This window comes from Vulpes vulpes, chromosome 7 (genome assembly GCF_048418805.1).
Source record: "Vulpes vulpes isolate BD-2025 chromosome 7, VulVul3, whole genome shotgun sequence".
Taxonomy (NCBI): domain Eukaryota; kingdom Metazoa; phylum Chordata; class Mammalia; order Carnivora; family Canidae; genus Vulpes; species Vulpes vulpes.
The window spans coordinates 9,651,653-9,770,952 of NC_132786.1; the positions used below are offsets into that span (position 1 = coordinate 9,651,653).

Sequence of the window (119,300 nt, forward strand, 5' to 3'; positions counted from 1 at the left end):
ATCTTCACTCTTGGCAGAAAGAGGGCTAGGAACAGATCATTTATAATCACTTCACTTCACCAAAGTAAATAAAGTGAAAAATTGAAAAACAACCCAAAAAGAAGAAAAACTAAGTACTGGTTGTAGAACATATTTTATTACATGGTTATGTTTTGGCATAGTCTCCTTCACAGCAGCTATTCTTGGCTGTCAACAATCAAATTTTCATTGCCAAGTCCATGTGAGTATTGCTGTATGATTCACTACTACTCCGCTCAAACCACAGGGTCTTCTAGGTCCTTCTCTCTTGGGTCCAGGAAGACAAAGGGACCAAAGGAGGCATTGGTAGGCATCTTTCTATTGAAGAAATGCTTCTCTGCTGGGGCAGAGGCTCCCCTCTGTCAAGTATTTCTCTGTGGCCCAGGGCTCATCTTGCTGACACAAGCCTCCTCTGTCCTGCCCCCCTTTTTTTGTACCAACAGGTTCCCAGTGATGTGTGGGGTTCATCCTCTTCTATCAGCCCCTTTGCAGGCCATATAGTCACTTAGAATCTTCTTTATCCTCAACCTCGCCCTTATATGTAGCCCATATTTGCGACCCCAAGTGGAGCACACAAATAGAATGTTGGAAGTGGAAATAGTGGGGCTCGTCAAAAGACTTTGGCCAAGAGATTTCTCAATCTCAGAGCCAAATGTGAGACACACTGCCAGTGATACGGAGGCCCAGGAAATGAGCATGGGCTTGGTTCATTCCTCGGCCTGCACATCAAACGATGATTGTGGTGAATAAATCTTTGAAGCAGCGAAGAATTTGGCCCAGCCTGGGGTTTCCCTAAGCTGCTCCAAAGATTGTCCTCAGGAGAGTCCATGAGAGTTACAGGATTTGACTGTGGCGATAAAGGTGGGTAAAGTGGCAGCTGGTAAATCCCCACATCACCTTTTCTGCACCCGGGTTGAGCACAGCCTGCTTCTCATCAGCACAGCGGGGCCTGGAGATGGCCCTGGGGATGAGCCAACACCAGCCTTTGTGACTTGCCAGTGTCCCTGATAACACAATTCCCTTGGGATTTCAGAGGCCTTCTAATGCAGTGAAGTGGCTGCAAAGCCAGGACATGGTCCAGTCTCTATCCCTGACTTCTCTTTCCTTAATGGTTCAAATAAAGCCATGGCCACGATTGGCATTGCCCCAGCCAGGGTCATGTGTCCATCACCGACTCAGTCATTGCAGTGGGGTCCAGGCTATTTGTCCAAGCCTGGTGATGGGGTCATGGTCATCAGCACTCAAATTGCGGGATTGCCGGGGAGGAAGATGTGATTCCCCAAAGGAAATGCAGGCTGCTATTCCTGGAAGGAAGTGGAAAGGCTGCTGGTGAGGAAAAAAACAACAAATTCTGTGCCATGTATTTGGAATAGTATGTAGCTGTTTAAAAGCAATAAGGTAGGGGCACTAGGTGGCTCAGTTGGTTAGCATTTGCTTTCAGCTCAGGTCATGATCTTGGGGTCCTGGGACTGAGTCCTGCATCGGGCTCTCTGCTGGGTGGGGAGCCTGCTTCTCCCTCTCCCTCTGCCTGCCATTCCCCCTGCTTGTGCTCTCTCTCTGTCAATAAATAAAATCTTAAAAAAAAAAAAAGAATAAGGTAAATTAGCATATGCTGGTTTGGAACAATCTCTCAAGATAAATTAAGTTAGAAGAAAGCAATATGCAGAGGAATGTATGTAGCGTGTACTCATTTGTGTCACCCAAGATGTGCGTGAACATTTTTGCAAGAATCCACAAGAAACTGTTGAAGGGTGTTTATCTCTGTACAGTGGATCTGGGAGTAGATGGTGGAAGGAAGATTATTTTTGTTTGTTTGTTTTCTGTCCTTCTGAATGTTTAACTGGGCACCTGCACATTTTCATTAAACATCCACTGACCAAGTCTCACCTTTAAGTTGCATTCAGAACATCTACGTTAGGATTTTTGCCTCATAGCCACCGGAGACGATCATGGGGTGCGTGTAATCTGTGACCTGGCCGAGATTTTGATTGAGAGGCAATTGGCCTGGGATAGCCAAGCCTGGGGGCCACAGACCAGGAGCTGGGCAAAGCAGAGCTAACTGTCATGTGCCTCGGTCAAGAGAGGGAAGCAGAGGGCTTGGCTCTGGGATCTCAAGGTGGGGATTTTACTCCTTTCAAGAAACAGGGGCCTGGATCTGGAATCCAAAAGGTCTCTGGAGGGATCTCAGGCAGCTGCAAGCCCACTGGGGCATTTTTTTTGGCACCCTGGTCCCAAGGATGCCCTAGAGGTGCTTGATTTTGCTTTGGCCATTAACACGACTTACCAAGAGGGTGATTAATGTTTATATCTAGTTCACACTTATCAGAAACATACCACAAATCACCAAGACATGTCACATCAACTCCATGGTATTGTTTCTGGGTCCAGGGAGGGTGTCTGTTGCTATGTTAAAACCTCACCAGTTGCCATGTGGGTGGTCAGGCTATCTGCTCACAACCTTACAAAATGGGGAGCCTGAGGCACAACCCTGACTCACCACCCAGGAACTGCCAGCCACATTCTCAGACACCTTGCTTGCCCGCCCTACATGAAAATCAAGTCGACAGGAATAAAAAAATTCCTCCTTAAACAAATTCATTCAACAATTACTGAGCATTGGGGCATCTGGGTGGCTCAGTAGGGGATGCATCTGCCTTCGGGTCAGGTCATGATCCAGGGGTCCTGGGATCGAGTCCTGCATTAGGCTACCCACTCAGTGGGGAACCTCCTTCTCCTTCTCCCTCATCCTCCCCAGCCCGGATCATGTCCTCCCTCTCTCTCTCTCTCTCTCTCAAATAAATAAAATCTGAAAAAAAAAAAAAAAGAAAGAAAGAAAAAAAAGAAACTATGGATCATCAGTGACCTGCTGGGGACCGTGTTGGGTGCTGGGAATACAGAGGTTGACAGTCTACCCAGTCCTGACCCTTAGAGCTTCCTGATGAGGGTCCCACCAGTGGGTGGAGGCTGAGCCTCAGTGGTCTCTCTTTGCCTTTAGAGGTTCCTGGGTGCTCTCATCCACCACAAGGGTGAGTGCCCTGGGTACCAGCTCTGAGAGTGACCAAGGCAACTATGTTTAGCATTTCCTGATGGAACCAAAATCTGCAGGCAAGAAAAGCTGGTCCTGGCCAAAAGATTGACTTTTGGATAAGAATGATGTCTTCAATAATAATCCTGCCAAAAACCACTGCCTCATGCATTAGCCCTCTCCCTAGAGGGTAATAGGAACCCGTAAGTGACAGAAAACTCAATTTGTACAGACTAGGGAAAAAACCCAATCTGATTTCGTGTCTTTTTTCCTACAAGGACAAAAATAAACACTTCTTTTATTGCAAAATGAATGCATAGGATGTTTTCATGCAAACAATGTATACATTTTAAAGATAAGTTTTCTTTAGTGTTTGTATGCACATACATGTATGCACATACAGTATGTGCTCCTAAGCACTTCTAAATATATATAAAATAAATGACTATATTTTTTTTGCAAAAGTAGATCTAATACATTCTGCAGCTTGCTTCTTATGTCATTTCATATAGCTCTATTGCATTCCTTGTCAACACTAACAAAGAATTACATAGTGTGGAGGTATCAATATTTTTATTCCTTCATTATTTGTCTACTGGTGGACATGGAAATTGTTTCTAATTTTTTAATAGTACAAACAACACTGCAAGGAACATTCTAGCACATCTAATTTTGTGCCCTTGTAGAAGTGTTTCTGTGCGAGAGATTTCTAGAAGTGGAATCAGTGGGGCAAAACTTCTCCGAGATGGCTCAACTTGATTTTGAGGTGAAGAATACTGTCTAAGCGAACGTCTGCAGATCAGAGAGTTATCAAATAATAGACAAGATTAATTATTCAGAGTAACCTGGAAAGTTTGCCCAAGGGTATGCTTTGGGCTGTTGGGCTGGCCGGGTCAGGAATGTTCCAATCGGTTTTCTCATGAGGACAGAAAACCAGCAGCACAGGATTCCTGAGTCAGCCTCCCTCATCCCCCTGACATGAAGTGGAGAAAAGTTTTACTGTCAGCATCAGGATTAGTCATGAACTGAACACATCCGGAGACCCCACGTGAGGACGACTCACACAGAGGGAGACAAACCCTCAGACTAGAGGGTTCTGGAGAGAGAGCAGCGCCGGGAGGCGCTTGGATGTCAGCACCTGCGCTTACACAACTGAGACTGATCCCCGGCCTGTTAGACAATAAGCTGGGGGTCAGTTTCTCGCTTATTCTTAAACTCACCTAGAAATATTTGCTATCTATCTATCGATCTATCATCTATCATCTATCTTTTATTTATTTATTTATTTATCTATTTATTTATTTATTTATGAATATTTGCTGTCTAAACCTCTTAGGGGCACCCTAAGACCGTGGCTCAGTTGGTTAAGCGCCTGCTTCCACACAGGTTATTATTCCAGGATCCTGGGATCGAGCCCTGGGTGGGGCTCCTTGCTCAGCCGGGAGTCGGCTTCTCCCTCTCACTGGGCCCGCTGCTCCCCCTGCTTGTGCTGTCTCTATCAAATAAAATCTTTTTAAAATTTTTAAATAAACTTCTTTTTAAATAAAATTAATACAATATAACACAATAAGACCCTGAGTAAGTCTTAGTGTTTTCCTCTTGTGAGTGACCCAGAGGTCTACGATAAGCAGTCACGTGTGACTTTTCAGGGAACCGTGTAGAACCTTCACCTGATCTAGGGGTCGGGCCCTGCAGTTTTGCTGTTGTCCCAACATCACTGAATATTCAGCAATGCTCCAGAAACCATAGGAAGTAATGCAACTGTTTGGAAGAGGGTCATGAGATAAGAATAGGTGGTTAACTTATAGAATGAGAATAAGCACAAGAACAGCTCTGGACTGAGATTTCTTTAAAAGATTTATTTATTTTTGTGTTAGAGAGAGCGAGCATGAGGAGGGGGAGGGGCAGAGGGAGAAGCAGACTCCCCCATGAGCAGGGAGCCGGACAGAGGACTCAAGGACTGGATCCCAGGAGCCCAGGATCATGAACTGAGCAGAAGGCAGACAGTTAACTGACTGAGCCACCCAGGCACCCTGAGAATTCTTTTTAAGGAGCAACATAGGAACCGAAGAAACATTCCCATGTTCCAGGGTTGCGCGACTTCCACACTGTCAACTTTTTGGGCCAGAAGAGTCTTTGTCATGGAGGGCTGTCCTGCACACGGTCTACCCACCGGATGGTCACAAGCACCTCCACTCGGTTGTGACCATCGTGATGTCTCTAGAACTACTGCCATGTTGGAACATTTGGAGACTCTAGAAGCTCGAGGGAAGTATCCCGTTCGGTGTGTTCCCTGGTCCAGACCAGAAGCCGAATCCAGCTACCACGCGGCGGAGCGGCCGGCGTGCAGGAGAGCGGCTCGGAGGACCAGAAGCCACGAACAAGAGCCCTACCTTGGTCCGGAGCCGCAGTGCGCGCTCGCAGGGAACCCTTCCAGAAAACTGGAAGCTCCAGGGCGGCCCTGCCCGGAGCGAGACCGAGGGCGGAACCCCAGGTGAGGGCCGCTGTGGGCGCCGCAGGCAGCTCCGTGCGCCGCCGAGTATTTACTGAGCGCCTGCGCGGGGGGTGTGAGCTGGGGGGGGGGGGACAGGCCTATCAAGGTGGGGAGTGCGGCCGGATCGTGCAGTTCACGCACAGCTCCCACCTTGGCGTGGCCTTGAGCCCCGGGTCTGTGCCTCGGGGGCTCCTGCTCGGCCCGCGTGCTTTGTCCCCCCCCCCCCCCCCCCCCACGGCTCACATCCTGCCCGACAGAGCCCTTCACCTAAAACCCGGCTCCCCACCCAGCGCTGCGGACGGGAAGGGGATAGAGCACGGGGGAGGCGGGGGGGGGGGGGAGGGGGGTGGAGAAGGCAGGGGGAGGCAGGTGGCAGAGCACAGGGAGGGCGGGGGGGAGGGGGAGGGGGCGGAGCACAGGGAGAGGGCGGAGCACAGGGAGGGGGCAGAGCACAGGGAGGGCCCTGGGCGGGTGATGGGGCGGAGCACAGCGAGGGCCGGGGGGCGGGGCCGTGGTGGCAGGGATCGGAGCACACAGGAGGGAGGGGAGAGGAGGAGCACAGGGAGGGCCCTGGGCTGGGGGAGGCAGGGGGCGGGGCACAGGGAGGGCGGGGGAGAGGAGGAGGGGGCGGAGCACCAGGCAGGGCGGAGGGAGGGGAGGGAGCACACCGGAGGGCGGGGGGAAGGGGGCGGAGCACACGGGAGGGCGGGGGGAAGGGGGCGGAGCACACGGGAGGGCGGGGGGAAGGGGGCGGAGCACACGGGAGGGCGGGGGGAAGGGGGCGGAGCACACAGGAGGGAGGGGAGAGGAGGAGCACAGGGAGGGCCCTGGGCTGGGGGAGGCAGGGGGCGGGGCACAGGGAGGGCGGGGGAGAGGAGGAGGGGGCGGAGCACCAGGCAGGGCGGAGGGAGGGGAGGGAGCACACCGGAGGGCGGGGGGAAGGGGGCGGAGCACACGGGAGGGCGGGGGGAAGGGGGCGGAGCACACGGGAGGGCGGGGGGAAGGGGGCGGAGCACACGGGAGGGCGGGGGAGAGGGTGGAGGGGGCGGAGCACACGGGAGGGAGGGGGCGGAGCACACCGGAGGGCGGGGGGAGGGGGCGGAGTACACAGGAGGGCGGGGGAGAGGGTGGAGGAGGCGGAGCACACGGGAGGGAGGGGAAGGGGCGGAGCACACCGGAGGGCGGGGGGAAGGGGGCGGAGCACACCGGAGGGCGGGGGAGAGGGCGGAGAGGGTGGAGGGGGCGGAGAGGGTGGAGGGGGCGGAGCACACGGGAGGGAGGGGGACGGAGCACAGGGAGGGCGAGTGGGAGGAGGAGGGAGCGGAGCACAGGGAGGGTCCGGGGCGGGGAGGGGGAAGGGGCGGAGCACACGGGAGGAGGGGGGAGGAGCACAGGGAGGGCCGCGGGGGCGGGGGGGGGACGAGGGGACGGAGCACAGGGAGGGCGGGGGAGGGGAGAGGGCGGAGCAAGGGAGGGCCCAGGGCGGGAGGGGGGCGAGGGGGAGGGGGCGGAGCACAGGGAGGGCCCGGTCGGGCGGGGGCGGGGCTGAGCACGGAGCCCCGCCCCCGAGCCCCCACCCCCACCCGGGCGCCGCCCCCTCCCCTTCCCCCGCCCCCTCGCCCCCCTCCGGGAAGGCCCCGGGCGTTCCCTTTTCCTCCTCAGGCCGCCTGCGGGGCTGCGCCGAGTGGCGACGGGTGCGCCACCTTGACACAGCGTCGCCACCTAGTGACAGCGGGATGCGCTGCGGCGTCCGGACGCGGAGCCGCCCGCCCTTAGGGGCTCGGCCGGTCGGGTCAGTGCGGGAAGGCGTCGCGGTGGGCAGGGGCCACGCCCAGGCCCTGCGGGGGGGGGCGGCGGAGGGTGGCCCTCGGCTCGCCCGCTCCCCGCTCCCCGCTCCCCGCTCCCCGCTCCCCGCGGCCCGAGGACGAGGACGAGGACGAGGACCGCGGCCTGGCCATGGCCCCGGGGGACTTCCGGGGGGCTCGCCCACGGCCGCGGGTCACTGCGAGAGCAGGCCTGGCCCGGGGGAGCTCGCTGTCGGCGGAGCCGGGAAGGGGCCGGGCCCGGAGGAGCTCCTCAGGGTCTCCGAGCCCGCGGCAGGCCTGCCCTCCCGAAGTGCCAGCGCCAGGGGACAGCCCCGGAGAGCCCGCCCCCCCCTCCCCCCGCCGCGCAGACGCAGCGGACGCCCCGGACACGTGCCCGGCCGCATGGTTCACGTGGGCAGACTCCGGGCCCTGCTTTTAGACGCCCCCTGGACCTCACGACGGGTTCCTCGCATGCCCCGGGCTGGCTTCGTGGAGGGAAGCTGCCACCGGCAGAGAACCGGGTGGGAGCTCAGCTTGGGCCGCTCGCTGCTGGATGAGGGGTGGAGGGAAAGGGAAGGTCGCTTTATTCTGGAAGCCGGCAGCTGGGCCGCCGCTGGACTAGTCTCAGCACCTTCGCCATCCCCTGAGGGGTGAAGCCGGGGGGGGGTTGCAGGGGAGGGAAGGCGGCTGCACGCTGGAGAGGAGGTGTCCTGGTCCTTAGTCCCATGTTGTCGGCATGACCCCGAGCAGACTTGCTGGTGGCTGCGGCCGCTGATCTTACCTTCCGAGGTGGTCTGGAGCTTCACCCCCCCGCCAAGGCCTGCAAATCTCAAAGTTCTGCGGCCGACCAAGGGACTTCGGTCCGCAAGCACCGAGGCCATAAGCTTGAAGCGAGGTAACCCTTAGGACTGGTTGGCATGCTGATACAAAATCTCCCACCCTTTAAGGGAGCAGCTGCATTCCAAACACTGTCCTCCCAAGGGCTGATGACCCCCTTCCCTGCGTGAACTTGAACTGAGAGAGAAAGAAAATTCTCAATAGGCACCACTCAATAAGCCCTGCAGAGAGAGAGCCTTGGCCTGACTGCTGGGGTTCCTCAGATTTAGAATATGGGGTATTCAGCACCTCTTACCCACAGCTTTGGACCTTCGCTGCCATTCTTGGGCAACAGGAGAAACACCCCACCCATATAGGAGAAGTGCAAGTAGATGCAAAGAATAGATGCAAAGATAGATGCAAACTGAGGACAGAAAGGGCAGTCAGAGCTGCCATGGCTGTTTGTGCAAGTTGCTCACTGCACAAGGGCACCTGATGGGGGGTGAGGGGTGAGAGGTGGGTACCCGGCGCTGGGATCTGGATCTCAGCCCTTACCTGACCACAAAGCCCCACAGCCTGGCAAGGGCTGTGGCTGCCCAGAGGAGGGTGAGGACTCTTCAGATGCCCCGAGGGCATGCCTTTTCCTTCCTGCCACCCTTGGGGAGTTTCATGACGACTTTGGTGAAAAGGCTCCTGCGTGGAGCCCCAGCCCAGGATTCTTTGGTTTCTATGGGCCACAACTCCCGTCACTTCTCCCACAAGTAGTAACTCCCTTGGAGGTACACAGTGTGTTAGCTGGGGGTGCAAACTTTTCCAGTGTTTGTGGTCTTCATCGGGGGCACTGCTGAGGAATAATGTCAGTGCTCTTGCAGAAGCCTGGTATTTGGTTATGAGGTTTTTCAGGCAGAAAATATGTATTTGCACTGTTCTCTTGACTCTGACCTGGTTCCTTAAACCAAGCTGTGAACAGCCTGCCCTCATTTCTCTTGTTCCCAGAATACTTTTTTTTAAAGATTTTATTTATTTATTTGACAGAAAGAGAGAGAGTGTGTGTGCGCGCGCGCGCGCGCGCGCATAAGCAGGGGGAGGGGCAGAGGGAGAGGGAGAAGCAGGCTCCCCGCTGAGCAGGGAGCCCCGATTCCATGGGAGGGGGTTTCCGTCCCAGGACTCTGGGATCATTACCAGAGCCCAAGGCAGACCCTTGGCCAAGTGAGCCACCCCGGCATCCTCCCAGCCCCCCACCCACCATAACACTTTAGGCAAAGACACACCATTAGACTGAAAGGTCATGATAGTCCCTGTGGACAGAGATTAAGGTGGGCCCAAAGGTGGATTTATATTTCTTCCATCTGGTCTATAAAATCTGAGTGCTTAAGCACTTTTTGATGTTTGAAATGGGTGAGGTATTTCCCCCTGACCTACCAGAGGACCAGGTAAACATACGCATTTCCTAAGGCTGATGCAGGAAAGTACTAGGTAGTCCCAGGTGGTGTGGACCACAGAAACGTCCCACCTCACACAGCTGGAGTCTTGAAATCCAGGATCAGGCAGTCACCAGGGTTGGCCCCTTCTGAGGGCTATCAGGGAAAACCTGCTCCTTGCCTCTCTCCCAGCCTCCAGTGGTTTCCTGGTAATCTTTGGTGTTTTCTGGCTGTAGATACGTCACACCAGTCTGCCTTTGTGTTCACATGGTGCTCTCCCAGTACGTGGGTCTGTGTCCAGATCTCCCCTTTGTTAATTTACAGTTCTACTGAGTTAGGGCCACCCTAATGGCCTCACCTTGACTAATGGCATCTGGGTGACCCGATCTCCCAATCAGGTCACATTCTGAGGTTCCGGGGGTTGGGATTTGCACGTAGGAATTTGTGAGGACATAATTCAGGTGACAACACCAAGAACTGCAAACAGGACAGCACTAAGATCCGCATATTCTACTCACTGCCATGGTGACAGGAAAAGGGATGTTGGAAGGAAGGGCAAGTTCAGCTCATAAAAGCTGTGAGCAGGATGCCTGGGTGGCTCAGTTGGTTAAGTGTCTGCCTTCAGCTCAGGTCATGATCTCAGGGTCCTGGGATCGAGCCCCATGTTGGGCTCCCTGCTCTACAGACAGCCTGCTTCTTCCTCTCCTGCTCCCCGAGCTTGTGCTCTCTCTCTGTGTCAAATAAATAAGTAAAATCTTTAAAAAATAAAAGCCACAAGTAAATTTTTCTTTCTGCATTAGGTTTGTATCAGGATTGTGTCTTATCTGCAGGTAACCAATAAAATCTCCAAGTCAGACAGACAAGACAAGCCAGTCTCTTACTCCTGTGTTCCCAGACTGTAAAGAAGAGGAGGGGTTTCAAAAGCCAGGATAGAGGATCCCTGGGTGGCTCAGCAGTTTAGCGCCTGCCTTTGGCCCAGGGCATGATCCTGGAGTCCCGGGATCGAGTCCCATGTCAGGCTCCCTGCATGGAGCCTGCTTCTCCCTCTGCCTGTGTATCTGCCTCTATTTCTCTCTGTGTTTCTCATGAATAAATAAATAAAATCTTTAAAAAAAAAAGCCAGGATAGAGCCTGAGCTGCCTCCATGGCCAGGGAAATGTATGTGTCTAGAAGGCCTGGCCAATCTGGACTGCCTGAACCATCATGGACCTTGCAGATCGTTATCCCTTTGGCTTTTCAAATCATAAGTTTTCTTAATCATCATTGTGAAGTGTCCTTAAAGTTAACAATAACTGCTTGTTGTAGTTTAAGAGTTTTGCTTGCAGAAATAACTCTGGCTGCAAATCAGTGTTTATTTTTACTTTTTTTTTTAAAAGATGTTATTTATTTGAAATAGAGCACAAGCCAGGGGCAGAAGGAGAGGAGAAGCAGACTCCCCACCAAGTAGGGAGCCCGACATGGGGCTCGATCCCAGGACCCTGGGATCATGACCCGAGGGCTGACTCTGACCCAGGCACCTTTGCAAATCAGTGTTTAATTCTTGAGCATGTGGCCAGAATGACTATCATGCTATCTGAGTCATGGTGTTTGAGTCATTTAAATCTGTCACATATAAAGTCATCCATAAACCCAGTTTGGGGCTCTGATGACACAGATGGAGAACAGTCCGCCACCAATGGCCTGTGAAAGCTTCATGGGCAAAGATGCGGTGGAATCAATAAGCCACTAGTTAGAGCTTTGTCCTGTAGACCAAAGGTCCTTGCGTTGCTGTTCGTGGGTGGCCTTCAGGGAATTTGTGACCCCCCTGAAAACTGCAAAAATACACGTATTTTACTACAGAGAGGAAAAGACTCCCAACTTTCATCAGACTCTCACAGGAATCTATATACAAATCAGTTAAAAACGTCCAACCTTCCTGACTGTCATGCCCTCACCCATCTTTATGCTAAAACAGTAAATCCAAGTTTCTTCTAATGTGTAGGTGTTCATCATGAAATTTAGAATTGTTAGCGAAGGGAGCAAGACCTTTAAACTTGACGGTGATCAGTCTCCCGGTTTGGACCTTGAATTTCCTGTCAGGGTTTTATATATATGGATTTATAATTTAGAATGTGCAGGGTAGGTTCTTGTGGACGTGAATTGGCATATGATGTGGTCCCCTGTGGCCTGGGATCTCTGATGGGTCCCCACTAATAGAAATGTCTATTCCTTTAGGGAGAAGCAAGGACCTTGATGGAGCCCGTGGACTTGGTTCCAAGACTGTCAGGGACATAAGACCCTTCCCCAAGAAGTTTGCGTCTGTAGAGGGTTTTGTTCATGTCAGCTAGAGTTGTGTGGCAGACGACTTCTGCTTGGCCAAAGGATGCGTATGTTTGTAATTAGGACAGAAACGAGTCCAATATAATCTGTCTCTCTGTGTCTCTCTCTATCATGCTCTTACTTGTTTGACCCTCCTCCACCAACTCTACCCTATTACATATGTATGATATTATATGTATGTATAATGGATAGTATTCATGGTACACAGTAGAGAAAGTTCTGTCTGCATTATAAAAAGGACAACCAAATACCAACTTTTAAAGAAACAAAATAGGAAATTTTAGCAAACTGTTTTAACTGTTTTCTTTAGTAGATTTCCTTCACAGCCAGAGATCTTCAATAGCCTCCCCATCAGACATTACTTCTTAACTAATGGGTTTGACTTTTACTTTGGGGAGAGAAGCTTCTTTTTCTCTACTTGCTTGCATTTTTACTTCAATGTCTTCTAGAAGGCTTGGGTCATTTTGATGCACGTGTACAGTTTCCCAAGATCTCCGCCTTACTGTGTGCTGTGACTGTCTCCCTCTCTCTGGCCTTCCCTCTCCTTGTGTTTGACAGGCTGGCAATCATATTAGGCTCATTACTATGCAGAACTGTACACCATCTGCCCAAATATTCTAGCTGTTTGGGAAGCGTTTGCACAATACCACCAACAGGCAGTATGGCCTAATGACATGCCCGTCCCTGGCAAAGCCTTATGCAGCAGGGTTAGCATCAATGTTCTTCCTGTTGTGTGCTCCTGGTCTCTGTTAAATGCCTGTGTTGTTAACCTGGGCCTTGGAAGGTCCTTACAACTCCCACTTCCAGGGCAGTGAGGGGACTTCAGGCTCTTTCTGGGCCGTGGTAGGTCAGATATGAAGAGTCTACACCTTGAGGGTGGTCACAACAGGTGCAGGAGAGGTTGGCCCAAGTGTCCATGGTCGTGCAATGTCCAGGCTGTGGGTTTCCCCTGAGGGGGAACGGCTCGGTCTGTGGGTCAGAGGTGGGGTCAGACTCTGTCAGACTCCTGAGGCCCTAGGGACACATGCTTTGGATTAAAGCCTGAGGGAAGATCTGGCTGTGAGGTGTTCTGGTATTGGGACTGGCAGGGAGGAGTGGCCATGACGTGGGGACAGCATGTGGAGAATCCCTGAATTCTGGGGCTGTTCCCTTGTGAGGGGAGAGGGTGTCCCTGGGGAGTCGCAGTGCTTATGCAGGACCCTCCTTTCTCTCGCATGGACAAGTTCTTGAGTGTTCGAGGCCCTTCAGATATCTGAGACAAGTGTCGGGAAGCAGGCCCACCTATCTTGAGGTGAGCAGAGGGGGTGGAGGGGACGTTTAGAGGCAGGTGAGAGGGAGCCATCACAGAAGCAGAACAGGACTGAGAAGGACCAGGGCCCAGCAGGGCACGGAACTCTAAGCTTTGGGCAGGCGACCCCACACCTCAGACAGGGACCCCATGCCTTGGACAGACAGAGGCAGCCAGGTCAGTTCAGTTCTGATAGAGCCAATTTCAGCCCAACCCAGGGGAGACCGACCCCCAGCTGGTTATGGGGTTGCCAAGGCCTTGTGTCTGGTCTTTCATCCTGAGCAGCCCAGAGCTGCCTGTCGGCTCCAGCGCTGCTATCTAGCCTGGCATCAAGCGGCCCTGCTTCCCTGGGGGCACCCCCCTTTTAGATCCAGGTGGACCCAGAATCAGGCTCTTGTCCTCCCTGAGCTCTGCACAGTCTAGCCTGGAGTGGGTAGTCAGGGCCGTGCAGAAAAACCCCCTCACATCTTCTCCGTAGCGAGTTACCCACCGGGCCCCGGGCACAGGGTCCAGTAGAGGGGCTCTTGACTAGGGTGTGCCCCAGCAGCGCCGGCTCTGAGTGCTTAGCCCAGGGGCACACTTACCTAGACTGTACTGTGAGGACTGAGTCCCCCTGGAGCCGAGCACCTCCTCACGCCTGCTCCAGCCAATGGATGGGAATAGTCTGATTCGCGGTTAGCCATCTTACTCTCCTGTTGACTCGACACCAAAAAAGAGGATTTTCTGCTTCTTTCTCTTCGCAGGACAGTTGGACTTTTTGTCCTGAAAATGACAGTGTTCCTAGCCCCAAGGGAGAACTGAGTGTCTTATTTTTAAAAGCCTTGATTTATAAAATAATCATAGCACAGGAGATTTGGGATAGAGGAGGGAGGACTTGGGATTGAGTCCAAATAACAGCCCAAGGCTGGAGGATACTGGGTGAGGACAGGTGTTCCCACAGTGCCAGAGACCTGCTCCCAAAGGGCAGGGTGGCGGCAGGGCCTTCCAGGGGCAGGAGGGGGCGTGGGGGGATGAACAGGCATGTGTGGAGGCTGCCTCTGCATCGTGCAGCTCGGGAAGGCCGGCCAGGAAGAGGAGTCCATGACACTCACACACAAAGGTTGTATTAGGGTTCTTTAGAGAAATAGACTCAATAGGACATACCTTGGAATTTCTCAGCCTCTATCATTGGGTGAGCCAATTCCTCATACATATTGTAAAGGATTATATTTATTACAGGATATTAAAAGAAGTAGCTCACCCAATGATAGAGGCTAAAAAAAATCCCAAGATCTGTATTCAGCAGGCTAGAGACCCCGTAGGCCAAATTTAGGGCCTCCTCACCAAGGTGCTCCTGGGCATTTGCTCTCAGACCTGGTGATGAGGGTCTCCCCCCAGCCCATGGGAGTCTTTTACACACTTGTGATATGAGGTGATGGTTGCTGCTTCTCTGAGTCTCATGTCCCCTGCCTCCCCCTAGTCTCCCGGTGCTTGCACCTGCCGGCATCCAGATTGTTTCAAGTGCTGAGCCCAGATGCATAGAGAGTAGCCACGGTGGGAACCATGGGGCTGTCATCCACAGGAGGGTTAGGTCCACCCCAGATGTTACCGAGGGCTGTGTATTCACACACACACACACACACACACACACACACACACACACACACTAGTTGCTCATGATCCAACATGCATGCACTGCTTTCCATGGGAACAGTTCTAGGGGTGGAGCTCCCAGCAAGAGAGGATCTTTGTTTTGACTTGCAAGCAGGTAGCTGATGACTCAGGGAGATGTTTTCCTGCTCTTCTAGAAGTCTCCTTGGATGAGTTTGCGTGCATCCAGGTGGAATGTTTTTTCAGTCCCCGTTGCAGCTGAACCCACACACCTGACTAAAAGGCACTTTTGTCCCTCCATCGGAGCCATGTTAGGCTCTCCTCTGCCCAGCCTAATGCAGGCAGATCCTCCCCTTAATGAGGCACAAACTGGACTGCCTGTCACTCCCAACTGATGGCTAAGGTCTCAGAGAGCAACAGAGACAAGGCCAGGGCTGCAGAGTGGGTGTGCGGCCAGAGGAGCTTGAAAGTGAGCCTGCTGAGTAACTGGGCCAGTACCTCAACCTCAGCCCATCTCCTGACTCACATGGACCAGATCAGTGAGAGTGGGGGGTGAAGCCTCTAGGGCACTGAGGTGTGGGGTTAGGCCGGCCAGATGCGGGGAAGGAGGGAGAAGAGAGAACTTTGGGAGTCAGAGTTGCGTGAAGGCATCCTGGGCAAGCTCCTCCAGCTCTCCAACTGTTTCCTCACCCCTACAGTAGGAATTCTAGTGCCTTCCTCACAGTTATGACACAGTAAACAGACACAACAGCTGAATGCGATGTACAAACTTGATTGCATCCTGGTTTGAAAAAAATTGGGGCAATTTAAATATGATCTTTTTAGTATCGTCTAGTATGGAGTATTTGTTCATTTGTTGGTTCGAGAATGGTATTATACTCATATACTCATTTAGGAGAACAAGAATTCTTTTCTTTTTTAAAAGATTTTATTATTTATTCATGAGAGACGCACAGAGAGAGGCAGAGACACAGGCAGAGGGAGAAGCAGGCTCCATGCAGGGAGCCCCAGGCGGGACTCGATCCTGGGACTCCAGGATCACACCCTGGGCCGAAGGCAGCCGCTCAACCACTGAGCCAGCCAGGCGCCCTGGAGAACATGAATTCTTAGGAAATGCATGCTGAAGTATTTAAGGGCGAAGTTTCCTGAGGTGTGCAGTGCACGGAGATGGTTCAACAAGCAAAAGCGTGTTTGCAAGGAGACAAAGACAAAGCAAATATGGTGAAATGCTACCTGCTGAAGCTAGGAAGAAGGTATTCAAGGGCTCACTGTTTATTCTTTCCATTTTTTTCTTAATGTTTAAAATGTGTCAAGAGTTGGAGAGAGGGACACCTGAGTGGCTCAGTGGTTGAGCGTCTGCCTTCGACTCAGAGCCTGATCCCGAGGTCCTGGGATCGAGTCCTGCATTGGGCTCCCAGCAGGCCGCCTGCTTCTCCCTCTGCCTGTGTCTCTGCCTCTCTCTGTGACTCTAATGAATAAAATTTGAAGAAAAAACAGGGGAGAAAAAGAATAAATGAACAAGGTATGCCAAGCAGCCTACACAGCGCCCATTCGGCAGTATTGTATAAATATTCACTAAGCCACTGGGGGTGACAGCAGCCAAGAACCAGAGACGAACATGCCAGAGTCTGTTCTGGGAATACAGCAATGATTTCTAGAAGGCCAGAGACAAACACTAAACAGCAAAACAAGTTTGTGAATTTGTTAACTAAGCTAGTGCTGAAGTGCTCTGAAGACAGTCCCCAGGTGAGGGACAGGGGACCAGGGGGGTGGGAGTGCCTCTGACAGGTGGAATGTGAGCTGAGGAGAGTCTGTGCCAGGGAGCTGGCCATGCAGAAACTACCCCCCCGCCATCTGTGTGTCCAGGAGCCCTAGAAGGGCTCAGAATGTCGGAGGGGACATCAGCCAAGAGCCTGTGGGAGGGGGGTGTTTGCTTCCTTCCTAGGAGAAACCAGCCATGCTTTAGTTTATGCTTTTATAACTCTTGGGTCTGTTCAGACAAGTCAGATACCATCACTGTCCCTGGCCCAGTGAACTCCATGGTGTGAGGGCAGGAAGGAGTGACAGGGTGCCTGCGGAGCCACTTCCTGGAAGCCGCCCATGATCTGGAACTGGCCCCAGAGGCAGTCTCAGTGGCCCTTTACACAGACCATGAGACTGGTAAAGACACTTCTCGGTAACGCGATTAACAAATGGAGGTGTGGTCAACTTCATAACTAAAGAAATGCAAGTTTTGTATTTTCACCCAGCAGATTGCTAAAGACTGAGAAAAATCATATCAGAGCGCCTGGGTGGCTCAGTGGTTGAGCGTCTGCCTTTGGCTCAGGGGGTGATCCTGGGGTCCTGGGAGTCTTGCATCGGGCTCCCTGCAGGGAGCCTGCTTCTCCCTCTGCCTGTGTCTCTGCCTCTCATTCTGTGTCTCTCATAAATAAATAAATAAATAAATAATCTTAAAAAAGAAAAGAAAATTGATAATATCCAGTGCTGGGGTGGGGGTGGGGCTTTGGGGAACAGCCCATCATCTGTGGTTCCTTTAGTTTCTTATATAGAATTTGGGGAATTTTGACCACACTTGGGCTCAGCAGTTCCATTTTGAAGAAGCTGTCCTGAAGATGTCATCAGTTGGATTTTTAAAAACAAGGCACAGGGATGGCACTGAATTATAACTGTAGCTTTTGCAGTGATTTTGCAGAAACAGGACTGCCTGTCCAAATGTCCGCCGGCAGGAGACTGCTTGAATACATGATGTCTGCGTATGGATTTAATATGAGTAAAGTTTTGGAAATATATGTATAGGGCAGCCCTGGTGGCTCAGTGGTTTAGTGCCGCCTTCAGTCCCGGGCCTGATCCTGGACACCCCGGATCGAGTCCCACGTCGGGCTCCCTGCATGGATCCTGCTTCTCCCTCTGCCTGTGTCTCTGCCTCTCTCTCTGTGTGTCTCTCATGAATAAATAAATAAAATCTTTAAAAAAAAAAGGAAATATATGTATATATAATAATGACATAGGTAAGATAGGCATAGAAAAAATCCGGAAGACTCTATATTGAAATATTAATAACAGAGATGTCTGGGGCATGAAATCACTTTCCATAGCATGTATTTCTGTAATATTTAAATTTTGTATCACAAGCATGTATTGCTGTTATAAGCAGAAAAAAAAAAAAGGCTTTTGACGTGGGAGAGAAGGATGGAAGGAAGGATGACGACAGCAGACAGTGGTTCTCCTCTGGGGGCAGCCAGGATCTGACCCCAACTTGAAACAGCTGGAGAATTCATCTGCCTTAGGGCCTCCCACCAAAGTTGTCAGTGGCCTTCTGACGACAGCACCTGCAAAGCTGGGCCTTCTCCCCAGGGAGCCCCGCCAAGCCCAAGGCAGCCAGTGGTTGAATTTGGGCTTTCTGCCACTTGCAGTCGGGAGTGGCCAATGATGTCCTAACTTGAGGTAAAGAAGGGAGGTAGGGGGAAGATAGTCCAGGGGCTCTTGGAATCCACACCTGTGGACAAGCAGGCTCTAGGAAGGGCTGAAACCAGGGAAACTCCAGGGACCTGAGGAGGGGTTTGCGGGTCCTCTCCCCAGGGAGTGGCCCTACTGGAGTTTTGACAGCTCCTCTCCCTGGGTCTCTCAGATCAAGTGCCAAAATTCCTTCGAGGGACAGTCTGATTGGCCTGGCTGTGTCGGCCACAGGGTGGGGGTGCAGTGGGGGCGCAGAGACCACCTGCATCCGTCCAGGGCAGGCAGCCATGTGGACGGGTGACTTGTTTGCTGTGGCTGCCTGCAGTAACACGGTGACACAGACTGAGCCGCTTAAACAACACAAGCGTGTTATCTCACAGCTCTGGAGGCAGGAAGTCCAAGGTCAGGGCGCAGGCAGGGTTGGTTCCTTCTGAGGTCTGTGGGAAGAGAATCTGTCCTGGGCCTGTCTCCTGTCTTTGGGGGCTTGCCAGTATCTTTGGCCTTCCCTGGCTGGTAGACACATTGCCCTGATCTCCACCTTCATGTTCTCACAGCGTGCTCCCTGTGTGTGTGTCCCAACATCCCCTTTATATAAGGACACCCCTCATAATGGATTACGGAACCAGCCTACTCTGGGAGGACCGCATCATCAGTCACTGCCCTAATTTCAAAGTCACATTCTGAAGCTTGGGGGATTAAGACTTTAACATATGAATTTGGGGCAGGGCAGGGTGGAGAGACAAAACTCAACCCATACGTAACTGTTGTGGTCCAGATCCAGAGAAAGATTTGGGCTGCAGGGAGAGCTGGAGGAGAGTCAGTGACCTCCTGGAGAGTGAGAAGCCTCTGGGAGCAGATGGGAAACCAGCAGAGTGCAGTGTTAGGAGAGCCACAGACCTGTGGCTTCTGAAGAAATCCGCTGGATTTGGTGATGCGTGGTGCCCTTCACAGGGAACATGTGGGTGGACTCGCCAGGGCAGAAACGCTGCAGTGGTGTAGGAGGGCTTGGGATATGATGGAGTGGAGAAAGTGAGTGTTAAAGTATGTTGGGTGTGCAAGGAAAAAATAAGTGTTACCTGGAGGAGATAGGGACCAAGGAGGCATTTACAACCTGCTCGTGTTTACTGACGATGGGAAAGAAGCTGTAGAAAGGGAGAGACTAAAGGGGAGATCATCATTGTGCCAGCTCACCAGAGTGTGCCCAAGCTGTGAACCCACAGGCCAGGGACCCTGCTCAGTAAATATTTGTGAAATGCAAGTGTGCCTGCACACAAGAGGAGACAGGATCCTGAAAACAGATTCGAAAGACTGGGCAGGGCCACATTTTGAGTCCACTGTAGCTTCTGCTCCCACTTCTTGCTGCCAGTGTTGACTTCACTTCCAGTGCTGTTTGATGCCAGTGCCAACCGTGGTCCAAATTCAAGATGGAATGTAGATGCCCTTGGGCGCCTCTGAGTCAGGAGCCCAGCCCAGTTCAGTGAGCTGTGGCCAGGGGAGCCAGGCTCTGGAGTATCCCCCCACAAGGTCACAGTAGCGTGTCTAAATTTTAAGCACATTGTGTTTTCCTCACTGACTCTTTCTGAGTCCAAACACCTGGAAGGTTAGAGATCCTTGATGTTATAAACTATTTGATAATTATTATCCCAGGAGGAGATACGTAAGGAGGAAGGCAAGTCAGGGTGCTCCTCTCCTAGCTCCAGGTCACAAGATAAATACACAAGCAGCCAATCTCAGCTTGGACAGTGACTACCTCTGAGAGGTAAAAAGGAGAGTAGGGACCTTTCCTTTATTTTTTATACTTTATATACTTGTGAATTATTTTAATTTTTACAATAATCTTTATCAGCTCTAAAAAAACCTTATAATATGCCATCTTTTTAAAACTGGATTTTTATTTAAGAATACACATAAATACATTCTCTTTCTAGAAAGTGGAAACATTACTGATAAGATTAAAATCTACACTATCTCCTCTGCCAACCCCCCAATCTGCAGCAGAATCCACGATTATTATCACTTTGATGCATATCATTTCACACCTTTAAAATGTATTTTCATGCATGGATATGTCCCCACATTAAATATATAGTCCAGATTTCTGAAGGGATGAAACATATTTTCATAGAGTACTTTTTTCCCACTGGACTTTTTCTCGCAATTACTTGTCTTCAGGGGCCATCCTTTCCTAGTATTCCAACTCCCGGTCCTCCCTTCCTTCCTTCTCCCCTAGGAGTAACAAGTCCATGGTCTTAACAAATGCTGCTCCTAAAACCAATCCAATAGAAGTCCCCGGGGTAAGGTGGTCAGATTTAGCAAATAAAAATATAGGATGCCAGGGGCACCTGGGTGGTTCAATCAGGTAAGTGTCTGACTTGATTTCAGCTCAGCTCATGATCTCTGGGTCATGAGGTCGAGCCTCATGTCCTTGGGCTCTGTGCTCAGCAGGGAGTCTGCTTCTCTCTCTCTCTCTCTCTCTCTGCCCCTCCTCCACTCTCTGTCTCTCTAAAATAAATATCTTAATAGGTGATAGATTAAATTTTAAGCTCAGATAATAATTTTTTTAAAGATTTTATTTATTCATGAGAGACAGAGACAGAGGGAGAAGCAGAGAGGACTCCATGTAGGGAGCCTGATGTGGGACTCAATCCGCGGTCTCCAGGATTACGCCCTGGGCCGAACGCAGGCGCTAAACCGCTGAGCCACGCAGGGATCCCAATGAATAGTTTTTAAATAGAAGTACACACAGTGCTTGGGATATACTAAAAAGTATTGTGTTTCTGAAATTCAGAGTTAACAGAGTGTCTTCTGTTGTTTTCAGTCCGACCTTAGGGTGCTTGTTAAAAATACCACTGGCCTCATCCCCTTGTGAGATGCAGTAAGTCCGGGTGAAGCCCAACCAGGAGTATGTGTACTTTTAAATGGTATTCAGGTCACTAGGCAGGCTTGGGAACCCTGTCCTGCACATCAGGCTGACTGGCCTCCAGGCTCCTCTCCCTGTGAAAATACATCTTCATGCTTATTTATCCCTACTACCCTAACTCATTAAAAATGAGTTTTTAGTGAGTTAGGGTAATAGGAGTCATGCCTCCAAGAGTGGCTGTCCCTAGAGCTTCTGTGGGTGGGGAAGGCCTCTCCGCTGTGGTGCCTCTTCTGCACTGCACGGTCAGGACAACCAGCTCTGCTGCTGTTCCTCAGGCCGCCCAATTTCTTTTGGACCCGCTGATTTTTTTTTTTTTTTAGGTCCCAGGATCTGTTATACAGACTTGGCCAACAGCTCTCAGGCTATAACCCTCAAAATCAACAAAATGGCAGAGGGCCGTGGGGCTGGGGACAAAAGAAGAGGAAGGAGTCAGGCGGGGCTCTGGGTTCGCCCGCAAGCCCCCGATTCCCGTTCTGTGACCCCCGACGGCCGGCCCGCCCTCCCCCCTCCCCGCTCCGGCCCTCCCCCCTCCCGCCGCCAGGTGCGGGCGGCCCCGGGAGCCCGAGGGGCGTGGCCAGCAGAGCCCGCCCAGCCCGTCGCAGCGGGGGCCCTTGGGTGGGCGGGGGAAGCGGGGGGCGTGGCCTGGGAGCTTGACCCGCCTGGACCAATTCCGACCCGGGAGGAGAAATTGACTGGCTCCGGGGCTCAGGTGCGCTCGCTCGGCATCTCTCGGCCGCTCCGCTCGCCGGATGGAGCGGGCCCAGGCGGCTGCCGGAGGAGACCGAGCCGGGGCCGCGCTCCCAATGGAGCCCTTGGGGCGCCAGGTGCCCGGGCCGGAGCCGCCGCAGGCCCCCGCGGAGGAGCGACGGCCCGACAGTCCCGAGAGCAGCCCGAGTCCGGCCCGGGCCGCAAGGCAGGCGGCGGGTGCGGCCCAGGACCTCTCCGGCGGGAAGCAGGTGCCGTCGCCGCGTCCCGCGCGCCTGCGGCTCCCGCCCCCCGGCCTGGGCTACGGCGCCTTCCGCCGCCAGGCGTCCGCGGGCTCCGAGCCGCCGTCGCCCGGCCCCGCCGCGGCCGAGCCGGTGCCGGGGGAGCCGCCGGGCGTCTGGGCCCCGGTGGAGCTGCAGGTGGACGTGCGCGTGAAGTCCGTGGGCGCGGCGGGGGGCAGCCGCGCGCCCTCGCCCGCGCCGTCCACGCGCTTCCTCACCGTGCCGGTGCCCGAGTCCCCCGCCTGCCCGCGCCGCGCCTTCCCCGCGCCCCCGCTCCTGCAGCGGCCGCCGGCCCGGCCCGAGCGCGGCCCCGACGCCGAGCCCCCGGGCGCCCCCCCGGGCCGCGGCCGCTGCCGGGAGCCGGGGCCACGCGGCAAAGAGGACGCCGCGCTGCTGCCGGGCGCCGACCAGAAGCTGCCCCGGGCGGTGGAGCTCGTAGGTAAGCGCGCCCCGCCCCCCGACGGCCCCCAATGGCGCCCCCCCCCCCCCCCCGGCGGCTCCCGGCGCCCCACCCCCCCGACGACCCCCTGCGCCCCGCCCCCGCGACGGCCCCCTGCGCCCCGCCCCCCGACTGCACCCCTGAGCCCCGCCCCCCCACAGCCCCCCGACGTCCCCCTGCGCCCCGCCCCCCGACGACCCCCTGCGCCCCGCTCCCCGACGGACCCCCGATGTCCCCCTGCGCCCCGCCCCCCGACGACCCCCCGGCGCCCCGTCCCCCGACGGCCCCCCTGCGTCCCGCCCCCCCGACGGCCCCCCGACGTCCCCCGGCGCCCCGCCCCCCGACGACCCCCGGCGCCCCGCCCCCCGACGTCCCCCTGCGCCCCGCCCCCCGACGACCCCCGGCGCCCCGTCCCCCGACGGCCCCCCTGCGCCCCGTCCCCCGACTGCACCCCTGAGCCCCGCCCCCCCCGACGGCCCCCGGCGCCCCGCCCCCGACGACCCCCGGCGCCCCGCCCCCGGCGCCCCCCCCCGACGGCCCCCGGCGCCCCGCCCCCGACGGCCCCCCAATGGCGCCCCGCCCCCGGCGGCCCCCGGCGCCCCGCCCCCCGACGGCCCCCCGGTGCCCCGCCCCCGACGGCCCCCCAATGGCGCCCTGCCCCCCGACGCCCCGCCCCCCGATGGCGCCCGGCGCCCCGCCCCGCTGCCCGGGGTCGGCCTGGCCCGCACCGCCGGAACTGCGCTGCGTCATGGCGATGAACAGCTAAAATCTCTTCCCCCCCAGCCTCCCCGCGAGGACTCTCACCTCCCCTCGGAGTGTGCGTGCTCGGTGGAGCAGGAGGGGGAGGTTTCCAGGGGCCGGGCGCGAACCCGGGCCCCTGACTCCCGGCTCTCTCGCAGACCCCGGCTCCGTCTTCCCCCTACGGCTGTTGAGGAGCCTTTGGCCCCAGACACTCCCCGAATCACTAGCTGCTGCGCGGGGGCTCGGGCCCAGGCTGCTGGGGGCGGTGTGGCGTGGAGGGGGCCAGAGGAGGGGGGCGCTGGGGGAACCAGGAGGCCGGAGGGGCGCCCGGGGGCTCACTTGGCTCTGCCTCGAGTCTTGACTTCAGTTCAGCTCAGGGTCGTGAGATCGAGCCCCTCCCCAGCTCTCTGCTGGGCGTGGAGCCTGCTTGGGATTCTTTCTCCCTCTGCCCCTCTCCCCTTAAAAAAACAAAGAGAAAAAGAGACTGGAAAAGAGGTAAGGAGTCCTGGACAAGGAGCCAGGAGGGAGCGGTGGGTGGACTTGGAGCCATGGGCAGCCTTCTCCGAGTAAGCGTGGAAAATGAGTGGGATTTGGGGGTGGCGGAGGCCACTTCTACCTGGAAACCTCGGGAACAGAGGCCAGGACACAGAGTGCCAGAAGCTGGGCCAGGTGAGGGGAGGACCAGGCCAGACAGGCCACAAAGCCCAGGGTCTCTGCTGTGTCTTAGTCTTGTGTGGCGTTCGCGGACACGAATCACTTGGGCTTTTGCAGGGTTTGATGTGAGCGCATTTTCTGAATGATGGTATAGTGCCCTTTTATTTTTATTTATTTATTTTTAAAGACGAGAGAGAGGCAGAGGGAAAAGGAGAGAGAATCTTAAGCAGGCTGCACGCCCAGTGTGGAGCCCCCCATGGGGCTCCATCTCACCTCCCTGAGATCGTGACCTGAGCCTAAACTAAGAGTCGCAGGCTCACCCCCACTGAGCCACCCAGGCGCCCTGGTGATGTGTTTTCTATCGCTGCCGTAAAAAATTGCCACAAACTTCGTGGTTTTAAACAACGCAGATTTATCATCTCACATTTCTGTAGGTCAGAAGGCTGATGTGGGCTCACGGGTGTAAAGCCAAGTTGGCAGCAGCACTGTGCTCCTTCCCGGGGGCTCTGGGGGGAGATTCTGTTTCCTTGCCTTTTGTAGCTGGAAGACTCTGCATTCCATAGTTCATGCCTCTCAGAATATTCAAAGTCCGCAATGTTTGGCTGATTCCTTCTCCTGCCCTCTCTGGCTCTCCTCTTCTGCCTCCCTCTTCTGTTTATAAGGACCCTTGTGGTCCTGTGAGGCCTACCCAGAAGATCCAGGAAAAATCTCTGATAAGCAACCTTAACTCCAACCAGAACCTTAAGTCCCCTTTGCCACGTAACCTAACTTACTCATAGGTTATGGGGTTTAAGACATGGGTGTCTTTGGGGGGAGAACATGATTCTTCACAATGAATCTACAGCTCCGTGTCCGATTAATTCAACCGCCTAGGGGACACCTGGGTGGCTCAGGACATGATTCCAGATTCCTGGGATCGAGTCCCACATCAGGATCCTTACATGGAGCCTGCTTCTTCCTCTGCCTGTGTCTCTGCCCCTCTCTCTGTGTCTCTCATGAATAAATAAATAAAATATTTTTAAAAAATTTTGGGGATCCCTGGGTGGCTCAGTGGTTTAGCGCAGCCTTCGGCCCAGGGCGTGATCCTGGGGTCCCGGGATCAAGTCTCACATCGGGCTCCGTGCATGGAGCCTGCCTGCTTCTCCCTCTGCCTGTGTCTCTTCTTCTCTCTCTGTGTCTCTCATGAATAAATAAATAAAATCTTTTAAAAATAAAAATAAAAAATAAAAAAATATAAAAAATAAAAAATAAATTCAACCGCTTAGGACTAAAACAGCCCAAGGACAGGTCAGCCTGCGATGGAGCCAGGAGGGCTATGGGCAGGGAGGACTCTGGAGCTGAGAGGGAGAACAGAGGCTCCGGGAGGAGGTGTCTTTCGGAGAAAGTGGGGCGGCCTAGGAACTCCAGAGGTAGTTAGAATCTTGGTGGGATTGGGCAGGAAGCATGTGCTCAGTGCTGGGTGCATGGGAGAAATGGGACCCAAATGGGAGGGTGATGCCCAGCATGGTCCGGTCCAGCTGGAGGAGCAGGGGGTTTGTGGTAGACTGCCCTGGAGGCGATGGCACGAGAGCAGACCCTCACTGGCACGAGCCCTCTGAGTCCATCCGTGCCAAGCTTTGTATTTGGAAGTTTCCATTATTTTTTTTTAAGATGCCTCCCCTCACATTGAATAGCCTTTAAGTCCTACAAAACCTGGTTCCACCCTGGGCCACCGGATTTGACTAAGAGGAAGCAGTGTTGCAGCCACGGGTAGAGAATGTGGCAAATTTTAAGATGGACTGGCAGCTGGAGAGTAAACAGGGTGTAACATCAGGGATGTCATTCCAAGATTTGGGAAGGAAATTGAGTGGAAGCCAGAGTGGGGCTGAAGGGAGGGTGCTGGAGAGAATAGGGAATGTGTGTTATTCTTCCCGTGTGGGACCGGGTGTGTTCGCAGCCACGGAGATTGGAAGCTGGGAGAAACAGGGTTGAGAGGGGACTCGAGCTTTCTCTGTATTGCCATGCTTATGTAAGGAGAATGTCTTGGCCTCCCTGTGAAATTCGGAATTGCTTTTGCAAGGGGGCAGGCGGGGCTTCCTCTGCCTGGAGGTTGGCAAGGTGTGTGGGGCTGCCTAACCCACTGTATTTCTTTTATCCATTCTTTTCTGAAAGGCCAGGGCTGAGTTCAGTGTCGGGTCACGGTAATTCTACTGACCGAGGTGATGGGTAGATTTGTTTTCCTTTTCTTCTCCAGGCCTTTTAGTTCTGCTTTTATTTTAAGACTCTCAACTTCTATGTATCTTTTATTTATTTATTTTTTAAATCTTTTTTTTTTTTAATTTTTTTTTTTTATTTATTTATGATAGGCACACAGTGAGAGAGAGAGAGAGGCAGAGACATAGTCAGAGGGAGAAGCAGGTTCCATGCACCGGGAGCCTGACGTGGGATTCGATCCCGGGTCTCCAGGATCGCGCCCCGGGCCAAAGGCAGGCGCTAAACCGCTGCGCCACCCAGGGATCCCTATTTATTTTAATGCTTTTTAAAAAAAAAAAAAATTCATTAGAGACACAGAGAGACAGAGACCCAGGCAGAGGGAGAAGGAGAATCAGGCTCCATGCAGGGAGCCCGATGTGGGACTCGATCCCCAGACTCCGGGATCACTCCCTGGGCTGAAGGCAGGTGCTTAACCACTGAGCCACCTGGGCGTCCCTGTATCTTTTACTCCAAGCAATTTCAAATCCCCTTTTTTTGGTAGCAGCTCCATCGAGTTGTAAATCATATAACGGTACAATGCACCCCCTCCTAGTGTAGCATCCAGGGGTCAGCAGTACAGACACAGAGGTGCACAATCATCCCCAGTCGGGTTCAGTGTGTTTTCAACAACCTGAAAAAAAATGCTGTACCTTTTAGCCATCGACCCCCCAACCTCTCATAGGCAACCCATCTGTGCACTTCCTGTCCCCATGGGTTGGCCTATTCTGAACACCTCCATAAATAGGCTCCTATAATGTGTGTCCTTTTGTGACAGGCTTCTTTAGGCCTTCTTTTAGGCCTAAAGTTCTCAGTGTTCAGCCACGTTTCAACATGTACCAGCACTTCCTACCTTTTATGGCTGAATATTCTGATGGATATACCACATTTTGTTTATCCATGTATCAGTTGATGAAGATTTGGGTCAAATCCCTTTAAGAAACCAATTATCGGGATCCCTGGGTGGCGCAGCGGTTTAGCGCCTGCCTTCAGCCCAGGGTCTGATCCTGGAGACAGGAGATCGAGTCCCACACCAGACTCCCTGCATGGAGCCTGCTTCTCCCTCTGCCTGTGTCTCTGCCTCTCTCTCTGTGTGTCTCATAAATAAATAAAATCTTAAAAAAAAAAAAAAAAGAAAAGAAAAGAAAAAGAAACCGATTATGTATTTAAAAAAAAACAAACAAACTCCAAAAAGGTCACAGATGGAATGTGACTCTTCATCTAGCAGCATAACACACTTCCCTGTTCAGTCTTTGAAGCAAGTGGTTTTTTTTAATGAAAATGGGAAATCAGGGACTTCAGAAGTGCCTATGCTTTGAAAGTTGAGTTATGATTGAAAACATGTTTTATGAAAAACCTTGGAAATGTGTCCCAGCTCTCTTGATGTGTGTGTTGTATGTATTCATGTGAAGGTATATATGAATATGCATGTGGTTTTAAGAATGGAATTAATCTTTTCAAAATAATAAAGTGTTTGCTGGAGAAGTAACTTCTGCTGTTTCAGGCTTTGGCAAAACTATGATGATTGAGTTCTAGGGACCCTTCCGCTGGATATGTGGCATACGCAGCCCTCATCCCTGAGATGTGGGTCCTACATGCCCTGGCAGCCAAGTGTCTGGGAAATTTAAATTGTACCTGAATCTAAAGAGAGGCCTTGGGGCGCCTGGGTGGCTGTCAGTTAAGCATCTGCCTTGGGCCAGGTCAAGATCCTGGGGCCCTGGGATTGAGCCCTGCATAGGGGGAAAAAAAAAAATCCCTGCTCAGCAGGGAGCCTGCTTCTCCCTTTCTCTGCCTGCCGCTCCCCCTGCTTGTGCTCTGCTCTCTCTCTCTCTCTCTCTCTCTCAAATAAGTTTAAATTCTTTTTTAAAAAAAGTAAATAAATAGACTTCCTCTTGCATTAATTGATTTCATGCTTCTGTGTCCTGGCAGAGATCAAATTCAGGAGCGCTCGGTTCCCTTAGATGTTTCCGGGTGGGTAGCTGCTTAGAACTGCCGATGGCCGGGATTAACCATTTACTGTGTTTTCTTCTCCTTGTTCTCGCCTCTGGGCTTCCTGGTTCCTCACTCCGTCACTAGAGCAGCATCTGGCATTCGAGTATGTTCTCTCTCGGAGCCTTCGCCAGCGCCTTTCCTCCTGCCTGTCTCTGGAGATCCTTTCCTCTCTGCAGCCTCATTCCAGCTCTCTGGTCCCTGGGCCCTTGAGCGGCTAGTGACTGCCATCTGTCTACTGCTCTGCCACCTGCAAAGCCCGCCTGGCCAGATGCCTATGTACAGTGGCCGCCCCCCCCCCCCCCCCCCCCCCCCCCCCCCCCGTGATCTGGAGAGATAGAAGAGGCAGGTGATTGCACTGTCAAAAGGGGCAAACACCAGGGCAGCCCAGGTGGCTCAGCGGTTTAGCGCCACCTTCAGCCAAGGGCCCAATCCTGGAGACCTGGGATCGAGTCCCACATCAGGCTCCCTGCATGGAGCCTGCTTCTCCCTCTGCCTGTCTCTCTCTCAATCTCTCTCTGCCTCTCATGAATAAATTAATAAAATCTTTTTTTTTAAAAAAAAGGGCAAACACCAAAACGTGTGTGGGGAGGCCCCCATCGAGTCAAGACTTGAACCCAAAAAAAAAAAAAAAAAAAAAAAGACTTGAACCCAGGTCTGTGGAAGTTTAAACTGGACCTGCAGGGATCCCTGGGTGGCGCAGCGGTTTGACGCCTGCCTTTGGCCCAGGGCGCGATCCTGGAGACCCAGGATCGAATCCCACGTCAGGCTCCCGGTGCATGGAGCCTGCTTCTCCCTCTGCCTATGTCTCTGCCTCTCTCTCTCTCTGTGACTATCATAAATAAAAAATAAAATAAAATAAAAATAAAAACGAAAACGTGAAAAAAAAAAAAAACTGGACCTGCAATCCTCTCTTGTTTGGAACTTCATCTCCTGGCACCGTTTTGAGTTCAGAGGCCTTGCCCTGTCCTGGGTGGTGTTTGTTCCTTGTGTCTGCTGCATGTCAAGTGCTCAGCAGATGGTTGTCAACCAATTGTTTTTTCTTTTTCTCGAAACAGACTCCCAGGTCTTCTGGTTATTTGAAAAGCTGAGTATCTCCTAGCATTTTTCTCCCAAATAGGAAGGTCTAGCCTGAATTGAGTAGATTTTCATGGTGTCTTGGGCTGGGGGTGGGGGGGTGCTGGTGTATGGGCCACCATGGTTCTGAGTTGGGTGTGGTTGGGACTGGCTCCCTCTAACCTGTCTCTCCTGGTTGTCCCCTCCCCCAGGGCTGCCTATGTACATGAAGTCCCTGCGCTGGGCCCTGGCGGTCATGGCTGTGTTTCTGGCCGTGTCCGCAGTCGCCATTGTGGCTCTGGCTTCTAGAGCAGGTATGGTGCCTCCTCTCCTGTCCTCCTCTGTCTACCACCAGGGCATCTAGTCCTTATAGCGGCTTGGTGACAATTAGAAAAAGACATCCCCACTGGACAGATGTAACATGAAGACATGGGGCTCGGTGAGCAAAGAGAAGGAGAGAGAGCTCCTGTCTCCCCCGGACATGGCCCAGTGCCCTGACAAGCAGAGGTTGACAGCGGCCTCCCCGGGGGCGGGGGCCTTGGTGCACTGCACAGGCTCTACAGCCTGCCCAGGGCTCTGCCCACCCTGCTTGCCATCCCGTGGCTTGCCAGCCCCATGCTCCAGATTTGCCCCCTCACTCAATACGGTAGTCAGATTTTGATTTTTTTTTTTTTAACATGCCTACGTTCGGCTCTTCAGAGTGGTCTGTGTGCTTGCAGGGGCCAGGTGCCAGCCGTGCCCCCAGGGCTGGATGTGGTCTGAGGAGCACTGCTACTACCTCTCCACCGAAGCTCAGGCCTGGGAGGCTAGCCAGGCCTTCTGCTCGACTCACCATGCTACCCTCCCACTGCTGAGCCACACCCAGGTGAGGAGGGGGCAGTGGGCAGGGGGAGGATGGAGGTATCGGTATAGAGCACAGATTCCTAGCGAAGATCTAGTCCAACTCGGCATTACAGAAAAAATCACCCAGGCCTGGGGAAACAAAGCAACATGCAGGAAGACGGGACATCAGGGCTCCAAGGTCTTCAACTTCCTCTTCATTCTAAGCAGTAGAGGTGGTGCTGGGCAGATGGGAGCAGGGATGCTCCCACCCAGCCTGTGGCCACACAGTAAACAGGGAGCAATCCCTCAGTCAGTGGTTCCATAAATAGTTATCGAGCACCTACGCGGTGCTTGGCACTGGGGATTCAGCGATGATCCAGATCCCCCAGCCTACATCTCACACGGCTCACAGAGCAGTGAGTGAGGCAGATGTTAAGCAAGAAACCAGAGAGGGGCACCTGGCTGAAGGGCTCAGTCGGTAAAGCGTCTGCCTTTGGTTCATGATCAGGTCATGATCTCAGGGTCGTGGGATCGAGCCCCCTTCTGCCTCTCCTCGTGCTTGTGCGCTTTCTCTTTCTCTGTCAGACAAAGAATCAAGTCAGAAAGAAAGAAAGAAAAACAAAGAAAGAAAGAAAGAAAGAGAAAGAGAAAGAGAAAAATAAAGAAATCATAGAAATAGGTGTTCAATCATGATATTGATCTGTCCTGTGGAGAGGTGTGTGGTGCTCAGGGCACATGACAGGAAGATGTGATCTGAAGGTCAAGGTGGGCCAGGCAGCCTGGACCTAAAATTACCAAGAAAACCACAGAAAACATGTCAGGTAGCTGGCTAGACAGCCTCCTGGAGTCCTCCTTTCTTGGCTCCAGTCAGGACTGGTTTCTAACTAGGCCTTCTACACAGCTGTCGGCTTGGAATCTCATCTCCATCCTTGGTATGTTTTTGCCTCTTTCCTGTGTGGGATGCCCATTTCCTACACCTTAAGACTTTTTCTTGGTTTATAGCCTTTTCTTGGTGGAGCACATACACTGTAAGTTTCCTAGAAAAAAAGCACATGCCTGGTAAATTTCTTGAGACCTGTCATATCTGAAGATACTCTTATTCTAGGCTCTTTTGACTGATAGTTTGGCTGGGTATAGAATTCTGGGGTGGAAATAGTTTTCCCCAAGAATTGTGCCAGATTCGTTCCATTACTTTCCAGCATTCAATCTTACCATTTAATAAGTCTGATCCCCCGATCCTTTGTATGTGACCTTTCCCTCCTTAGCCCCCCACCCCCACATTTAGGGCCTTCACTTCTGTTCCCCCTCTGTTCTGATATTGAATAGTCATATCCCTTTGTCAGTCCTTTTCCTTTTCTTCTGCGTTGTTTGTAATTTTGAGAAGTCTTCTGGGTTCTTCAGATGTTCCTTGTTTCTGGTGCCCTGTTCGATTCAAGGATGCGATATCCTCTCTCATCTCCTTATAGATAGTACTTTATCTAACTTTGTTTTTGAAATTTGTTCTGTATTTCTGTATTCGTTCTGTATTCGTTCTGTATTATGTCTGTTTTTTCTGCAGTTACCTTTCATTCTATGTATTGGGTTGTTGTGGGGTGGGTTTTTTTGTCTTTTCGTGTTAGAAAATTTCCTAAAATATCTGATGATCCTTAGCTGTCATAATCAAGAGGAAGACACTAAAGAACAGATTGGAAGCTCTATGTCGGGGGTGTCCAGGTGGAGGTGAGGGAATGCATTGGGCTTTCTTAGAGGCAGGCTTTGCAATGGAGGAATAGCTGGGGCTCAATTTTTTTTTCTTTTAAGTGATGCTAAGATGTCAGCATTCCAGGAGCTGTGAGGAAAGAGAGCCAAGATTTCAGTTGTAAGGAGGAAGCACTTAATTCCTCCCCCTTTTTAGTGTGAGTACCTCTAACCCTCAGCCAAACCTGGTGCTCTGGATTCCCCAGCCCCCTATGGTTTCTCTCAAAGTTTACTGTGCCCTGGCTGTATGGGAGGCATGAGTGGATTTTGTGGGCAGGGGGAGCAGAGGACTTAATTACTCCCTTTATAGACTTTTAACCAGAGCTGTCTTTCCAGGCCCTTTCCCTGTACCTTGACCTCCAAAAGGACCTCTTTCCTCTAATATGTGAGCATTTGGGGGCTTTGCAATTCCAACTGGCATCTTTCTTGGCTTCCTCTCTACCTTTTCCTTGAAAAACCACCGAGCTTTCTTGGATCTGCTCAGCAGATTACAGTTGTCTGGCTACCAAAGTTTTGTTGACATTACTCATATGCTGTCATCTTCTCCCATTCTTGTGTTTTATTTTCCCCTTTGTGATCATTTAAAGAAACTCCTGGACAGCCCAGGTGGCTCAGCGGTTTAGCGCCACCTTTGGCCCAGGGTGTGATCCTGGAGTCCCGGGATCGAGTCCTGTGTCGGGCTCCCTGCATGGAGCCTGCTTCTCCCTCTGCCTGTGTCTCTGCCTCTGTGTATGTGTGTGTGTCTCTCATGAGTAAATACATAAAATCTTAAAAAAAAAAAAAGAAATTCCTTTCTATTACTATTTTATTAAGAGTTTTAAATATGAATAAGTTTAATTTCACTGGATGCTTTTTTGTATGTCTACTGAGAATACCTTTTTGTTTACTCCTCTTTATGTGAATTACATTGATTTTATTTTTTTATTCTAGGTCTCCTGTAATAGTTAACCGAGCCATGATTTTTTTATTCCCCCAGTACTTCTGGATTTGACTTGTTAATATTTTTACTTAGGATTTCTTATGTCTGTTTTCTTGGACTGCTCTTGCTCAGTCCTGACCCCAAAGCTATTCTACACCGTACAGTAGGGAAGGAGGTTCCTGCCTTTTTCTTTCTGGGAGAGTTCCCTGGTGGTGGATATAAACCTGTGCTGGAGAAAATGTTTACAGTGGCTTATTTTATTAACAGGAATAGCACTTATGTTTCAGAAAACATGGGGAAATGAAAAAGTTATGATGTAGATTGAAAAACATCAAATCTGCAATTTCAGTATGGTAAAAATATACATGCAAAGAAAACACATGGAAAGGAAATATGTATATTAATTATTCTAATCCTGGTTACCACTGGGGCCAAGATTATGAGTGATTTTTTTCTTTGTTTTAATTTCTTTTAATGTGCTAAATGTTCTGTAAATGTGTGCTGTGTATAATTGGGAGGAAATGCCAGGGGGATGGTAGCCTGAGGAAGATCAGTATATAGGGTTTTGCTAGGGCCCCAAGTTTGTTTGTTTGCCAGTTAAGAATGGGCAGGGCTGGGGAACCTTACCAGGCCCCTGGTTGCATCTGCAAAGTGAAGGCCAGTGGGAATGGGAAGGGAGGTGGGTCCCTAGACAGCAGGGGAGCTGGGGGGTTGCCGAACTTGGCAGGGACCCACTGAGCACAGCAAGTGTCCTCAGAAAGCCTGTCCCTGCCCTCTAGCCTCTAAGTACACAGGTTCAGTCCAGAATGACCTCAGCCCTCGGAGCAAAAACCTCCCTGTGGGCTGGTGGGTCCTCCAAGGGGGTGATGGGCTTAAACTATCCAAACTGCAAGCTTGAGATGAAGAATTCCTTTAAAACTAAGCATTACAGGATCAATTATTTGGAACTTAAGTAAGTATATAGAAAACTGGGTAAGCTCCTTGCAAAAAGATCAAGGTGAAGATTTGAGTCCTGGGCAGTTAAAATCTGGAATAGGATGACTGTAGAGGGGATCCCTGGGTGGCGCAGCGGTTTGGCGCCTGCCTTTGGCCCAGGGCACGATCCTGGAGACCCGGGATCGAGTCCCACATCGGGCTCCCGGTGCATGGAGCCTGCTTCTCCCTCTGCCTGTGTCTCTGCCTCTCTCTCTCTCTCTCTCTCTGTGCGACTATCATAAATAAATAAAAATTAAAAAAAAAAAAAAAAGGATGACTGTAGAACTCTGGAATCCTTCCAAGCTCTGGAAGAGAGCCAGACACTCCAGGAGGCACTGGGGTGGGGGTGGGGAGGAGCAGCTGAGGACAGGCTGGCCGAGGGAGCTGGGACACACACTCCCAGGGACAAACCACAGTGCCAGTGGTATGCACAGCCCTCGGAGGAGCAGGTCTCATTCCCCCCAAGAGCTGGTTTTGCTCAGGGTTAGAGAAAGCGAGAACCTTTAAGTGCTGTCTGTGTCATCAGACTCCCTCCACTGGTTCCAGAACAGCTGTGTTTTCAAGGGTGCAGGGAGCAAGAAGCCACCGTAAGTGTCATACACTGGAAGCCACACATGTCGACTGCAGAAAGGTGGAAAAAGCACGAAGAAATGCTCATCATAGGATTAAGAAAATTAACTTGGCCATTTAAATATTAAGGTAGAAGCGTATGAAGGCAGAAAGCAGGGATGCTCGGGGGTCGCAGGAGTGGTGGGTGCACATGAGGTTTCTGTCTGAGCAGATGGAAGGGTTCTGGAGGCAGCAGCAGTGATGGGCGCACAACAGTGTGGCTGGCCCTGATGCCACCAACCCGTACCCCTAAGAATGGTTAAAGTGCTGAATTCCATGATAGGTATTTTACCACAATTTTTTTTTTACTACAATTTTTATTTTTATTTATTTATTTATTTTTTTTTTATTTATTTATGATAGTCACAGAGAGAGAGAGAGAGAGAGAGAGGCAGAGACACAGGCGGAGGGAGAAGCAGGCTCCATGCACCGGGAGCCCGACGTGGGATTCGATCCCGGGTCTCCAGGATCGCGCCCTGGGCCAAAGGCAGGCGCCAAACCGCTGCGCCACCCAGGGATCCCTACTACAATTTTTAAAAAAGAAATGTTTGAAGGCAGAGCAGATAATTTCCCTCCACTTGAGATTTTAAGTACATTCTTCTCATGGCCTGGGACATCAGTGGCATCACGACAGAGCAGTTCTTGGAACCCTAAATGACTCACAGATTTCTAGAATTTAGGTCTCTGGATGATGCTTTTCCCACGCCGTCATTTCTGCCAGCCGTGAGAGTAAGTCCATGGAGTCGGAGGAAAGAGGGTGGAAGGAGCGAGTGGGCAGGGACAGGCCATGCCTCCCATCAGTGGGCCTGGAGGTGGGGGGGACAGCCAGGCGGCCTGGGGCCAGGATGGACAGATGGCTGGAAGGCAGGACCCCTTGGCAAGGCTGGGCACGTCTGTGTGTGCACAGCCCCTGGCCCAGAGCAGCGGGTGCCCACTACTGAGCGTGGACCCCAGGCCCTTGGCTTTCTACACACCCTCTCAGGCCTCCTAGCCGACATGCCCTGTCTTGGAGGAAAGCCTGGGTGCTGGCCTAAGGCCGCCCAGACCCGGGGTTTGAATACGGGGTGGCCCGGCCAGGGAGAAGCCCCGGACCCTGCTCTGCCTTCCTTTATAGGCAACAGGGCTCCCAGGCGGAGGGTGCTGCTGGCAGGCGCCCAGCTCTGCTGCAGCCCCTGCCCAGGGCTGGCCCACCCTGCCGCCGCCGGCCCTCGGCCTCCCCCAGGCCCCCTGCACAGCCCTGCTCGCGGGGCCCCGCCTCCGCCTCCGCGCTCGGCCTGCCCTCCGGCCTTTGGGAAGGGGTGAGCTCAGCAGCCCCCCGGCCCGAGGTTCCTGGGTCTCCCTCTGCTGCTCCCTGGCTGGTGGCCCCTTGAGGACGGGACATGGGACCCGCACTTGGCCTGAGCGCTCACTGGGTCCTGGTGGGGAGCAGGGGGCCGCTGCGGGGCACTGGCTGGCTGTGCAAAGGGCTGTCACCGCCGTGGTGCACAGGACGCCCCAGCCTCACCTCGGTCACTGCCCCATTCGGGAGAGGGACAGGCCATGGGCTTCGTGCACAAGCTCCCAAGGGTGGCCACGGCCCCGGGGGTGCGGGGGGAGCTCACCCTAGACGGGTCAGCACTGTGTCCCCGCAGGAAGGGACCTTGACACGGAGACCCAAGGGACGGTGAGGAGTGGCACCAAGGGGACCATCATTACTTGTGCTTCCTTTCTGATAACCAGGGACAGATATTAGAGGTTTGGCTTTCTCAGCTTTCTAGGGAAAAGCTGGGCGTGCATTGAACTCCCTTAGGCCGGCGTACTTCTAACTTTCTCATGAATAGAGGCTTCTGGATGTTGTGAGCAACGTGTACTTGCTGGTGTGATCGTTTTTCTTCACTCAGTGTAATTATCTATTTACACTTTCTTATATTTTCTACGTTACTTGGAATCTTTTGTTTAAACCTTTTAAAAAATTTTTTAAATTTAAATTCAATTAACATATAATGTATTACTGGTTTCAGAAGTGGAGTTCAGTGATTCATCAGTTGCACATAACACCCAGTGCTCATCACATCACGTGCCCTCAATGCCCATCACTCAGTTACCCCAACCACCCCCCGCCCCCCCCCAAGCAACTGTTTCCTATGATTAAGAGTCTCTTACGGTTTGTCTCCCTCTCTGGTTTCATCTTGGTTTTATTTCTTCCTCTCTTCCCCTGTGATCCTGTTTTGTTTCTTAACTCCCACATGGAAGTGAAATCATATAATAATTGTCTTTCTTTAACTGACTGACTTTGCTTAGCATAATGCCCTCTGGTTCCATCCACGTCATTGTAAATGGCAAGATTTCTTTCTTTTTTTTTTTTTTTTTGAATGGCTGAGTAATATTCCATTGTATATACAGACCACATCTTTATCTTTTCATCTGTCAATGGACATCTGGGCTCTTTCCAGAGTTGGCTACAGTGGACATTGCTGACAAACACTGGGGTGCAGGTGTCCCAGCATTTCACTGCATCTGTATCTTTGGGGTAAACACCCAGGAGTGTCATTGCTGGCTCATAGGGTAGCTCTATTTCTAACTCCGTGAGGCCCCTCCACACTGTGTTCCAGGGCGGCCGCACCAGCCTGCATTCCCACCCACAGTGCACGAGGGTTCCCCTCTCTCCGCATCCTCACCGACATGCCGCTTGGCGTCTTTATCAGCAATGTGACTTCCCGTCGTGTTGCTATCTTGTAATTTGCCCAGTTAGTTCGAGGCCTGAGCATTTGGGTGGTTTCCATTTTTTCTTTCTAGATAACACTGTGTTATCTTGGGGTAAGTTCATTTTCTCCCCTTTATGTTCTTGGGTTTATTCTCCAAAGCAGCATCACTCGTCCAAGTGGTAGCCAGGATGTTAGGGCTCCTGTGCTGTGGCAGCAAGTCGCGGTCTGGAACTGCCCCAGCTTCGCTGCCCCACAACTCATCTTTTTACAAGTTAAACATTTTTAAATACCGTTTTCTGCTTTAACTTGTTGCTAAAAACAAGATGATGTCAAGGACAAATATTTAAGAGAAAGGTCATCTCTAGCAGCTCTCTCACATACTTTTTGGTTTTTGTTCCATGTGTGTCCACATTCTTGTGCGAGCACATTTTGTCGTCACTGTAATCATGCCACAACTCTGGTTCAGCGTTTTTATTGGCTGTAACCATTTATGTGCCATAATGTTCCTCTTACTGCTCCACGGTCTCCATACTTGTCTTTTTCTTTTCTTTTTTTTTTTTTTTAATGGTCTAATATTGGGCACCTGGGTGACTCAGTGGTTGAGCGTCTGCCTTTGGCCCAGGGCGTGATCCCAGGGTCCTGGAGTCGAGTTCTGCATCGGGCTTCCTGCATGGAGCCTGCTTCTCCCTCTGCCTGTGTCTCTGCCTCTTTGTCTCTTGTGAATAAATAAAATCTTAAAAAAATAAATAAAGAAAAGGCCTAATACTGTGCTGTAACTGGCAAGTGCACTGCTGACCCTCTGCTCAGGCCACGTCTGCAGCCCTGCCCCTCGCCTCCGGCCCAGGCAGGCTGTTGGCTATCGGCTTACCCAGTGCGCTTTCTCCCCTCGTCTCTGTCCACGCAGTACCCATCACACGCTGCTCGGTGGGGACCGGCGTTAACAAGCTGTCTCCCTCGAGGCTGAGATGGGATCACCCCGGTCCCCAGGCCCGAGCATCGTGTCTGGCACCCAGCAAGCAGCCGATAAGGCTTTCCAATTCCCGGTGTGCTGGTAGAGCTGGGTTGAGCGCAGGCAGTTCCCTGGCGTGTGAGCTGGGAACTTGCTGGACGCAGGGCAGAGAGGGGGACAACACAGCCCCAGGTGGGAGGAGGGGTGACCAGCTGCTTTTCTCCTTCAGGACTTCCTGAGCAGATACCCAGTCAGCAAGCACTCCTGGGTGGGAGCCCGGCGAGGCCGCCACGGCTGGCACTGGATCGACGGGGCCCCAGTATCGCCCCAGCTGTGAGTGACTGTGGGCTTGGGTGGGTGGCCCCTCGGGCTCTGGTATGACCAGACTGACATCACAGCAGATGCCAAAGAAGGGATGGAGGCCTTTCCCTCTGCGGACACCTGCCCCACTGTTGATGTGATCCTCCATGTGTTCCCCCACCAGCCTCGGGTATCTCTTGGGAGACAGCCTACCCTTCTCACCCCACCTGGCTTGGGGCCTTAGTTTCGTTTAGTCTCAGTCACCCCATCCCTGTTTGGGCACAGAGTGTCCACCCAAGCAGGATTGTCACCCTGCTCCGTAGATAAGGGGAGCTGCACAGAGGCGTTGGAGTGGTGCCCTTGAGCTATAGGCATCCTCGTGACCACTGCCCCGGCCCCAGAGCCCTCTCCAGACTCCCCCGGCCCCGTGCAGCGTCCACGCGGCCAGCAGGCTCTGTCATCCTGAGCCCCGTCCCCTCTTCTCACCCTCGCAGACTCCCGGAGGATGATGAGGACCGGCTGGATCCCCAGTGTGGAGGCCTGGAGGAGGGCAAGCTCGTGGCCCTGGACTGCGCCTCGCCAAGACCGTGGGTCTGTGCCAAGGGGGCCAAGTGACCTGGGGGCCGGCGCCCGGGGGCAGCCAGCTGGCCGGCTGGGGCGGCCTCTTGCTGGACCCAGGCTTCCAGGTCTCCCTGCCCGGCGCCTGGGGGAGCCGGTCCTGACGCGGGCAGGTCACGTCCAAGGGCAGGGCGGCTTTCCAGGCCCTGAGCTCAGTGTCCAGCTTCTGAGGCAGATTTGTTGAGTTACCCGGGGATGGTTTCTTAGCATTTTGAGCCGATGTTTCTCCCTCATTAAAGTGGCCGTTTCCTATCCTCTGCGTCACCTGCTTAGTCACCCATGCAAGCCCCTGGCCTCAGGGGCCCAGGAGACCCCAGCACCCACGGGTGCTGCCCCCTGGCTGTCATGATCACAGGGAGTGAGGCTTCGCCTGGGGCGGCAGCGACAACATCCCAGCAGTGTCTGGGGGACAGCAAATGCGAGGTGCCCCCCGGGGGGTGAGGGCGGTGCTGGGGGGCTTCTGAGCCGCTGAGGCTGGAAGCTGGGAAGATGCGGAGGGGGGCCCTGCCCAGGCAGGGGAAGCCCAGGGAGCTGCAGCAACAAAGGAAATCAGAAGCGTGGGAGGTGGGGATCCAGGGGGCCCCCCGGTTTAGGGCCTGAGCCTGGAGCCCCGGGGTCGAGGCCTGCTTCTCCCTCTGCCTGTGTCTCTCATGAATAAATAAAATCTTAAAAAAAAAAAAAAAAAGCGTGGGAGGCTGGAGGCAGCTCTTCTGCCCACAGGCAGGGCCCCCAGGCCAGACGGGGTGGCCGCGGGGTGACCCGGAGGGCTGCTTTCGCCCCGGCCCCTCCCGGTGACCGCCCGGGGCTGCACCCCGCACCTGGCCTGGGCGCCCGGCACCCCGCGCGGCGCTGCGCCGGCAGGACGGGCCGAGCCCGGGCACGGCAAGCGGGACAGCGGCCCCTCCCCCCGCGGGAGGCCTCCGGCCGTGTGCGGCTGGGCCAGGGACCCTGGGGAGCACCTGTGCAGGTAGAAAGACACGGGCGGCCGCGGTGAGGGGCTGGTGCACCCCGAAGCCCAGAGTGGGTCAGCATCACGTGGCGAGGAAGGGGAAGAGCCGGGAACTTCCGATGTGCGGCCCTGGGAAGCCCCAGCCCTGTCCTGGGGGGCCGGGCAAGAAACAGCAGTGCCAGCATGTTATTTAGAAATACGGAAGCGGGGCAGTCCGGTGGCCCTGCGGGTTAGCGCCGCCCTCAGCCCCGGGCCTGACCCTGGAGACCCGGATCGAGTCCCACATCGGGCTCCCTGCACGGAGCCTGCTTCTCCCTCTGCCTGTGTCTCTGCCTCTCTGTGTGTGTGTCTCTCATGAATGAATAAAAATCTTAATAAAGAAAAATAAAAAAATAAAAAACCTCAGTGTCTCCAAGGAGCAGGAGTTAGATCACTGAGGGACCAAACTTGTTTAATCCTGTGTACACTAGTATTACTAAAGCCACATGCGCGTGTGTTTAAGAACCCGTATTTATGTACTACTAGGATTAAAAGAGGAATTAAGGGGCGCCGGGGTGGTGCAGCGGTTGAGCATCTGCCTTCAGGTCAGGGCAGGATCCTGGGGTCCTGGGATCGAGCCCTGCTCAGCAGGGAGCCTGCTTCTCCCTCTCCCTCTGCTGTTCCCCCTGCTTGTTGGCGCTCTCTCTCTCTCTCTCTCTCTCTCTGTCAAATAAATAAAATCTTAAAAAAAAATAAAGGATTAGACTTTTTAAAAGGTCCACAAGATTCCGATGCGCAGCCCAGCTTGAGAATTGCAGGCTTCAAGGTGAGCCTGGGCCGCCCCTTCTCACAGCCTGTGCACACCCCCTTCGCTAAGGGGCATCTTGCCCTTTCTACGAAGCAGGAGCTGGGGAGGCTACAGTGCGGTCGGTCTGCACAGAATTCCTCTGAGTAATTGCTCTAGTCTCTCCTCCCCCCGGGACTGCCCGCTGCTCGCGTGTGACATCCACACGTCACCATGGCACTGCCAGCACTGGCTGGTGGCACCGGCAGGTCCCTTCCATGGTGCAGGAGCCACCTGCGGCAGGTGCACATGACTCTTCCACCCAGGCCTGAGCTGCTGATTTTTACCAGCTTTCCTGGTGATGCTGATGCAGAGGGTCCAGAAACCACATTTTGAGAAACCCTGTCTAAAAGAGCCCATGGAAGGGAAAAAAAAAAGTAAATATATTTTATTTTTTTTTAAAGATTTATTCATGAGAGACACATAGAGAGGCAGAGACACAGGCGGAGGGAGAAGCAGGCTCCCTGCAGGGAGCCCAACGTGGGACTCGATCCCAGGACCCTGGGATCATGACCTGAGCCGAAGAAGACACTCAACCGCTGAGCCATCCAGAGATCCCACGTAAATATATTTTAAATGCACTTTATTGAGATATAATTTACCCAAAGGAAAATGTACCTGTCTCAAGAGGACCTTCTGACAAATGTAGTTATGCGTGTCATCAGGGCCACACACAATATGGGACATGTTCCCCAAGCCCCAGAAAGTTCCCTGCTGTCCCTTTGCAGCTGATCCTCTCTGACCTCCAGCCCCAGGTAAATCTGTGTTCTCTCTCTATAGGTAAGTTTATTTTATTTTTTTAAGATTTAATTTTTTGAGAGAGAAAGAGAACACAAGCGAGGTGATGGTAGAAGCAGCAGACTCCCCACTGAGCAGGGAGCCTGACATGGGGCTTGATCCCAGGACCCTGGGATCATGACCTGAGCTGAAGGCAGAAGCTTAACTGATTGAGCCACCCCAGGTGCCCCTCTAGATAAGTTTAGCTTGTTCTAGGATTTCATGTGCCGGGGCGCCTCGTACATCGTCCTTGTGCCTGCTGCCGCTTGCCGGCTTGCTGCTCAGAGCCGAGCTGCCTGCCTGCGGTGTAGCCCAGTTTAGCTTTACCCCAGCTGGCGATCTAACGGTCATCTCCAGGTTTGGGCCGTTGTGAATCCAGCTACTATGAACATGGGAATCCAAGCCTTTGGAGGTAGGTTTTGCCTACCGTCCTGTAATCCCCACACCAGCACACCACAAGAGTTCCCGCTGCTCCACACCTTCCTACCCTGACGTTGCCAGTCTTCTGGGTGGCCGTTCTCGTCGGTGTGTGCATGGCTAGCTCAGTGTGTGTGTTTTTTTTTTTTTTTATTGGGGATCCCTGGGTGGCTCAGCGGTTTAGCGCCTGCCTTCGGCCCAGGGCACGATCCTGGAGACCCCAGATTGAGTCCCAAATTGGGCTCCCTGCATGGATCCTGCTTCTCCCTCTGCCTGTGTCTCTGCCTCTCTCTCTCTCAATGTCTATCATGAATAAATAAATAAATAATTTAAAAAAAAGATTTTTATTAATGAGAGAGAGAGGCAGAAACACAGGCAGAGGGAGAAGCAGGCTCCATGCAGGGAGCCCGAGGTGGGACTCGATCCCAGGATCACACCTCAGAGTGAAAGCAGCCGCCAAACTGCCGAGCCACCCGGGCTACCCCCTCAGTGTGGTTTCTACTTCACTTTTTTTTCAGTCTAGTGTCACTGATACACATATTACATTAGTTTCAGTGCACTACAATGATACCACAAGTCTATCAATTACATTGGCCTTTTTTTTTCTTTTAATATTTTATTTTTTATTCATGAGACACAGAGAAAGGCAGAGATATAGGGCAGAGGGAGAAGCAGGCCGAGGGGAGCCAGATGTGGGAGTTGATCCCAGGACCCTGGGATCACACCCTGAGCCAAAGGCAGACACTCAACCGCTGAGCCACCCAAGAGCACCGCCCCCCACACTAAGGTATTTTATTTTATTTTTTTATTTTATTTTATTTTATTTTATTTTATTTTATTTTATTATTTTATTTTATTTATTTTATTTTATTTTATTTTATTTTATTTTATTTATTTTAAAAACTGTATTTATTTACTCATGAGAGGCACAGAGAGAGAGAGAGGCAGAGACACAAGCAGAGGGAGAAGCAGGCTCCATGCAGGGAGCCCGACGTGGGACCCGATCCCGGGTCTCCAGGATAATGCCCTGGACTGAAGGCAGCACTAAACCACTCAGCCACCTGGGCTGCCCCTGACTAAGGTATTTTAAACAAAGATCCAGTCAGGGTCTCGCACTGTTATTGGTCCCTTTCATCTCTTTAAACCTAGAACTTATTTTCTGCAACACTGACTTTTTGAATGGACAAAGCCAGGTGTCTCGTAGAGTGACAGATATTCTGGATTTCTTTCATTTCCTGTAAGCTGCGGGAGTTAGGCTCAGTATAAATACATTTTTGACAGGAATGTGACACTGGGTACTTAATTTTTTAAGATTTTATTTATTTGAGAGAGAGAGAAAACACAAGCGGCGGGGGCAGCAGAGGCAGAGGGAGAAGCAGGCTCCATGCAGGGAGCCCGATGCGGAGCTCAATCCCAGGACCCCAGGATCGTGACCTGAGCCGAAGGCTTAACTGACTGAACCACCCCGGTGCCCCGACCCTGGGAACTTCTTTATTTATCACTTGATAGATTTTTAACACTGATTTCAGTAACTGGACCAAAACTTTCTCAAAAAATTCCGGGGACTAAATTTATGTATCCCAGTTTGGACACATATGGGCTTGTCATCTGTTCTTCTCAGCTACAGGCAGGGTAAAAGTAGGGTAAGACTATGAGACTTTGAAAAGCGCTTTAGAAACAGTGCAGTACCATACACAGTGCTGCACGTCATTCCACCTGCATTGGATTGGGCATTGGGCCTCCTTTGCTCCCTCTTGGGCTGTCTGTTCGTCCCCTCTTGCCTCTCCTAGCCCAGGACATACCTGTCATAAAGTTAGGCCAGTTAGAGCCTTGGGCTCACTAACAAAAAGGTATACACTTTGTTGTGACTTTTTTTTTTTTTTATGTAGGCTCCACACCCAGCATGGAGCCCGACATGGGGCTTGAACTCACAACCCTGCGATCAAGTACTGAGTGAAGCTCAAGAGTCGGGGGGGTTTTGTTCTGTTTTAGGATTTTATTTATTTATTCATGAGAGGCAGAGAGAGAGAAGCAGGCTCCCTGCGGGGAGGCCGATGTGGGACTTGATCCCAGGACCCTAGGATCATGACCTGGGCCAAAGGCAGACCCTGTTGTGACTCTGGTTAGTCACTCCGCATGGCTGGGTTTCCTACCATGTACAATGGGTGTGGTGATACGGATTAAGGGATGTCTGAATCCACCGAAATTGTGATTAATGAGGCACTTCTTTCATTCCACATTTCTTGAACATCGGCTGTGTCTCTACCAGGCTCATGGGAGGATGCAGAAAACAGGGTCTAGTCTCTGCACTTGGTCTGGCTGCCACCCCACAGTGGGTGCTCAAGCAGAGGAATCGCTACGGAGACTGGGGTTGTCTCTCCCCCGTCCACTTCACTCCCCTATCCCCTCCACTGTGCAGCACCTGTGTGGTCTGGCAGTGACCCCAGTCTGGGAGCAGGAGCAAGTGGGGGGTACAGTTTGGGAGGCACCTGATACTCCTAAGCCAGTCCTGCCAACCTTGCGATCCCAGGCCCCTGGCCAGGGTCTGGTTCAGAAGCCCCGGCCTCATGCAGTTGGGGATGTCACTGCTCTGCTCACTTCAGTTCCCAGATGGGAACACAACCGAGTCTGGGGCACAGAGATGGGAGGGAAAGCGTGCCCAAGGCTTCTGGGAAAAGGTGCCTTGCTCTTTGAGATACGAAATGTAATGGTTTCTCCCCATCTGGCTGTCAAAGCTTAGGTGCCAACCACAGTTGGAGCGGTCACATGGAACCCATCACGGGAGCCAGCAGAGACCAGGGTCAAAGCCCACTGGAGTTGAATGTAATGTTACAGCCGTAACATTGGTATCCAGGGACAGGAGCGCACGGATTTGTGCCCTTGACAGCCACTCTTCCGAAGCAGTATCGGAGCAGATTCTGGTGCTGGTGCCAGCTTCTGGCTTCTGTGTGGCCTTCTCGTGCTGGACCCTTGACCGAGAGCCCAGTTCTGCGAGGCTGAGTGCCCTGCTTTCAGCCTAAGCCCTGCCCTGCTGGCCAGTAGCTTGGTCTGATCTCCACAGGTACCTGTAGACCCAGAACATCTGACATCCCCTGCTCGAGCCAGTTCCCCACAAGGCCCTCCGCACCGCGGCCCCTGCACCACTCTGCTGGTGGACCTGCCTGGTTGGGTCCCCCAGGCCGGCCTCCGCCATGAACATCCAGTCCTCTCAGCCCTCTCCTGCCCTTCCTAACTGCCCTGAAGCTGGGGTTTGGTTTGGTTTGGTTTTTCAAATTAGAACAAGCAACAGAAAGGAAAACAGAGGGCGACTTTGTATTGCCTTATACTCTGGGAAAATCTCAATTACCAATAGTCAAGGTATTAATAGAATCATGTTGTAAATGGCTTTGTTTTTTTTCAGATGGGAAAGACAATGTTTTTCAAAATATTTGTGTCGGTAGAGCGTGTTGTGGTGGACCAAGATTCTGCAGATCCTCCACTGTGCCAGACATCAACCTCGAGAGACGGGAGGACGGGCTTCGGGGTGCGGGCAGGGCATTCAGGGTCAGGGCAGCCGCTAATTACCGGTGGGAGGGACGTGCTTCCATGGTGTATCCCCACCAGCACACACCAGCTGAATACCCATCGTGGATATGTATATATCTTTTAAACTATATAATATTTACTTGGATTTTTAACGTTCGAAAGCCTAAAATGAATTCTGATTGTTAGAACTGTCACCAACATTTATAAAAACTTAGCATAATAAAGATGGGCCATTACTTAAAACCATCATTTTACAAGATACCACACTGAATAATCTCATTTGTCACACTGACAAACGACCACGCGGACAGAGGTGCTGAAACGGCAGTGCACACTGGCTCAATGGGATAATGCTGAAAGCTATTATTAAACAGTTAATAAAAGCAGACTCTTGAAATGAGACTTGGAGAGAAAAAAACAGGAACTTGGAAACGATAAAGTAAACTTTAGTTTTAGGGTTACCAAAGGAGTAAGAAAGTCTTTCTTGAAAAAAAAAAAACAAAACAAAAACAAAGTTTTAGGGTTACCAGAGGATTAAGAAAGTTTTTCTTGCAAAAAACAAAACAAAACAAAACAAAACAAAACAAACAAGTCTACTTAGAAACAGAGGGGTTTTTTTCCTTGAGTTCCAGCTTTGAGGGAACTGCTTGATGACAGCAGAACAAAGGCCTCGACAGAGGAAACACGCATGATGTCCCCAGAGGACCAAAGGCTTTTAACAAAGGTGACCAAACGTATCCTCTCTGCTACAGGCACCAGATACACAGCAGTGCCAGGAATGTACAGGAGAAAGACGGCGGAGGAGTGCCAATGACACGGACGCCGTCTGCGGCCCCTGGCACAGGGCCACCCCGAAGGTAACCACCCCAGGGCCTCCCCCGCATGCTCCTGGGAGGGGGGTTAAGGTCTGGACGGCTGTGGGGGGCGAGGCGCAGAGAGCAGCAGTGGCGCACAGCTGCCCAGTGCTCTGCACAGCCGTCCTGTCCGCAGAAATTACCTTGCATAAAACTCAGTGGCTGGCTTCGGTTTTCTAGAAGTCCCTTCTGAGGCTGGAGGATACGTTAGTGACCCTCCTCCACCTTTTAACAATTGGTGTGGTCAGCAAGATACTGTAGACATAGCAAGCTTGGGTCAAGGCCCGTGCTGGGGGAGAGCAGGTGGTCTCTGGGGAGGGCGGGGGAGGGGCCGGCTGGGGGGCCCCACGTCCCAAGGTGGCCAACCATGGCCACGTGGGGAGAGATGGCCGGGTCTCTGGAGCATTTCGGGCCAGTGCGTGAATGCGGAGACGCGTTAAAATGCCCAAGGAGTTGTCATGTATGCTACCTGAGAGGCGGAGGAAGCAGAAGGGGGAGGGGGATGGCAGCTTGGGTGTTAGACTGTGGGATATTGGGGGGACAGTACCATGTTACATGGGTTTCCTATGTCAAAAAAAAAGGCCTTGGTCACTGCTCAACCCGCCCTGCAACGAGGATTCCATGCCTCTGGCACTGGTGAGCATCGCAGGCGCTTAGCTAATTTGACTGGATAAGTGCTGGCATTAAGACAGCCTGGCCTCTGTCGAAGAACTACGAGAAATTACACGTGAACTGGTCATGCAACGTGCCGGTTACGTCCAACATTCAGAGGCCTGGGGGGATGATGCTCTTCCTTGGGCTGGAGCCCTGGATCTGCCAGTCAGCCCCCGTGGCGGAGGACCTGGGTCTGTCCTCGCGGCAATGCTTGATCGGCCCATTTCTCTGGTAGCTTCGTGGTGATTTAAGCAAAACTTGAAGAATCCCTCCTAAGGGAAATAGGGTGAAAAACAGAGGCTCCTGCCCACGACAGAGTGGTGGACAGGGGGCCATCTGGGCTGCTTGTGAGTAACTGTGGCAGGGTCTGCTGTCTGGGACCCCAAGAGAAAATACAACCCAGTTCAGTCTTGCTGAGCGGCTGGAAGGCATTGCCTAAGGCAAAGTAGTTACTCCCTTGAAGGAAGTTCAAAACCGCCAGGTGTGTCAGCAACCAGCTGCCTCTGCTAACCCCCATCCCTAGAGAGGAGGGGCAGGCGAGTGTTGTCCCCTAGTGCATGCAATCAAGAGGCTCCGGGCAGAGGCCCCAGGCTGAATTAACCATTTACTGGTCTCGCACTAACAGACTGTACCTGCTCTAACAATGTGCTGACTACACACTGATCTATGGAAACCCCTCAAAATTGGGGGGAGAAGGTCAAGTTATCAAGGTCAGACAAGTTGGCCTCTACCTACAGATCAGCAGGCTTCCTCCCCAGTGTTTTCTCATGCATATTTCCCCCATTCCTCAGTGTATTGGGAGGGGCCTACAGGACCGGGGTCTAACTACAACCGGTGAATTCAGCTTGTGTAGCTAAGTAGTGAAGCCTCTCCTCGTGGGTCACACAAATTGGGAACCTATACAGCTGCTGGTTCCCTAGTTGAATGCTGCTGGAGGCAACGGTGCTTTATCATTATGTAGATGATGTTAACATGTGTTGACTTGTCCTTAGTCACTAGGATGGGAGGGAAATACCGACAAGATTCAAGGTCTGATTCAGTCAGTCAAGTTCCTGGGCATCATCTAGTCAGTAAGACAAAAATAATGCTGAAGTGGTCACTGATAAAATACAAACCTTCCCATTCTCTCAGTGAAGGGATTACAGGCTTGGACATCTTTTATTCTCCATCTACTGCGAATGTTAAGACCTTCAAGGGGCACCTGGCTGGCTCAGTTGGAAGAGCATGTGATTCTAGATCTCGGGGCTGTAAGTTCAAGCCCCATGTTGAGTGTAGAGATCTTAAAAATAAAAAACCTTTAAAAAAAAAAACAAAGGATCTCTATATGCCTTGGTTAAAAAGGGAAGCCAATTGGGTTGCTAACCAACAAGAGGCATTCTTTTCTTTTTCTTACTTTTAAGTAATCGCTACACTCAACATGGGGCTTGAATTTACAACCTCAAGATCAAGAATCACATGCTTTACCAACTGAGCTAGCCAGGCGCCCCCAACAAGGGGCTTTCTTAAAAAAACGGTAGTAGAACAACTACAGGCCCTGGGGGGGTCCTTAATGCCAGGTGTGAGTTGTGAATTACAAGGAATTTCATATTCGGAAGGGTTTGGCTGCAGCTTGCATCAATGACAAAATGGGAAATCAACTGAAGTTACTTGAATAAACCCCAGAAGATTCTGTTCTCCTTGGAACAGGACACCATTGGAAACACTGGTTATATTACCAAGGGTTTGACTGGAATGTCCTATTTTTTTTTTAAAGATTCATTTATTTATGATAGACATATATATATATATATATAGAGAGAGAGAGAGAGAGAGAGAGAGACAGGCAGGGACACAGGAGGAGGGAGAAGCTCCATGCCGGGAGCCCGACGTGGGACTCGATCCTGGGACTCCAGGATTGCGCCCCGGGCCAAAGGCAGGTGCTAAACCGCTGAGCTACCCAGGGATCCCCTGGAATGTCCTATTTGAGAGAGACGTGCATAGGCTCAAATATGACCATACAGCATGAAGGAACTACGGTTGATGTTATGGAGCCCAAGAAGCCCTGTGGAAATAATCAGTCTTACCTTGCTTACAAAGACTCCCAGGAGCCCTACCAGGTGAGTAAGGAGGGTCATTACCTGGCAGCCTCAAGAACTTCAGGATATTTTAGGGACCTTGAGAAGGAAGTAACCCAATTCTACAGGTATCCATAGGCAAGTCAAGGTGGCAAGTACTTGGCTTGGCTCTTAGCCTTGAAAAACTGTTATAGGCTCAATCTGAAATTCCTTATGAGATGCTTTAGCAAAGTGGGTTTAAAAGAACCTATACAGCCAATAACTACTCTTGCTGCACATATGTAAATAATTGGACCAAGTTTGTTAAAACTGGATTTGCTTTACAAACAAAAAAAATTTTTTTTTAAATTTTATTTACTTGACAGAGAGACAGCATGACCAGGGGGAACAGAAAAGGGAACCAAAGCAGGGAACTGCCAAGCAGGGAACCCAATGTGGGGCTCAGTCCCAGGACCCTGGGATTATGACCTGAGCCAAAGGCAGACACCCAACGAACTGAGCCATGCAGGCACCCCACAAACATGTAACTCTTAACTTGGCTACCTTTGACAGAGTGATTTTAGAGAGGGAATAAAAAAGTTTCCGTAACACATCTTTATGGGAGCTACATTCTAGTCCTGATCATCCTTGAATGACTGTTTACCTATAAAATAGGCTGGATCCTGAATTCCTCTGGTTTCCTTGCAGATCTGGCTAATTTTCTACTGAACTGCACAGGACAGGCCTGACTTTGAGAACCCACTGGTAGGACAGCCTTCTGAAAGGAGACAACCCTTTAACTGAACTGACTTAACTGACCACATTATGAAATACAGAATAAGATGCTAAGTCTATACACCAGAGCTCCAAAATAATGGCTCCATGAAGGCTGAGGATTCAAGTTGGTACTAGGGAATGTCTGCAATTAGATGCAAGGCACTTTCATCCGTCAAATCTTATCTATGCTGCTTTTCAGCAGGAAGTAGCTAGAGTGGTCATCAAAAATGAAGAATGTTGAAAAGCCAGGGCGGGTATTAGCTAATGAGGACCGAACACCCACCTGTTGTCTGTGGTCTATAAGAAAGATTTGCCATGTCTGTGGTCTATAAGACATTTGTATTATCGTCCCTAGGCTTGCATTCATGTCCCTTCCTCCTACATTGGGTAACGTCTTCCTGTCATGGACCACCACTTATGCTGAAGTTCACATTCCCTCCAATGGCTGGGTGAGGAAAGGACCTCTTTACTGGGTGGCTGGGGCATTTCCTGTTGCAGTTTATATTGCTGCTGTGGCTTAGGGCTGCAACTCATTTCCCAGTATCGGGCTCTAGGGTCAGAGAGAATGGCACACAAATGTTACATGGGCCATAAAGATATAGGGGGTGGACTGTAGGAGTGCTGACAACACTGACTCCATCTTTGGCCTTCCATCTTGTGCTACCTACTGGCACACAGCTGGTGACACTTTTTAAATTTAAATTGAAGTTAACATGGGGTGCCTGGGTGGCTCAGTTGAGCATTTGACTCTTGGTTTTGGCCTGGAACATGATCTCAGAGTTGTGAAATAGAGCCCCACTTCTGGCTCTGTGCTCAGTGTGGAGTCGGCTTGCAGAGTCTTTCTCTCCCTCTCCCCCTCCCTCCTATGCATGCTGTCTCTAAAATATGTAAATCTTAAACAAAAAATTCCAGGGGCACCTGGGTGGTACAGTCAGTTAGGTGTCTGACTCTTGGTTTCGGCTCAGGTGGTGATCTCAGGGTTGTGAGGTCAAGATCCTTGTCGGGCTCTGCACTCATTAAGGAATCTGCTTAAGAGTCTCCTCTCTCTGCCCCTCCATCCCTACTCGCTCTAAGGTAAGTAAATCTTAAAATTCCAGTCAGCATACAACATCAGTTTCAGGTGTATAACATAGTGACTCAACATGCCAATACATCACCTGGTGCTTCTCAGAAGGGTACTCCTTAACCCCATCACCTATTTAAACCATTCCCCACCCTCTTCTGGTAACCATCAGTTTGTTCTCTACAGTTAGAAGTCTATTTCTTGGTTTGCCACCCCTACCCCCTACTCCCACCCACCCCCATGCTGCCCTATCCCATTTATCCTGTTGCTTGTTTTTCCTTAAATTCTACATGAGTGAAATCATATGGTACTCGTCCTGGACTGCCTTAACTTGCTTATTAGCATTATACTCTGGATCCATCCATGTTGTTGCAAATGGCAAGATTTCATTATTTTTTATGGCTGAGTACTATTCCATTGTATCACATCTTCTTGATCTGCCAATCTATGGACACCTGGGCTGTTTCCATAATTTGGCCAATGTAGTACATAATGCTCCCAATAGGCACTGGCTACGTGTGTCCATTTGAGTTAGTGTACTTGTATTCTCTGGGAAAATACACAGCAGTGTGACTGCGGGATCCTGGGATAGTTTTATTTTTTAACTTCTTGAGGAACTTCCATACGGTGCACTTTTCCACAGTGCATCAGTCTTGCATTCCTATCAACAGTGCAAGAGGATTCCTTTTTCTCCACACCCTCACCAACACTTGTTTCCTGTGTTGTTGACTTTACCCATTCTGACAGGTGTGAGGTGACATCTCCTTGTAGTTGTGACTTGCATTTCCTTGATAATGAGTGATATTCAGCATCTTTTCATGTGTCTGCTGGCCATCTTTGGAGAGAAATGGTCTTTGAAGAAATGCCTGTTCATGTCTTTTGCCCATTTTTAAATTGGATTATTTATTTTTGGGGTGTGGAATTAAATAAGTTATTTATACATTTTGGATACTAACACCTTACTGAACAGGTCATTTGCAAATATCTTCTCCCATTCAGTAGTCTTTTTGTTCTGTTTCCTTGGCTGTGCAGCTTTTAATTTTGATGTAGTCTCAATAGTTTATTTTTTTGTTTTTCTTTGCCTCAGGAGACCTCTCTAGATAAACACTGCTATGGCCAATGTCAGAGAGATTACTGCCTGTAGTCTCTGCTAGGCTTTTTATGGTTTCAGGTCTCACATTTAGGTCTTTAATGGATTTTGAGTTTTTCTGTAAGATATAAGAATGTGGTCCAGTTTCATTATTTTGCATGTTGCTCTCTAGTTTTCCCAACACCATCTGTTGAAGAGATGTTTTTTTCTCCATTGGATATCCTTGCCTCCTTTGTCGAAGATTAACTGACCATATAATTGTGGGCTTATATCTGGGTTTTCTATTCTATTGATCTATATGTCTATTTTTATGCCAGCACCATACTGTTTGATTACTACAACTTTCTAATACAACTCAAAGTCCAGAATTCTGATGCTTCTGGCTTTGCTCTTCCTATGACTGTTTTGGCTATTCAAGGTCTTTTGTGGTTCTATACACATTTTAGCATTGTTTGTTCTAGTTTCATGAAAAATGCTGTTGGTATTTTGATAGGGATTGCATTAAATGTGTAGATTGCTTTGGGTAATATAGGCATTTTAACAATATTTGTTCCAGTCTATAGGCATGGAATGTCTCTCCATTTCTTTGTGTTAGCCTCAATTTCTTTTATTGGTATTTTATGGTTTTGAGAGTCTTTCACCTCTTTGGTTGTTTATTCCTAGGTATCTTACTATTTTTGGTACAAATATAAATGAGATTCCTTCTCTTTCTGCTTCTTTGTTGTAGGTGTACAGAAATGTAACAGATTTCTGTATGCTGATTTTTGTGTCCTGTGACTTTACTGAATTCGTTTATCAGTCTTTGTTTTAAAGTCCAGTTTGTCCAATATAAATATTGCTACTCCTGCTTTCTTTTGACATCCACTTGAATGATAAATGTTTCTCCGTTCACTCCATTTTTTTTTAGGTTCTAAAATTTAATGGTAAAGATCAGGCAATGGTTATTGGTCAAGTGAACCCACATCAAGAGCTGTGAAGTGTGCAGACACTAGTTCTTAAATAAAGGTGACAAGTACCAATGAGATTCTTAAAACACTGTTCAGGATCTAAATAAATGTGATTCTGGACATAATTCAATCCACAAGGCTAATTGAATGATAATGAAATAATAATTAAACCAAAGGCATAATTTTCCAAATCACTTTTAGTTAAATGGAGTAAATTCTAGCTTTTTTAAAGTCTAAAGTTACAAAAAACTCAAAGCAACCTATTTTTCTACCTGAGATCAAAACAAGTTTCTTTTTTCCTGTCTAAACATAATTCTTGGCATTAAGGTAAATCTGAATTCACACAGTATACTTTGTCAAGCTTTTCCAAAAAATGTTAAGCCCTGCTTTATAAGCTCTCATGTTACAATACATATTTACATTTTTTTTTTCTTCAAAGACTGACAAATTTACCAGGCTAATAGGCATGTAATAGGACCATGATACTACTATTGTGAATAGAAAAAAGCCGTTCATTTATACAAAGTGTTCCTATATGGTGCAATATGAAATGGGATTACTATGTACATACACAAATCACCAAAATTCAGAAACTGAGCTTTGAGAAAATTCTTTTTGGAGCAAAGGTGGTCAGGTTGTGACCTATAACGAAAATATTGTGTATAAGAGTTTTGAAACCAAGTATTAGCCTAAATTGGCAATAACTGCAACTTAAAGTAAAAACTAAACTTGGGAGTCCCCGGGTGGCTCAGTGGTTTAGCGCCTGCCTTCAGCTCAGGGCAAGGTCCTGGAGTCCTGGGATTGAGTCCCGCATCAGGCTCCTTGCATGGAGCCTGCTTCTCCCTCTGCCTGTGTCTCTGCCCCCTCCCTCTCTCTGTGTCTCTCATGAATAAATAAAATCTTAAAAAAAAAAAAAACAAAAACCCAAACCCAACTAGATCTTTACTGTGGCTATGCAACTTTTGCTTTGTGGCCTGCAGGAACTTTACTTTTTTTACTGTTTACTTGTTTACTGAGGTAACAACCTCTTATTTCTTGCCTCTCTTCGCACTCCACCCCTGCCTCCAGCCTCCTCCTTCATGGCTGTCTTTGGCACTGCTTCCAAATCTTGAAAACAAAAGAACCTGCTAACGTAAATGTGGAGGGAGAATATGAACCAAGAAAAAAAAATATTACAAGGAAGTCTGGGTGGTAGTATACCTTTCAAGGGAAAGGGAATCTAAAAAAATAGCGGATCAGTACTCCTGGCCCTTCTTGCATTGTCTCCTGATTTAGAAGAGCATGAAACTAAACTGTCAAACTCTGTAAAGGTAATGACTTTGAAGGAGGAGCTACAGAAGTGAATATAGGATAAAGAAATACAGCAGCAGCTTTAGCTGTCAATGAGTTTCTTTGCTCTGGCATTGGCAACATCAAGACAGTCTTTGTTGGTGTCAGCCTTTTCTGTGACCCAGTCTACATGTTCATTTTGAGTGTCAATCTCATTGGCTAATTCAGGACCATGTTTTTTAGGTTTCCTAAGATACTGCCCATTTGAGTCAGGTTCTCTTCCATCTCATCTTCTCTGGCATCATTAGTTATAAGTAATGTATCCACCACCAGCTGCTCCAGAGGTTGGTTGTTGAGGCTGATTGTCGCTTGGCTGGCTGCTTATATATTCAATTACTAGAATATATTCATTACTAATATTCTTCAATTACTAGAAGAGTTGTCTCCACCATCTCCCCATGTTGCCTTGTAGGCCTTACCAGATTCAAAGTTCTTTGTCCTACTAAGGGAGCAGACACAAAGGCCACAGAACTTGTTGAGTTCCATTAAAGTCTTCTCTGCTTCTCTCGTTCTTTATTTGGTTCATGCCTTCTATGCGGTTTAGTTCCCCTTGTTCATCCAGCATAGTGATAATCTTGTATTAATAATAAGTGATAATTCCTGTATCCTAAGACTCAATAGCTAAACCCAGGATTCTCTTGGTACTTTCCAGAAACTCACCAATAACTTGGTGGGCTCTGAGCTGAATTTCTTCTGATGACAGATTATCCATGATGAATTAAAACTTTCAGTAAGCACAGAAACTGAAATGCAGATATTCAAGCAGTTTGGCCATGCCTCTTTGAGCCGCAGCGACTTGTACACTGCCCAGACTGGACCTGGAGTTGTGTACTCCTAGCACCTATGCACACCAGATCCCCCATCCCCTAACTTTGAACCTGCAGGTGTCTTTAGGTCTAAAAGTCTCTTGGGGCACGTGGCTGGCTCAGTCGGTGGAGCATGAAACTCTTTGATCTTGGGGTTGTGAGTTTAAGCCAACTGTTGGGTGTGGAGATTACTTCAAAGTAAAATCTTAAAATTTTTTTAAGACTCTTGTAGGCAACATTTGGATGGGTCTTGTTTTTTGTTTTTTTATCCATTCAGTCACCCTATGTCTTATGATTGGAGCATTTAGTCCATTTATATTCAAATTATTGATTGACAAGCATTTATTGTCACTTTATTGTTTTGTGGTGGTTTATGGGATTTCCTCTGATGCTTTCTTTTTTCATGCTTTGCTGGTTTTCTTAAGCAGTCTGAATTTCTCCTTTGCATATTTATATTATGATTTATGGTTACCATTAGGGTTGCATATAACCCCTTTTGCATATAGCAGTCTAATACATATTAAGTTGATGGCTTCCTGTTTGAACCCATGCTAGACTCCTATCCTGCCCCACATTTTAGTATGTGTTGTCATATTTTGCATCTTTTATTTTGTGAGTTCCTTGATTTTAATAGAAAGTCACTTTCACGCTTTTGTTTCCTACCTCCACAGTTACTTTAGATCTCTTCTATGAAGAGTCTCCTTTAGTATTTCTTGCAGGGTTGGCTTAATGGTCCTGAACCTTAATTTTTGTCTGGGAAATGCTTTATTTCTCATTTTGAATGCTAGCTTTGCTGGGTAGAGTATTGATGGCTGCATTTTCCCCTTTTAACTGATGAAAAACCTGATAGCCTATGGGTTTTCCCTTGTAAGTAACAGATTTATTTTGTCTTGGTGCTTTTAAGATTTTATCAATATATTTTGCAAATTTAATTACAATGTCTTGGTGTTGGCCAGCTTCTGTTGATTTTGATGGGTGTTTTGTGTGTCTCCTGCAACTAGATGTCTGATTCCTTCCCCAGAGTAGGAAATTTTTCAGCTACTACAAGCTTTGTGTCCCCTTCTCTCTCTCTCTTTTAAAAGATTTTATTTATTCATGAGAGAGGCTGAGACATAGGCAAAGGGAAGCAGGCTCCCCACGGGGAGCCCAGTGCAGGACTCAATCCCAGGACCCTGGGATCACACCCTGAGCCAAAGGCAGACAATCAACCACTGAACCACCCAGGTATCCCTGTCTCTTCTTCTGGGACTTCTATAATATGAATGTTATTACATTTGATGGAGACAAGGAGTTCCCTAAGTCTTGTAGAATTTGTTTTGTAAAATTTCTCTTGTTCAGCTATTACTTGAAATCATTGATTTGTTGCTCTTTTTCCAGCCTGTTCATTAAATCATGCATGCTTCTAATCTCATTTATTGCACTCATCTTTTATTCTTTTTTAACTCCTGTGTTAAGGGTCTCACTGATGTCTTCCAGCTCAATCCCAGTGAATATCCTTATGATCCCTGGTTTAAATTCTTCATCAGGCACGTTACTTCTTTTACACTTAGAGGTCTCTGGTCATGACCTGGCCTTGTTCTTTGATTTGGGATAAATTCATCTGCCTTCTCATTTTCTCTAAGTCCCTGCCTGGTTCTCTGGGTTCGCCAATTATGTCTCTTACTCCTGAAAGTAATAGCCTTATAAAGAATTCATGTAGTGCCCAGGGCCTGGTTGGTGCTTCACACAGTGCTGTGTGCTGTGTTTTGTACTTTTGTGTTCTGGCTCAGCTTTCCTTTAGGCCCTTTGTCTGCAGAAGTTCTCTTTGCCTGCTGTGGGCAGTGTTTGGCCCCTGGCCTGAATGTTTTGGTTGGAGAGTTTTAGGTGTGCTTTGATCAGCTTGTGAGATGAAACTTGTCACCACCTTCACTGGAAATGAGGCCCTATAAAACTGGTTGGGAGAGATGGTATGGACAAGGGGTTGTGCTGGTCTTCTGGATAAGGGGGGCCCACTCCACTTGGACTAAAGCAGGCTTGACTGAGAAGAGCAGTTCTACTGAAGCACAGGGGTGTGGGGCAAGTTAGGCAATCAGTGTAGGTGCTGCACTGGTTCCTGCAGGTGTTTATACTGAGGGGTGTGAGCGGGCAAGGGCCGGCCAGCTTCTCTGCTCTTAGAGAGATAGCTCTGTGAATGCTGTCTTCGGTCACACTGTGAGAAGATAAAATAATCTCCCTGCTGGGTTCCACCGGTTCAAACTCTTCGGATTGCCGTTTCCACAGTGTCTGTCCTCAGGTTGTCTGCCTTCTTTCCAAGAGAAGCTGCAATGCCTCCAGACTGAACTCTCTCAGAGCCCCACCTGCTAACACAACTTCTGGCTTTAAGTCTTACTGGTTCCAAGAACTCAAGAAATTGAGTGGGAGAAATTTGTGGGATGAGGCAAGCCTAGGGTCTTCTGCTGCCATCTTTCCCCTCCATACTTTAGATAACTGTGACCTCACCATCATGTTCCTTGCTCCAAAAAATTGGGAGGATTAAGGTCCAGATAGCTGAAAATATGGCTTAGAAAATAGGGGTAGAAGACAGCTGCCCAGTGCCCTGGATCATCTATCCACCTACCCAATTGCCTCTGTCAATAAGTTGCCCTGAATAAAACTGTGTGTAAATAGTATATAACAGGTTTGATTGTTATTTTAGTCTTAAGGTCCTTCTCAGTATGGAGGATGTGGTACTGACCTTCTAAAGGATAATGAGATTTTAGGGTTATTCTAATTCAGAGTAGCTGCCCTGGCTTAAGAATGATTAAAAATGTAGATTGTTCATTCCAAATACTAGAAGTACCTAAGCAACAAAATTGTTCTAAAAGGATTTTTAAGATGGGATTGTTAGAGAGCCAGGCAGCTGAAGTTATCTAACATGGTAGCCTAACCCCAAGTGATGTCCTTCACTGGCTACTGCTGTCCTGTAGATGGTCATGTAGCCTGTACTACCTACAAATGAGAACTGCATTAACAGCTAATAAACATTTATATAATTAGGCAGAGAAGTATAAGCTTCACTTAAACAATGCTAAAACATTTCCCAATGTTTTAGAGTTTGGTCAGTCTTCTTGCACATACCAGCTCAACCTGTTTGATCTTACTCCATACCCCAAGGTATTACATCCAAAGTAGATAGATACAAAATAATTTTTCAGAAACCAAGATTAAAAGAAAGTGGGCCACTAAGGGAGATGGGTCTCAGATTAAACTCTGCATAAACTGGAGTGTGTGGAACTAAATACGGCAAGAAACCTTCAGTTATTGATGCACAACTTAGTAAACTTAGAATTAGTTTACCTCTGTGGCCCACGTACCTGAGTCATACTAAATTTGTCACACTCGCGACCAAAGACAACTCTTGGAAGGTGAGGGGAGGTTAGTTTACTGTAACACAGACAGTAAATATTTGTTACTAGATTTTCTAGAATCACAAGTGTGATACCTGCCAACTACTGTTTAAAATCACTGGTATAAAATGACTAGTAAGTACGGAGCTCTTCAGTGGAGAAAGTGTTATCACACCATGTTTGCTGAATGAAAAAAAAAAAAAGCCCAGAAAAACTCCATTGCTTTTGCAGGTCTAGTCCTTCTCCACAGCAATTGTTACAGTCCTGAAGAGGCTAGAGTACAGTCAGCAAGGGGCCCAAGTGGACCAACAGTTCATCTTGGCAAGTATATGTTTTATTTCCTTTGGTGCCTTGCACGGTAAGGCACTAATAATGATATAACAGAATAGAAGAAATGCCCACAGCAAATAGTTCTAGTGACAATTTACTAGACAAGTTACAGTTTAATGACGGTGGTGGTGATTGTTTCATTTTATTATTTTTTACAATAAGGTTGTAACCTTTATACTCCACACACACAAAATAAAACAAGTGCTTATGAAAGAGTCCCTGCCCCCACCCCCCTTTCCAAAACATCCTGAACATAGCAATAGAACAGAAAAATCAAGACATGTTTGATTTCAAAATTTCAATAAAAAAGCAAAGTATGTAATGCAACAGCTGTTCAACTTCCAACTCTAAATAGGCACCGTAAAACAAAACAAAACCTCTCAGTATTTAAATTTCTCCAGCACACTTTCCAGTATAAATGCTCTGTAATCAGCTAGTAATAAATGAGAACAGAACCTTAGAACAGAAGTTATATTGCTTCCCTGCTCCCCCTTTCTCTTATAATTAGAGGGTGGAGGTATTAGGGGATACAAAAGTCAGAGGAAGAAGAATTAAAAAGAAAAATTCTGAAAGCTGTTGTTTGTGGACTAGAAAGGAAGACAGCATTTTACAAATGTTCAAAAATTCCCAAGGCAAGCAACACAATTCGTTCACTATCACTCCTACTAGAAAGAATAAAGATATCGGCATCTTATTATATAAAACTGTACTTTCAGAATCGCATTACAGGTTCACCAGAAACTATGGATGTAGTTTTTAGGCTTCATCAGGGAAACAAGTTCAGTTCAGATCAAGTTAGATACTGTGCATCTAGCCTATTTGGATCGGAGTCTGGAACTTCTCACTGTTACCCCCAACAGCTGTAAACTAAACAATAGTATGTAACTCCATAGGAAGCTTAAGGATTGAGGATATGTACACAGCTAATTATATCTCCCCTGCTTCGCGCTCTTCAGAGCTCCTCCTGTCTTCTGATCTGCCATTAGCGCTCTCATAGGACCGCTTCTTATCTTTTCGATCTCTGTCACGAGGTGATCTGTCTCTTGAATTCCTGTCTCTGTCACGTGATGCTAAGTCTTGGTCTCTGAATCTTTCTTTTGAGGATCTGAAAAATATTAATTTGAGGAGCAAAATGTGTTGGGAAACCCAATATCCAAATGAAAGAATCGGATAAATATTAAGGTACTGATAGCTGAAGTTATACAGAATACATCCAAGAAAGACAAGAGGAGCCAGTTTTCTGACCGAAAGGAGCACTCACTACCTACCCATTCTGACAAGGGAGATGGGTGAAAACAAATAGCTAAGGGTCAGAAACCATAAGCTAAAATAATGACTTAATGGAGGATATTCTCATTATCTGAGGCAATCATAAAGGTTTTCCAATTAATGGCAAATATATTTGATATAAAAATAGTATAGAGACAATACCTTAAAAAAAAATCAAAGTGTTAACTAATTTTTTAAAAAACAAAACAGAGGTTCCAAATTGGGTGGAAACTAAGGATGTAGAATGGGGGAGGGGGTCAGCAGACCTTTTTCTCTTTGCTGTCTGGCCAGAGATTCAATTATTTTAGGGGGTATTCTTCTTCCTTTTCTTTTTATCAACCCTTTAACAATGTAAAAACCACCCATAGCTCCCTAGCTATTCAAAGAACAGGTTATGAGGCCAGATTGGCCTGCAGGCAACAGTCTGCCAATACTTGACTTGGATAAGAGAACTAATCAATGACATGGCTTTAAATAACCCTTTATTATTTTTGCAATCTTCTTTATTCTTCCTGAGTGAGCTTATTCAACCAAAATAAGAATGGAAGACACAGAAAGATGATCATCTTATATCCTGATTAACCATAATGGTTTCTTCATATCATCTCTCCATTCCCATATTCAATTTCATTAAGAAAGGTAAGTGATAACAAGCTCATATCAGAGATTCAATCAGAAGGAAAAGCAAAGGATATTATGGGATCAGAATATAAAAATCTATACTTTCAACATCTAGAATGAATCTGAATCTGTAATATATAGTACATTTATTTGGTTCTTAAAGGTGACATAGTACTTTTTATATAATCATCTCACTTAACCAGGCCTCAGATCCTAATTCTGAACACGGGTCAAGTAATACTTTGAACTTCTAAGGCAGGAAAAACTTTCTCAACATTATTTCTAAAACTGAGTATAGATTAAACCAAAATTGTCAACTTTGAGTATTCTACTTGTTTTTTAATAAGCATGATTTTTAAAAAGATGTGTGTGTGTGGCGGGGGGAGTCACAGTGCATATCTGGTTATACTAATCCTCTCCAAAATCTTTCTAAGAATGGAATACGGAGAGAGATGATGCCTAAGAATTAAAAGACACAGTTGCAGGTAAGTCTCAGGTCAGTACTAACTGGAAAATAACCATGAGATGAGCATCAACTAGGATTTTGTGAGAGATTACAACATCCCATCCATAAGCAGTTTACTTACACTATGTCAATCAAATTACCACTAATCCTGATAACACAGGTACTTCAAAGATGGGGAAGGACAGGATAATGATCTTTGGCCAAAGGCCACTGAACCCAAGTAGTCTCTCAAGTCTGCACTAGGTGTTTGAACAGACCAGGAAGTAGAAAAATGCAAGTAAGTCCTCATTTATTAAGATAGCTGTTGCCAAGGAAATGTCACCAACAGAATTATATCAGACCAGTATTTCACAGTTGGGGAAAAGCATATAGTAATAAGACTTGTAACTTGGACCTTTACCTTGAAAATTAAACTCAAATATATAGCAATTGGCTGCTAATTTTTGGTAAAAACACAGAAGATTGCTTTGAAAGAGAATAAGTTGCCGAGATTAGAACTGCTCTTGAGAAAAGCAAAAACTTTTAATAGTTATACAAAAATAAACCTGTTTATGAACATGCTGAAAATATTAAGGGTGTCATGTAGGATAATGAAAAACTGTCCTATACAACTTCAAAAATGCAGGAATCATTAGGGACTAGGATAACACAATCCCCAGTGAGGAGACATGCCTCTCCCTTCCATCCCCACCCCCATTTAATAAAGACATTTAAGAGTTCACAGATACCAGAAACAATGACCAGTGGGCAGGTTCACAAAACAAACTCCCTAGGCCTTCCATCAACCAGTAGGGTGACTCTTAAAATATACAGTTCAGGTAAACCACAGGGGAAAATTTCTACATTGATCTGTGATATTCAGTCCATCTCAAATATCTTTTTACTACCTGGTTTTACCTACTAGCTGAAGCCATTTTTATTTCTCTGGTATTTCCCTCATCTAAACTCTTGTATTACTCTGGATGTACACAGTAGCACTTTATATGTTAAAAGATGTTAGTCTTATGTTCTAACTTGAATAAAGTTGCTCAACTATGGTATACTTCTTGGGTTATTTTTTTACTAGGCCTAGTATAGAAGCAAGTATATAATTCTTACTGATTAATGTTACTTGAACTAGTTTGCTAACAAGAGTAGAACAAATGTTCTCACCAAAAAAAAAAAAAAAAAGGATAAACACCTGAGGTGAAGGATGTGTTAATTAACCACTGGTTGGGACCCCTCTCATAATGTTTGTGTGTGTGTGTGTGTGTACACATACACACACATCTCAAATCACTACAATGTACACCTTAAATATCTTTTAATTTTGTCAATCATACCTCAATAAAGCTGGGGGAGGGGGGGAAAGAACTACCTGGAACAAGGCAAAAATATAAGGAAGAAAATATTTAGTGAAAGCCTATTCAACAACTCCACCTATGAGTGGTTTTAAGGAAAGGCTTCCCTCTCCTCCACCCCCTCCCCCAAAGACTGTGAATTCTACCATGGGCTTTATGGAGAGTAAGTGATAGAAAATTTAAGACTAGTAGGTGCTAGGCACTCAAAAAAGGTTTATTACATATATGCTCAAGAAGAATTGACATGAAAAAAGCAATTATAAGCATGGTTCATGTTCCATAGAAATAACCTGGCTTAAGGACCATCTTGTGACCTGAGAAGTTTTGGGAGCTTGTGAGTGCTAAGGCTCTACCACATTCCAATCCTTTGTCCTGACATTCAGGTCCTTCAACACACCACACTCTAGATCTGCCCTCCTTGCACCTTTCAAGTTTTCATGCCAAGAAAGTCTAATCTCAAATTCTGAATCCACCCCACCAAGCTAACTATATATAGCAATGCATACCTATACTGCAGATAAAACAATATACCAGAATGTGTCTGCTCTGAAAAAGTGCACCAGCTCAAAGAGGTTTGGAAAACAGTAAGTCAAACAAAGCTGAACTCTTTAAATGAAAGGACTTCTCAGAACTCCCAATCCGCCAATACACACTGAAAAAACTGAGTACTGGTACCTAAAATTGCCCACAAAGTACTTTTTTTTCCAAAATACACTGAGCAGAGAAAAAGCAATAACCTCTGCAGCACATATTGGTTCCAATTTCTTACTCTGGCTCCTAAGTGTATTCTTTAACTACCCATATAATCAGGGAAAAAAATGTTATACACTCACAAATGTGTACATGTGACCAGATGCAAGTTTCAAACCAATAGTATTCCAACTCTAAACCATAAAGGTAGTTCCATATCCTTTTATGGACACCTCAGTACCTCCTCCTGGATCGCTCTCTGCTCCTGTCTCTAGAACTGTGCCCACTTCGCTGGTGGCTGCGGCTGCGGCTTCGGCTGCTAGAGCGGGATCTGTGGCGATGGCGTTTCTCCCGAGATTTGGATCGAGTTCTCCTCTTCCGTTCCCGTGACATGGAGCGAGACCGATGTCTGCGATGCTCTCTGGACCTGGACCTACAAAAAACATTTGCTTTACTTTTTAACATTCTCAGCAATGCATTTCTCCTTTACTTAAAGCCTCTTCTTTTAAGACAAATGATTTCTCAACATCCTGACTTAATGCCATTTCTATTTCTAGTTGGCTAAATCTACACCAAAATAAGATGCTGACATAGTAACTACATACTAGAATTTCAAAATAAAAAAACACTAATTTCAGAGTCAATCAATATTGTACAGATTTAAATCAAGAATATCATAAAAATGGGATCCTTGGGTGGCTCAGCGGTTTGGCGCCTGCCTTCGGCCCAGGGCATGATCCTGGGATTGAGTCCCACATAAGGATCCCTGTGAGGAGCCTGCTTCTCCCTCTGCCTTTCTCGGGTTCTCTCATGGATAAAAAAGTAAAATCTTTAAAAAAATAAATAAATAAAAATAAAAAGGTAAAGGTCAACAGAGAAATGAGGTGGTCATCTTTTATAAAGAATAGGTAGAAAAACAAATAGGTAGAAAAGGCTTTTCTGGTAAAATGGCATTTAACAAAGATGAACTAAAGTAATCAGCTAATCAGCCATCTCAAAATAAGGTGCTTCAGATAGAGGGAACACAGGAGCAAAGGCCCTGAGGTTGAAGAAAGTTCAGAATGCTAGAGAACCTAAAAATACCTGTTTGCGTAAAATGAAGTGAGCACCAGGAATAAATCAGGGGTCTTACAGGCAGGATGACCACATACCTTTTAATGCAAACCAGGATGCTCTCTCAATGATAAATTATATGAAGGGCAGGGGGAAGCTATTAAATATGCTGACACAAAATATAAACTGGTACCTACCACCCCATTCTTAGACTGATCACTCTACTTTTAAAAGCTATAGTGAGGATTTCCACTTCCCCTAAGTGAAATGGAAAACCTTTGGAGAATTTGAACAGAGGGTTGATATAATTTACTTCACTTTTTAAAGGGTTCATTCAGGCTGATTTGTGAAAAACAGAGGTAATGAAGGGGATTGGACAAGTCCAGAAATTAAGAGACAGCAAAGAGACTATTGTAATCACAAGAAAAGTGGCTGAGAATGGAACGGTAGAAAATAAATTCCTAGCCTCAGTATCTGAAGATGTTCTATGTACACAGTTTAAGTATCTTTTTTTTTTTTTCAACAAAAGGACTAATTTGCATTGATCAACCAGTAAACAAGAATAGTATCACCAAATAACGTTTCCACTTCTCATCCTAGATTTCAGAAACAATATAAATTGGCTGACACAACTGGGCATGTTTTTCTTTTATAACAACAAATGCTCTAGTTTACAGAGAAAAGTTCTCGAGAAATAGTTACTCTTTAAACTTAAGAGTACTTAGATTCTGACAATAAGAAAGGGCGTTCTACGTGGGGATGGACTCATGGGAACTGCACATGAAAAGTTAAAAATGAGATAAACCATGTTTTCCCCACCTTCCTCAGTTAGCAAAAAACTGTCAGCAGCTAGTAAATACTAAAGCCTTCTAAAAGCCCTAAAATTTTAGTTCCAAAAGTCAACAGAAAGTGTTTTCTTATCCTCTTTAAGGATTTAAGCACTCTTTAAAGTTTTTGGTCATCTCTGTACAAAGGGATAAGTAATAATAAACTTATATAAAGTGAAAATAAAGATATAAACTAATAAAAATTTTAGTTTCCCTTCAATAACCCACTCCCTTTCAAAAATGTATTCAACTAGGGGTGCCTGGGTAGCTCAGTCAGCTAGGCATCTGGCAGAGTTGGGCTCCCTGCTCAGTGGGGTCTGCTTCTCCCTCTCCCTCAGCCCCACTTCCTACTCGCCCCCATGTTCACTCACTCCTCACTTGCTCTATAAAATCTTTAAAAAAAATGTATTCAGCTATTTAACCTTATATTTTCAACATTTTTAACCTCTTCAACCTGTATTTCTGACACTTAACCACCCAAAATCATTTTTAAAATAAATTCTGTAGTATATTTAACCTGCACTTTCCCCAGTAGGCTCTATACCCAACATGGGGATTGAACTCACAACCCCAAGATCAGGAAGTCACATGCTCCAACTGAGCCAGCCAGAGCCCCAGTGTTTTTAGCTTTAACTCCAGGGTACTGTATATCATTTTACTCTAATAAAATTAAGTTGAAGTTCATGAGTATCTTCTGACCAATTCCATCTTTTTTTTTTTTTAAAGATTTATTTATTCATGAGACACAGAAAGAGAGAGAAGGAGAGCAGCAGAGACACAGGCAGAGGGAGAAGCAGGCTCCATGCAGGGAGCCCAAAGCAGTACTCGATCCCAGGATCTCCAGGATCATGTCCTGGGCTGAAGGCAGGCACTAAACTTCTGAGCCACCCAGCCTGCCCCAACCAATTTCACCTTAAACCATAATGCCCAAACTTGAACTACAAAAGAATGGAGTACTAATCTAGTAATTCTCATTCATTTTTAAAAGATATTTAATCTATAAAAACTACCTCTGAAAAAACCTAACTTCACTACTTATATTTTGTGTAACACTTACCTTTTGGGATTCTTGCTATGTGATCGAGACCTAAAAAAAGAGAATATCTATTTTTAGAAAAAAAGAAGTGAGAAAAAGTACAATGTACTATTAAATTTACATCCTTCCTGATTTCTAATCTTTTTATTAATTCTATAAATATAAGGCACATATAAATGCACACCAATTTTTCCAAAATATACCATAAACCATACAGACTTGCCCACCATGGCTATGAGATCCCCTAACTAGGATACCTGACTCTTAAAAAAGAACAGGCTCCAAGGAGACTAAAACATGGTACATCACCACTCAATAACTCTACAGAAATGACTTCCCAACCTGGAAAAAATTCTGTTATTTTTATCTCTGTCATTTCTTCTTTCTCTCCAGAAAGAGAAAATTTTCCATAATCTGAGATGTTTTCATTTTCAAACTATAACTTCACATAGCATTCAATCTTACAGCATCTGTTTCTTAACAGGACACATGATAACCCTTACTAAAGCACTCTTCACATTTCTTAGCACATACTTAAAACTCAATAAATAGTAATGACTAGTACTATGGGCACTAGGAAACTACAGTTGTCTCGTGGGGAATATACAGCACAACTGAGGGTGGCTTGGGACTCAGCCTAATTTGAGTTTTAAAACTGGCTGCACCACTATCTGTGACCTGGACAGATTACAGATCTCTCAGCTTTGCTTGTCATTTGCAAAAGAAGGACAGTAATATAAATTTCACAGGCAGGGGATCCCTGGGTGGCGCAGTGGTTTGGCGCCTGCCTTTGGCCCAGGGAGCGATCCTGGAGACCCGGGATTGAGTCCCACGTCAGGCTCCCGGTGCATGGAGCCTGCTTCTCCCTCTGCCTGTGTCTCTGCCTCTCTCTGTGTGACTATCATTAATTAATTAATTAATTAATTAATTAATTAAAAAATTAAAAAAAATAAATTTCACAGGGAGATCGTAAGGATTAGATGAGCTAATATAGGCAAATTCTTAGCACTGTACCTGATACATAACAGGCACTTAGTGACATTTTTATCATTATCCTTTTCAATACCATAGTTAGAATCCCACCTTGTGTAACCATGTACTTGCTTGTCATTTCTTCATCTTTCATTCTTGGTTACATTTCCTCAAGTTCACAGAGGGATTAAAAAATTGTGTTTTTTATTTACCGGTTTATTTTTAAACACATTTCTAAATCTCATTACATTTTTTTTTTAAATCTCATTACATTTTAAAATCAATCTTAAATTTGTCAGTTGGCAACAAAGGAGTAGGAGGTTATCTACAGATAAGAAAATGTAATCGTGGCAAAGAATTTTTTTCTCATTTGACTATCACTTCACAGTTGAATTATATAAATCAGTGGCACTACACTCAGAATTTTAACAGATTTCTATATGGTCTTATATTACAATGCCGGGCAATATTCCCACAGAAACTCAGTGTACATAAAAGAGAATAGTGATAAAACTATGAGACAAAATTTATAGTAAATGAACATTTAGCAATGGATTTATGACAGCACTTCTCCTAAAAAGGCAAATATCCACATGTACTTTTCATTTTTTTCATTACAGTGCAAAAATATTACTGCTATAAGCCATGTAACACAAAGTCAGTTTAAACACTTTGAAATAGACCAAGTATAACATGCTCAAAGCTTAGGGGAGGCTGGCATGACCAAGTCACATATTATAAAGGGTTTTAATTAGGCACAAAATCTGCTGTAGATAAAGGATTTAAATTTCAGAGATGTGTAAGATAATTAAAGGAACACTATAAATTAAAACTACAAGTAACTCTTTAGTGACATACCTATCATATACATTGTTTAAAAAAGTTATGTACATAAGTTCAAAAAAGGTTGCTACCAGGATGAGACACAATTTGTTGCCAATGGGTCACTCAGAACATTTTAACATTCTAAATATGAAGAATATGATTTTATCAACTAATGAATACCAATATAAAAAGAACTGCATATACTTAGCTATTATTAATACAATCTTAATAGTTTATAGCTCCTAGGGGTAAAAATTATAGAATCAAAATTATAGCTGAAACTGCTGAGCCACCCGGGCTGCCCTCTTCCATACTTTTTGAAAGAAATCACTTTGACTGGGACTCCTGGGTGGCTCAGCGGTTGAGCATCTGCCTTTGGCCCAGGGCGTAATTCTGGGATCCAAGATCGAGTCCTACACATCAGGCTCCCTGCACGGAGCCTGCTTCTTCCTCTGCCTGTGTCTCTGCCTCTCTCTCTCTCGCTGTGTCTCTCATGAATAAATAAAAATTTAAAAAAAGAATCACCTTGACTTAAATTGGCTGTAACTTAACATATTTGTATAAGCATTTTCACATGGTAACATTTTCAAAAGTAAACAAATCTCTCATGTCTAGATTTATTAACACCTAAAATCTTGTACCAATCACCTCTCTTTTTAGAGCCAGGGAGATTCAACTTCACATACTTGGACTATTCAATTAATTACTCCATACCTCCTCAGCTTCTCCCTTTCTTCTCTCTCCCTTTCTTCTCTTCGTTTCAGGCGTTCCTGATTTCTTTTCTCCTGTTTCTCAGCTACAACTCTCTTAAAAGACAATGACAGTTCAAATAATAAAAAATGAGGAGCATTATTTACTGGGTCCACTCTTAACAAGAATTATCCTAAACTCTACCATATCTGGTTCCCAATACAGTACAAGTAACATCAAAATCTGTTTAGTAACAATTAAAAGTTCTGCTGGGTAAAATCACTACGCTTACAAGTCTAGTTTCCAAAATCTTTCGCCCTTCTGGGGAACATTTGTAAAATTTTTTATTTCTTCATGACTTAATATTTCAAAATCATTTCTACAAGATTCTTCTCCTTTGTTTTCTAACATTATTTTGTATTTTTTTTAAAGTTTATTTTTTTTAGTAATTCCTACACCCAATGTGGAGTTCCAACTCATGGCCCTGAAATCAAGAGGCACACACTCTACCAACTGAGCCAAGATGTGCCTACTTTTGTATTTCTTTTATTTTTGTATTTTTTAAAGGACATTACGTATTATAAATCACAAGTTCCCATTCTCTAATTTCCAAAATAAAATGTCTTCTGTCACTTCCAATTACCATCCCAATTTTATTGCTTCAAAAAAAACACACAGTAAAGTGCCAAACAGTCCTGTTGCTATGTCTGTATCTGCAAAGATTCCCAAATACGTAGCATTTTTGAGTTTTAATGTCGAGCTCACAAACCATTATATAGTGAAACTTACTTTGTCATTTTAAATAAAAATTTACCCAAAATCATCCTAGCTGCTCAGAATACTTAGAAGAGCTCACTGTTAATTATGAATATGGAGATATCCCTAAGTGTTTCTGACTCCACATTATTTTAAATGTCAAACTACAGATCTTGGGTTAATTTGAGCAAAAAAAGTCACTATCCAGTGTTTGCTACCTCTGAACCTATCTTCTATTCATGACAAAATGCTACACTGCCATAATTTTTTAAAGATTAGCCTCATGAGGGGCAGCCCTGGTGGCTCAGCGGTTTAGTGCTGCCTTCAGCCCAGGGTGGGATCCTGGAGACCTGGAATCGAGTCGCATGTTGGGCTCCCGGCGAGGAGCCTGCTTCTCCCTCTGTCTGTGTCTCTGCCTCTCTCTCTATGTCTCTCATGCATAAATAAATAAAATCTTAAAAAAAAAATTAGCCTCATGAGACTGATGGAAAGTAAACTGATTATATACATTTACTCTGATTTTATTTACATCTTTAGAAATACCCTATGTTTGCTGTTTCCTTATCTTCTCAAAATAATTCACCACATGAGTAATAACTGTATTGCCTTTCTCACAATAGCCATGTATGTGATGGTAACTGTCCTTTTTTAAAAGATAGATTTCATCGAATTCCTTTCTGAAATGGGAGCAGGAGCAAAAAATAAAACTAGAAATCCAACAAGCTTGCTATTTAGTGAAGAACTGCAAAATATTTCAAATAAATACTAGTCTCATTTTCTGTCTTCCTTTAAACTTGTATGAAAGAGTTAGTTTAGAACTCAGTTTGTAAGGCCCATAATTCAATGTCATCATCAAAACAAAATACTACCTCCCAAAATAAGGGGACAGTATTTATAAGTCTTGTTTCTCAGACATTATCCATTAAACCAGTTATTTCCATTTATAATTCTACACTATCTGGTATGAACTTTTAGCAAGAGCACAGTCAAGAATATGATACAAAAAGATAACTAATACACATCAAAACAATGAGTGGTTAAATAAGATTAAGCACATAGTATTAATTTACCAATGTACCTTTAATTCTTCAAGCTTCTCTCTTATTTCAATAAATCCCAGGTGCAGTTTACCCCCAAAATGATCAGCCAGTCGTCTGTCATTATCATGAAGACCTAAATAGGCAGAGCAGACTTCACAGACTCGAAGTTTCTGTTGTTGGAAACTGGAAGCTGGCATAGAATTCCGATAAACTTCCTAAACAAAAGTGAAAAAAACAATGTTCATATAAATCTGAGTCATACCATTACACAAAATACACTGTTTATACAAAAAAAAAGTTTTCTAACGAATACATAAAAGAATGGTTATTTTTGTCATAAAAATGATGGCTTCCAAAAAAAAAAAAAAAAAAGGCTTCCACGTATCCCTATCCTCTGTCCTTGGGACTTCTCCACTGGAGGTAAAAGATGGAGACTCAACTGTATTTTGCCAAGAACTACTCTAAGAATTCTATCATGGTAAAGAATATGACTGTCGGAAACCATTTTCTGTGTTCTACTATGTTTCGTTTTCTACAACTTTTGTTAAAAATGAAATGTAGTGGGGCACCTGGGTGGCTCAGTGTTTAGTGTCATCATCCTAGGGTCCAGGGATCAAGTCCCACATCAGGCTCCCCAGAGGAAGCCTGCTTCTCCTTCTGCCTATGTCTCTGCCTCTGTGTTTCTCATGAATAAATTTTTTAAAAATCTCTATTTCCACTAAGAGAAATAGTTCTATATGACAAGCAATGAAAAGTGCCTTAATGAGAGTAAATGTCTAACACTCAACCATTTGATTTATAATAAGTTCATTAATGAGGGATGCCTGGGTGGCTCAGTGGCTGAGCATCTGCCTTCAGCTCAGGCCGTGATCCCAGGGTTCTGGGATTGAGTTCCGCATCAGGCTCCCTGCAGGGAGCCTGCTTCTCCCTCTGCCTGTGTCTCTGCCTCTCTCTGTGTCTCATAAATAAAATCTCAAAAAAAATTTTATTAATGAAATAATAATTAGTGGGTTTGTGTATCTGCTGTATCCTTTTTTCCCTTTTATCTGAGGCCAACAGCATGTTCAGCTAAAATACATTACATTTCAAAGCCCCCACAGAGCTTTGGCTAAGGCTCTTCAAGTGGACATTGCTGGATGGAATCTATAGAAAAGTTCTTTCAAAGGGAGTCAATAGACTGAGACAAAAAATACCACCAATAGCTGCTATCACTTGTGGATCAGAAACTAATGGAAAGCAATGTTTACAGTTTTAAAAATGTCTCAATACCAACACACTTATTAATTACAAAAAGAAAGCACTGTAACTTCAATTTTCCAGTGGAAAAATAGACCAATCACCAGAAATGGGACAAATCACTAACATGTGCCTTCTGATGGGATGTAACATTACTGCAATGGTACTGTCAAAAATATAACCAGAAAGAAAAATCAGAAAAACCCAAACTGAAGGACATTTTACAAATGAGCCTGTATTTTTTCAAAACTGTCAAGAATATGTCAAACAAAGACTGAAGTTCCAGACTAAAGAAAACAAGAGGGACAGTAACTAAATGCAGTACATGATCCTGAACTGGGCCTTAAACGAAGAAAAAAAAAATTTTTCAGTAAAGAAGATTTTTGTTTTTTTAAAGATTTTATTTATTTACTCATGAGAGACACAGAGACGGAGGCAGAGATATAGGCAGAGAAAGAAGCAGGCTCCATGCAGGGAGCCCGATGTGGAACTTGATCCCGGGTCTCCGGGATCACACCCTGGGCTGAAGGCAAGCACACAACCTCTTTAGCCACCCTAAAGAAGAATATTATTGAGTCAACTGGAAAAATCTGAGTAAAGATTTCATTACTATATCAGATTTCATTAATTCTATCAGTGTTAATTTCTGATTCAGATCATTATACTGTGGTTATCTAATGAATATCCTTGTTTTGAGAAAATACGCATTGGAGTATTTGGGGTTAAAGAGGCATCATATAAAAAAAGGGGGGGGGATGCCTGGGTGGCTCAGGGGTTGAGCATCTGCTTTTGGCTCAGGGCATGATCCCAGAGTCCCAGGATCGAGTCCCACACTGGGCTTCGTGCATGGAGCCTGCTTCTCCCTCTGCCTATGTCTCCTGCCTCTCTCTCTCTGAATAATAAAATGTGTCTTCATGAATAATAAAATCTTTAAAGAAAAAAAAGAGGCATCATATCTATAACCTAATGTCAAACAGCGCAAACACACACACACAAGAAGAGAAAGACAAAACAAGTATGATAAAATATTAACATTTGGAGCCTGGGTGAAAGATATAGGGGAATTCTTTATACTATTTCTTTTACCTTTCTGAAAATATTTCCAAATAAAAGTTTGTTTTGTTTGGTTTTTTAAAAAACAGGGTGTCTCGGTAGCTCAGTTGGTTAAGTGTCTGCCTTTGGCTCAGGTCATGATCCTGGTGTCCTGAAATTTGCCTCATTGACTCCCTGCTCAGCGGGAGTCTGCTTCTGCTTCTCCCACTCCGTGTCCCTCCCCACCCAGCTCATGCTCTCTCTCAAATAAAGTTAAAAAAAAAAAAAAAAAAAACAAATGTATGACACTAGGAGGCAAGTTAACTCAATTTTTGTGCCTTGTTATTCTTCTTCCTCTTTCTAGTTATGTACAGAAAAAAGGCTTTAGGCAGATAGCCATATTGCCACCACAAATTGATAAGCATAAAGATGAATCCATTTAGTATGGATGGTTGAATATAAAGCCAGAAATAGCCTGTGTACTTGATAGAATCATGGAGCTGCTGTACCAGCTCCAGACTCCCTAACTACAATTATTTATTAAATGAGAAAAAACCGGGCAGCCCAGGTGGCTCAGCGGTTTGGCGCCACCTTCAGCCCAAGGTGTGATCCTGGAGACCCGGGATCGAGTCCCACGTCGGGCCCCCTGCATGGAGCTTGCCTCTCCCTCTGCCTGTGTCTGTGCCTCTCTCTGTGTGTGTGTCTCTCATGAATAAATAAAATCTTTAAAAAAAATAAAAATAAAAATAAATGAGAAAAAAACCCTTTCTTGGTTAAGTCATCATAAGTTTTCTATTATGTACAGTTGAACACAATCTATAATGAGCAAGTAAATTTTTTAATGCATTGTCCCTAGTAAAAATCAACTATGATAAAACATAACAGGCTAAAGATGCCACTGTGTGATACTAGAAAATCTTCAAAAACATATATATATGAAATTTTATGAAAACTGCAAAATAGGGGCAGCCCCGGTGGCTCAGTGGTTTAGCACTGCCTTCAGCCCAGAGCCTGATCCTGGAGACCCAGGATCAAGTCCCACGTCGGGCTTCCTGTGTGGAGCCTGCTTCTCCCTCTGCCTGTGTCTCTGCCTCTCTCTCTCTCTCTCTGTCATGAATAAATAAAATCTTAAAAAAAAAAAAAAAAGATTAAAAAAAAGAAAACTGCAAAATATATAACCAATAGTAGTTACTTAGGTTCATTACTTGAGTCTTTTGGGGAAATAAGCTATAGAATACTAAGCATTTTAAAATTCATAATGTTTATTTTCTAGAATGGTATTAATTAGATTTAAACAAATCCTAAGTATTTAGACTTCAAAATTAACAAGAATGGCTACACGGTATGTCTTTTTCCATCCTATTAATGTCTCTATATTTAAGGTAGATTTCTTGTAGCTAGCATATAGTTAAGTCTTGCTTTTATTGAAGATTTGAGAGAGAGCATGTGCATGTGCACACAAGCACGAACCAGAAGGAAGGGCAGAGGAGGAGGGAGATACAGGCTCTCCACTGAGCAGGAAGCCGGACATGGAGCTCAATCCCAGGACCCTGGGATCACGACTTGAGCTGAAGGCAGACGCTTAACCAGCTAAGCCGCCCAGGTACCCTAAGTCTTTCTTTAAAAAAACAAAAAACAGGGGCGCCTGGGTGGCTCAGTGGTTGAGTGTCTGCCTTTGGCTTAGGGTGTGATCCTGGAGTTCAGGGATCGAGTCCCACATCGGGCTCCCTGCGAGGAGCCTGCTTCTCCCTCTGCTTATGTCTCTGCCTTCTTTCTGTGTCTCTCATGAATAAATAAAATTAAAAAAAAAAAAAAAAGTCTCACGATCTGCCTTTTATGTCCAATCTGGGGTTTGTTCCTTTCCTCCTTCCTTCTTTTAAGTATTTTTTAGGATTCATTTTATTTCTATGATTAGTTATACTTTCCTCCCCCCACTGGTTTATCTAGAGTTCACAGTATTCAACTTTAACTTATAAAAAAGAAGCTAGATAGACTTTTTATTAATATCAAAGGAGATTTCTTTTTTTTCTTTAAGATTTTATTTATTCATGAGAGACAGAGAGAGAGAGAGAGGCAGAGACACAGGCAGAGGGAGAAGCAGGCTCCACACAGGGAGCCCAACGTGGGACTCGATCCTGGGTCTCCAGGATCAGGCCCTGGGCCAAAGGTGGCACTAAACCACTGAGCCACCAGGGCTGCGCCCTCAAAGGAGATTTCAAAGCAAAAGACGTTACTAGGACAGTTTAAAATAATAAAGGGTTGGGATCCCTGGGTGGCGCAGAGGTTTGGCGCCTGCCTTTGGCTCAGGGTGCGATCCTGGAGACCCGGGATCGAATCCCATGTCGGGCTCCCTGCATGGAGCCTGCTTCTCCATCTGCCTGTGTCTCTGCCTCTCTCTCTCTCTTTCTCTCTGTGACTATCGTAAATAAATAATAAAACAAAATTAAAAATAATAATAATAATAATAAAGGGTTTAATTATTAAAAAAAAGACACAACAAACCTAAACGTGGATTAACCTAGTAACAGAACTTCAAAATACACAAAGCAAAACCTGACAAAATGGAAAGGGTAAGTAAATAAATCCACAGTTCGAGATGAAGACTTTAATACTCCTCAGTAAACAGAACAGAAAATCAATAGGATATGGAAGACGTGAATAACCAATCAACTATCTTGACTCAATTAACATTTATGAACACTCCACTTAATAACACAGAGCATCATTCTTTTCAAATGTAGAGTGGACATTCACCGAGACCATGTGCAGGCACAAAACAGGTACTGATGTAGCTAAGAGACCTGAAATCACACAAATGTTCTCTCACTGCAACTGAACTAAATTAAAATCCAATCAGAAAAATACTTGGAAAAAGCATCAAATATACAAAAATACACACTCCTAAATAATCCGTAGGTCAAAGAAACCACAAGTAATTAGCAAATATACAAATTGAAATGAAAATAACATATTTAAAAAAAAGAATAACGTATGAAAATACGTGGGATGCAGCTACAATTATGTCTAGAAGAAAATCTGTAGCATTCAATGGGCTAAAATCAATTATCTAAGCTTCGTCTTTAAGAGGGCAGAATAAGAATTAAACTGAGGTGTGATACAGTTAAGAGCAATGGAGACTATGGCAAAACGGGAGAATACAATCCCATATGAAGGTATATGATTTTCTAACAAATATCAGATGGTCCGAACAAAATAGAACTTTGTCTGCAGGGTATGAGATTTTGACCTGTGCTATGGAGATTTTGACCTGTGCTATGGAGAAAGAATGATAGGAGGCTCCTAAAGTACCAGCAGACTGTACTGAGATGGGAAGAGAAGGGAGAATGCTACAGGGGTAAAATCAAGGGAGAGAAGGGTACCATAGGAACCACATTTATGCATTGTGTGTGTGTGTGTGTGTGTGTGTGTGTGTGTGAGAGAGAGAGAGAGAGAGAGAGAGAGAGAGAGAGACTGTTAATGACAAGCTGGTTTAATTTCATTCACTAGTTATACATTTCAACAGATCAAAGCCTCTAAAGTAAAAAAAAAAAAAAAAAGACCACCCACAACTTTGATGCACGATCCAGTACTATGGTACAGACTAAATTTTTTTTTCTTTTCTTTTTCTTTTTTCTAAATTTTTTTAAATTGGTTTAAATTGTCTTTACTAGCAATAACTTTTCAATAATTTTCAATCTAGTATGTTCTGACAGTAAGGCTATATATACATATTACCATTAAGAATCTTCTCACCTCTGCTTCTCTTTTTTTTGCCCGTGCTTTCTCTACTTCATCCATTACTTTCTGGGATTCTTCGACATTTCCTTCAGCTCCTAGTTGTTCCACCTTGGCCAACAACTTACCAATTTCTTCATTTAATTCGTGAACACGTTCTGCCTAGAAAGAAACAGAAAAGAAGATCACGAATAAAAAGCAGAATTATCCAAGTTCAAAATATTTCATAAATGCTTAGAAAAGACAAGTTATCTAAGGCAATAGAGTATAACTAATGCTTTCTGAGTATATCATAAATGAACTGATGGAATATGAGGATGTTTTACGCCTACCTGTCCTCACTACAATGAAGTCAGGAACATAACTGAACTCAATTTAACTATTACTTTATAACCTCTACTTTGGCAGTGTATTCCAAATAGAAAATACCACTTCTTCCATAATCTACCCCTGTGTACCTTCCCAAACTATCTTTTGCTGTTCTCTCATTCATAACATAATCTATAACTATATCTAGTTTCCCAAATTTACTGTTTTTTGCCTTTGTGACTTTGCAGAGTGATGCCATCCCTCTTCCTGGGCTATCATCCCTTAACCTCCCCTTGCCTGAACTCATGTATATCTATTCATTCAGCAAAATCCAACTATTCTGTGAAACATTCTTAATCAATCACATCTAAACTCCACTTAAACATAAGAGTGCCAAAACCTCCTTTGTGTCATCTTTTTATCTTTCATAACATTCTTATGTACATACCATACTTTTAAATATATACTTTAAAAAAAAAAAAGATTTATTTATTCATTCAGAGAGAGAGAGAGAGAGGCAGGCAGAGACACAGGCAGAGGGAGAACCAGGCCCCATGCAGGGAGCCCGATGCGGGACTCGATCCTGGGTCTCCAGAATCACGCCCTGGACTGCAGGCGGCGCTAAACCGCTGCGCCACTGGGGCTGCCCTAAATATATACTTTTCTACACACATACACACACACTTATGTATATACTTTTATATACATATCTTAACACTCTGTAGAGAGCGATTTTTATTTCCCATCTTTAGGGACACCTAGGTGGCTCAGGGTATTATACCGGAGTCCAGGAATCAAGTCCCACATCAGACTCCCTGAGGGAAGCCTGCTTCTCCCTCTGCGTGTGTCTCTACTTCTCTGGGTCTCTCATGAACAAATAAATAAAATCTTAAAAAAAAAGAAAAAAATATGTATGTATTTCTCATCTTTTATTTCCAACGTCCAACAAATAGCATAGCCTCAAACAGGAGTTATAGGAACTAACTGGCAGATCTTCTTTAAGACAAATATATTACTTTAGAGTCCAACAAGCCTGGCTTATTGCCAAACCAATTACCAGCTATGTAATTTTGACCACAATTGCTTAACCTGAATCCACTTCCTCATCTGAGAAAAAAGAATACCTATCTCACAAAGTTGTGAGAAATGAGAAAATGTGCCTTACACACACTGCACAGCACATTACTGACTTTCAGTACACTACCATAGCACTCTGTCTCCCTTAGCCTTAGTTCATGTCTTTCCCTTGGGATTACTTTTTGCCTTATGATCTCTGTCCTCCTCCTCCTCACCATCATCCTGAGAATATAGTTCATTCCTATTGTTTTAATGGCATGATATCTATAGTCTTTTTTATTGGCCACAAAGTAAGTATTCAGGCTGTGTAGCCAATCATATTAGCAAAGATTTCAATTTCTATGGACATTCAATCACAACAAACTAGTGTGCTAATAATCTTTAATTCTCAAATACCCTTCAATCCAAAATATTCATCCCTCAAAGAAATTTTCAATTCTATTTTCATTTTCTTATTTCTTTAGCAAGGCGGTATTTTTCTCTCAATATCTGTTACAGAATGATTGGATTATGCCCTAAACTCTTCACCATTCCCTATATCCATTTCTTTGCTATATAATTAGTACTATCATATTCTGTTCTGACTTCGGCCATGTAACTGACTTTAGTTTAATAGAACAGTAGCAAACATGACAGAAGGAAAGGCTTAAAAAGCACTTGTGTGGCTTTTTTTTTTTTTTTTTTAAATCTCTTCCACTACCATAAGAACATGGCCAGTCTAGCCTTCTAGGTTTAATGGCCTTTGATCAGAAGACATGTGAGTTAGCCCAACTGAGATAGCAGTAACTTCTCCATCAAGTTCAACCTAAACTCATGGGCTAATAAACACTTAATTGTTTTAAGTCACTGAGGTTTTTTTTTAAGATTTTATTTATTCATTCACAAAAGACAGGGAGACAGAGAGAGAGAGAGAGAGAGGCAGAGATACAGGCAGAGGGAGAAGCAGGCCCCATGCAGGGAGCCTGACGCAAGACTCAATCCCGGGACTCCAGGATCATGCCCTGGGCCAAAGGCAGACGCTAAACCTCTGAGCCACCCAGGGATTCCCTAAGTCACTGAGTTTTGAGGTAATTTGTTAAACAGCACTTTTGTAGTGACAGATAACCAATTACAAGCCACATAAACCAAGATAGCACTTGTGGATCTTTTTCAACCATGACATTAGATCCCCACACTTTAGGATCCCATCTTTAGAGAACTTTTCAGAAAAAGTTGATTAAAAATAACTGCTTCCTCAGAGCACCTGGCTAAGTCGGAAGAGCATGCAACTCTTGATCTTGAGGCTATGAATTCAAAGTCCCATATAGTGTGCAGAGATTGTTTAAAACAAAAACACATCCTTTCCACAAAGGAATCCACTTCCCTTTGTACATACATCTCTGAGAACTATATTTAATGTTGTCATCCAAACTCTATCTGGGTAAACTCTTTGTCTCCATTCTGCATTTGCATAAAATGTACAACCTATACTGAACAGCACAAAATATTTCAAAGTATTAAGTCATCAAATCAACAAAACACAAAGTATGGGTTTTTGTTTTTGTTTTTTTTAAGATTCTGATTAGAGGGATGCCTGGGTGGCTCAGCAATTGAGCATCTGCCTTTGGCTCAGAGCACGATCCCAGAGTTCCAGGATCGAGTCCCACACCAGGCTTCATGCAGGGAGCCTGCTTCTCCCTCAGCCTATGTCTGAACAAACTCTGGATATTAGATAATATTAAATTGTTAACTTTATGGATGTGATTTTATGGTTCTGTTTTAGAGGTGATAAGATGTGACATCTGGAATTTGCTTTTAAAATAATCAAACGAGAAAAAAAAAACTGATTACGAACCCTTTGGGATTTATTGTTCCTTTCTTTCTAGATTTCTTAATTTGTATTTTTAAAGTTTATTTAAGTCATCTCCATACCCAACGTGGGGCTCAGACTCACAATCCAGAGATCAAGAGGTACACGCTCTACTGACTGAGCCAACCAGGAACAACTCTTTCTACTTTTTGCATACTAAGTTTACAACAAAACCAAAATTTTTTTAAGTAGGCTTCACACCCAGCTTAGAGCCCAACTCAGGGTTTGAACTTATGACCCTGAAATCACGACCTGAGCTAACAGATCAAGAGTTGGATGCTTAAAAAAAAAAAAAAAGAGTTGGATGCTTAACCACCCAAGTGCTCCCACAACAAAATATTTTTTTAAAAAGTGGTGGGTATAACAGAACATCTAAAGATCACTCAAAACTCAACATTAAAAATAAGCAATCCATTTGGAAAATGGGTATAAGACATACAGACATTTTACTAAAGAGAGAACATGTGCTGAGTGAAATCAATCTCAAAAGGATACATGATTCCATTTATGTAATATTCAGTAAAATAGCATAATTATAGAACTGGAGAATACATTAGTGGTTGCCAGAAGATAAGGAAAGGACGAATTGATATGGCTATAGAGATGTAAGAGGGAGTCTCATAGTGATGTTAGAGTGAAATAATTATGGTGGTAGTTACTCAAGTTACTTACATGTGATAAAACTGCAGAGACCTACACATGCACACACAAGTACACAAATAACTGGTAAAAGCTAAATAAAATGTCGTGATCAAAAGTGTACTACCGTTGTATAAAATATGAACATAAGGGAAGCTTAAGGAAGAGTTCAGAGAATTCCCTATATGTCTTTGCAATCTGCGAATATAATAATTTTAAAATAAAAAGTTAAAATTAGTGAGCTGAAATTATATTTTGTAGTACTAATGAAATGACTGAAATTCTTACCTTTGCTGCCACTTCAGCACTAATCTCTTCTTGAGTTTCTGCTAGTCTTTTCTTAGCCACTTCTGTTCTTCGATCACAATCTGCAATGAATGACTGCAGATGATCCATAGCCTGCAAAGTTTAATTAAAAGACAATTATTGCCAGAAAAACCAACTTTATTCAGAAATATCTTTACTCTACGGAACACTTGGGTGGTTCAGAGGTTGGGCGCCTGCCTTCAGCTCAAGATCCCGGGATCGAGTCCCACATCAGACTCCCTGCATGGAGCCTGCTTCTCCCTCTGCCTATGTCTCTGCCTCTCTCTCTCTCTCTGTCTGTGTCACTCATGAATATCTTTACTCTAAAATTATACTTAATTTTCTGTTTTTTTAAAGTAGAGGAGCCCAATGCAAAGCTTGAACTCATGGCCTTGAGATCAAGACCTGAGCTGACATCAGGAGTCAGACACTTAGGAACGCCTGGGTGGCTCAGCGATTGAGCATCTGCCTTTGGCTCAGGGAGTAATAGTAATTCATCTAAAAGGAAACTTTTTAAGATTTATACCCGAGTCAAGCAATTTGGACTTTCGTATCTTACTGTACAGAAATATAGCTAATTTAAAATACAAATGTTTATTTTATTTTTTTTTAATTTTTATTTATTTATGATAGTCACACAGAGAGGCAGAGACACAGGCAGAGGGAGAAGCAGGCTCCATGCACCGGAAGCCCGACATGGGATTCGATCCTGGATCCCCAGGATCGCGCCCTGGGCCAAAGGCAGGCGCTAAACTGCTGCGCCACCCAGGGATCCCAAAATACAAATGTTTAATTAAAAATACCAATTTATTTAGCACATAGCAAATTCTAAGAATTTCTTGAAAGTGAAAAGCAACAGGCTCATTTGAAAGCTCTTATCTGTGACGACAAATAGCTAGTTAGCTCTTTTAATTTAAAATTAAACTTTATGGGGCACCTCAGTGAGTCATTGGGTTAAGCATCTGCCTTTAGCTCAGGTATGATCTCAGGCTCCTAGGATGGAGCCCTGAGTCAAGTGGCTTTATTACAGTTTTTTTTTTTTAAGATTTATTTATTTATTCCCGAGAGACACAGAGAGAGAGAGGCAGAAACACATAGGCAGGGAGAGAAGCAGGCTCCTCAAGGGGAGCCCAATGTGGGACTTGATCCTGGGGCTCTGGGACCACCTATTGAGCCAGAGGCAGATGCTCAACCGTTGAGCTACCCAGGTGTCCCAAAAAATTGTTTTAAATAAAATTCATCTTTAAATTCACAACATTAATCTATTAAAATTTCCTTATAGGAAGATAAAAGTGGCATTTCAAAGCAGTGAGAGGAAAAAGATGGACTAATCAATAATGCTGGGTCAACTAAACAGCTATCTTGAAAAAGAAAGTTAAATCTATACCTCAATTCCTTAGACCAGCACAAATTTAAGTTGGTTCAAAGATCTAAGTGTTTAAAATGAAGCCATAAAAATATAAGAAACCATGAGAACTCTAATCACCTCAAAATAGGGAAGAGCTTTTGAATTAACACACTAGAAATTTTTAAAGCATTGATAAATGAAACAACTATAAAAATATTCTGCCAAGGCCCACACCAACTAAAAGAAAAACTGGGAAAAAAAGTCCAATATATTATCTATGAGGAGCCGATTTTCATAACATGTAAAGTTAGACAAGTTAGAAAAATGTAAATATCCAAGATTAGCCAACAGCCAAAAACTAATTGTACATGAATAGTTCACTAAAAAAGATATTAAATATAAGAAGTATGTTTAAACTCACTCATAAGACAAATGCAAATTAAAATTACATTTATATTCCACATTTCATCTACCAAAGTTGCAAAGGAATCTTTGACAAACACACCATGTCACCATATAGGAAATAATTTCATGAATTACTGGTAGAAGTATAAATTGATGTCTCATAGAGAATAACTTGGCAAAACTTTTCTTGGACTTGGTTATTCTATTTCTAGAAATTTATTCTATAGGTACTTGATATGTAGAAATAATATATTACCATACTATAATGGTAAAATATGGAAAATGACCTAAATATCCATACCCTTAGATCTAGATGATGGTTTCTGCTGTATTTTATGCCCAGAATATATTAAATCAAAATCCAATTAATTTAAGATGTCTCCCACCCGACTATTTAGCCTCATGTTAAATTATGTTTACATAGATTTTTTTTTTTTTTAACAGAGAAAACAGAGAGAGAGAACGTGCAGGGGCAAGGAAAGGGAGAGAGAATCTTAAGCAGGCTCCACGCCAAGCGTAGAAGCAGATGTGGAGGAGTTGTCTGGCTGGCTCACTCAGTTAAGTATCTACCTGCCTTTGGCTCAGATCATGATCCTGGGCTCCTGGGATCCTACCTCACATTGAGCTCCCTGCTCAGCAGGGAGTCTACTTCTCCATCTGCCCCTCAACCTCACTTGTGCTCTCTCTCAAATAAATAAAATCTTAAAAAAAAAAAAAAAAAAAAGCCAATGCGTAGCTTGATCTCTTGACCCTGAGATTATAACCTGAGCTGAAATCAAGCTGAACACTTAACTGACTGAGCCACCCAGGTACCCCTGATTTTCATTTCAGTTAGCAGAAATTCTTAGAAAAGAAGTAAATGGGGGATCCCTGGGTGGCGCAGCGGTTTGGCGCCTGCCTTTGGCCCAGGGCGCGATCCTGGAGACCCGGGATCGAATCCCACGTCGGGCTCCCGGTGCATGGAGCCTGCTTCACCCTCTGCCTGTGTCTCTGCCTCTCTCTCTCTCTCTCTCTCTGTGACTATCATAAATAAATAAAGATTAAAAAAAAAAAAAAAAAAGAAGTAAATGGGGGTGCCTACTGACTGTTTTATCTTTCAAAACAAGTAAAATACCTATCACATCTTACTAATAAAAAGTTATAAGATGTATGCTCATTGTTCATGTAATGCTAATTGGTATGTTCTATATAAATTTTTAAAAAGTTATTTAAAACAATTATTTGTATCAACAATCAGATTTTGAGCCTTTAAGGTACCTAAATGGTACCTTCTGAGATTTCTTCTATTAGTTTCACTTAATATCACCCCCATAAATACATTTACAGATACAAAAATAAAAATGAATGTAAAAACTCAGTAGATTATTTTTTAACTCAGTAGATTATTAAAGGGTCTTAAATACACCAGAAATTTGTTGTTTACATGTGCTTAAACTAAGGTTTCCTTAATCATTACAACTTTACTGGAATAGTTTAATTTTCAAAAGAATATATGTATTGCATGATTTTTATAAATTTTCTTAAAATACTGTTTCACATTGTATTTTTTTAAAATGTTGTTAGTCAAGAAAATATATGACCTAGAAAAGAAAAAAGATCTTAATTTAGTACTGTCCTTCATTTAACTACAAAGAAGATAATTTGCTAAGAGCCTTTTCCTATAGAAATATTAATCCACATTCAAAATGTTTTACCAGAAAAAATAATCTAACCCATTAAAGCAAAAGACACATACATCAAGTTCAAAGAAAAAATCTTGTTCTTTGGACGCAATTTCATAATCTGCTCTTAAAGCCAGGTCATGAACTTTCAGACATTCTCCAAGATCCATTCTCTGGGGGGGGAAAAAAAAGATGTATTATTGAAACAGTAAACACATTTTTTTCAAAAATTCATAAACAACCACAGTTCTCTTCAAAATACATATTAAGTCTTATTGATGTTATTTACAAAAATTTCATAGACAAGTATAAAACTTGGTGCCAGAAAAATAAAAAAAAACAACACACTGATTCTGTCTACCAACAAATGGGAACAGTGATCACTTTTGTACTTAAGAGATGAGGAAAACTAAAAATCTGAGGGAAAAAAAAAAAAACTTCTAGCATCTGTATCAAAACAAATTTCACTTAGCCCATTAACAAAGATAATGTTAGCTTAAAATCAAACTAAAAGAATATGTAAACCAAATTGCTGAACTATAGTCAATATTCTTTAAAGAACATTCTAATTTCCCAATAAAGATGGGAGTCCTCAAACATTAGACCAGTTATCTTGATAAGCATTTCAGACAAGACTAGGTGAACTAGTAAAAGGACTGGATAGAACTTCACAAAAACCAAGTATCAAACCCTATTTATAAGCATGTATTAGGAATATAAAATATACTCCCATTTAGCCTAGGATCCTCCTACTTGGAATTTCAAGTACACATTATTTATCAAGTTAGAGGTTTTCTCCTGAGACAAAAGTTCCTAAAAACCTGTCTATTTTACGTGTATCTGGGAAATGATAAGATCTTTCAGGAACTCCGTTAGGGGTAAATAGAGGGGAAAAATTTGGGCTGGACGCAAAGATATTTACAAATGTTATTAATGGATGAGTCAAGTAAAACAGATTTTTCCAATTGGAAGTATGCTATCCTATCAATAGAATGTCTGAGAATTGCTGAAAGGTTGGTAAAAAGGGAATACAATAATTTAAAATAGTAAATATCGCCTTTGGTTTTGTTATACAAACTAAGCATAAAGTTAAAATATGACAACCATTATAGTAGTAAAGCCATTCTGTTAATTAATGAATGGTGTACCCACTTGTGCCAAAGCACTATGCTAGGGGCTAGGGACACAGAGTTAACCGACACAGATACTCAGAGTCTCTGACCTCATGGAGCTGACATTTAGAGGAGGGGAAACAAATAATTAACCACAATTGTGTCTCTGAATACAGTTAAGTGGTTTAATAAAATGGGAATGATCCCATTATGATGGGAGGCTACTAGACAATCAAAGAAGGTCTTTCTGAAGAGGATATATTGAAATTGGATTTAAAACATGTGAGGAAGCAAATTAACCTTAGGAAAAGCTAAGAAAAGAGTGCTTAAGGTTTTACAGAAGATTTAGGAGGCAGATCTTAAAAAAGCCAGTGTTAGGCAGAGGGAAGTTTCTAGAATCAAGGAACAGACTACAATATCAATAGCACATAGGTCTGGGCCTTAGCTTTGTATATAAGTATCTAGAAATGAGTTTGTCTTAACTTTTTTACCAAAAACCTGGATATAACAAAGGATATCAACACCTATTTTGTGCAATATCTCAAGCTAAAAAAAAAACCCAGTGAATTCACTGGATTAAGATTCAGAAGAACTGGGGCACATGGTTGGCTTAGCTGGAAGAGCACATGACTCTTGATTTCAGGGTGGTGAGTTTGAGTCCCAAACTGGGGGTAGAGATTACTTAAATATAAACTTAAAAAAAAAAAAAAAACACAAAAAAAACAAAGATTGAGAGACGCCTAGGCGGCTCAGCAGTTTAGCGCTGCCTTCGGCCCAGGGCATGATCCTAGAGACCCGGGATCGAATCCCAAAATCCCACATCGGGCTTTCTGCATGGGCCCTGCTTCTCCCTCTACCTGTGTCTCTGTCCCCCCTCTCTCCCATGTGTCTCTCACGAATAAATAATATCTTAAAAAAAAAAAAAGAATTGATAAATCATATAAAATTGAAAATAAATATCAAGTCTTATAGTCCCATCTAAGAAGACAAATTTACAAATAACTTAGCTATGAGTAGAAAATTAAGACAAACGAGAAACATACTAGTCAAAAGTAAGGGTTACAGTGTGCCCTGACTGAGATAAATTAACTTACAGGGCATGGTATGAACAAAGTGAGAAATCTCTTGCTGAAGGCTAGCAAACACCGCTCTTCCAAAAGATACATTCTGTGTGCTAACACATTTCGAAGGGATATAAGTAAGTTAGACCAAGTGTTCCAAAACCAAGCTGTTCCAAAAAAAAACCCAGGACAGATGTGATTAGTCAGGGAAAATCAAAATGTGAACCTAGTCTTCAATTAACTAAAGAACTTTTCAGTATGAAACAACAGATGTTTTTTTAAAGATTTATTTATTTATTTATTCATAAGAGACAAAGAGGCAGAGACACTGGCAGAGAGAGAAGCAGGCTCCATGCAGGAAGCCCAATTTGGGCTCGATCCTGGGGCTCAGGGATCACACCATATGTGTGAAGGCAGACGCTCAACCACTGAGCCCCCCAGGTGTCCCCAGAAACAGATATTATGGTCCCAAGGCAAGGGACTTGAGTCAGATTTTAACTTTCTCTAAAATTAAAAAAAAAAATTAAAAAACAAAACAAAAAAAACCCACACAAAAAAAATACCAACTTTCTAATGATCAAAGCTTTCCAAAGATAGAATAGACTTTCTCAAATTTTAGTGAGTTCCCAGATGACTGAAAGATCCTCAAACAGTTCTAGGATATTGAGGAAAGAATTCAACTATCAGGTAGCTTCCTTCTTCCAACTGTGACATTTTAGGACTACCTAAAAAAATAAGTTTCTCTGTAAAACTCTATTACCTCGGTTATCAATTACATAAAAGAATGAATGGGAAACTACAGACAATGTCTTCAAAGTTATCCTTTGGAAAATAATAAGGAATAGTCACCAGTCTTGTAAATCCTCATCCCACTAACGGCTCTCATGTATCACTGCGTTGCTGAGCATGCTTAGATTTTTCCAGGCCCCACTAACTCTCATTCATAAGCCTATGGATTAACTATGTCTTTCAGGGACAATAAACAGCAACAAACTTGACATTGATGTGTGGAAATTCAAAACTGCTTATTAAAAGCAACATTTTAAAAATGCTATAGGAAAAAACGTAATGCTCCTAAAATATGCAGGAAAATAAGACAGTAGTGAAAAAAGTAATTGTAAAAGAGCACTGTTACCATCACTGCTACACCTGTGTGTGTATTTAAGTAGGCTCTATGCCCAACATGGTGCTTGAACTCACAATGTCAGGATCAAGAGTTGCATGCTCTACCAATGGAGTCAACCAGCCACCCCAGTGAGTGTGTTTCTTAATTGATATCTTAACATTAATCTCTCTAACAGCTCCCTTTGTATGTGTATTTCTATAGCTATAGTTGTTAAAGGGATGCTATACTTATTTCCTAAGATGTTATGATGCCACAGTTGGGAATGCCATTGATCCAATCAGTGGTTTTTAACTTGGGTAATATTGATGCAAGCTTTTGAATATAGGTCCAAGCCCTACCCGCCAAAGACAGAATTGTAAAAGAGCCCCAAGTATTTTTAATGTACAGTGTTGGGAATCACTCACTGATCTAATTTTACTCCCAATCTACAGACAAATGAACTGAAGCCCAGAAAGACAGACTTATTCCAGATACTAGAAAATCTGGCTAGATTGACTTCTAGTCTAGCCTCCCCCTTTTGTTTAACCATGCTAGTGATCTGCACACAGCAAAAAACCAAAACTACTACTGCCTTTCCTCCAGTTATCTCCCTTTTCTTTATCCTCTACTTAACTAGATTTCCAATCTGTTCGCAATAAAAACCTCAAATTACTATATAAATCTTGTCTCACTGTTTAACCTAAACATCTATGTTGCCTACTCATACTACCCATTGGCAGGAATTCAAGGCTTTTCCTCTACTCTTTCTTTAAATTTACATCATACAACCAACCAAAGGAAAAAAAAATTATGCGGTCAAGAACAAGATGACCACCAAAAAGGACACAATTATACCACTGGTGTAAGGGAGGAATTTTGTTAAGAAAAGGAAAGTTGGCGGGGGGGATATGCCTTGGAGGGGAATTTGTGGAAGGGGTAAATTTTTACTACCTCACTAGGCATGTGAGCTCCACAAGGACAAGTATTTTCTTTCTGTTTTATCTACTGTGTAATTTGCCTCTTATATAGGAATGTTTAAGAAACATTTGTTGAACGAATCAAACTGGTAAAATAGGACAAAGAACATTTGGCATGGGAGCCCTGAGCTTTATCAAGGGTGGTCAAGATAAAACCAAGTAAAAAACTGACCTGAGCTCTGGAGGGAAGGTCTTTTTCACCTCTCCACTGATTATCAATTTTGCTAGAACTCTCTTCCTTCCTAGGTATTTTATGCTACTCTTCTCTCTTACTCCCTATGTGCTACTGTCCTCCAGGAGGTAGACTGCTTGGACTTGACAGTATCCTGGGCCATAAACTCTGCAGCTTTACAGTCTAGTCTAGCTTACAATAGTAGATTGAGGGGGCCAAAATCCTAGGAAGAAGGGGATACCTGTAATTGGGGGCAGGGAGGAGGGCTGGAATAGCCTCAGTGCTTATTCTTCAGGGATCTAGCAGGGCAGTAGGTATATACAGATTTCCAGAATTCTAGAACTAGTCATCAATTTTCCCCTCTCCATAACATCATGACTAAACATGTATTCTGGCATTTCATACACACAAGGAGTATTTAAAATAAAGAACAAGCAAGCCAAAACAAACTCAACAACTACCTGCCAACATAAAAGTGAGTGAAATGCAAGTATGCCCATATTAATGCTCTCCAAGATCACAGTCATCTAATTTAAGCCACCAAAAAGGGAACCATGACAGAACCACATCATGACCTCTGGACAAATCCTCAAAAGCTGAATCAATCCTGACTTCACCTCTATAGTTTCAATAGTGCTTTGAACACTCAGTGCAGAGATACACTTGCTGCTTCGCTAGTTAAATAAATGAGCTTCAAACTGAACAAAATAAAATGCTTGGTTATTTAACTTATAATGGCTCTATTTGTAATGAAAGCCATAGGAAGCATTTTTGAATTTTTAAATTTAATTAGTAATTGACTTCATAATTCCATTCTTCCCACAAGTTGATCCCTGGTATTTAAAAAAAAAAAATCTAAATTCTTAAGATTGTAAATGGGAAAAATGCTTACTTTTAATAGGAAAAATTCAGTTCTGGATTTTGTCTTCTCCATCCTAAATCCATTTCCCCTGTGAAGTCTTGACTAAATCACTATATCTAATTCTGTAACTTCTTACAACTTGTCAGTATTTTATAATTTTATATTTTATTTTTTATAATTTTATAACTTTATAACTTTACTACTTAACAAAGTTGATTCTGTTAAGGGCTTTTCTAGGTGTTCTTTTGAAATTTCAAAAATGAGGGCTCCTGGGTGGCTCAGTGGTTGAGCATCTGCCTTTGGCTCAGGTCACAATCCTGGGGTCCTGGGATTGAGTCCTGCATCAGGCTCCCCACAGGGAACCTGCCTCTCCCTCTGCCTATGCCTTTCTGTGTGTCATGAGTAAATAAATAAAAATCTTGAAAAAAAAATTTCAAAAATGAACATTGTCTCCTCAAATGGACTTTAAGCTTCATAAGGAAAATAGTTTCTCTTATTTTTCCCCTCCTACATAAAAGAGCAGGTTTTAGGGATCCCTGGGTGGCGCAGTGGTTTGGCGCCTGCCTTTGGCCCAGGGCGCAATCCTGGAGACCCGGGATCGAATCCCACGTCGGGCTCCCGGTGCATGGAGCCTGCTTCTCCCTCTGCCTGTGTCTCTGCCTCTCTCTCTCTCTCTCTGTGACTATCATAAATAAATAAATAATTAAAAAAAAAAGAAAAAAAAAAGAGGTTTTATACAATTGAATAAATGTGATGATTTAAGGAACTCCAAGAACTTGCAGAAACAAGGAAATAAATACACAAACTGAACAAAATTTTAGCAATGATAATGATGTTTTTTTATGTAAAAAATTAGAAACATTAAGAGCCTAGCAATGGGGTTTTGGTTAACTGAATTACAGAACAGTCATACAACATATTATATAGCCATTAGAAATTATGAACTCGATACCAAGTGGAGAAAGGAGATGGCAAAGAAAAATTAATAAAAATGCCATTTTTATAAATTCATGTAGACAGTGCTGTGAGAACTGGTTTGATATTGGTTGAATTAAACACAATGAATTATTATGTATTATTCTTAAAGGCAGAAAAAAAAAATCAATGAAGCCACTTTAATTTGGAGGGAAAAAAACCAGGAACAGAGGCATGCAGAAATTACATCAAAATCAATAAACATGGTATTATAGTAGAGCAAATCAAAGGGTTGACCTACACATCTGCGTGTACTGCCAGCTATAAACTGATGGTAGTAATATGTTAATGAAAAAATCAGTGATAGAAACTAGGCATAGTAATCACTTCAAGAATTGTAAATATTCTTGCTTTGTTGTATTTACTCAGATCAACAAGCTAGATCCTAAAGGGAGTTATAAAACAGTATCAAAATACAATTCCTGCTATCAAGAAATTTTTATTCTCAATGAAAAAATGAAGACATTAAACTAGAGCAACAGTTGCAAATATACAAACAGATACACATGCAAAGATTTCATTGTGACACCATACACCAAAACCAAAAACTATTCAAATAGTCACTGAATGATTTACGGAATAGCCATATTATGAAATATTATGCAGTCATGTTTTAAAATATAGACCACTATTTGGAAACTTCTCCAAGTAAAGTGGGGAAAAAAAATCAACATAAATGCCATTTGTTAAAATACACAAAGGGGAGTGAAAAAAGTACATTGTTGACAGGCTTTATGTCTGGGATGAGAGCTGATATATAATGGGAAATACTCATGTTTTATGCTTTTTCCACTTTTACTTGAAAACTATATTGTCTAAAAAATAAGACACACTGGGTACTCAGCAACTTAGAAGACCTCCCCCTTTGCATCTTATTATCCATTTAACTCTGAGAAATTTACTTAATCTCTCTGAACTTCTCTTTTCTCAAATACTTCAGGATTGCTTCATCAATCAAATTACAGACTCTGGGGATCCCTGGGTGGCTCAGTGGTTTAGCGCCTGCCTTCGGCACAGGGCGTGATCCTGGAATCCTGGGATCGTGTCCCGCATCAGGCTCCCTGCATGGAGCCTGCTTCTCTCTGCCTGTGTCTTTGCCTCTCTCTCCCTCTCTCTCTGTCTCTCATGAATAAATAAATAAAATCTTTAAAAAAAAATTACAGACTCTAACTAGATTGTGGAAGATCTGAATATGAATCAACATGCAGACTTTATAGGAAAAAAAGAATGCCTGACAACCTGGACAGAAATAGGATATGATAAAATCTATATTTTAGAAGCATTAATACCACACTACTGGATGGACTGACAAGAAGAAAGAGGTCAAGGGTGGGATACACTATTATAAGACAGAAACAAAGTCATAGGGTCAAATTAGAAAAGAGAAAGCAGGTGATGGAGATAAAATAGGGTAGTACAGAAGAATCCATTAAGGATCTCTGAAATCATCAGTTCCATCACCACCTGCCTACAACAATGACATCGAGGGTCAGAGAAATTGTAAAATCATAAGCCTAAGATTATAAACTAGCAGGAACAGTAAAAATTTAAATCCAGTCCTCCATATAGCTCACTATTCTTTCCATAACACAATGACTTCCAATTAACTATTTAAATGGAACTATCAACTAAACAATTAACTAAATGGTAATGAAGCATGGAGAGAAGGTAAGGAGTCTCATCATGGCCTCAAGTATTTCAAGCATGAGCAATGACGCCACCAAGACAAATGACTAAATCAAATGGGAAGAGTTGGTCTGTAACAGGAAATACTGTGTTCTGGACATGTTAAATGTGATGTAACAACAGGAAATCTAAATAGTAGTGTCCAGTATGGCACAGATGTAATACTAAATTCACTAAAGGCTTTCTTTATCCAATTAAGTCTTCCAAGCACAGCTTTACATATTCCTCCTTAGAATTACAGCTCAAGTATTCTTCTAAGAGACCTTCTTTAACAAATTATAAAGGAACGCCGTTTCTGGAGCACCTGGGTGGCTCGCGTCATGATCTCAGGGTCCTGGGATCGAGCCCTGCGTTGGACTCCAGCTCACAGGGGGGCCTGCTTCTCCCTCTGCCTCTGCTTGCTGCTCTCCCTGCTTGTGCTTTTTCTTTCTCTCTCTCAAATAAAATCTTAAAAAAAAAAAAAAAAAAAAGCCCCAAATCTGACTTCCCTAAGTCAACTTATTAACAACAAAAATACTGAAAAGTACTTCTAAAGAACAGTGCCACCTGCAAGATCATAATATATTATCACAAGAAAATTTAATATTAAAGAGGGAGAAGATGAAGAAGAATGCTTAATAACAGTATAAATTTCTATTATCATACTTAAAAATTAAAAACAAACGCTACTGCTTGGTAAATTTAACTTTCTAAAAACCACCTTCATTAGAGCAATAGTTTCACTGTTAACCTAAATTGGCTTTAATTCATTTATTTATTTACACTGCTTAGTTTAAAATAATTCTTCCCATGTGTCTTCTTCTTAGGTTTTCTAACACTATTTTAGGAGTTTCAAGACAAAGGTGAAAGACATCAAAACGTAACAATAATTTAGATATAGCAGAAAAATAGAGGGAATCAAAGAATAGACAGTGATATTCATCAAGTACTAAAAGCAATACATACCAGCTGAAGAAAAAGTGACACAATGGCATGACAGCAGGACAAAGCATGGGAAATAAAAAGCTGTGGACCACGTGAATCCTTTTACATGCCCTCCAATGCCAATGCTATTTTCTGAAAGACAAATCACCTACACTTTCTCACTTCTCACACCTTCGCTTTCTTCCTTCCTCATATATATAAAATCTCTCTTCTATCCATGTTCAACATTTGATTCAAGCCCCAGCTCAAAAACAAGAGAAAGCCCAGTATAATACAAAAAAACCCTTGAAATAATAAAACCGGGGTATGCACTCAAGTTACACCATATTGCCTTAAAATAAAAATTAAGGTTTTACTTTCTTAATTTCAATCCTGATATTCAAATTAAGTCCAACAGAAGTGACAGGTGAAGAGGAAAGGGACACACTGCATGCAGAGTAGATCCTGCTTTTTACCACTTCCTATTTATTAACTGCCCATTCCCACTCATATGTTCCACTTCCAAGTCCATTCTTCCCTGAGTGGATAAAGAAAAATAAAGCTCGTCTCCCAGCTTTTAATACTGTTTTTGAAAAACATAGCATGAAATAATTTCTTATCCATTCCAAATCAAGATATGCAAAGATACCTAGATAATATTAAAAGAAAAGTCCTTTGGGCGCCTAGGTGGCTAAGTCAGTTAGGAGGCTGCCTTCACCTCAGGTCATGTTCCCAGCATCCTGGGACTGCCTTGCGTCTGGGCTCCCTGCTCAGTGGGGTCTGCTTCTCTCTCCCCCTGCCCCTCTACTCTGCTTGCCACTCTACTCCACTCGTGCTCTATTGCACTCTCTCTCTCAAGTAAACAAAATCTTTTAAAAAACAAATTCCTTGACCTAGAAAGAATATACTATCTAATTGAGAAGAGAGGAAGAGAGAACATGTATATAAATAAGATAAACTAAAACGCCTACTCAGTAGTATGGAGAGCAGGCACCACACAGGGGTTCAGAGGCTAAATAAAAGGCTATAAGCTCAGGCAATCAAAAATAGCAAGCCAGGCAGGATTTAAGTGGGTAAAGGAGAAAAGGTATTCCAGCAACAGAGAAAGAGACAAAAATGAGAATCATGCTGGGGAAGGAAAATAGTGAGAAAATGAAGAAGTCAGTCTGGTAAAAAGAAAGAACCAAACCAATTTATTATTCATTCAAGGAAGAGGTAGACTGGGCTAAGGATTTTAGATTTTTGGCCATACGTACAATAGGAAAACACCAAAAGCTTCTGTGAAGAAGCAACATGTGCTAAGTTCATTCCCACTCAAAAATGACTGGCTTAAGTTTCTGAACATATAGATCTCTTCAAATGTCACTTTATCAAAAGTTTTCTCTAAACACCCTGAGTAGTCCCTGGACCACAGTCTCAGACAGTCTAAATTATCACAGTCTAAATTATCTAACTATGCTTTTTTTTGTCCTAGCAACTTAATTTAAGTCCTAGGTAGCAAGGACTACCTGAAATCACATTATTTTTCACTTAGCTGTATGTCTCTCACCATGAAAGGAGAAACCTATGTTCACTTCTGTATCCCCAACATAGCAGTAGGTCCTTAATAAGTACTTGTTAAATGAATGAATGAATGCTTATCTCAGCAATCAGTACCACTCTTTGGGAGCACCAAAGAGATGAAAAAATAAATTACTTTTTGAAGAAAAATTTTTTATTGACTTTTACTGTAAGTAAATTCTTTCTCTATTCAGCCCACCTTCCTCATATTTTTCTACTTCTTCTTCTTAATTTCAAATATTACTTAAATTTCATTACTCCAAACGCTATTATAAATACCAGAAAAGGGAAAAAACATAAAAACCTAAGTCTCGAAATTTTACAAATTATGTTATCCAAATACATTAATATACATGCCTATATTTTTGATCCTGTAAGGACTACGGGACAATATACATCCAACATGTTTTACTGTATATGGGTCAAAATAAAATATCAAATGCTTTTACTATCCCCTTCATGAGTGAGAATCATCAAACTAAAAAAGATTTCAGTAAGTCATCTGTCTTGCCACCTGCACATTAAGGTAAAACTCATCGGTTTGAAAAATATTTCCAGTGACAGAGAGTTTGTGACTTTGCTTGATATTTGTGGTTAATCCCCTGGTACAACAAAAATATGCGTTTCAAGTTTTCATTTATTATCAGGTATCTGCTACTCTATTCTGTGTTCATTGTTTATACCCTCCAAATGATGCATTTATAATGCCATCTTCTCTTTTTCACTGAATAGCCTCAAAGACACACTAATTTCTATAGACATCTTAAAACACAGTTTATAAAACCGTACATCTCTCTAAAACAGATCTGAGGAGTTCAGGGAATACTCAGAGGATGATTTGAGGTTCTCAGATAATAAGCATTGAGAATCACTGTACAAAAAAGCAAATATGACACCGAAATATGTTAACCAAGTACAAGACTATGAAAAACAATCCACTTTAACAGTAACTTCCAGATCTCATTCTACTTTGCCTGGTCTTTAAAACTTTCTATTTTTTCAAGACTCATTCTATCAGATAGGTCCAAGATAAAAATTTGTTTCAAAAAATCAAACAAGGGCAGCCCCAGTGGCTCAGCAGTTTAGCGCCACCTTCGGCCCAGGGTGTGATCCTGGAGTCCTGGGATTGAGTACCGCATCGGGCTCCCTGCATGGAGCCTACTTCTCCCTCTGCCTGTGTCTCTGCCCCTCTCCCTCTCTCTCTCATGAATGAATAAATTAAAAATAATAAAAAATAAAAGCATTTGCTCTAAGCTTTAGAGTAAGCTTATTTATATACTGTAAGAATACAATATATAAATACATACATACAATATAAACAAAATATTATCAATCAACTAAGTTTTCGGTAACACTTGTGGTCAACAATAGGCTCAGCTGTTAAGCTTTTTTGGGGGGGTGGTTAAAAGTTGTAACAGAGGGGGGACGCCTGGGTGGCTCAGGAGTTAGGTGCCTGCCTTCCACGCAAGGCGTGACCCTGGAGTCCCAGGATCGAGTCCCACATTGGGATCCCTGCAGGTAGCCTGCCTCTCTCTGTCTCTCATGAATAAATAAAATCTTTAAAAAACAAAAAGTTGTAAAAGGAAAAAAAAAGTTGTAAGAGGGATTTATGTTTGCACAGAGCTTGGCATCTCTAGCCCTGTATTGTTCAATGGTCAACGGTCAACTGTGTATTTGTATTCAACCATTAATATAAGTAACAGATAAATTTGCTGGGTAACAAGATGCTAAAATCCATGCTCTCTGGGTCACAAAGAAAAAATCACTTCCAGGGACGCCTAGGTAGCTCAGTAGTTAAATGTCTGTCTTTGGCTCAGGGCATGATCCTGGAATCCCAGGATCAAGTTCCACATCGGGCTCCCTGCATGGAGCCTGCTTCTCCCTCTGCCTGTGTCTCTGCCTCTCTCTGTGTCTCTCATGAATAAATGAACAAAATCTTAAAAAAAAAAAAAAAAGAAGAAAAAAAAATCACTTCCATAAGCCTCAAGTGTATTACTTTAAGTATATAAAATGAATGACTACAAGATTATTTAGTATGACAGAAAAAAGTTATTTCCCAAGGGCATATGCACCCCACGTTGAATAGTTCAGGGTATGTGTGTGCCAATTTGCCAAATATACTATAAACAACATTGAGGACTTGGTTTTTAAAGTTTAGTAGCAGGAGGCTTGGGTGGCTCAATGGTTGAGCATCTGCCTTTGGCTCAGGGCCTGATTCTGGAGTCCTGGGATCAGGTTCTGCATCGGGGTTCCTGCATGGAGCCTGCTTCCCTCCCGCTGCCTGTGTCTCTGCCTCTCTCTCTCTCTCTCCCACTCTCTGTGTCTCTTGTGAATGAATGAATGAATGAATGAATGAATGAAGTTTAGTAGTAAAGTTTTAATTATTCACTGGGAAGCTTTTCATGTGCCTCTGACTTCCTAGGCACCAAAGGTGTTTTTGGTTTAGGCAATCTCTAGAAATGCTTGTTGAAGGAATGCACATTTTTATAATTGACTGAATAAAATGCAAATAGCAAAATCTGCTTAATACGAGGACATAGTGTAAGATATACTTCGAGAGCCAAAACTGGTTAAACTTAAGACTGGAAAAACTGGCATTTTCACAAATTGGGCAGCTCAAGAAATTGACCTGTCATAAATTAAAAAGAAAAAAAGTGAAACCAATAATCTGGGCTATTGCTAAGAAATGTTAAAAAAAATACCAAAATCGTCCTAAACAAACCATTTCTGGGGAAGAAATTTTGAGTTTACAATATCTAAAGACTAACTTTTTCACATCTGCATGTGGAGCTACTACTGTCATATTCTGATAAGCAACAAAACCAAGATACTCTCCAGCTCCTTATATGTTAAAAGATAACGCATTTTCCCCTAATAATCATTAATTTTTCAAACTCAAGTTAGTTCTGTAACAGACTATTTAGTGTTTTGCTTTGGGTGGATCGATAATTCATTCAACACAATGGAGGGACACTGTTCTAGATGCTGGGGACATAACACTGAACAAAACATCCCTGCCCTTATTTTGAAACTTACATTCTAGTTGCTGGTTGAGAAAATTTTATGGTTTCATATCACTTATTCTGTTTCTCCATACTTTCATGGCACTTTTATATATGTACTATCAAAGGGACTTCAAGAGTTTTAAAGTTCAGGCTTGGATATACCTAAGTAACTGATTTAAGACAAGCCCTTAAACAGAATAGTTTAGAGATGCAATAAAGGACTTTCAATTAGTAAAAAAAGTACACTTTAGATAAAAACCAGAACCTACTGGGGCATCGTAAAATCAACTCAGTATTTTTGACAATATTCCTACCTAATGACTTCAGAAAGGCAGAAAAAAATTTTACTTTATTCCTGTCTCTAAGTATTTCTCAATTTTAAGCTTTAAATTCTATTTTTGGGAATGCCTGGGTGGCTCAGCGGTTAAGCGTCTGTCTTCAGCTCAGAGCGTGATCCTGGAGTTCCAAAATGGAGTCCCACTTCGGGCTCCCTGCATGGAGCCTGCTTCTCCCTCTGCCTAGTCTCTACCTCTGTCTTCTCATGAATAAATAAATAAGATCTTTAAAAATAAATAAATTGATAAATTTCTGAGGAGAACCATTTTTTTCTAAACAAAATTTTGTGGAAAGTCCCTTTACTTAAAATGTGCAAAATTCCAGTTGAAATAGAAAAAAGACTGGCCTGTCCCTATACCCTTAGTTCATGAAATTCCTCCAAGGACACTTCAAAAACATCTGAAAGTCACTGCCCTAAATGTGCTATCTATAAAATTAACAAAAACATTTTTTTTTAATTTTTATTTATTTATGATAGTCACAGAGAGAGAGAGAGAGGCAGAGACATAGGCAGAGGGAGAAGCAGGCTCCATGCACCGGGAGCCCGACGTGGGATTCGATCCCGGGTCTCCAGGATCGCGCCCTGGGCCAAAGGCAGGCGCCAAACCACTGCGCCACCCAGGGATCCCAACAAAAACATTTTTTAAAGTATTTAATTAACTCTAAGATTCCTGTGTAGTATAATGTACTATATAGTTCTCTGTGAGACCTGTGACAAGCACAATTTCTCTGAGCCTTAATTTTCCCCATCAATGAACAGATGGCCTTACACAATACAAAATGGCCTGTCAACCCTAAAATTGTACTAGGATGAAGGCTACAATCAGTAGTGGTCATCTCTAATTTTAGGACAGGCACATCATGACAGTATACATTTTCATCTCTGCAGATCTTAATATTGTTTCTGTTATCAACTCTGCTTTAAATTTAATGCCTCTAAATTATTAGCACTACACATCTTTTTCCCAGATCACAAGAAGGTAGATGGAAAGATTTTTGTAAGCACTTTAGTGTACTCTCTTTCTTCAGGGAAGATCTGTACTAGAAATAACGTGTTCTGGGGAAAAAAGGACAACTCTGCTTAGGTGTTTTGTTTTGCCTAAATCTCAAAGGGGATGGCTGCCTATTGTTTGCACAGTGACTAGAACAGGAAGAAACTATGCCAGTGGGGCGCCTGGGTGGCTCAGTGGTTGAGCATCTGCCTTTGGCTCAGGACATGATCCTGGGGTCCTGGGATAGAGTCCTGGATTGGTGTCCCTGCAGGGAGTCTGCTTCTCCCTCTGCCTATGTCTCTGCCACTTTCTCTGTGTCTCTCATGAATAAATAAATAAAATATTAAAAAAAAAAAACTATGCCAGGAGGAGGATAAGAACGAGACTAAAACAAGACAATATTCTCAACAACTAGGAGAATAATCCAAGCCTTTGAAATAAAGCAGCAGCTTCGTCAGTTACAACAGTAATGCTTATAAAAAAAAAAAAATCACAACCCCCCAAAATATATATACAATTACTTTGAGTCTCTATTCTACATTTAATCTCATCTGACTGACTTATTAGCCTATGAATTAGTTATACCACAGTAGAAGACTAATGAAAGGTAAAATGTTATGGAGCATTTTCACCAAACCGAATTTCAAAAATATTCCAAATAGTCAGTTGTGAGTACATATTTAGAAATCACACTCTCCATCTCCAAATACATTTCTGTGTATTCTTCTGCTAAATAACCTAGAGTATTGGTGAGTCATATTCTGCTGGAAGTGACAGATCTGAGGAAAAGGACAAACTTCAGTTATACAACAAAGAGCATTATAAAATCAAGTTACAATTCAGTTCTTTTCATCTAACATGTTAAAAAAAAAAATCAGGCATTTCAACATAAAGAGATATGAACTGTTCCAAAAACGTTATTCTACAGAGATTGGTTGCTAAAGAAGTCATAACTCTGTAATTATAAACCATTTGTACACAGGATGAACTGTTACAAATAGCTCTTTTTCCTAATAAGGGTAATAAGAAAGTCACACTATGGATGGTTTTGAGTTCTCAAGGAGACCTCCATACGATAACCCTGGAGTCTCACAAAATTCCACAGCCACCTGCACCAGCTCTGCTTAAATTCTCACAGAGATTCACAGCTACTTTTTTTTTTTTTTTAAGATTTATTTATTCATTCAGAGAGAGAGAGAGAGAGAGAGAGACAGGCAGAGACACAGGCAGAGGGAGAAGCGGGCTCCACGCAGGGAGCCCGACGAGGAACCCGATCCGGGGTCTCCAGGATCACGCCCTGGGCTGCAGGTGGCGCTAAACTACTTAATCTCATCCTTACATAAAGCCATCTCTTATCTATTATATTGACAAAAAGGAGATATTTTCACCCAGAGTTTCCCTGGCAAGTGCCTACAGAAGAGCTTTCTTTAGCTTTTTAATATAACCCAAGTACCATCAATTTTAAAGCCTCACCATTCAATTCTGTACCATAAGAAAATGCTAAGATTTTTCTATCAACTTTTTTTTTTAATTTATTTATTCATGAGAGACACAGAAAGAAAGGCAGAAAAACAGGCAGAGAGAGAAGCAGGCTCCATGCAGGGAGCCCAACGTGGGACTCCATCCCAGGTCTCCAGGATCACGCCCTGGGCTGAAGGCGGCACTAAACCGCTGAGCCACCCAGGCTGCCCTCTATCATCAATTTAAAATTTGTAGTTCAGAGATGTTAAATAAAATTTGAGAAAATGTGCATCTTATAAATCTTGTAAGAACTTTAGAAGAAGGGAAGTTCAAAACCAACCACACATCCATTTTAACAGAATAAAAAATTAAGTATTCTCTACAAAGTAGAAAACATGTTAAATAAAACTTGGGTTCAATCCCAATTTTACTTGAAATCAGTAGAACTATGTGATTTCGAATACCTTCACCTATTATCTTTAAAGTGAACTGTGGATCATAAAATTGTTTTATAATTTTTTTATTTAGAGAAAGCAAGAGTGCAAGCGCACGCGCGTGTATATATACACACCCGCACGCACACACATGTGCATAAGCAGATGGGGGGGTGGGGCAGAAGCAGAGAGAGAATCTCAAGCAGACTCCTCACTGACTGCCCCAAAATAGTTTTAAAAAATAAATGAACATAGGGGGATCTGGGTAGCTCAGCTGGTTGAGAGTTTGACTCTTAGTTTCAGCTCAAGTCATGATCTCAGTGTCTTGGGATCAAGCACTGCACTGGGCTTGATGCTCAGTGTATACTATGCTTAATCACCCCCTTACTCCTACTCCTGCTGGCGTACTTACTCTCTCAAATAAAATCTTTTTAAAAACAAAATAAATGGGGATCCCTAGGTTGCTCAGCGGTTTGGTGTCTGCCTTCAGCCCAGGGTGTGATCCTGGGGTCCTGGGATCAAGTCCCACATCAGGCTCCCCGTATGGAGCCTGCTTCTCCCTCTGCCTGTGTCTCTGCCTCTATTTCCCATGAACAAATTAAATCTTTAAAAAATTAAAAATTAAAAAAAGGAAATAAATGAGCATAGCTGCATATGTACATTATAAAATGTAAAGCACAACTGTGATGTCAGATTTTTATCAATGCCATACTGGAAGAATATAACACTATGTCCATATCTTGCTATAGCTGGGTTTATTTTTTTTTATTTATTATTTTTTTTTTTAAATTTTATTTATTTTATGATAGGCACAGAGTGAGAGAGAGAGAAGCAGAGACATAGGCAGAGGGAGAAGCAGGCTCCATGCACCGGGAGCCCGACGTGGGATTCGATCCCGGGTCTCCAGGATCGCGCCCCGGGCCAAAGGCAGGCGCCAAACCGCTGCGCCACCCAGGGATCCCTATAGCTGGGTTTAGAGTTTTAAGAAATAAAAAAACTAATTTGTCACTTTGCTAATTAATCCTGTTCCCAAGTATTATTTGAAGTGATAATGTAGCCATTAAACACAACTTTGTTAAATTTAATCAATAGTAACTGTAGAGAATCAAAATATACTATAGATAATTAGACATTTTATTGATTCACAATCTTTTTTAAAGATTTATTTATTCATGAGAGACGTGGAGAGCCAGAGACATAGACAAGAGAGGGAGAAGCGGGCTCCTCGTAGGGAGCCTAATGCGGGACTTGATCCCCAGATCCAGGATCATGCCCTGAGCTGAAGGCAGACGTTCAACCACTGAGCCACCCAGGCATCCCTTAAATGTTTTATAGCACTGTAGAAAATACTTTATGGATATTCTAAAGAGTATACATGAGGGTTAATTATCTGTCATAGTTCTAATTCAAGTGTTCAGAATCTAGATTATGTTACTACACTGAAAAAATATTCAAGTATCATATATATATTTTTAAATGTAGGCTCTTTTTTCCCCCTTTTAATGTAACAGTTTCAACAGTCTTTCCTACTGGAAAAAAGACAGAGTTGTTTCCTATTGTATATGTCTTAATGTCTGTTAAAGGTATTTAATTCTATCCAAAAGAAACCACTTGGGATGCCTGGGTGGCTCAGCAGTTGAGTGTCTGCCTTCAGCTCAGGGCATGATCCCGGGATCCGGAATCAAGTCCCACATCGGGCTCCCTGCATGGAGCCTGCTTCTCCCTCTACCTATGTCTCTGCCTCTCTCTGTGTGTCTCTCATGAATAAAGTCTTTTAAAATTAAAAAAAAAAAGAAAAAAGAAAAAAAAGAAACCACTCATTTAAACTGCCTTAAATACAGGAACTCATCAAGTCAGAAATCTTCTCTTTATTTCAGTCATTTCTGGCAAGTGAGAAATAAAGCCAGCTAAATATTTATCCCCTACTAGTCCTCCTCTGCCATCAAATGTGGCCTGTGAAAGGAAACTCTTGCAGTGAGTAATCATTTCAACTAAACCCCAAAGTAAGAAAATCAGATCCTTTGTTCCATTTATTTAAATAGGTCCATCATTATGTGATTTCTTTCAAATTAAAATGATGAAACTCCAAGGTCAACCAACATCACTAGCTATAGAATCTAAATTAAGTGAGCTTTATATTATTTCAGAGTCAGCAACATAAATGCATTTTAAGTGACAACACTACTAGCAAATTCAATTCTGTGACTTTAAGTATTTACTATTAGGTTTTCCTCATGATTTCCATGATACAATGTGTACAAATCTAAACATATAATGCCTTGGATAAAAGTCTACTCTGCTCTCAACAATAAAAAAAACTATTTTAAAAATCATTTTTTAGAATTGCAGAAACTAAAAGTGCAATTGCAGTATAATTGCCTCTACGTTCCAAATAAGAAATACTGTCTCAAAAATTACCCTGAAGAATGGAAAAAATTATAAAGCGAAGCACAGTAAAGACTTTTCAGAGAAATCTCATTTTTGCAGATTTAAATCATCAGCCTAAATAATATAAGAGATGCAAATCCCTCCTCTAAACTGTCTTAAAAAATGAGTGCATAATAATCTGACAAGAAATTAAGTCTTCATCAAGTTGGGATACCAATAATTAAACAATAAATTTAATAATACGTACAGTTCCAGAGAGGACATCATGGGGGCAACAGTTGAGAAGGTGACTCTTGCATACTCTGTCATCGCTGAATTTGATTCGTTGACGAGTAGTATCTCCTGTAATATAGAAAAGTTAATAACATTCAAGGTTAGACAACTGGAAAATACTTATTTTCTGAGAGCCCTACTATCACTAGCTTTTTCCTGTGTGGCTACACGCACATACATTTATTTATATAAATCAGCTCAAGAGGGATTAGTTTGTATAATATCCTATAGAAAAACTATTTTAGACATGCAATTGCAGTATGTGTACTGCAAATGTAATTCAAATAGTCAAAGTGGGAAAGCAATGCATTCTGTTAAACAGAGTACTTCAGAAAAGCATAGGATATAGAGCAGGAATGGACTTTCAAGATTATGGAGTCCAACTCCTTCATATTGCAGATGATGAAATCGAGGCCCCAAGAGGTTAAGCGACTTGCAGCAGACCCACTAGGAGAGTTTCTACTGGTATACAATGTTCCCTACTTGACGCTAAGCATAGATTTATTTTGTAATTATTTACATTAATTGAAAAACATAAAAAGTAATCTTGCAAACATTGCATACACACTGCGAATCCCCACTGAACCCCAGACGCCATTTCTTCCACTATTTTGTTCCAGCTGAAGTGTCTCCCTTTTGCTGCTGGGATGAGTTAGAGAGGGTAGAATAGCGTGTTTAAGAGTGTACAAACCTGGAAGAAGGACTTACACACCAGTCAGACAAAGGCACAATGCCTAAATGAAACGTTAACTTTAATGCCTCCAAAGGTACCATACCTTCAAATTTTAGGTGGTCTGGGCTACATATGGCCATACTGGGTACATTTAAATTTATTCTGTCTTCATATAACACAATACACCTCCTAAGCAACAGAAGCATCCAACCTCCTAATCAGATATGCCTATCTAACTCAAACTTTAAAGAGTCTAAGAAAAAGAAAAGTAACTAGCTCTAGGAACAAAATATAGATGTTAGTTACAATTTTTTTGCTTAGAATCTCTTTGGGGGAAAAAAAAGAAAAAAACTCTTAAGGACATTTTTTCTATGTAGAATGCTCAGATAAGCCCTAAGAAATGTTCGTGTTTTATTTTAGTCTTAAGTTGATATCATCATTGATGAATGAAAACCTACTGATGAATTACTGAAGCGAGAACTGTTGGTACCAAAAGAGATTGTAAACACCTTTGTACTTCACATGATGCTTTGGGGCACTCCAAAAACTCATCTAGGAAGTGATTCAATTACTTAAATTAATTTGTTTTTCACATGTGAGTCACAGAAAGGTTAAGCCTTTACCCCTTTTACATGGTCTTATTTTGAAGAGCTTAATGCAAAGTCAACTAAATATGTCATTTTTAAGTGGGGTAAGATTTTGTTCAAATTGTTTTAACTCAAAAAGACTTAAAGAATATTCTAATTCAGGGTATATAAAATTTAAGAAAAGTAATTTATAGCTAAAATGATAGCTTCAGAGCAGTTCAACAATAGGTTTTCTAGAGGCTAGTCTCTAGTTCAAGTAGGTTATTTTTGACACCACAATTTGGAATAAATCATTTAGTGTTCACGCCTGCTACTATAATAAAGGTTATTTTGATGGTTCCTTTTTTTTCCTTTGAAACACAACTGCTTTTGTTCCACATTCATTAACACATCTGAAAAGTTAGTGATAACTCACGGCTCGGCGAATGCGGGGCCTTTCTGACACTCCCTTGCAGATTGAAGTAGGCAGGCATAGATACATTGAACCTTTACAAATAAAACAAGGGGCCAGATTGTTCAGTTTGTATAGAATAGACTCTGCCAGCAATTTCAATACAGCATCTAGAAGTACATGTTGACTGTAAAGATTCTTGTATATGAAAACAAAAGTGAACAAAATCAGGGTGTTTTATTTTTCAAAATACTGACTTAACAAGTGTAACCCTACAGAAGAATATGATTGACCACAGGAAAAAGTCCAATGCTGGAACTCTGGGAAATGGTCTCTGGGCCAACTGGGGTTTTAAAAAATGCTTTTTAAAAGATTTTATCTCATTAAGACTTTGGTGAAGGCCTAAATTCACGTTAGAATGATACTATGATAAGCTAGCACCAGAAGGGCAATGCTATATATTAGACGGTTTTTTTCTTCTTGCTTACTGGCATGTAAGAAAAATGTCTTATTTTTAATCTGTACCCAAAATGTGCTAAGGAATTTCAAAGATGATGTAGCTTTTCTGAATAGGGAAAAAAAAAAAAAAAAAAAAAAAAACCAAACCCTTACATATCTAGGACTCTCCCTACTACATACCTAAAGCTTTTTAATATGCAACAACAGTATTGTTTCAATGCTACATAAAACTAATGGTTCAGTAATGCTATAAACCAGGCCTTACAATAAAAATCAAGGTTCTTAGAAGTTTTACTAATCAAGCATTTTGTGAGGTAGGGCTACTGTTTTTGCTTCAGAAATCACAACATTAAGTCTAATATTAAGATACATGTGCCCTGAAGACACAGCTATAAGGTAAAATATAAACAATTCCAAATACAAATTTAGCAAACATTATCCCTGATGAGCTCTTACAAAAAGTCTATTTCTATAAATGCCAAAAAGTGTTTTAAAGTGCATAAGAATGGTTGCTCTATAAATTTGATAACTGCAAACGCAATAAATACAGCTATCAAATATCAATTACACATTACAGAAACCTATAAAACAATGAAATAATAAAAACTCTAATAATTTCAGATACAGAAATATCCTGAGATGGACTAGCAACTAGGTATGTTTATTGGTATTTTAAAAGTTTTACTTAAGAGACTTTAAGGTTAACATTTTAAAATAACTTGGCTACATTACCATGCAGTATTTAATACATTTATTTGGGCTTATGCCATGAAAGTGTAATTTAGCTAAACCAACAAAGAATTTTAAAATAAAAATACTGATAATTTTGGTTTCTGTCAACATATCTGGCCCAAACCATGTTTTTCAAAAGAAACTAGGTATAACAGCACCCATGTGAAAAAAAGGGGTGGGGGGGCAGACTATGAGTAATAGAAAACAAGTATGAACCAAATCTTATAATACAAAGAATTACTTTGTGGAGTCAACATACTGTATCTTTGGGCATATATTCATATAAAAATAACCTGAGTTAAAAAACAAAACAAGACAACTACCCTCTTACACTAACACTGGATCCAAATCATAGAAACAAACCTATTAGTGCACATATCCTCTGTGCTGGTCAATGGGGTTACAAATAGGCATATAACTACAAGCTCTGTACCCTCAAGGAGTCCATGATGTTGATAGAGAAATAGGACATTTAAATAACAAGTAATAAAGGTAGCATGACCCGAGTGCCAAATGGATTTCTCTAATAGTAGTACTTCAGGAATTCTAAAGCTAGAATGGCCACCAAGGATGGAGAGGTTAGAAAAGGCTTCGTATAAAAAGGTAGAAGCCAAAATTTAAAGACAAGATAGGACTTAGATCACAGGAAAGAAGAACATTCCAAGCTGGAGTATTATCTTTGACAAAGCTTATAAAGGCAGAAATGTTTAGGGAATAGTAAATACTCCAAGTCAAATTTGGCTTTGGCAAATGGCTACATGTAGGGGAAGAGCAAAGTTGGGGCCAGAGTAATATTTTCTGGGTAAAATCCGACTTCCTAATTTTTTCACTTTTTCAATCCAGATTTTCAGTGTGTAAACAAAGTTTAAAAAAAAAAGTTTAAAAATAATGGGGCAGAAATTAAATCATGTTTAACAGCAACACAATGTCTATCCATAAAAACATGGAGGTTTCTCTGCCCTATAACTTCTACATTAATTAGGCTTTGTACATAACTATGATGCCAAGTTTTTAAAATTAGCAATTTGGCTTAAAACTTTGGTAGGCAAAGTGTTCTTCATTTGAATGGAAGCATCAAAATTTCTATTAATACTTACTACCAAGCAACTAACTTCAGAGTAAAAACTTTCTCTTTGGTTCAACCCTTTTGTGAGTTTCATGAATTCTAATTTGTATTTGGGAATATCTGAGTTGCAGGTGTACAATAATAAAAACTGAGATGCCTATTACTCTTCTCAAAGTTTCTCAGCAAGTTAACAGGGCCTAAAGCGGTAGTGAAGCAATGTCATGTAGGGAATATGGATAGGCCACTCTACAGGCAGCTCCCATCCCAACTATACTCAAATACCATTATACTCAAAATCCCCTTCAATCTGTTGGGAGGGGAAAACGAGCCCACTGTAACCCCAACACCACGGTTTTATGGTCCTGCCTCTTCTGAAACTGCCTTAGACTTAAATTATAGTAGTAACACTTAAAACTTCAGTCTAGATGGTATCTGACATCATTTTACATGGTGCATGCTATTTTTCCCAATACCCACCCCCTCCCCTCCAGTGCCACCCTCCCTCTCCCTCCCATACAAACAATAAATAAACTTTCATAGATTTAGGTGCTATTTTAAAAACATCAAAATTTTACTTTACCCATTCTCTCCGATGCTCCCTGTATTTTTTTAAGCTGTGAGTGGATGACCATGCTATGTGATCAACAACTGTGAAGGCTAAGCAAAAGTGAACTGAGTTTAGTATTATAATTAAAAGAACCTTAAAGTTTGTAATATTTGACATATATAATGGTATGCGGAATCCTTATTTTACTGCATATTATCAGGCATTAATGGCAAGCAATTTATAAAAACAACTAATTAGTATTTCTCTTATATAGAATTAGCTTAGAACTTAGCTTAGGGAAAACAGAAGAAAACTCAACAGCACACAAAGCAAATGGAAGCAACCCCTAGCTTATAAATGGGGCCAGGAGAAGAAAAGCCCTCCCATATTCTCCAATGTGACAACCAAAGCCCTCCCCACAGATACACTTGTTAGGGGCCAAGTGTGACCACTGGCTTAGGACAGGACAGGCACATTCCCTCTGAAATGAAATCCATATACCTTCAGTAAAAGGAAAGCAGAGCAAAAGAAAGAGGTGTATAGCTGACAGCTTAAAGCTACTCATTTCCCTATGCCCTCAAATCATCAAATGCAAAGAAATGTTTCATCCTCTTATTACCAGCCTTATATTAGCTACTAAGTCCACATAGTAACATATAAACTATATAAAGACCAGTGGCCAATTTCTAGTCTAGTACAGGGCAGGAAGAAGTCTGCCCTGTCCCAGGAAACCCTCATCTTCAGAGGTAAAAATAGGTGATTCCTGCTGCACAGGGACTACTACACTGAAGAACCATTGTGATTACTTTTACATTCTTCTCCAAGTGTCTCATCAACTCTACTAAATTCTCCCACCTACCTTTGCTGTTCCTTTAGAATTCAGTCTAAAGCTCATCTATAAGAACTCTTCTGTAATTATCCTTTTTAAAAAAATCTTTTACTTCATGTAATTGTTAATACAGTTTACTTCACTGTATGTATGTGTGTGTATATATATATATACATATATATATGTATATATATATATATATACAGTTCAAAGTACAGAATTTGTTTTGTAAAAGTACTCACTACCATGTCTTAACATATTATGACTATGGGTGCTTTGAAAACAGTTAACAAGACGTGATACATGCCAAACTTGTCAAAATTTTATTTATTACATAAGAAAGAGTACTCAGCCAAAGGTGGCAGTGGGAAAAACCAATTATGGCATTGTCCCTTTCAAATGTAATAAAGTCACTTCTATCTACTAGAGCTTATAAAGTCATACCAAGTAAGTAAAATTTCCCTTCCCCCAGAAAATGCAAAAATAAGGGTACGATATGGCTCAGAAGGGCTATCCCTCTTAAATCTTTTCATAGGGTCCTATAGGTTTATAATTACTAGTAGGTGCCACTTTTACTCCTATCAGAACCCCCAAGACAAGCCCAACATTTAAAAACTTCAAAGCCCATTGTAGAAATTGCTAGAACAAATTCATTCTTACCGAATATGATCAAAGATTAATAAAATGTGAAAGTAACTTTTTAAAATCTACCAGCCTTGTCTGTGAAAATCCATGCAACAAAACTATAAGGAATGAGACAGGGAAACAGCCTTGTATTAAGTGAAAAAGCTTACAGGATATTTAAGAGCTAACAGAATGGTGATGGAAATGTGAGAAGAGAAATATTAAAGTAGCTACATTCCAAGGGCTCTATTCCACCCCTTGCCACCACCCTATCTCCTCTCAGTACACAAGCGTAGTCTTGGCTACTGGCAGGTGTGGTGGTGGAATATATGCTTTACGAAATCTATCAATATGTTTCTTTTAAATTTAAGAAATACATTAGAAAAGCTTGAATAGACTGCTACCTAAATATTAAGTTCTAAAAGATTATATGGAATTTGTTTTATAGGTTATAAAGGAAAGTCAGTTATTAAAAAGTTGCAGCCTGCTAAATTTTCAATTTTGATACTTACTTGCAGAGCTGCAATTCTGATACAGTAACACCTGTACTGGGGATATCTGGTGCCTTCTATCATCCAGAACTTCCTATACACAAAATTAGAAGTAATGAAACCTATCTCTGGCTATGAAGAATTTGCTGAAAAGAACCAAAGAAAAAGTAATTGGCTGATTTACCAAAAACACAAATTCTCATTCATTGACTACAGCTTTAAAAGCTAAGCAGAGCCTCCCCAAATCAAAAAATAGTGAAGGAAAGAAATAAAGGAAAAGAAATGAGAATATCAAAGGACAGAAGTGACAGACAACTCAATGATAAAGTTAAAATGGAAAAACAGAGATTACCATGAAGGAGACTGAGCCTTACGACTACTAAAAGGACACAGCAGAAATACTGTGTCATGTTGGTTATACACCAAATGCACAAGGATTACCTTTGGGGAAAGGATTCTGACTGTGAAGGGAAACAGAGGGACTTCGTTTGTAATGCTTTTTTTTTTTTTTATAATTTGAAAAAAATATACATTTGCTCACTCCTACCAGTGTTTGATAGTCTTTTGTATTTTTTTAAGAGTTTGCAAAATTAGGCCCCTATAATCAGCATCACAGAATTTATGATTTAAAAATAAACATAACTGCTCATGTGTAAATCTTCATTTCCCACTAAGACTTTCAGTCCCTCTAAGATTAGAGTCCTATATCACTACTTTATTGCAGAGACAAAAGACAATAGAAACAAATGTGTCCATAATCTCTAAGGAAAGGAAGAAGTAACTAAAGCAACTCAGCAACCAGGGGATAGTCAGGAAAGAAACAGTTTACTCCTATCAACAATTACTATATCCTAAAGCACATCAGCCAATAAATAATACAGAACACCATGTCTAGGGAAGTATCCCTTTAATACTATGAGGCAAATTAAGTAACACGGGATTGTCTCAAAACAAGAACACATGGTTCCTAGATTCTGAGATGAAGCAACTATTTTCCTAGCAAAAATGTTCTGCTGTTTCCCTATACAACATAAAATCATAGCCACTTGCCCCACAGTTTCTAGTCCAGGGATTTTCTTTCATTAAGTAGCCCTTCCCACAGCCAGGCATCTTTTCACATTCCCATTGTTAAACAGGTTGGTGAAATCCTGCAGAACTCTGGCCACCATGGGAAAGGTGGGAATTCAAGCTAAATGAGGTAATTTCATTGTTGAGGTCTAGATGAACCTAAGGACTCCTAGATCTCTCTCGATCTCTCTCTCTCTCTCTCTCTCTGATATGCATTTCTTCTGGTTAGTCATTTTTGAGGACTTGGGTATGTATAGTTCAAACAGCTTTTTCTTTCACATGAATAACTACAACAGTATTTTCCAAAGTATGAGATTTGTACAAAAGATGATTTTAGGTATTATCCAATTTCATAAACAAGATTTCATCAATATCTTAAACACCATTCAGTAATTATCATGATTAACTTTTTTTAAAGATTTTGTAAAAAAAAAAAAAAAAAAAAAGATTTTGTTTATTTATTTATGAGAGACACAAGAGAGAGGCAGAGACACAGCCAGAGGGAGAGGCAGGCTCCATGCAGGGAGCCCAATGCGGGACTCGATCCTGGGTCTCCAGGATCACGCCCTGAGCTGAAGACAGACGCTCAACCGCTGAGCCACCCAGGCATCCCTCATGATTAACTTTAAAAAAATACATGATAAAGTCCATTTGGTGCTTAACATCTAACAAGTTCTAATGCTAAGCACATGTAACAACATAGTCTAAGTTACTTTTTTTTTTTTTTTGAGTCTTAAGTTATTTTTCAAAATATCATGTTGTTCTCACTATATCTTTCTGGTGACAAATTTTCATTTTAAAGTTAACTTAAATTTTTAGAAAGTGAGTTGACGTGAAGAAAATATTAAACAGAAAACAGGGTAAAAAGGCGGTATGTGTGGCTAACACTTGGGAAACACTTATCTAGAACAGAGTTTCTCAAATTTTTAATGTGCATCGGAGTCATGTAGAAGGCTTCTTAAATTACAGATTATTGGTCCCAGTCCCAAGAATTTCTGGAGTCAGCCCAAGAATTTACATTTCTAACAAGTTCCCAGGTATTGCTAAAGTCTGAGGACCACTCTTTTTTGAGAATCACTCACCAAAACAGTGGTCAACAAGCTTTTTCTTAATGGGCTAGATAGCAAATATTTTAAACTTGCCAGCTAAAGAAAGAGGTCTCTTGCAATTACTCAACTCTGCTGTTTTACGGCAAAGCAGCAATAGACAGTATGTACACAAGTAGGCGTGGTTGTTTACATATAAAACTTTACAAAAAGCAGGTGGGCCATAGTGTCAATCCTGATCTAAAATATACCTTCAAATAACTTAAAAAAAAGGGTATACTGCATAATCTAACAGTAGGACAAAATAAAGAAGCAGTGAACGGCTAAGTATACTATAGATACTATCCAATTTCTTTTACTGAAAGGCAAAAATTCTGGAAAAGTCTAACTCTGAAAGAGAAAACTGAGGACTCAAGAAGATAAAAACAAAACAATTTACCATGCATTCAGGAGACATGACAAAAGACTCAGCAAGGGCAGCTGGTTAAATTCTTTTCATGTTGAATCACACAGGTCAAACATCACTGCACATGGTTCACAACTAAATTAGAACATATGGATCAATATCTAGTGAGAGTTTTTTTTGTTTTTTTTTAGGAAAAAAGTTTAAAGACTCCTTTCTCTAGCCCATGTTAAATAGCAAAATGTGACATTTACTCAATTTACAAACTACTTTTCTCTATAACCTCAATCACCTTAAAAATTGATGCATTTTGGCCTTGCCTTTCAATTTCTACCCTAGTCGCTACTAGTGCATGAGAATTTAAAACAAAAAGGAAGAGCGATTCCTTTCCTATTCTACAGGTGAATTCACAAGATTCCTGTCAGAAATGTACCCTCTCTCTTGCTCCCTCATTCATTCTCCAGCAAACTGTCCCACCTTTCTTCATCTTCTTAGTAGACTGATTAAGCTGGTTAGTACAATTATGTATACTTCCTCACAGACTATACTAATAGCCCTGGGCTTTTTTAGGATTCAACCCATTTCATTCAATTTCTGGAATTCCATTCTGGAGGAGCATCTGCCTCATTTATCTAGCTATGTCCACACTTAGTGATCTTTAGTTTTGTTTTGTTTTGGTTTTTTTTGCAACCCCACCACTTGCCTGAAGTCTTAGCAACTTCAAGCTTTAATGTCTGTATGAACCACCTGGTACTGAACACCAATATCTGACTCACTAAAAGACTATTATATATTATAATCCATGACACCTTTCCTGCTACCTATCTTGAACATGCAGCTCACCATCATTTTTCCTTATGTGACATATTATCCAAACCAAATCAAAGCATTTACTTGCTTACTATAGAGCTTATGCAGTGATAAACAATATGATTTTTCTTTGGTTTCAACGCATTTCTTTACCCAAAGTAAAAGAATTATCACACAAGCATAGGCCTCCTTGAGGAATGCTAAACTATAGAGAATCCAAGGACAAAACAAGATTATATGAAATTATACTATTATGTTTTCTACACTGTTTTGCAGACACATTCAGAGTTTAAAACACAAAATGAGTTAAAGTTTGTTCAAAACGATTCAACATATGGATGTTAACAGAGCTTTTGGTGTTTTGATATGCCTGGACCTCCTGATGAAGTATTTACTAAAACTCTAATTTAGCCTTATGTTTACTGTTTAACCTTACTTTTGCTGTAATTTCTTATGTTAAAAGAATTTACAAGCTCTGGAATAAGTTATACTCCATTACTACTTTTAAAAATGTGTGCTTGTACATTAAAGGCTATGCCTCCTTCACTTAAAATGAACAATCCAAGTGGAATAAAATGGCTTACAACTGACCAAAAAATAAATATGGCTCATTATGCTAATGAGAAAAATTAAAAAAAAAATGCTCTCAATGTTGATGACAAGTCAAGGAACACAGATTACAGTAAAGATGATTTTATGAAGAAAATCCACTGAAGAAAACACTACTTCAATCTTTGATTCAATTATTTATTTTGCAGAAAGACAGCAATGTCATCCTATCCTACAAGTTCAACAGTGATGTATCGCTAAACTTCTATTAGGAGCAAGTAAATTATTTTCTTAACTCTATTTTCCTGGTTACCTCCTAGAATGAATAGTATACCCTTTTAATTTTACATTCTGCAAAACTATTGTAATATATAATTGATCAGCAAAGATACCAAATTATGACTAAGTGTATTTCTATTAACTGAGGAAGTACATCACTGTATGTTTAGAAAGATTACCCTCAAAAATAGGCAAAATTATCTGAAAGCTTTAACTTGCCCTAGACATTCCCTAACCATAATGGCCAACTAATGATTATATAAAATTCTATTCTATATTCTACATTCTATTTATTAGTCTACTCGTCCTTTGGAGTGTAGGGGGGAGGTGATGGCCATTCCTGGCCTGTTTTAACCTTTCAGAGATGATCTCTACTCCTTTTTAAGCTTATAAGTAATTTAAAAATACGGAGTCCTCACAACTACTTCTGTAAATTCCCTAGTTTCTAAACTTAAAATATAATCTAAATTTATACCCTCAATTTTGTTTAATTCCTATCCCTTGTACCTTTCCAGGCCTTATAGGGACCAGGACCAGAGGCTTATAACCAAATTCTATTTGTTGGCAAAAGAGCTCTAGCGAAGGGCAAATAACCCAACTCAGAAAAAAATAACTACAGACTGTGCAAGGACAGTGAGTTCCTCCAACTGTCACACAGACAATTCTCATACTGCTGCTCCAATTTTTCTCTGCTGCTCTTCCCTACTTTCAAACGGACTATGTTCAGGAAAAACACATCATCCCTCTCCCTTCAATTAACACTAACAACTGAAACAAAAAGATATTTATAAGGTTTAATTTACCTCAAACTTCAGATAAAATAACATACTGATTTATATCTACTTATGGTTCCTCTTTCCTAAAAAAAATTAAGATATACTTATTTTTCAACATTTTTTGAGTGTAACATAGGAAATTATTTGGTTTCCCATTTAACAAATTATTGATTTAACTTGAGGCAAAAAAGGTTAAGTGACTTACCCAAGGTTACAATTAGAGGTACAGCTGGGGCTAGAAACCAGGTCTCCTGAGTCTCAGCCCAGGGCTCTTTTCCTTAGCCCATGATGCCTTATCAGAAAAATCCAAATACAGTCAGACCCCCAGTTACATGGGTATGAGTTACACTGATTCACATATACAAACTTTATATAGTGTGACCAATGTTTCAACTCACGCGGTACCCTGCTTCCATTTATGCAGTATGCCAGGCATCGGCACGATTTTCAGTGGCACACAGGCGGTTGCCACCACCAGGGCCCTAGGCAAAATTGCAAAGAAGGCAAAGTTTGTCTTTGGCCCTCCCACCACCCTTGTGCATTCCTCTCCCACCTCCTGATCATCCCCCTGCCCAGCCTCCCAGCACCAACATGCTGCCCTCTGGTTGTCCAAAGCCCCCCACTTCCACCACTCACCCAGGACTGTCCTTTCTGGAAGTGCCCAGTGATCCAAAATTACCTCTCCAATTCCCTGACACTAAAATTCCTAATGCTGAGAATTTCAATTGAACGTAGGTAATCTAAATGATTAACTGATTTAAGTAACTCAAAATAAGGTACTTTTAACAGACTTACATTTCCAAGGAGTTTAAAAAGGAACTAATTAAAAACTGATTTGGAAGAGGGGAAGAAGGAATAAATACTTTTACTGGTGGAGAGGGAAAAGTGAAAGGAAAACAAGGTTTTCCCAGTACCCTAAGCCTCTCGTGCCACTTGATTCCCTCACAGAACACTAAGGGTTGGGGGGAGGTTACTGTGACCGTTGAGTCCCACTATCCCAGAAAACAGTAGTTGTTTTATAGTCAGTTTCTGGGATGATTAAAAAAGGACAGAGCTGCCTTAAATACGCCCTCCCCTACCTACCTTTTCCATATCTTTCCCACCTCTTGGATCCCCATTTCCACCTCTTAGTGCCAAAGACACCCAACAGCATTCCCTGTAAGCTGTTCCTTTGTCCAATACAAAGCTTTCCATTATATGGTTTCAAATTATATGGTGTTTATTCAGGAACGTATCCATGTTCCCCTACCCCTGGATAACGTGAAGTTGACTGTATGCTAAAAAAGAACAATCCTAATTATTTAAAGGTCCTGAATCAGAAGATGAAATATGTCAACTCATTATCTAGTAAGGAAAAGAATGTTCTGATTCTTATCTTGTATACATAAAAGAACTAATATGGGTATCTAAAAAAACATTCATTTCTTTTCCTTGAAAGTAGTATGCTTCTTACTTCTGGCCCAACACAGCAGTGAAAATCCAGTCATTTCAGTTAAATAATATCGTGGACTCGTTAACATGAGTTCATTGGTAAATCCTTAGTCTGGAGGCAAAAAAAATCCAGTAACATACACATAAAAAAATTTAAATTTATTTGTATACAAAGCAGAATGGATTTTAAGAAACCCATGTTTCTGCTGACTACACACATAGGAATATTTTTTTTTCTTTTTTTTTTTTTTAATGTAGCTTTGCAATACTAGATTGGCTACCTTGTTTGGAAATTTATCAGGTGATATTAGGTGACAATAGTTTTTTTGATCCAATTACCCTTCCAGTAAAATTAGAAAATTCAATCCATGCAGAAGGTACCAAAAATGGTATCCATCTAGGACCAAAAGATTCATGTAAAATCTTAAATGATTTCCATAACTTTATTACAAAAATTATTCTGTCAACTACAATACTGAATTAGGTCCCTCGCCAATACCATCTTCATTATGGAAGAAGAGCAATGTTAAGACATGCTGCAGCTATAAAATAACCATTCTTATCTAACTGAAAAAATGAACAGGTAAAAGTTTCTTCAGGGGCATTTTTAATTAATGTTAACTTTCCAGGGTTTACTACACAAAATTCATCTCCTTCCCAATCTTCCCCTCCTCTCTACACAACCACAAATAGATTTGCCACCTCCACCTATTTGTGTCCTATATAGACAAGTTCCCAATATGGGTACTTTATTAAAACTGAACTGTGAACCCTGAAAAGCCATTCTCAGTATGCATTGCAAAAAATACTTTAATATACTTTAATTCACTCACATATTTTGCTGCAAAGTATTCAAGAAAATTACAAGAGCAACTATTAAAAATATGTGTGCCTCTTCTCTTACGTCAAGCAATTTAAATAACTTTTTTGAAAGAAAAAAAGCATTTCTTTAATGGCTGAGAAACGATCTGCCTAAACAAGCAACATATAAAAATAAACGAGTATTTTGCTTTTTAAAAGAGAAAGTAAACTAGACCTTTCCTCCGTATTAACACGGACTTCAGCTCAATTTGAGAATACATGATTATCACCAAAAAAGCAACAGCATTTCATCTTTTCATTTAGAAATTCTCTTTATAACAAAAAGATATCCAGGATTAGTGATCTTCTACATCAGCTCTAACCTAAGTGCCTAAAAGGATCGTTTTTTCCCCTCAAGTCTACTCCACTGGGCACCACATTTTCAAAATGGTTCTATTTGGGGACATGCGAGATTTGTCAATATTTACTGAACAAAGCTTCTATTAAATTCTCTAACAAAATGGAGGTCTCTCGGAAGAAAAAAAAAAAAAAACAGGCCATAACATTTTTCTTTTCACAAAATGGGGCCAAACACACCCACTTCACGAAACCATGGTTTGGGTCAGATTTTCTCCATAAGCAGGACCGTGGGGACCGAGAGTGCACTGCTGGGGCGGGGCTCGAGGGGAAGGTTTCCTCCGGACCCAGGTAGGGCGCGGGGGGCGGGGGGGCGGGGCGGGGGGCAGTTCTGTCTGGATGCTCTGGAGGGCGGCGGCGAGGGACGATCCCACAGCTCTGGCTCAAGGAATCAGTCCAGGGGGCGGAGGCTTTAGCGGTCCACCGGCACCTAATCAGCCACAGAACCGGACGACCGACTACGCCAGCAGAGACGTGGGCTCTCCCGTCCCAGACAAGTCAACACTGAATCTCAAACTCTCCTTTCTGCCTCCAGGCCCCGCCTGACCCCATTGGCAGCGGTTCCCGCCAATCCGCTCGGTCACCGCCCCCCAAGCCCGCCTGCCCGGCCCTGATTGGATGGGACGGGAGCCGGGCCCTCGTGTTACCAATCTGGGAGCCCCTTACTCAGCCACACACGCAAGCCCAGGTACGCCCGCGGAGCCCCTGCCCGTCGCCGTCCCCGTCCCCTCCCCCACCCCCAGGGCACTGGCAGACACTTACCGTCCCGGGAGGTGCCCATCAGCTGGTCCAGCATCGCGCGCATCTGGGCCTGCGCCGACATGGCGGCGGCGTAGCGAGCGGGCGGGCGGGGGTGGGGCGCAGACCGGGCCCTTTCGGGCGGGGGGGACAGGGGAAGGGGTGGGGGAAGGTGAGACGCTGTCTCAGCTGCCGCCGCCGCCGCCGCCGCCTCAAGGCGTGTGGAAAGGGAGCCGGAGGGCTTGCAGGAGAGTCCGGGCTGCGCTCCTCACGACGGTGCGTCAGGGGAAGGCAGCAGCCCCCGAAAGCGACCCTCGCTCCCTCACTCTCCGTCGGGTCTTGGGACAGAAGCGTTACGGGCTAAGCAAGCGCTCGCCTCCGACACCGCCACCCGCCAGAAGCCGTCAGCCCCCCCTTCGAGCTCTGACGCCGCTCGCCGCCACCGTCGCCGCGACGTGTGCGCGCACGCTCCTCGCGCTCAGTTGTTTCCCGCGGGGGCTCCACCAACTGGCGTCCAACTGTATCTGCTCCACCCGCCCCGCCCGGGCGGGGTTCCACCCTAACGGCTCTCGGGCGCGTGCACGCGGGCTTCTCGCGCCCCTTTCCCCCAGATCTCGCGAGACTCTGGTTATCGAACGACCCTCCAGCCGGATCTGCCCGAGGCGCCAAACCTCGCGCTGCTTGCTGCGAGGGGGCTCGCGCGGCGCTGGGTGCTGGCGAGCCGCGGCCAGATTGGCAAACGTGCCAGAGCGATACCCCGAGTCGGAAGCAAGTGGAGGCCTTGCCCGTCGCTTCGACCGAGGTTAGCAGTCTTCGTAGCTCCTTGCAGGCGTGTTTCCAACGCTCGCTCCCTGGCCCGTTGACTCCCTTTCAGGGGCGCGCCTAGGCTGCCGTGCGCTCAGGCTTTTCCCCCCCGCTGCTGCCCTGACCTACAAAAGGAGCCCTGGAGATGGGACGTCTGGATCACCCCCTTCCCTTCGTCGATGCGCCGAGGCCAAACGCCACCCCTCCCCCGCCCCCCACCCCGAATTAGGGTAAATCGGGTTTCAGGAAAGAATACCTGAAACTAATACACTAAGGAAACAGATGATCTAACCTGGTCGGAGAGATCACCATTAATTTTAACAGGAGACTGTTAGTCTAAATTTGGACCTAAAAAGCAGGGTTCTCAGGAAAGGTGACATTCTAGAGAACTTCCTTTTTTTTTTTTTTTTTTTTCTCTGCTTAAGAGATAAGTTTGAAGAATAAGGCCTTTTCAGTGTGTCGGCAGCATTGACCATGGGAAAGAAAGCCAGTGTTCGTTGCTTGACATCATGGCCTTGGATTCAAAGTCCTAGCCAACTGATTGCTAACTGGGACCTTGAGCAATTTCTTTCTTAATCTCCTGCTTATGGATATAAACACATAATTTATAGCATTGCTGTGAGGACTCAATAAGCTAAGAAAATGCCTGGCCATTTTTTAGACATTTTTGTAAAATATTAATGCCTTAAAGTGAGAC

The 119,300-nt window shown here is 43.9% G+C and overlaps 2 protein-coding genes, 1 long non-coding RNA gene and 1 pseudogene across 15 annotated transcripts; 2 read left to right on the forward strand and 2 right to left on the reverse strand.

Moving 5' to 3' along the window:
• The first annotated feature begins 5,461 nt into the window (after nucleotides 1-5,461).
• KLRG2 (killer cell lectin like receptor G2) lies at nucleotides 5,462-39,111 on the forward strand. Of its 2 annotated transcripts, none has more exons than XM_072762907.1 (6): nucleotides 5,462-5,537; nucleotides 21,473-22,577; nucleotides 29,459-29,560; nucleotides 29,966-30,111; nucleotides 38,171-38,274; nucleotides 38,736-39,111. In XM_072762907.1, exons 2-6 carry the CDS (start codon nucleotides 21,902-21,904, stop codon nucleotides 38,854-38,856), a joined length of 1,149 nt encoding a protein of 382 aa, XP_072619008.1. In that variant the 5' UTR covers nucleotides 5,462-5,537; nucleotides 21,473-21,901; the 3' UTR covers nucleotides 38,857-39,111. The 2 variants fall into 2 exon arrangements, with proteins under 2 accessions (XP_072619008.1, XP_072619007.1); XM_072762906.1 differs by lacking the exon at nucleotides 5,462-5,537 and adding an exon at nucleotides 7,181-7,329.
• Nucleotides 39,112-48,761: 9,650 nt separating this feature from the next.
• LOC112907003 (uncharacterized) lies at nucleotides 48,762-60,999 on the forward strand. The gene is made up of 4 exons (XR_012002452.1): nucleotides 48,762-50,117; nucleotides 50,634-50,742; nucleotides 58,500-60,506; nucleotides 60,923-60,999. It is a non-coding gene; the product is annotated as an uncharacterized lncRNA (long non-coding RNA).
• Nucleotides 54,052-54,944, reverse strand: LOC112907002 (synaptosomal-associated protein 23-like; annotated as a pseudogene).
• LUC7L2 (LUC7 like 2, pre-mRNA splicing factor) lies at nucleotides 58,716-118,732 on the reverse strand. 12 transcript variants are annotated; one of them, XM_072762913.1, is made up of 15 exons: nucleotides 117,824-118,241; nucleotides 114,811-114,894; nucleotides 114,618-114,704; nucleotides 112,035-112,136; nucleotides 107,571-107,647; nucleotides 104,758-104,828; nucleotides 103,057-103,151; nucleotides 83,855-83,953; nucleotides 80,349-80,459; nucleotides 76,205-76,348; nucleotides 70,222-70,398; nucleotides 68,412-68,503; nucleotides 65,922-65,951; nucleotides 63,226-63,417; nucleotides 58,716-59,703 (listed from the first exon to the last, which is right to left on the reverse strand). In XM_072762913.1, the coding sequence occupies exons 6-15, from the start codon at nucleotides 104,813-104,815 to the stop codon at nucleotides 59,526-59,528; spliced, it is 1,176 nt and encodes a 391-aa protein (XP_072619014.1). In that variant the 5' UTR covers nucleotides 104,816-104,828; nucleotides 107,571-107,647; nucleotides 112,035-112,136; nucleotides 114,618-114,704; nucleotides 114,811-114,894; nucleotides 117,824-118,241; the 3' UTR covers nucleotides 58,716-59,525. The 12 variants fall into 12 exon arrangements, with proteins under 12 accessions (XP_072619014.1, XP_072619013.1, XP_072619016.1 ...); XM_072762912.1 differs by lacking the exon at nucleotides 114,618-114,704 and having other exon boundaries at nucleotides 117,824-118,260; XM_072762915.1 differs by lacking the exon at nucleotides 112,035-112,136 and having other exon boundaries at nucleotides 117,824-118,230.
• Nucleotides 118,733-119,300: the final 568 nt, after the last annotated feature.

Bases quoted from the DNA above. Each gene is read 5' to 3' on its own strand.
- KLRG2 (XM_072762907.1), top strand. From the start codon at position 21,902: ATGGAGCGGGCCCAGGCGGCTGCCGGAGGAGACCGAGCCGGGGCCGCG. The intron at 22,578-29,458 runs GTAAGCGCGCCC...CCCCTCCCCCAG, and splicing joins CCGGGCGGTGGAGCTCGTAG to GGCTGCCTATGTACATGAAG. The intron at 29,561-29,965 runs GTATGGTGCCTC...GTGTGCTTGCAG, and splicing joins GGCTCTGGCTTCTAGAGCAG to GGGCCAGGTGCCAGCCGTGC.
- LUC7L2 (XM_025982149.2), bottom strand. From the start codon at position 114,848: ATGCCTGGCATACTGCATAAATGGAAGCAGGGTACCGC. The intron at 104,829-114,810 runs GTGAGTTGAAAC...TTATTTGTAAAG, and splicing joins AAATGGAAGCAGGGTACCGC to GTTCAATGTATCTATGCCTG. The intron at 80,460-83,854 runs GTATGTGTCTTT...TAAACTTTGCAG, and splicing joins ATTTTTTCTTTGAACTTGAT to GCTATGGATCATCTGCAGTC.